The sequence below is a fragment of the Pteronotus mesoamericanus genome, unplaced genomic scaffold (genome assembly GCF_021234165.1).
Source record: "Pteronotus mesoamericanus isolate MK-2021 breed Mesoamerican mustached bat unplaced genomic scaffold, CSHL_Meso_final contig_100, whole genome shotgun sequence".
NCBI lineage: Eukaryota > Metazoa > Chordata > Mammalia > Chiroptera > Mormoopidae > Pteronotus > Pteronotus mesoamericanus.
The window spans coordinates 8,555,604-8,699,782 of record NW_026554999.1 but is presented as its reverse complement, the minus strand read 5'-3'; positions in this window follow the sequence as shown (position 1 = coordinate 8,699,782).

Here is a 144,179-nt window from a genome sequence, read left to right as displayed (position 1 = left end):
TCTATGTACACTATCATGTCATCTGCAAACAATGATAGTTTTAGTTCCTCCTTTCCTATTTGGATGCCTTTTATCTCTTTCTCTTGTCTGACCGCTGTGGCTAGGACTTCCAATACGATGTTGAAAAGAAGCGGTGAGAGCGGACATCCTTGTCGTGTTCCCGATCTTAGTGGGAAAGCTTTCAATTTTTGCCCGTTGAGTATGATATTGGCTGTAGGTTTTTCATATATGGCCTTTATTACGTTGAGGAATGCCCCATTTATTCCCATTTTGCTGAGTGTTTTGATCATAAATGGGTGCTGTACCTTGTCAAATGCTTTTTCTGCATCTATCGAGATGATCATGTGGTTTTTGTCTTTTCTTTGATTTATGTGATGTATCACGTTTACTGATTTGCGTATATTGAACCATCCCTGCATCCCTGGGATGAATCCCACTTGATCGTGATGGATAATCTTTTGAATGTATTGCTGGATGCGGTTTGCCAATATTTTGTTGAGGATTTTAGCGTCTATGTTCATCAGCGAAATTGGCCTGTAGTTTTCTTTCTTTGTAGGGTCTTTATCTGGTTTTGGGATCAGGGTGATGCTGGCCTCATAGAAGGAGGCTGGGAGTCTTCCCTCCTCTTGGATTTTTTGGAATAGTCTGAGAAGGACAGGGGTTAGCTCTTCCTTAAATGTTTTGTAAAATTCTCCTGGGAAACCGTCTGGCCCTGGGCTTTTGTGTGCTGGGAGTTTCTTGATGACTGCTTCAATTTCCCCAACTGTTATCGGTCTGTTCAAGCTTTCTGTTTCTTCCTCCTTCAGTGTTGGAAGATTATACTTTTCTAAAAATTTGTCCATTTCATCCAGATTTTCAAATTTTTTGGCATATAATTGTTCATAATAGTTTCTGATGATCATTTGTATTTCTGTGGTATCAGTTGTTATTTCTCCTTTTTCATTTCTGATATTATTAATTTGGGTCCTCTCCCTTTTTTTCTTGATGAGTCTGCTTAAAGGTTTGTCAACTTTATGAATCTTTTCAAAGAACCAGCTTCTGGATTGGTTGATCCTCTGAATTGTTCTTTTTGTCTCTATGTCATTCAGTTCTGCTCTAATCTTGACTATTTCCTTCCTTCTCTTGCTCTGGGATTTATTTATTGTTGTTTCTCCAGTTCTTCAAGTTGTAGTGTTAGGTCTTTTATTTGAAATGTTTCTATCTTTTTTAGGTAAGCCTGTATTGCTATGAACATCCCTCTCAGGACCGCCTTTGCTGTGTCCCATAGGTTTTGGACAGTTGTCTGTTCATTTTCATTTGTTTCCAGAAATTTTTTGATTTCTTCTCTTATCTCATTATTGACCCATTCATTGTTTAATAGTGTACTGTTCAGTCTCCATGAGTTTGCAAGTTTTTGAAGTTTCTCTTTGAGGTTGATTTCGAGTTTCAAGGCCTTGTGGTCTGAGAAAAAGTTTGACATTATTTCAATTTTCCTGAATTTACTGAGGCTTGCTTTATGTCCTATCATGTGGTCTCTCTTTGAAAAACTGCCATGAGCATTTGAAAAGAATGTGTATTTTTCTTCTTTGGGATGTAGTTTCTATATATGTCAGTTAAGTCTCTTTGATTCAGTGTGTCATTCCGCGTCACGATATGTTTATTAATGTTTTGTTTGGAAGATCTGTCCATTTTTGACAGTGGGGTGTTGAAATCCCCTACTATCAGTGTGTTGCTATCTATATCTTTTTTGAAGTCATCCAACAATTTCCTTATAAACTTGGGGGCTCCTATATTGGGAGCATATAAGTTTACAATGTTGATGTCTTCTTGATAGATTCTTCCTTTAAGTATGATAAAGTGCCCCTGTGGGTCTCTCTTATGGCCTTTGCTTTGAAATCTACTTTGTCTGATACAAGAATGGCAACGCCAGCCTTTTTCTCATGTCCATTTGCTTGGAATATTATTTTCCATCCCTTTACTTTCAATCTGTGTAGGTCTTTTGCTCTGAGGTGGGTCTCTTGTAGGCAGCATATGTGTGGGTCATGTTTTCTTATCCATTCAGCTACCCTGTGTCTTTTGATTGGGGCATTTAGTCCATTCACATTGAGAGATATTACTGATAGAAACTTACTCATCTTTTCTCTTTGTACCTGTGTTCCTCTCTGTCTCATTCTTTTCCTTCATCTGCTTAAACCAGTCCCCTTAGCATATCTTGGAGTGCTGGTTTTGTAGAGATGTATTCTTTTAGCTTTCTTTTGTCTGGGAAACTCCGTATTTCTCCTTCTATTTTAATGGAGAGCCTAGCTGGGTAGAGCAACATTGGCTGTAGGCCCTTGCTTTTCATGGCTTGGAATATTTGTTGCCATTCCCTTCTGGCTTGTAGTGTTTCTGTTGAGAAGTCAGCTCCTAGGCGTATCGGGGCCCCCTTGTATGTTACTTTCTCCTTCTCCCTTGCTGCCTTCAGGATTCTCTCTTTGTCTTTGACATTTGCCATTTTAATGATGATGTGTCTTGGAGTGGATCTCCTTGGGTCCTTCTTGAGTGGGGTCCCCTGTGCCTCCTGGATCCATGAGAGCCTTTCCTCAAATTAGGGAAATTTTCCATCATTACTTTTTCGAGGAGGTTCTCTATTCCTTGCTCCTCTTCTTCTCCTTCTGGTATCCCTATTATACGGATATTATTGCGTTTCAGGTTGTCCTGCATTTCCCTAAATGCTTCCTCATTCTTTTTGAGCTGTTTTTCCATTTCTTGTTCTTTCTGGGAGCTTTTTTCTACCTTGTCCTCCATCTCACTGATTCGATCCTCAGCTTCATCCAGCCTGCTTTGGATTCCTTCTACTGTGTTCTTCAATTCAGAAATGATATTCTTCATATCCTCTTGTGTCTTCTTGATAGTTTCTATGTCCTTTTCCAGGCTGATATAGTTTGCTGTAAGATCCTGATAGTTTCTCTGCAGTTTCTCATAGTTCTCTTTGAGCTGGCTGAGCTCATTGAGCTTCCTTAGAACCATTGTTTTAAATTCCATATCTGATAGTTCCCTTGCCTCTATTTCATTGAGCTCTCTCTGTGGGGAGTCCCCTTTTCCACTCATTTGGGGGGGAACTTCTTTTTCTTCCCATTTTTGTGAGAGTCTGTTAAGTATTTTTGTCCTTTACTTTTCTTTCTGGGCTTGCCTCTGATGATGTCAGTTGTTGACCCTATAGGGTCTTGGGTTGTTTGTTTGAGCCTTTCAGGAGTCTAATGCCTGTGTCTGACTCCTGCTTGGAGCAGCTCTGTGACCCCTTCGGTCAGGGCTGGGCTATTTTTTGGGATATCTCTGCGCTCTCACGAGAGCTCCTTGAGCGCGTTCCCAGCGCGGCAGGGTCCCCCACCTGCCTGGGCTCGCATGTGTTTGCCCCAGACCAGGGGGCTTATTCGCGACCTCCCGTGCTCATCTGGCCTCCCTGGCACGCGAGCTTCGCGGCACTGGTCAGTTTAGGGTCTTCTATTGTGTGTTTTCCCCGCTTTTGGCTCTTTGGGTGCGTTGCTTGTCCTCGCCAAATGGGGACTACGGAAATGGGAGGAAATCAGCTCTAGGACTCTCCGGTTAATCCTGTTTCTGGTCTCTCCTCCAGGGACTCTGGGCAACTCTACTTATTTTGTGTGCTGCTCCGCAATCGCGGCGGGCAGGTCAATTTATGCCTGCCCTTGCCCTTCTGTGCAATCCCTCGCAGGCCGTATGGGTGCCAGTCTGTGTGAGGCCTTGCCGGCAGGTGCAAGCGTTCGCCAGCCCGCGTGGGTCACACACACGCTCGCCAGCCCTCGCCGGTCACTCGGCGCAAGTGTGCGCGCCTGCTCTGGGTGTTTTGGGGGTGTCTATGTTTGCTTTTCGGCTTTTGGCTCTTTGGGGGTGTGGCCTCTTCCCGCGCAATGGAGACTTCGGCAAGGAGAAGGAGTCGGGACTCCTCGTTCCTCCTCCTGTTCTTTCCCCAACGCCTCCGTCTCCAGTCTCTCCTCAAGGCTCTCCCAGCCAGTCTGCACTCAGCCCCGTAGCTCACAGGCGTACAAGCTGTGTGCGGAGCGCACAAAAGGCAGGTTAATTGATTCCCTTATGCCTGAGCGAGATGGTAGCTGCAGAGTGGGAAGTGCGTTATCACCTGGGCTCCACCTGTCGTGTCAGTTCTGTTCACAAAGTTTTCCTCACTAGTCTTTTCCCAGGCACCATCCCACCCTGCTGCCGCCTGTACCCAGCGATCAAGGAGGGTGGCTGCCGCTGCAACTTTTGCGTTTGCCCTTTAAATGTCTTTTTGCATCCCCAGCCTCCTGTCTCTGGCAGAGAGCGCCCCTAAGCTTTTTGGGGTTGCGTTTTGTCTGTATTTTCTCGGCTTTAGCTGCTGTAGTTTAGGGGTTCCTGTTTATGATTCAGACCCCGTTCTTCTCGGGGGGACGCTAACTGGCCGTTTCCATGTCCCTCTGGTGCCAGTGCCCGTGGGCTCTTGAGCCTCCACCGCAATTCTCACCCGTTGGGATGTGTGAGAGTCAAATCCACTGTCCGCAGCACCAAGGCTCCTCTCCCACTATCACTCCACTGCTTTCCAGGTGATTACTCCATTATTTAGTTGCAATTCCAGTTTGGTTTTGGGAGGAGGTCAGCGTGACTCCCTTTCACTCCTCCGCCATCTTTTTCTCCCCCAGTTCCAGTACTTTTTGAGGACAAGATGGTTAGCATTTCCTTCTATTCTGTTCTCTAATATTCTTTGAATTATTTCTTATTTTGGGGTAAGGCTTAAGAGAAAATCTATTTCTATTATTTAAAAAAAAAATTTCAAAGAAAGTAACAGGCACAGATACGAAGATACCACAAAGCTATGAACAAAATGTCACTGTGAACCTATTTGAAATCCCTGCTAATCATCCTTCCACAGCTAAAGCTATGGAAAGGGGAAGGGAAATCTACACACATGCACACACACACAAAGATTAGATTAGAACTCTTTCTTTCTCTCATAGAAAAATTTGTTTTTGAGTTTTAATTACAGTACAAATATTTATGGAGTTATTTTTCAATGTATATCTCACCACCACATTAAAATCTATGACAACAGTCCAGAATTGTGTTTTATGTCCACTTAATAGTAACTGGAACATGGTAGGCACTCAATAAATATTTTGGAATAAATTAAATATTAGGTATGTCTTATTCTTAAAATCAATAATAGTCATTAGGTATAATTAACAATGAAATTTCCCTCATAATTAATTAAACTAAAAAGTTTAGTGTCTTTTAGAGTTCTTAAAGTATCATTGGTTTTGTCATAGATTGCAATTAATTCTTTCAGAAGTAATTTTAAAAAGTTATTTTTCCTCTAATTTTTTGCTCATTTCACATGTGACTGTAATGATACATGAATAAAGCATATATTTACATATCACCAAGTTGAATGGTCTAGAATTAAATGGAAGCTCCTTTTAGCAATTTAAAAGTAGAAATTAACATTAATTACCACTGACATAAAAGAAGACTATAAACCTTTTGTTTTTTGATGGGAGATCGATCATATTTAAAAAGCTTTATCTATCTTATAACTTATTGTAAAAGAAATTGTCAAAATTATGCTTGCCTTGTCAAAAATATGTCAATAGAGAGTTGAACATAACTATAGGAATCATTTTCATATATAACATGAAATGCTACTAAAAATGCTCAAATACTTGTTTTACACTAACTGAAAAAAATGAAAAGAAAAACAGTCAACAAACTTAATCATCAGAGAACTGCAAATTAAAACCACAATGAGCTATCACCTCATGCCTGTCAGAATGGCTAGCATCAATAAATCAACAAGCAACAAGTAGTGGTAAGGTTGTGGAGAAAGTGGAATCCTTCTGTGCTGTTGGTGGGAATGCAGATTGGCACAACTACTATGGAACGCAATATGGAGTTTCTTCAAAAAATTAAAAATGGAACTGCCTTATGACCCAGTGATTCCCCTTTGAATCTATCTGAAGAAACCTGAACTTTAATTTGAAGCCCCTATGTTTATGGCAACATTGTTTACAATAGCCGAGATTTAAGCAGCCCAAGTATCCATCAATAGATGAGTTGATAAAACAGTTGTAAAAAACCAGAAAATTTTACCCTTATGACAGCATGGATGGACCTGGAGAACATTATGCTAATTGAAATAAGCCAATCAAAGAGAGACAACTAGGTTATAAATATACTCATATGTGGAATCTAATGAACAAACTGAATTAATAAACAAAATAAAGATGGACTTACAGATAGAGAGCAGGCTAACAATCTGGGGGGTAAGAATGGAAGGTGGATGGATGGAGCAAAAAAGAAAAAGAACTCATGGACATGGACAACAGTGCGGTGATTGTGGCAGAGAAAGGGGTGCGTGAGGTAGAAGAGAGTATATGGGGGATAATGTAATGAAAAAATACAATAAAAATAAAGTATTAAAAAGCAGCTCTCTTTTATATTGCTATTTCTACGTACATGTTTATCTAGTGCCCACCTGACACACCACCTCAATGTCTACTAGGAATTCCAAATTTCCATCTCTAAAGAGAGCTCTTGATTTTCCCTGCTTTTCAAAATTGGTTCCTATCTCTTTTTGTCTCATAATTTACTCAGTTTCCAAGACAAAAATCTAGAAGTCAGCCTTGTTACCATCCATTCCTTGATTTTCACATCCGATCCAAAAGCAAGCCTTGGAGGTTTAAGCTTTAAAATGTGTACTTAAGATGAATACTTTTCTCCATCTCTTCTGCCACAACCTAAACCTATGCTGTTATTTTGCTGAGTCACTTCGATAGTCCCTAGGTGTTCTTCCTGCTTGTATTTATTCCCACTTAGAATCCATTTGCCATATAAGAGATAATTTCACCATCAATGGCTTCCCATTGCATTTAGATTAAAATATAAACCAGTTGTCATAATCTTAGTATCATTGTTGGGTCCTTGCAGAGATGGGCTTAGGAATGCTAAAAATTTTGGGGAGAAACAACTTTGAAAGAGAAGGGTACAGAGCAGGATTTGGGAGAGATAGCAATGAAAGGTCAATTTAGATATAAAAATGTCTCCACACCACCACCAACTTGCTATGGAGCCACAGCTGCTCACTAAATGAGTCCTGAATTGGGTGGGCATGGGTACGGCCAGGCCTTTTTAGAACTAGAGCCTTGTTTGGTCACCTGCTGACGTAACCCCAGGGAAAGGATGGATTTGTCTTAAAAGCTGAGGTGGATCTGATGGTGCTGACAGCGTGAAGGTAGCCATATTCCTTGCAGCTGGGCTGTGAATCATCTCTTGCCGGTGGATAGTTAGTTTCTGTGCTTGCCCAGTCTTAAAGCCCTAGGTGCTTTAGGTCTTTAGTCAAACCTTCAGACTCAATTCGTGGCACCCTTCCTTGCAGTCACTGGTCTATAGTTTTCTTGTACACAACAAGTCCTTTCATGGCTTAGAAGCTTTGAATATTTTATTTCCTGTGGAGAATTTCTGACATGTTTTGACTTAATTCTAACAATAAGCCTATCAGGTGAGTATTGTGGTTATTGCCATTTTACAGAGAAGGAAGCTGAGGCACAAAAAGGTTCAGTAACAGCCCCATTTAGTTCCACATCTACTGAATTGAAGAGCTGGGCTTGTAACCAATGATCCTGGCTCCAGAGTCTTATTATTATGATTATATTTTAGTGTATTCATTGACATTCTCATGGCTCAGCTTAATAACTACCTCTTCAAGGAAGCATTCACTGACCAACCTTAACTTCAATAATATCCAAATCCACCCCAGTCATTATTTGTAATTTGTTACTATATTTACATAGGCTTAATCACAATGTAAAATTATCCTTCTGTCGTTGTCTTTGATATTCATATTGTCTTATCATACAAGAATGTAGCTCCTTTAGGTCAGGGACATGTCTGTCTTCAGTCCAGTCTGCTCTCCCTTGCACCCATGACAGAGCTTGACCATCACAGATGCTCTTTAAATGTTTCTTTTTTTTTATAAAAAGAAATTAATCACTAAGCTTTTATTCTCTAGAAAAAAACAATCTTAGGTTGGTATTCATCTTGCAAATAAATTTATTGAATAAGTAGATACTGAAATCTTTTATATTTCCTTTTTCTGTCTTATCTAAAAGAGTTTCAAGTTAATTAATTTCTGTAAATCACTGTGTTAAAAGGGAAACTTAGAAAATATTTGGGATTTTAAAATTAATGTCCATATAGATCTCTCTCTATTTTTTTATCATCTATCAATGACCTATCTCTCTACCTATCTATCACCTACCTATTCATCTATATGTCTATACCTACATACACACAGTCTGCTAAGGGTATGCTTCACTAAATAGGTTGGGAAAATCTAGGTCTGGTGCATCCTAACATAGCCTGAGTTGCTTTAGAGGGAATTCACAGCTTCTTATCCATTTATCACCAAGCCAGTTTGCATTGCAGGAGCCTCTGATCGAAGAGTGGTGTCAGGGTCATGACACAGAATTTGTAACGTGACCCAGAGGTATACATGCCATTGATATCCTGCTGAGCCTATTCCAAAAGGGCTGTGGCTATTAACCATGTTGGGAGAAGAGAAGCACTAAACCTTTAAGGGGTTATTAGATTATGAACCTAAACCAATACTAATCCTTATTGACAAGAAATTCTGTATGGAATTCACCAGTCAGAAAGTAGACACATAAGTCAGTGGATAAGTGAAGCCATAGACCAAATCCATCCCACATTGGATTTAATGCTACCACTGAACCATCCTCAGGAGGTAGAATAAGAATTGATAAACTAAGTGATTGGAAGAACTCTAAATTTAGTTTCGTGATCCATGGAGTCAAGGCCATTATGTTTGGAAATGTCAAATAAGCCTTGGGAACTGCCTTCTACTATTGCTCCCATCCTCCAAACCTCAAGTTAGTAAATCAGTACTGCATTCCTGTGGGAATTAAGATGTTGGATGAACCAAAAAGACCTGAACAATGCAGGAGGTTTAACTCTCCTGTTGGTGCAAAACTAGGAGGTCTTGAAGAATGGCTGAGGATTAGTACAGTCAAAGATACCAATCACAGATTTGGTAGTCCTTTCTTGTAAAAATAAAAACATTCCCTGCACCTAATATGCAGCTACTGCATATTCTTATTCTTTAAACTTATCAGTAAAGATAGTCAGAAGCAATTTGCTTTCTCATGGCAGAGACGTGAGCAAGGCTAGAACGTCTTTATTGATTTTCCCTAAAGCTATGCTAATTCTCTTGCTATATTTTTCCTTTAAATTTTCTAGAGTATTCATACTCATGTTAATATTGTAAATAAAATGTTTGCTCTTTCTTTATTGTAGTTTCTTCAGTAAAATCATTGCTATTCATATAAGAATCTTTAAATACCATATCTTATAAAGTGTTATACTTCACCAGTGAAATAAATAACTATATCTGAAGTGTTATTAGTTCAAATATTAATTATAATTTTAAAACATACTATGAATTATTAGACATTTTTGCAATTTTTAATAAGAGTACCATTTATTAAAGGGTTAAAAAATTATAGAAGATTACTGTTGCAAATTATAATTATAATATTCTTGCCTTTCTCTCTGTGCAGTTCATGACTTAAACCCTGGGATAATAGTCCCAGATCCAGTGTGGTCCTTTCTCCTCACAAGTTAACGGGTGGCTTTAATCAGTAAGAGAGAACAACTGCTAGCCTGGATGCAAACTCTTGTCTGTGGGATGTAATTCACCGATTCTGGTGCCTCCATCTTCTTATAGATATTGTGGTACACTTTAATGTTTTGCTAAATAGGAGTCTGCACATTGGGGGTTACAAATAGGAATGTGTTCTATATTTGTGTACCTAATATTAAAACAAATATCATGTTAAGGAGAATTTGGGGGAAAGTGAAGTAGTAGTTGTTGCAGCATATATTTCAGATCTTCTCAACTCAAAAACCTGTGGGTGGTGATTTAAACCATACACCCTATATGCTCAAATCCCCAAATCCAGGTAAGCTGGGATCTCAGTACCAAGACATACCAGACATGCCTGTTAATCAGAAAAAGGAGAGGGAACCACCATTTGCGGGAAGGGAGGTGTTTTGTTTTGTTTGTCTTCTTTATGTGTGCGCACATGTATGCTTCTTATTTCTTAGGCTGCGTTTTTATGTACAATTAGGGAGCAAGTTACTGAAGGCAGTGCAACATATGCTTGGCTGGTGGCACTGTTTCAAGCCCAATAGTGGCTGAGGCCTACACTTTGTGTCGAGGTGGGTAGAACGGGGGTACCAACGCTAAATTAAATCAGGAGATTTTACTGCCTGCAACGTAAGCCTTGTGGGTTCAAGGGTCTCCATCCAGGCAGTGGGAAGCAGAGGTGAGATGATCTGGTCTAAGGCTGGCTGCCCCGAGCATTCCTTGGCAGTAGGAAATGATTCCAGGGAACCTGGGACCCTCGCTTAGAGCAGGGAAACTCCAACACAGTCAACCTGAATGGGGAGTGGATGTAACCCTCTGTGTAAGGGTTTATCACCAGATCTGAAGGGTGTGAAGCAGTATAGTCCCTGGGAAATTTTGAAACTAATATCCAGGACTGTCTTTCTGGATAAGATTCCACCTAAGGGGAAAATCCTGACAGTGGAATGCAAATTGACAGGGACAGAAAAAAACAAAACAAAACAGGCAAGGACAAAAACAGTGTGGGGATTGAATTGTATGCAGGGATGGGTGGAGGAAGGCAAAGGGAGAAAAACTGGGGCAACTGTAGTAGACTAACAGTAAAAATGCTTTAATTAATAAACTTCAAGAACTGAAATAATTTTAGACATTAGGGAGAGAAACGGAGTCAGAGAATCTCAGAAAATAGGGTGTCATATTTTTTATACTATTCTAAAGACAAGAGAGGGCTTTGTAGTGTTAGAAAAGATATCTGAATGAACTCTCCTAAAGGTGTAGCAAAATAAAATCCATGCAAAAATGATGTACAGAAAATTATAAACTTCAGATAAAGTTACTATGGGAGAAATGAATATAAGGAGAAAATTGTCATATAGGGGTTAAATTCAGTCAAAAAGAGATGCTCAAAAACAGATCAAAACTGCAACATATTATTTAAAAATGAAACAAATGACATTAAAAAAACAAATAAAAATAGTAAATGACAACATAAACCATGATTGGAACCTATAAATGTTATCTTATAAGGAAACAAAGTCTTTGCAAATGTGATTTAAGTTAAGGGTTATCACATGGGAGACTATCCACTATTATCATGGTAGGTCCTAAACTCAATCACATGTGTCCTTTTAAGAGGGAGACTGGGAGATTTGCAAATAAATATAATAAAAGGTGAAGATGAAGATACATATTGGAGTGATATGGACATAAGCCAAGGAATGCCAGCCACTGGAAGCTGGAAGAAGCAAGAAAAGGATTCTGCCCTAGAACCTAGAGGGACAGTAGGTAGCCCTGCTGACACCTGGATTTTGCCCCAGTGATACACATTTTGGACATTTGGTCTTCAAAATTGTGAGAGAATAAATTTCTGCTGTCTTAAGGTAATAATTTTGTGGTAATTTGTTACAGCAGCCATATAAAACTAATAGAAAGGACAACATATGGAAAATAGGAATCCTTAAAGAAGAAAATCAAATACTAAGAACTTTAATTCAAGAAAACATTACTGGATTTTTTTTAAAAGTACTTATTTGAAAAGTACATCATGTGCCTGAGAGTGTTGATCTACTATGACTAACATGAAACCAAATTCTAGTACATATATTGGACTTACAAGAAGAGAAATAGAAAACATTTGGGCATCTAGCCAGTAAAGTACATGTGACTTAGAAGGAAAATAAAATTGAATCATCATGTCATTCTGACAGCAATTTTTTATGCCAAAGAAAAATATAGTAACATATTTAAAATATGTAGGGGAAGGATATGTAAACCAAGGATTTATACCTAGAAACACTGGCTTTCCAATAAACACACACACACACACACACACACACTTACCAGTATTCAGGAAATCATCAAGGACTATCCCCAAAGTAATTTATAAAGACTTTACAAAATTAATTCCAGAGGATCAAAATTAATTGAGGCATTGGTTTATAAGGCTGCAGGTGACTATAACATTTATAGCTCTTCGCAGAACTAAGATTAAATGAGAATGTAAAGAGGACATTATAATATGTAATATGTAGCTGTGGGGGCACAAAAAACAAACTTTCCTCCCACCTTTTAAGTTCTTCCAGCTAGGCAAACAATCTAATTTAATTGAGACAGATGAACAGGATAAAATATGCAGTTTATTATGGGTGTACATGAATGGGTGTCATAGATAATGAGACCTGAAGAAGACACAGTGGGTATTGAGGTTTATATGCCATTTTGTACAAAGGAGAAGGAAGGCAGGGGTCTGAGATTTCAAAGGGCAAGTAAGTAATTCACAGGCAGACGGCATGTGGTGAAAAAAATTCTTAGCAGACAACCTAGAAACCGAGGGACACAAAAGAAAGTTCAACAAAAATGGCTTTGCTAGATTTATTCTTCTTTCGCCACATTTAGGTCATATGTACTACAGATTCCTTCCTATAGCAGATTTTTCTATTTGAATTTCTTTAGGCAGGGAGGTGGAAGGTAAAAAGTTCATTCTCAGTGTTTTGTTTCTTAATAATGAAATTAAAATTGATGCCCCCAAAAACATATTTTGAGATGGCGAAAGTTTGGTTCTTCTTATCATAGATATATGATTTGACAATATAAAAATGGAAAAATTGTCACTGCTTTAATGATTTCTACTAGTGTTGGTAGGCCTAAAATGATTACTTTGGAAACATTTGTATCTTTAATAGGGAATGAAATAAAAAGTATTAAATATACTTTTTGATACTTATGAGATATCTTAATTCCATCACCTGTGTTATTCAGAATCATGATCTTCAGGACGGAAGAAAGGAGATACAGAGTGATGTAGATAAATTTAAGCAAGAACCCAGTTGCCCTGCATTTGAATTATTATTAACTCATTAGGTATTTGATCTATCAATATCTATCTATCTTTATTTATCTATATCCCAATCTTTCTACTGAAGAGGAAACAATGACTAAAGCAGTGGAAGTGAGCTTGCCTTGTATAGTTCATAAACTGCCAAACTGAAATATCACTTCTCATTACAAGTGGTCAGGTTTTTTGTATAGATGCCTGATTTTAAGGTAAGAAATGTAACATGAACCTGGAACATCTTGACATATTATGCCAAAAATACTATGGTGTTATAAATAAGACTTGGCAGGTAACTTAAAAAGTCTATTTGCTGAAGATTGAGTAACTTCAGGTTAGGAAAGATAAGACTCAGATTGGATTGAAAGTCATAAACTCTTTTCATCCCTGAGTTTATAATGATATTAAAAAAATCACAATTTTTCACACTTTGAAAACAAAGGGAATAAATTTATTATTTTGAAACGGTTTAAATAAAAGAAAAAACTGAGCATTTATCTTTCTTTTTCTATAAGAAGAATTCTATTATGTAACCAAATAGAATAAAAGTGTCTTATTAACACATTATTATAGCTAATACATAAAAATTATATAATTAAAATATCACCTTTTTATAACCCCACTGAATTGATTCATTAATTTATTGAATTAACAATCCAGGCCTAAGTATAAACTTCTGCTAGCATCAAAAAAGGAAGCAACCAGATAATTTCAAGTACTCTCTGATATCAGAATCCAGCAGAAACTCTTTTTTTCTTGTCAAAGGAACTGAATTTTAATTTGATCAATTGTCTTGATGCAGATGCCAATTTGCAGGGAATTCAGAGAACACATTGAACTGCACCACGGATATACAATTGGCAAAATACAGGCTAGAAAAAAGCACACGTTAAAAGACCTAGGTTCTTCATCATAAAAACTGCAAATAAATAAAAAATAAATAAATAAATAGTATCTGTACATATAAATGGCATATATTCATATAAATGGCATGTAATAAATAACTGTTGCCTTGGGTTTTCCTTTCATAACATCATCCTATTTCTTTACTATTATATTTGATTAAAAACTTGACTGAACAAAGAATACTAAGATGGCAATACTTTTTTCCAGTATTCTGAAGGCATAGTTCTGTCGCCCTTTACCTTTTCATGTAATTATTAGAAAGTCAGAAGCCATTCCTATCCCTGTTTGTTTGATTCTGAGCCTTTTTATCCTCCTCTCTCATAGATTTGTGGGTATTTACTTTGTCCTCAATGTTCTTAAATGCTGCAATGGTGAATATTTTATCTCTATTTCTTATTCCTTGAGTTGGGAGTTTGTGGAATTTTAAATTTGAAAAATATGATCCTTCAGTTCTGGAGATATTTTAAACATATTATTTTATGTTTTCTTCTGAGAAAATTTAATTACTTTAATGTGGAAGTTCCTGGGTCAAATAAGGTATTAGCAGGTTAAGTCCAATAATGTATTAAGTCAATATATCATGACCAAATGTGGTTTATTCTAGAAAGGCAGGTTGTTGTATATTTAGATATCCATTCATTTGCCACATTATCAATGAAAGAGGAAATGAAAGGATTTCCTCATATATATATATATATATATATATATATATATATATACACAAAGCATTTGATAACTTCAATGTACATGCATAATAAAAAAAGAAATCTCTCAACAAGCTAGTGAAACAAGGGAGATTCCACAAACTTACATATCCAAAAACTTACAACTAACTTCATAATTAATAAAAAGACATTGAATTCTTTACTTTTGACTTTAGGAAAGGAAAGTTATATCCACCAGCCTCACTCCCAATTTTTGGTCCTTTCTGATATTCTACACTCAGATTAGTTTTCTTCTTTTGAATTTCTTCAGTTCACATGATTAAGTAAGTGCTAGGCAGCCAAGTCAGTTAGCACTATTCCACACAGGTTCAAGCTTCCAAAAGTTTGTGTTTCTTGTGAATTATTTTCTTCTTTCCTACTTTAGTTTTATTTGTCTTTGTAGTTTTCCCTCTCTGCACTGAAAAATCCCTGTTCTGTGATTTTAATCAGGTTTCAGGTGATGCTCCAATATGCCATGATTGGTGGAAAGTCCATTCAGAAGTACTTTAACTTTGTTTACAGTGTTTTTATTTTTTTGTAGTAGATAAGTTTAAAATTTTTGAGGTTTAAAATCTGTCAGTCTTTTTATACAGGTCATCTATATTTTTGTTTGTTTTAAAAGTCCACTTCCACCCCATAATTACAACATTTGGCTTCTAATACTTTAACAATAACCTTAATGTTTAGCCCTTTAATCAACGTGATGTGCATGTGTGCACACACAAGTGTGTGTAGGGATGTAGAGTGAGACAGGGATCTGACATGATTTTCAAATTGACAGTAGATTGTTCAGCATAATTTATTAAATGATCTACACTCTCCCTACTGGAGTCAATCCCAATTTTATTTAGACTAAAGTTCTATATATGTGTTTGTGATTTTTAAATGAAATTTATACTCTGCTCCTTTCACATCTTTGTCAATTGCCATGTCAATTCATTCGATTTCATTTACTATATTTACATATTTTAGCTTAATTGCTGATGAGGCAATATTTTTAATGTATTTGCTAATGTTTTTCATATGAGTTGTACATTACATTTTCATGTTCCATAAAAATTCTGTTTATATTTTATTTGCAAATACTTTGAATTTCTATGTGTATTGTGAGATGGTTAATTTTCATTCTCAGTCAGGTCAAGTTAAGGTATCAACTTTCTGAGGGTCATGATTCTGCCTGTTTGGTTGAAGATTTTATCCCCATTGTCTAACCTTGAGTAGACATGCAATAAAATATTTATATGTGAATAAATATGTATGTAATCTTTCTTTATTTGCTGCAATAAATGTATTAGTTAGCATCAGGCCCACTGAGGCAAAAAATACCTTCCTTCATTAAAACATGATATCCTTAAATTCAGAAAAATCTCAGTTAAGCAGAAAAATATAAATTGCTTTAAGTGTGTGTATGAACATATATTTATGGTAAATTGTGCACAACTAATGAAAAACATGTTTCATCTTATTTAAACATTTACTGTTAATGACATGATTTGAACTAATACCTGTAATAGCAATAAATTTATTAAAAATGTTAACTGTATGCTGCCTTGGGACTTTAACATTTAATAATTAAGTTTAAAAAATTCTTATATTTCATATTAATATTTAGATAGATTTGTGTTTCTATTCTTTAAAAAATTAGCCTTGGCTCTTCAAATGGAATATTTCCTTATTTGTTAAAACACTGGAAGAAACTTTTCTTTCTCTTCTTTCCATTTGTGAACAGATTACCGCATGCCCACCAGTCTTACTGCAGGTTATTCAGTATTCTAGTCTACACTTTTTTCTAAGTGTTGGGAACAGGGAACTAACTACCTGGCCCTTGGCATTATGCTGGATGTTGGCTGTAGGAACAAAAATACCTCATTTGTTACTTTTGATAGGTCCTGATTTAACAAACATAGGATTCTAAGTTTGCAATTCATTCAGACTCTCATTATCTTAGACATAGACCCTGAAGCTGCAAAGATAATAAAATAAATAAAATAAATTAGAAACCTTTAGGGATAGATGAATTGCCTCCCTCCTATTATCTGAATTGCTGTCTGTTAATCTTTGGAAGACATTTGAAAGAGAGATGTAGGTGCAGTTCTCTTTTCTAATCTAGATATTGCACATGGAATAAACACTTTGATAAAAAGCCATAAAGGAGAATATGATTTATTACAGTGTCAATTCTCTGATGTAAATATTCTTTGAATATATTGATATGTTAAGCTCATAATTCTTGGTTTTATATCAGACCAATGCAGGGAAGTCTGAGAGACTTAGCTATGTAATTTTTTTCCATTGTACTGTTTGACAGCATGCCAACTTAAATCTTTTCCATTCTTCATTTCAAATGTTACAAATTGTTTTGTTCCTGTATTTTAGGCAGAAAAAAATCACTGAGATAGTACTTTGCTATTTAGCAGCTATTGGCACACACATTAAGGAAAACAGGAGATAAAAGTAAGCAAAGTCCTTTCCAACTGATTAAAACGCTGTTTCAAATATGAATTATGTTAGGTTTTAAAAATATTATTAACTGCTTTATACTAATTTGATATTATTCTTTTTATGTTTTGTAAACTGTTTTTTACTCATCATAATAATTAACATTACTAGATCATTAAATCTTAGAGACTGTTTTTGTTTACAGCTGCATAATGATTTATTTTGTCATTCTCTTGTGTTATAGACTGAATTGTGGCTCCCTTCAAATTCACATATTGAAGCTTTAATCCCAATGTAACTGTATTTTGAGATAAAGCCTTTAGGGAGGTAATTAAGGTTCAATGGGGTCATAAGGGTGGGGGTCTTGATGGACAAGACTGGTGTTCTTATAAACAGGGAAGAGGCAACCGAAATCATTCTCCACCACAGAAAAAAAAGCCATGTGAGGGCACAGGGAGAAGGCACTATGCCAGCTAAGGAGAGACGTCTCAACAGAAACCAAACCTGGTAGCACCTTAATCTTGGACTTCCAGGATTTGGAGCTCTGAGAAACAAATTTCCCTGTTTTAAGTGACCCAGTTGTTATTATTTTATTATGGCAGCCCAAGGGGATTAATACATCCAGTTAATAAACATTTAGTTTGTTTCCTATGTTTTACTACTATTATTTTATTATGTATTTCCAGTTATATAATATTAATTATATATAAATTAATATATAATTAAATAGTAAATATTTTACTATTTAGTATTTTGTTTTTCTAAATGTTTTACTATTATATTTCTGTAATAAAAATTTTACCTATATGTCTTCATGTACATTTCCATATTTTCCAAGTAAAATTCAGGATGTGGAAATACTGAGTCAAATGTTACACATTTTGGGGTCAAAGCGTAGGTGAAATTTTTTTCTAGAATTGTGTTCAAAATTGTTTTATATAAGTTAATCCTGCCATCAGTCGTATATGAGAACCCCTTTTACCACAGGCTTCCCAAAATTAAATTTTAACAAAAACAATGTTTTTTGAAAAAAAAGGTACTTTATTTCTTATTTGAATTTATGTTTCTTTAATTATTTAAAAATTTGATAATCGTTTCATAATTAAAGGTCATTTATAAAAAAAATTTTTCTGGTTGTGCTTACTTTGAATACTAATGATAAAATCCACAAAAGTATGTAAAAAAAATACTTTCCTTTTTACTTTTTAACATATAATTGATTTAGGCCTTAAGAAAAAAAGTAGCTGTACCGGAGCTACATCTCCATTAGACATTCAAAATATTCATTTATTCTCCTATCATTTGATGAATAGTTATTAAATGCCTTCTATGTGCTTGGCAATACCATAGGTCCTAGGATTAGAACACTGAATAAAATACTGTCTTTCTCTTCTATAATTTCCATTCTTATGAAGAAACAACAGGAAGCAAGCAATGTGTCAGATGGTGTTAAGAGCATACCACAGAGTTAAGGGAATAGGAAGGACCAGTTGTGGGTGAGGCAGTTGCTATGTTACACAAGTGTGTTACAGAAGTTCCCTGAAAAAGTAACTTTTCAGATTTGAGGGAAGTGCAAGACTGGGCCAGGCAATTGTCCGGAGGAAAAATTTCCCAAGAAGTGCAAAATGCAAGTGCAAAAGTCTGAAAGCCATTGTATCTTTGTATGATATCAGATTTTAAAAATTGTATCATGTTTCTAATATTGAATTTTCAAGAGCCTACATGTTCCACAAGTTTAGTATTAAATAGATGACTCCTTGTTTTAAACACTAAAATGATTAAATTTACTAGGCTGTATTCTTTTGGTTAATTGTTCAACAAATAATTTTGAATTAGACAATTTCTTAAACATCTTGGGCACTTTAGTAAACAATTTTCAACATTTTAATTAAGATTGTATGTGACTTCAATGTTTAGGATTTTTACGGCAGCATTTCCAAGCATGGTTTCCATGGAATAGTATTTGAGAAATTTTATTCTGGTCCTGAGCCCATTTTTAAATTGGATTGTTTGTTTATTTGGTGTTGAGTTTTATAGGGTTTTTTAAAATAAATTTTGTGTATTAACACCTTATCAGATGTAGCAGCAAATATGTTCTCCCCTTTTGTGGGTTGTCTTTTTATTTTGTTGATGGCTTTCTTTGAGGTGCAAAAACCTTTAGTTTGATGTAGTTTTGTTAGGTAGGATAGACACTAAACTAAGTCAGGGACTGGGAGGGAGGCTGTCTCACCCACGGACTCAGCAGTCCTCAACCTGGTCCAATAAGATTGCCAGGTGTTTTGAGAATTCCAGCAGAACCCTGATAGCACAGGACATGGGGAGCCTTTGAAGTTCTCTGTGTATTGTTTCCTTGGGAAAAGAAGCCTTTGTAATGATTTCTTAGCTGGGAGAGGAAGGCTATGTACCAATTTCTCTAGCTTAGAAAGAAAGGCTTTATAACAATATTAATCCCAAGGTCTGGAAGGGGGAGAAAGAATAAGGAGGAACCTAGAAGCTGGTTAAAGTATAAAACCCCTGAACCTCAATAGTCAAGGCACTCAGATTAGCTGGGTGCCCACTAGCAGCTTTTCTGCTCAAGCATATCGACAAACTTGCAGCTTCATTTTCCAATATGTGTGAGGCTCTCAAATTAGCTGAGTGCCCATTGTAGTGTCAGCTGAAATGTATAGAACATACTTATTACCTTATTTCCTTTTTATTTCTTTTTTCTTCAAGATAGTGATTTCATTTCTTTGATTTTTTAAATTTATTTTATTTTTTCAAAATACATTTGTCTCTGCCTTCCCCCCACCACCTTCCCCTGCGCCCTCGCTCCTCCCTCCCTCAATCCTTCCCCTTGGTTTTGTCCATGAGATCTTGCTACATGTTCCCTGACCCTCTCATGCCTTTCCTTTTCCCCCGTCCCCCATCCCTCCATCCCTCTTGTCTCTGTTGATTTCTTTTCCTTTCAGTGTTGTTGGTCTTGTTTACCTTGCATCTTTGTATTGTTGGTTAGGTTCTGCTTATAGGTGAGATGATATGGTATTTGTCTTTCGCCCCCTGACTTATTTCGCTTAGCATAATGTTCTCTAGTTCCATCCATGCTGTCGCGAAGTTTAGTAGTTCTTTATTTCTTTCTGCTGCGTAGTATTCCATTGTGTATATGTACCATAATTTTTTGATCCAATCATCTACTGATGAGCATTTAGGTTGCTTCCAACACTTGGCTATTGTAAATTGTGCTGCTATGAACATTGGGGTGCATAAGTTCTTTTGAATTGGCATTTTGGGATTCTTAGGGTATAGTCCCAGCAGAGGAATCACTGGATCAAAAGGCAGTTCTATTTTCAGCTTTTTGAGGAAATTCCACAATGCTTTCCACAGTGGCTGCACCAGTCTGCACCAACAGTGTACTAGTGTTCCCTTTTCTCCACAGCCTTGCCAGCACCTGTTGTTTGTTGATCTGTTTATGATGGCCATTCTGACCGGTGTGAGGTGGTACCTCAGGGTGGTTTGGATCTGCATTTCTCTGATGGCTAGTGATGCTGAGCATCCTTTCAAATGTCTCTGGGCTCTCTGTATCTCTTCCTTGGAAAAGTGTCTGCCCAGGTCCCTTGCCCATTTTTTGATTGGATCACTTGTCTTCTTGGAGTGGAGTGGAGTGAGTTCTTTATATATTTTGGAGATCAAACCTCTATCTGATGTGTCATTAGCAAATATATTTTCTCATATGGTTGACTCCCTTTTCATTTTGCTGATGTTTTCTTTAGCTGTGCAGAAGCTTCTTCTTTTGATGAGGTCCCACTTGCTTATTCTTTCCTTTATGTCCCTTGCTTTAGGAGACATATCAGTGAAATACTTGCTGCGTGGGATATCTGAGAGTTTCCTGCCAATGTTCTCCTCTAGGACTTTTATGGTGTTGCGACTTATATTTAAGTCTTTTATTCATCTTGAGTTTATTTTTGTGTATGGTGTCAGCTGATGATCCAGTTTCAATTTTTTGCATGTAGCCGTCCAGCTCTCCCAACACCATTTGCTGAAGAGGCTATTATTGCTCCATTTTATGCTTCTGTCCCCTTTGTCAAATATTAGTTGTCCATATAGACCTGGGCTTATTTCTGGGCTTCCTATTCTGTTCCACTGGTCTATGGGTCTGTTCTTGTGCCAGTACCAGATTGTTTTGAGTATAGTGGCTTTGTAGTAGAGTTTGATGTCAGGTATTGTGATCCCTCCTACTTTGTGTTTCTCAAAATTGCTGAGGATATTCGGGGTCGTTTATGGTTCCATATAAATTTTTGAAATGTCTGTTCTATTTCTGTGAAGTATGTCATTGGTATCTTAATAAGGATTGCGTTGAATCTATAAATTGCTTTGGGTAGTATGGACATTTTGATGATATTAATTCTTCCAATCCATGAGCACGGTATATGCTTCCATTTATTTGTGTCTTCCTTAGTTTCTTTCTTCAATGTTGTATAGTTTTCTGTGTACAGGTCTTTTACCTCTTTGGTTAAATTTATTCCTAGGTACTTTATTTTTCTTCTTGCTATATTGAATGGTATTTTTTTTTCTGATTTTTTCTTCTTCTATTGCATTGCTGGTGTACAAGAATGCCTTTGATTTCTGAATATTGACTTTGTATCCTGCTGTTTTGCCAAATTCACTTATTAGGTTGAGGAGTTTTTTGGTAGAGTCTACAGGGTTCTCTATGTACACTATCATGTCACCTGCAAACAATGATAGCTTTACTTCCTCCTTTCCTATTTGGATGCCTTTTATATCTTTTCCTTGTCTGAACACGGTGGCTAGGACTTCCAATACAATGTTGAAAAGAAACGGTGAAAGCGGACATCCTTGTCGTGTTCCCCATCTTAGTGGGAAAGCTTTCAGTTTTTGCCCGTTGAGTATGATGTTGGCTGTAGGTTTTTCATATATGGCCTTTATTACATTGATGAATGCCCCATTTATTCCCATTTTGCTGAGTGTTTTGATCATAAATGGGTGCTGTACCTTATCAAATGCTTTCTCTGCATCTATTGAGATGATCATGTGGCTTTTGTCTTTTATTTATGTGATGTATTACAGTTATTGACTTGCGTATATTAAACCATCCCTGCATGCCTGGGATGAATCCCACTTGATCGTGGTGGATAATCTTTTGAATGTATTGCTGGATGCGGTTTGCCAATATTTTGTTGAGGATTTTAGCATCTATGTTCATCAGTGAAATTGGCCTGTAGTTTTCTCTCTTTGTGGGGTCTTTATCTGGTTTTGGGATTAGAATGATGCTGGCCTCATAGAAAAAGTCTGGGAGTCTTCCCTCCTCTTGGATTTTTTGGAATAGTCTGAGAAGGACAGGGGTTAGCTCTTCCTTAAATGTTTTGTAAAATTCTCCTGTGAAACCGACCGGTCCTTGGCTTTTGTGTTCCGGGCGTTTCTTGATGACTGCTTCAATTTCCCCACCTGTTATCGGTCTGTTCAAGCTTTCTGTTTCTTCCTCCTTCAGTGTTGGAAGATTATACTTTTCTAAAAATTTGTCCATTTCATCCAGGTTTTCAAATTTTTTGGCATATAACTGTTCATAGTAGTTTCTGACAATCCTTTGTATTTCTGTGGTATCAGTTGTTATTTCTCCCCTTTCATTTCTGATATTATTAATTTGGGTCCTCTCCCTTTTTTTCTTGATGAGTCTGCTTAAAGGCTTGTCGATTTTATTTATCTTTTCAGGGAACCAGCTGCTGGCTTGGTTGATCCTTTGAATTGTTCTTTTCGTCTCTATGTCATGCAGTTCTGCTCTAATCTTAACTATTTTCTTCCTTCTACTTGCTCTGGGATTTATTTGTTGTTGTTTCTCCAGTTCTTGAAGTTGTAGTGTTAGGTCTTTTATTTGAAATGTTTCTATCTTTTCTAGGGAAGCCTGTATTGCTATGAACTTCCCTCTCAGGACCGCCTTTGCTGTGTCCCATAGGTTTTGGACTGTTGTCTGTTCATTTTCATTTGTTTCCAGAAATTTTTTGATTTCTTCTCTTATCTCATTATTGACCCATTCATTGTTTAATAGTGTACTGTTCAGTCTCCTTGAGTTTGCAAGTTTTTGAAGTTTCTCTTTGAGGTTGATTTCGAGTTTCAAGGCCTTGTGGTCCTAGAAAAAGTTTGGTATTATTTCAATTTTCCTGAAATTGCTGAGGTTTGCTTTGTGTCCTATCATGTGGTCTATCTTTGAAAAACTGTCATGAGCATTTGAAAAGCATGTGTATTTTTCTTCTTTGGGATGTAAGGTTCTATATATGTCAGTTAAGTCTAATTGATTCAGTGTATCATTCAGCTCCACAATATCCTTACTGATGTTTTGTTTGGAAGATCTGTCCATTTTTGACAGTGGGGTGTTGATATCCCCTACTATCAGTGTGTTGCTGTCTATATCTTTTTTGAAGTCATCCAAGATTTCCCTTATAAACTTGGGAGCCCCTCTGTTGGGTACATATAAGTTTATAATGTTTATGTCTTCTTGATAGATTCTTCCTTTAAGTATTATAAAGTGCCCCTCTGGGTCTCTTTAATGGCCTTTGTTTTGAAATCTATTTTGTCTGAAATAACTATTGCAACCCCTGCTTTCTTCTCTTGCCCATTTGCTTGGAATATTTTTTTCCGTGCCTTTACTTTCAATCTGTGTATGTCTTTTGCCATGTGTCAGACTGTTTTGATTACTATGGCTATAAAATATAGTTTGATATTAGGCAGTGTGATTCCTCCAACTTTATTCTTTCTCAGGATCACTGTTGATATGCGAGGTCTTTTGTTTTTCCATATAAATTTTTGAAATATATGTTCTGGTTCTGTGAAATATGTCAGTGTAATCTTGGTAGAAATTTCTTGAATCTATAGATTGCTTTGGGTAGCACAAACATTTTAATGATGTTAATTCTTCCTATACATGAACACTGCATGTGTTTCCACTTATTGGTATCTTCTTCTTTTATTTCTTCAGTGCCTTATAATTTTCTGAGTACAGATCTTTTACTTCCTTGGTTAGATTTATTCCAAAGAGGACATAGAATTGGCCAATAGACGTGTGAAAAGATGCTCAACATTACTAATTATCAGACAAGTGCAAATTAAAACCACAATGAGATATCACCTCACATCTGTCGAAATGGCTATCATCAATAAATCAACAAACAGCAAGTGCTGGTGAGGATGTGGAAAAAGAACATTTTTGCACTGTTGGTGGGAATGCAGATTGGTACAGCCATTGTGGAAAGTAGTATGGAGAGACCTCAAAAAATTAAAAATTGATCTGCCTTTTGACCCATCGATCCCACCTCTGGGAATATATCTGAAGAAACTCAAAACACTAATTTGAAAAAACATAAGCACCCCTATGTTTATTGCAGCATTATTAAAAATTGCCAGAATTGGAAGCAGCCCAAGTTTCCATCAGTAGATGAGTGGATAAAACAACTTTGGTATATATACACAATGGAATACTACTTGGCCATAAAAAAAGAAGAAAATTTTTCCCTGGATGGACCTGTAGAACATTATACTAAGTGAACTAAACCAGTCAGAGAAAGACAAATACCATATGATTTTATTCATACATAGAATGAATAAGGAACAAACTGATTTAACAATGAAACAGAGATGGACTCATAGGTAGAGAGCCGGATGACAGCTATGTGGGCATCAGTGTGCCGAGGGTTCAAGCAAAAAGGAAAAGAGACTCATGGACACAGACAACTGTATGCTGATTGCGCGAACTAAAGGGATATAAGGGGGATAAATGGTAATGGAAAAAATACAATTAAAGGAAAAAAAGATTTTAAAATATCTTTCCAAGAAAATGTTTTCTTTGTCAAAGAGATTTTGGATATGCTACACATCTTTCCCTTCTACAAAATCTTTCCAGTAAGAAATTACAAATGTAAAGGTGTTGAAGATAGTGTGTGCTCATGTTAGCATATTGATAGCTGTGTATAATCATAAAACATATTTATTTCATTTATCTAGTAAATATTTATTGACATGCTATGAGAAAACATCTTTGGAAGATTGGATTTGGTTATTAGATAAGTATATTGGACTTATTTTTTCCTCCTGGATACCAGGTATTATATTATGAGATAAAATGCTTTACCACATTATAGTTTAGTATTGCAAAATTATCTTTTTACAATCCTTCTGATTTAAGCCTAGTTATAATAAGTTTGGATTAATATAATATTAAGACTGTGTATTTGAATCTATACTTTATTAGATTGTTTTTCCTTATCATAAATCTCTTATTTCCTTTTGAAAAACGTAGCACCAAGGGAAAACTCTTCCTTTGTGTGGGTAGATAAACCTTTACATGTGGCTTCACTTCTTGCTGAATATTTTTCCTTCCAGTTCCTTGTGAAACTTTTCAGTTTATAGTAAAACAAGGAATTACAAATTGGATTGGCTAAAAAGTTCATTTGTTTTTTTTTTTCAAGAAGATTCTAGTAACATTTGGTTGTCTTTAACATCCTTTGAAACAATTTTGTTAGATTGTATTGTGACAGCTGTCATATCAGTGTGCATGAAAAAAAAACTCATCAAGATTGGTGAATTTTTGTACAGCCAGTTTAATAATGAAAACTGAATAAAATATGCAACATTTTGGCATATTATACTTTATTATTTCAAGAAAGGTAAAAATGTGACTGAAACACACACACACACAAATTTTCTGCAGTGCATGGAGAAGGTGTTGTGACTGATTGAACATGTCAAAAGTGATGCAAAGTTTTGTGCTAAAGATTACTCACTGGACGATGCTCCACGGTTGGGTAGACCAGTTGAGGTTGACAGGGATCAAATCGAGATATTAAATGAGAACGATCATTGTAATACCTCTTAGGAAATAGCTAGCACACTCAAAAATATCCAAATCAATAAAGTTATTGGTGAAAATGAAAAAAAGGTCTTATATTTTATGGAAGAAACATGAACTTTTTGGCCAGCCCAATATTAGACCTTCCATTGAGCTAATCGATAGATGTACTTTACATTGAATTTTCATTTAGTTGGGTACTGAAACTGGAGATAATTTTAGTTTCAGAATTCTAAGAATTCCACCTCCATGTGAATTGGCTTCCTCACCTTTGCAGCCCTAAACCACTACACTTTTATCCTCAGCTCAAGATGGCACATAAGCCCTGTTAACTGATGGTCGATGGTCAGTGGCATCATATTTAACACCAATAGGAAGCCCCAGTTTGTGGTGTTGGTGACTAAGGAAACTTTATGCAGAATGGCTCAATTGTGATGCAGCTCAGCTGTGAAGCAGCCCTAGGGCCAGGCAGCTCTGGGCCAGGCACCTTTCTGGGTATTCAGCTTTTCTCTGCTCCTCACTGGTCTGCTCCCATGCCCCTCTGCTTTACTTCACTCTTCTCTGGCCTGTTCTGTGCCCTTCTGCTCTGCTCTGCTCCAGCAAGACATCTTTTGTATTTTAGTTCAGTTGGGGAAAGGCAGTCTGTAGTTTTGTCTTTGGTGGAACAGGAAAGTACTCTTCCAAAGCCAGATGGGAGCTGGCTGTGTTGCAGCCTCTCTAGGCTGGGCAGGTCCACTTGGGGTTAAAGTAGATGGAAGAAGATGCGTGGATCCCTGGGGATGCTTGTCATGCCTTTATTCAGGAGAGTCACACAGGCCACAAGCCCGTGTTCAGGGAAATCACATAGGCCACAAGCCCGTGTCTAAGTTGGCACCCTGACTCCCTGCCTTGTCCAAAGCTCCAACCCCTTAAGTACTTGCCCCAAACAAAGTAGGCTACAGACCAGAAAGTGAAGTAACCTAGCATGAGCTGCCCATGAGATCCTACTCAAGGCTATGGGGCAGTTTATCACACCTGGGCTCAAGGCCGTGAGACCCAGACTTGAGGCTGTGGGAACACTGCTTTATCAGACTCTTTTAAGGTTGTGAGGAGCTGCTCCCTCCAGTCACCCACATCTGGGTGAGGGAGCCAGACCGCCTCCCTTTACCCTTCACTGGCTTATATAGATATATGCTTTCTCCCTTGGTCCCTCCTCATGGAAACACGTTCTCTCAATCCTCACAGTTTGATTGGTTTGAAAGGCACTTTCCTGATTGGTTAGAATAGAGTTGCTCTGATTAGTTCGTAAAGAAGCAGATGGGGAGTATAGCTGTGCACCTTCAATTGGATGGGGGCAATTTCAGTCCTATTGTTTGAAATAGGATTCCAGGAACTCCTTTCTAAGGGCTGGCTCAGATGGCAGGAATGGTGCAGGCAGGCAGTTCAGGGCAGGCTCCTCCCTGAAGTGCAGTTTGCATGAGAGGCCCCTGTGTAGAAATGGCTGCTAGGCTAGTGCTCTCCCTCTCTCTCATTCTCTCTAGTTCTCTTTTTGTCTTTTAAAATTTGAGCCCAGTTAACCACCAGAAGCCCCTTTTAGTAGGTATCTTTTTTCTCAGGGTCTACAGCCTCAAATGCTAAACTTGTCCTTGGGCTCCCACATACTTATAGAACCCCTCTATGTACAAAATTAAATTTGATTTTCTCCTGTTATTCTGTCTCACATCAATTTAATTCTTAGACCAGCTAGAACAACTTAAAAGAGTACAGGAAAATTTCTTCACTTCCCCTGCCTCCCATCTCTCTTATTAGAGAATGTAATACCTAGGAACTAAAGCATTCTAATGCACTCTCTCTTTGCTACCTACTGTCTTGTGTATATGATTGCTTGTTTCACTAGGTAACTAGTGGTAATCTCATTTTAAAAAGGTAGTTGTAAATAATAAAGGTTTTATCACTCAATATTATTTATTTTATCATATATTATTCCTACTTACAAATTATTTAGATTTTTTTTCGTTTAGTTGGATACATCTTTGAATATTTTTTTCAGAAAATATATTTTAAGAGTATATTTCCTATAATTCCATGAGTACTTGCATACATGAGAATTTTATTCATTTACTTTCAAAATAGAATAATAGTTTAGATGGGTTGATTTTTGAATTAAAAAGTTTCCCCTTTGAAACTCAAATTCAGTATTTGTGTATACTTTTGAAATTAAGCAAGAAAAAGAAAGAATGTATTTAGTGTGTTCCTTTTTTTTTAAATTATGCTTGGTACTAACTAGGCAATGCCTTTCATCTGAAAAACTTAAAACTTCAGCTAATCAGAATCTTATTGTATCATTCATTTATTTATTGCATTGTCTTCACCTCATTTTAAAATATCTTTTTAGTATTGCTATAAACTCTATCTTTTGGATATTGTTTCCTGTATCAGTTATATATTGAAGTATAACAAACCACCTCAAAACTTATTCTTGTCAATTTAATTTTATTGAGATATCATAAAAAGATTTTAGTTTTGTTAGTATACATGTTCAATCTAGCTAAATACAGCTGGATTGATTATTAAAAAGACATAAAGTGACTTATTTTGGCATCTGATGAACCATTATAAATACTGCTTTGCTATGCCATACAGTTTAATTTTCTGTCCTTTGCATCTATCTTCATTATCAGCCCTAACATGGCCAGCATTTTCTTCACTTTGTTATACATAAGCTAAGTTAGCTCTCAGGAACCACCCTGGACTTGTCATTAAAATCCTATGGCGACCTCCTGATTCTTACTGCATCGCTGAGCAGTCGCATGGACCCTGGCATTGCATTGCCATGGGCTTGTGCTTATCAATGCTATGAGGACAACCTTTGTGCTGCTCCCGATGAAACTATCTTCAGATGAGAACAAAGTGTAATAGGAAAAAAGCTTATTTATATAGTGAGCCTGAATGAGAACAGTTGCTTCTGTTGCCGAGTTGCTTAAATAAAATTACTATGATACTTTGTACAACGTATGGGAGGTGTGCAATAGATACTTCCTTCCCTCTCTTCCTCCCTGTGTTTATCCTGATCCACCTTTTTTGCTAGGTTATGAAGATCATGTCATATTGGGGGAGGGTGTGTCCACTAAGTGAGGGAGAAAATGGTCTTCATATTATAAAAAAGAGAAAGGAGTGTCTTCTCCATAAGTAGGTAGGAGAGTTGAAGGTCCAGACTGAATGCCTAAAGCCATTTCCTATAAATATATATCTTTATTGTGCATGAATATTTATATAGCTTGTATACTATCATGCATGCATAGTTTGTACAACAGGGCTGATAATACAAATGGCTGAACAGCTGATTACTACCCAGTGTGATTTGGGAGCAGTGACTTCTTTCAAGTGTCTCCCTTACTAGCTTGCCAGCCATCTTCAATTTCAATTATTATAACTTTGAACTATTGTTTTCCATGCTGGAGCTGGTAGACTCTTAGGAGTTTACTTTGGGTATTTTCAAGCTTTTCCCCAAGTGATTTTATTTTGTACTTTAATTTTGATGATAATCTTAAAAACTATATAAACGTATTCTGGATTACGTGATTGAAACAGAAAAGGTTATTAGAACAAATATGTGACAAGGTTGTGCATCATTCTATTCTGAAGAATAAGCTTTTCATACAGAATGCTGTATCAGTGGGGAGAAATTCTGACTTAAATCAGACATTATAATATACAATCATTTTGTTAGGTAGGATAAATAGTAACCGAAGGCAGGGAGGAGAAGTGAGATGTGTCTTGCCGATTGACTCAGTAGTCTTGAGCTTGATATGCTAAGACTGACAGGTGTTCCAAAGCAGGGATAATGCAGAAGGAGGGGAGTCCTTGAGACTCTGCTGGGAAAGGGGGCCTCTGTAGCAACTTCACTAAGACAAAGAGTCTTTACTAACTGAGAAAGAAAGCTTTTGTAGGTGTACATTATTCCTGATGTTTAGAAGGGGAGAAAGAGGGGGAACCTAGAAGCTGTCTAAGGTATATAACCCTGAACCACAATAGTTGGCCCTCAGATTAGCTGAGTTCCCTCTTCTAGCCTTGGATCAAGTACATAGAACAAATTTACAAACAACCATATTTCCTCCACGCGTGGAGTATTTAGACTAGTTGGTGTCTGCTTGTGGTTATGTGTCATATGTGTTCCATAAACATACTTGCTGTCTCATTTCTATTAAAAGTTTTTATCTCTCGCTTGAATTTGTCCCTTGCAAGCAAGGCAAGAACTGAGGAACGGGCTTGGGAGAGGGAGGGCTCCCTGACTCAGGTCTCTCCCCAGTAATAATTTACTTACTCTTTCATTCAATGCTCTTGAGTGCTCTTGAGTAACAAAGGCAAACGTTTCTCTTACTGTCTAGTAGGCAGATATTAAATAAATGACTTCTACATATTTAATTATATATGTTCTAGCATATTTACAGAAATTCAAATTTATTAAAATTTACTAACATTAATATTTAAGGATACAAATTACATGAAAACTGTTCACTATAAAATTTTAAATAGGGCCTGGATGAATACATTTATCAGAATTTCCTTCTGGGGTATTAATACTCTGTCTTAAAATGATGAAACAACTTATATACTTATTTTTGTTTAGTTGAGTATAAGCTTCACTTATATTCAGTTGCAACTGTACTAAAGTTTTGAAGCTATTATCTTCTTGAGGAGTGTGTGTGCTACTTCACAACTGTGTATAGTAATAAATAATGTAGTGCACAACTTCAGATGAAGTGATGATAGTACTGTTTTATTTCTCTAAACAATTGTGAGCACTAAGGAAAGTAATCAATTTGGAAGATGATATTTTTGTTGGAAAATTGATGACTACATGGTAATGAATAAATTATTAAAAAGAGATATGAATAATTAATCTTGTCATAATGGAAGCTTAGATAGAAAATATTCATTTTTTTATGACAAAAATTGTTTTGCACCATAAAATTTTTTAACTCTCCATGGGAAATGAGCCATTAAAATAAAAGACTGAAAATTTTTAAGTAGATAATTATGTTTTTCAATTGTAAAATGTATGTAAATAGGTAAAATGGGTTGCTTCATTAAAGAAAAAAATTTATATCACTTACCACCATTCTTTGGCTAAGTTTATGTGACTCCACAAAATTACAATAAAATCTAGTATGCTTTTTTGCCTGAATGATGTCAAATTATGTGCTTGACATTTTTTAAAAATTGTATTTATTTTTTATGGTTTTATATTCTTTTTAAAAATTATATTTATTGAGATGACACTGATTAACAAAATTGTACAAGTTTCAGGTGCACAATTCCACAACACATCATCTGTTCACTGTTATGTGTTCACCATCACAAGTCAAAAGTCCTTCCACTATCATTTATCCTCCCACACGATCTTCCACATACCTCCCACCTCAATCCCCCCCAGCAATCACCACACTGCTGTCTGGGAACACAAGTTTTTTTTTTCCTCTTTTTTACTCAATCCTCCTCCAGCACCTCCCACCCAGTTCCGCAACCCCATCCCCACAGCTGTTAGTCTGCTCTCTGAGTCTTTCTTTAGTTTACTTGTTAGTTCGTTTTGTTCATTATATCCCACATGTGAGAAAAAGCATGTGGTACTTGTCTTTCTCTGAATACACACTTTTCTAAAGAATATTATAATGCTCTCCAGGTCCATCCATGCTATCACAAAAGGTAAGATTTCCTTCCTTTCAATGGCTGAATAGTATTCCATTCTTTAAATGTACCACAACTTCTTTATCCACTCATTTACTAATAGGCACTTGGGCTGCTTCCAAATCTTGGCTATTGAATATAACACTGCAATGAACAATTAGTGTTTTGGGTTTCTTTGGGTAAATTCTCACAAGTGAAATTGTTGGGTCATAATGCAGTTCCATTTTTAATTTTTTGAGGTAACTCTGTATTGCTTTCCACAGTGAATGCACCAGTCTGCATTTCCACCAACATGAAGGTTCCATTTTCTCTGCATCTCCAGCAATACTTGTTGTTTGTTGATATATTAATGACAGACATTCTGACAGGTATGAGGTGTTTTCTTGTTGTGATTTTAATTTGCATTTCTCAGATGATTAATGTCATTGAGTATCTTCTTATATGTGTATTTGCCACCTTACATCCTCTTTAAAGAAGTGCCTATTTAGGTCCTTGACCTGTTTATTGGATTTTGTTTTTGAGTTTTATAAGTTCTTTGTAAATTTTTGATATTAAACTCTTATCACATATGTTGGTGAATATGTTCCCTCATTCAGTGGGTTGCCTTTTAACGTTGTTGATAATTTCCTTTGCTGTGTAAAAACTTTTTAGTTTGGTTTAGTCTTTTTTTGTTTTTCTTTTTCCTTGCCCAGGAAGGTATGTCAGAAAAAAATATTGCTATGAGAAATGTTTGAGATTTTACTGCTTATATTTTCTTCTAGGATTTTTACAGTATAGAGCATAATATTTGAAGTCTTTAATCCATTTGAGTTTATTCTTATGTATGGTATAATGTGATGGTCTAGTTTTTTGCTTTTATCTGTCCAATTTTCCCAACACCATTTATTGAATAGACTATATTTACCCCACTGTATGTCTTTGCCACCTTTGCCAAATATTAACTGATGATGAAGACATGGGTTTATTTCTGGGCATCCTATTCTCTACCTCTTATATATATGTCTTTTTTTCCCCCTTAAATTAATGCAAATTCATTATTTTACAGTTTAGCAGGTTAGAGATCCAACAAAGTTCTCAATGGGTTAAAATCAAGATGTCAGCAGGGTTGTTGTACTCTTCTGAAGGGTCTAGAATAAAGTCCATTTTCTTGCTTTTTTCAGATCCTAAATGCCACCCACTCACCTTCCTTGGCTGGTGGCCCCTTCTTCTGCACTCAAAGTCAGTCACATCATTTTTCAAGTTGCATTACTCTGGTTTGCTTCTGTCCTCATATCTATTTCTCTCTTTCTTTGCTTTCTCTTCCACTTAAAAAATTTTTTTTTATGTTCAAATACATTTGTCTCCATTTTCCTGCCACCACTTTCCCCTGCCCTGCTGTTTTGATTATTATGGCCTTGTTGTATAACTTTGATATCAGATAGCATGATCCCTCCAGCTTTGTTCTTTCTCAAGATTGTTCTTGCTATTTGGGGTCTTTCGTGGTTCCATATAAATTTTTGGAATTTTTTTTCTAGTTCTATAAAAAAAGACATTGGTATCTTGGTAGGAATTGTAGGAATTGGTATCTATAGATTGCTTTGTGTAGTGTGGACATTTTAATGATATTAATTCTTCCTCCCTATGAACACAGTATATGCTTCCACTTATTTGCATTTTCTTAAATTTTTCTTCAGTGTCATAATTTTTCAAGTACAGGTGTTTTACATCGTTGGTTATATTTATTCCTAGGTATTTTATTCTTTTTGAAGCAATTGCATCAGCTTTATATTTTAAATAACTCAATCAGTAGGGTTTTTTAATGGATCTAATCAAATGCTCTTACGGATTCAGGTATAAACAAACAAGGTTTAAGATTTTATCTCCAGGGTTTAGTGAATGTCTCTTTTAGGGTAAAAGCTGGCAGCTTTAAAGTAAAAAATATACCAAGGAATTAGTCTCATTCTATCTCTTGTATGTGACTGGAGGTTAGCAATACCTCCTTCAGGGACTGCAGGAAAACTTCTTTTCTTCTGAAATGATTCTTTCACATATGTTCAAATAGAACTCAAGAATATCTTTAACATTAGTGGAGGTCAATTATGTAATCATTAGTAAGGCAGTTTCATAATATCAAGAAAGGTGTAAGAAGGCACAGTTTAAAGAACTGTGTGTGTACATGTGTGCACACAGGAGAGAGAGAAGAGAGAAAGAGAGAGAGTCGGGGGGAGAGAGAGAGAAAGAGAGAGATTCTGCTTGCTGCTGGCTGGCATGATGCTGTTCACCTTTGGTAATAATGAGTAAGAAATCTCATTGTTGACCTGCTTTCCATGTGATATCTGCCTTTGGTGCTCCCACCCCGACTCTTTGCTGTGACCCTTCTACAACTTTCTATAATTATTGTTGAGGAAATAGAACTTCTTATCATTCCAAAATATGGACTGAGGCATAGAAATTCTATCTAAAAGTTCACTTTTTCTCTCATTGCTGAAGCAGTCTTCAAAGCACAAGATAAATTTTTGTAGAGTTTATGTTAAAACAAAAGGAAATATAATTTGGCAATGTTGTGTTTGTAATGAATTATTATTTCTTAAGGGGGAAAGGTTGCCAAAATGAATTTTATATTCTTAAGAGGAAATTATGTTTTTTCCTCTAGTGTATTTATTAGATAAATGAATAAATCCCAGGAGCTTCATTTTTATTGTTGTTCTATTAATGATGCAGCTACTGTTGTAAAGGTTTTCAGCATGTTTCATAAATACAATTTGGAAAATTTGGTTATTTATAAATGGCTTAACATATCATGTTTTTCTAAAAGATAGTATATGTAACTTGCCAAATGTACATTTTCACAAATTACTAATTTGGTTTGGCTTAAGTGGAAGTAATACATTTTGTGTAGAATATCTGTTACATAAATCCTAGAACTGGGGACAAGTTCAATTGTTATGTATGTCTCTCCTTCATTTCACAGCATAAGCGTTCCATGGTGCATTATTTTCTATATAAATCTATCAGAATAATTATTTCCCTTTCCCCTTATGCCATGATGTTTTAACTTGGCAATACATTTTAAACTAATTTTCATTTTTTTGCTGTAAGATATTTATTACATAACAAAGTAATAATATTTGCTACAACAAATAATAAAGTGATTACTATTTTAAACCATACAGATTATGTAATCAAACATCAACAATATTAATGCTACTCCCATCATCCTATGATCTCATTCCTACCCTCCTTCCCAAGGTAAATTTCTCTTTCTTGAGACACTCGATCACTTGGCTTCAGGGGCTCCATTTTTGCTGATTTTTTCTTCCCTTAGTGCTCTTCTAAATCTCTGCAGGCTTCTTCTCTTTCAGACACTAAGCACCAAAATGCTCCAGGTTTCAGTCCCCAGTCCTCCTCCCTCCCCTATCTACAGCCACTTTGCAGGTGATTTAATTCAGGCTCAGCTTTTTAAAAATCACAATCACCTTGAAGATTTCCCTGTTTTAATTGCCAGCCAACAAACACCTTTTGAACCTGAAACTTCTATATCTAATTCCCTACTAACTTCTCCATTTAGATGATTAATGGCTATCCCAGATTTAATGTATCCAAAACCCAAACTTATTTTCTAGCCACCACTGCCCAGCTTCCACCTCTCACATTTCCCCCAACTCTTCCAGGTGCTTTATCCAAACATCTTGGAGTTTCTTTAGTTCTTTTTCTCATAGCCCACATTTAGTGAATCAGGACACTGATTTTTGCCTCAAAATTAAATCCAGAATCAATCCTCACTACCTCAGAGGTTCCATTCTCGTTCCTAGGTGCAGCCATTTTCTCTTGCTTGGGTTACTGAGTTGTTTTCTAATTAATTTTCCATCTTTCCCTTTTTCCTCTTACAATCTCTTCTCCATATTGCATCCAGAGCGGTCCTTGTAAAATAACTGATCATATAATTTCTTAGCTTAAAATTATCCAGAAGCTTTTCATCTAACTGAGGATAAAAAACAAAGTTGTGATCATGGCTTATCAGCCCTACTGGTCTCCAGCTTCTCTGACCTCATTTTTGTCACTCTCTTTACCCCACTGGCAACCCACTCTGCCCCAGCCACATAGATGTTCTTGCTCCCCTTGGAATGATTCAAGTACATCCCTCTTTCATGACATTTGCCTCTGTTGTCTGTTTTGTTAATAGTGCCATTCCCCGGGGAGTTATTGCATCCTTCCTTTCCACTAGATTTCTACTCAAATTGTACCTAATCAGAGGTATCTTCTGAAATAGCTAGCCCATGTTCTTCAAGCCCACAAAATCTGCCTTATCTGCTTTGTTTCTGTTTTTCCATAGATAATTCACCACCACTTGGCAGTGATTTGTTTGTTTCCTCTCCCAATTAAAAAGAATGGTGCTGAGAACAGCATTTGAGAACTGTTTTGTTGACAGCTTCCTCTTCACCTACTTATCTATGTCAGGTATAAGAATAAATAAATCCTGAATTTTGTTTTAATCACTTGTTTTTATAAATTGCCACTATTGATTTATATGAGGTTGAACCATATGAAATTTCCAATATTCACGTACAAAAATAGCAATTTCAAATGACTAAATATTATATCTCCCTTAACTTTATATGATGTTTAAGTTTGCATGTTTTATTTTTTTGTAAATTATATATTATAGTGCGTATTTTACTGAGTTGCTTTTTCATCAACATTATGTTCTTGACATGGTCACCTCCCATATACACCCTGACTGGCAATTGAACTGCAATCCAGGTATGCGCCCTGACCAGGGATCAATCCCACAGCCTTTCGGTGCATGGGACAGGACAATGCTCCCACCAACTGAGCCACTGGGCCAGGACTGCAGTTGCTCCTTCTTTAAAGCTACATAATGATCTTTTGCATAAATATGCCATGACTTACTTATTTAGTCTCAAGGCCACAGACATTGAGTTGCTTTCAGTTTTTTGCTCTTTCAAACAATTTTGAAGTGAAATTCTTATACATGACTTTCAGGTCCATGTGCACAAGATTTTATTCTTTATTAGGGTAGAATTGGTGGGTCATGGGGGACACGTATTTAACTTTAACAAGGTAAGTGCAATTTTTTAATGAGATTAGGGTTTGTATTGTCTTCCAGTTTAACCGACAGTTTCTACTCTAAACTTTGTTACTTTACATTATTTTTGATGCTTAGTATTGGCATCTGTAATTTTTGCTATTCTAAGAATGTAAAATGCTATTTGTGATTTTAATGTTGATTTTCCTAATTGTTAATAAAATTGAGCATCTTTTCAAGTGTCTTATTGGTCCTTCATGTATCTTAATCTGTGAAATGCTTGTTCATGCTTTTTGACTGTTTTTGGGGGGCGGTTGGATAATTTACATTGTTTTATTTTTCTTATTTATTTGAAATAATTTTTTATGTTCTAGAAGAAATATGCTTATATATTTTCTTGTGTGACTTCATTTTCTATTTTTTAGTGATATAATTTTAGGAGAGATTTTACATTTTAATAATGTCTGATGTATATGTATTTATTTATGATTTATGCTTTTGTATATTACTTGAGGCATCTTTCCACATCCAAAGTCACCTGGGGCTGTATTATGAGAACAAATGCTATAGCTTATGACAGATATAATCAGGTAGTTTTCCTAATTATAGCTACATTTCCAGCTGTTGTATCTTTACTGGCACAAATAAGCACAGCCACTAATAACTTATATAAAGCTATTTCCCTAGCAAATATTTTTTATCCATCTATGTAATTAAAGAAAATCAGAATCACTTTATCCTCCATAGAGTGACAAAGTATATATTTATTTCTTGCCTCAGGGCCTCATCAACTCTTCTGCTTTATAACATTATAGAATCTGGGGATAACTTGGTAGGGATAATGTTATGCTGATTAGAACTTTTTCTGGTTATCTCTCACTGCATAATGAATTACCCGTAACTTAGTAGCTAAAAACAATCATTTTCATTTTGTTCACAGTTTTGAAAATTAGGATTTTGGGAAGTGATTGAATGCATGATTCTGACTTGAGCCTTTTCAGGTGGTTGCATACATATTTTGTTGGAGATTTAGTTGCTTGAAAGCCTGCTTAGGCTGGGTATCTAAGATGGTTCATTTACATGACAGACAGTTGATTTTGTCCTGCTGTAAGAAGGCCAAGTCAAAATTTTATCAAAATTTTATCAAAATTGTGTATTTGAGAGGGAGTATCCCAAGATGAGGTGACAAGGAATGAACTTCCCAAGGGTCCAAGGCAGAAGTTCTAAATCTCATTTAGCCTTGAGGGTCAGAGCATCACTTCTGTTACAAGTCACTTATTAAGGCAACCGGATTCAAGAGGAAGGGAATTAGATTTCATATCTTAAAGGGAAGAGTGTGAAAACGTTTGTTTGTCTTTATCTTACAGACCTGGCCACAGACCTGGCGAGCATAAAGAACAAAGAACCCTATTTGCCTTAATAAGAAACGTGAATTCAAATCTCATGGGTCTGTCGCATGGGTAAAATTTCTAGTGCTTATTGATTTGGTACATGTTGAGATATCTCTTCTAAAGTGAGAAAAAAATTATTTCACTTTACACTGCCTACTGTAAAATTAGAGACACGATTATTTGGTAAGCCTCATAAAATTGGGGAGGCAACATACAGTGACAAACTTTGGTGACCAATTTCTAGATTAACCATGCCGTTCCTACCCTGGGGAGTGGGGGGCACTGGACCAAGACCACCTGCAGTGGTCTTTCCCATGCCACTTGGGCCAAGCTATTCTCTATGAGCCACGGGAAAAAACTTAACAGCTGAGCATGGCACTCCAAGCCTGGAGTCCCTGAACTAGTTATTATGTGGTTTAATAAAATATATAATCAGAGATGCAAAATAGTATTGCATTGTGAAGTGAAAACTATGTGTACAAGACTAGGCCCCAATAGGTATTAAGGAATACAAGACATTTGTAAACAATATAAGTTGTTGGCTCAAAATTCAATCATACCTTCTACCACCTTTTCTTCAGTCCACATCTAAAGACTGATGAGGATTACTCTAACTAGTTTATAGAATGTAAAATGTATTAGTTTAGTACATTGATAGATCTACATGGTAATATGGTACGAATTAGAAGCATATGACTGCTGCAATTTGCTTCTCTCATGACTTAGAGTGAAGGAAAATCCTCCAAATTATATTTGGTTGGCCAATTCATGTGGAAGAAGAAATAGTCTGAGTATGAATCTATAACAGTTTATTGGCACTGGGAAACAGGTTGGCTGGCTAGTCAGAAAATTGGAAGGAACATGATCAGAATATCTTTTATTAATAATTATCTTTTTATTTATTTATATCCTTTATTAATATATTTTATTAAAGAAGTACAATCTTATTAATTTCCCTAAAACTGTATACTTTAAAACTAGTAGTACTTTTATTAAATATTCCTCAGTGTGACATCTAGGACCTCAGGGGATATATATATGCTTTTATCTGCTACTGGGCACCTTGTTCTGTTTTACTGCTTTATCTGGTTTACTCTTATTTCAATACCACATCATAGTAATATAAAGATGTCTCAATATCTGGTAAAATATGATTTTCAACTTTCCCCTGGCTGTAAAATCCTCCTCTCCATGAGTCTCATGACCTTTCTTTATCTTTCATTCTTTCACATGTACTTTAGAGTGAGCTTACGTCCTTGCACCAAAGGAAGGAAGGAAGGGAAGGAGGAAGGAAGGGAAAAAATGCTAAAGCAAGAAATCTTTGTTGGATTAAAAAAATTTTCTTTCAGGCCTCAGATAAATTGATACCAATAATATGCCTGTCTTGTATATCCCTCCATTTATTTAGATCTTAATGTGTATCAGTAAAAAGGCTTATTTTTTCACATATGTTTTTAAAATCTTCTTTGGTGCTTCATATTTTGCAGCTGTGATGACAAATGGCAACTGTTTGAAATCGCTTACTTTTCTACCTTATTGTTGTTACTATATAAAATACAAAAAATTATAATTTTAATTTATATCAAAATAATTTATTTTAAATAACAAAATAAATCTTATTAATTTTATTAATCTAATTATTTCTATAAATATTTATATAGATTATATGCATAATAATAACAGTTTATTAAAGTACTTTCAAAACCATATAATTTGTTTCCATTACTTTCTTATTGTACTAAATAATATGCCAGTTAGATTTAACCAAAGTGGTATTAGTAGATATCTAATATGATCTATTTTTTTCAGATATCAGTATAGCTGTCCAAGTTTTAGTTTTTTCCTTTTGTTTCTAATTTGAACTTCATGTCTTTAAAAATATTTTTTATACTCCAATCTTTGGGTGCAAATTTCTTTGTATATTCTCTGAGTCAAACTTATTAATGATAATGAGTAAGTAATCTATATATTAACTTATTTTTAATCTGCTTGATAAAACTAATAAAATATATATTTGAGAATCATAAACTTTTACATTATAAAATTTCTATGTACATTTCCTGTTTAATCTAATTTTTTTGAAGATGAACAGGACCAGTGAATATGATGGGCTAATACTTCTATGATTAGTTTATTAACCAATTAATTAAGAGAGGTTGTTCATGTGTGCCTGATCTAATCAGGTGAGCCCTTTAAAAGAAGGTGAAATATCAGAGAGATGCTCTTCTTAAAGGAGCAGTTCATGACTTCTGTAACTGTAAGGAAATTAAGTCTACCAATAATCATGTTAGGTTGGAAGAGGACCCTGAGCTTCAGAAGAGAACCTAGACCCAGCTGTCAATTGGATTTCAGTTTTGTGAGATCTGGAGCAGAGAATCCAGTTGAGCCCTGTCTGGGCTTCTCACAGGAACTATGAGGTAATGAATTTTCATAGTTTTAAACAGCTAAATTTGTGGTAATTTATGCAGCAATAGAAAAGTAAAACAGTCTTTTTAAACATATTTATAAAGTGTCACATCTCCATTTCCTGTCATAATGTCTTCCCCCCTACCATCCTGAAAGGTAATCATTCTAATATATCTATTTTGTATCCTTTCTCTCATGTCTGTGTATTCTTGGAAAATATGTGTTATTTTATTTTACAAGCTGCTGTGTTATAGCTCTCATTTTAATCTTATAATTTTTTTTTACAAAGAAATGTTTCTACGAATCATTTAAGTTACATTTATATCTAGCCCATTGCTTTTCACAGCCTTCTAGTATTCCACGGTTTGCATCTACCATGGTTTTCTTTTTATTTTAATTAAAACAATTTAAAATATGCTTATTGATTTTTAGAGCGAGAAAAAGGGAGACAGAGAGACATAGACACACACAGAGAAACTTCGATGTGAGAGATAAACCTTAATTGGTTGTCTCCTCTTCATGTACATGCCCTGACAGGGGATTGAACCTGCAACCTAAGTATGTGCCCTAACTGGGATTCAAATCCCTAACCTTTTGGTTTAGGGAACGATGCTCCAACAAATGAACTACACTTGCCAGGGCTGCATCCTTTATGTTTTTATGCCTCTTCCACAGGAATGGCCCTTCAAATTGCCCCTAGTTTTCTCTGCCATGACAAACCATACTGCAATGATCATCCCTTTTGGACCTGTGAGCAATTTCTCTAGGATATATGCTCAGGATTGCTGGTTCTCAGAGTATTTGTAACCTTGATTTGACTGAGTAGTGTCACATTGTTCTCCAGAATAGCTGCACATTCTACATTACCACCTGTATTGCTTGAAATGCTTTCATTTTCCTGTGCTGTCTCCAATAATTTATGCTATCTAGCATTTTAATTTTTGCTAATATGGTGGGTATAAAATATACCACATTGTTTTAATTTGGATTTATATTTTTAAAATGTGTTTAAGTATTTCTTGATGTCTTTTTTAGTCATTCACATTATTTCTTCTGTAATGACTTTTGCAATTTATCGATATATTTTTCCTTTGTAATAGAAGAGTTATTTATCATGAAGTCACATCATTTTGATATTCATCCTTGTCTTTAGGACTGGGATGTTATGGAATGCCTTTACCTTTTCTGTTTTTTTCCCCATTATTTTGTTAATTATGTCTACTAGAATTAAAGTGGTTGACATTTTCAGAAAAAGCATACAACATCTTTGCATTTTCTTTTCAGTACTGTGCTTAAATATTGTAGACTCATAGAATCTCCCATTTCCACAACGCTTTTTGCTCACTCTGGAACCCAAGCTTTCTTTCTTTTGTTATCTTTTACCTTAAATTTACTTAAATGGTTAGTGCAATGAATTAATGGTCTTAAGAAATACTGGTAAGAATACTCCTTTGTCAGGACAGAGTTTACCAAACATAGCTGTTTTTGTAGAAATACAGGATTTCACATAAAGAGACACCAAAAAAAATATAATAGTCTGAAAATATCACTGATTCCTGTAGGTCATTGATGTTGGGTAATATTAATGAAAAAATGTTAAATTTTCTCACAAATATATAAATTTCACTTGCTTTCTCTACATTAGAAATACACTGTTCTTCACCCAGTGCCAATTTAATGAACAGGCAAAAGAATTAATTAATAGCTACCATTATAGCTATTTGATTTTATTTTTAGAATTTGTCCTTTTACTTAATTCAGCATTTTACTTGCAGTAGCTCATATAATCCTCAGAAAACTCCTGTGAGATTTATAGTCTTATCACCATTGTTTTACAAATGAGATTCTAGAGGTTTATTGTAACTGAGGGTCAAAAGCTTAAGTGTTTTACAGTGTCAGTTCTGTTATGCTCTGTTGCCTCAATCTAAATTAATGTTCTTGTCATAATGCAGAATGTGAAGGAGTAGTTTCAGTATGGCCTATTAGAGAATATATGTGTGAGTGATGCTGATATCTTAGCATTGTTGCTGACACTAGTTCTTTGCTAAGCATGCTCAGAGGTGGAGTAGCACTGCATGTTGAATTGAGCAATATCCATTTAAAATACATTTTTAAAATTTAGTGGCTCTGTCTTTTCAGTGTTAGCGATTCTTATTTCCTTCTAACCCCTATCCTCTAGTTCTTATATTTTGGACAGAGGTACACTTAATATTGGAGGAAAATAGCACTGAAAACACAAGTGAGCTGCACTGTTTTTAGAAGGAGAATGCTGACATGGTAAAAAGAAAATCTGGCTAAATAGATACCACTGCAAGGACACACTGTTGCTGCTATAACAAGGTTTGAAGATTTCTAGGTGAAATTGACCATTAAGGCATTGCTTAGAAATTTCCCTTTATGTGACATAAAACATTTGCATTTTAAGTAATGTGTGTTTCTGAGCACTGGAAAGCATAGGACTATTGATGTGGCAGATATATATTGAAGTATTATTTATAATTATTTAAACTTGGGATCTTGCTGTCAAGTCTTATTTTGAATATGATTTTCTCTCCTGGTATGCGTGTAGGGGGAAGCTAAGGCGTATTATGTTGTAGGATCAGATGGTTAATATGATAGGCAAAGAATCTGGCCCAATAATGCCAAATCCTTATTTTCTGACCGAGTTTTGAGAGCATAAACAAATGAAAAATATGTCCTCAGTCTGGAAAGGGGGAGCAGGGGGAAGCTGGTTAAGCACATGGAGAGGGACTGAGAGGAGCACTACAAAAGTCCCAAGTCCATGCCACACACTAGTTTTGCTAGAGAGGCAATTAAATCCATGTTGCAGTGGGACTTTTCTGATATCCAAACACTCTTCTTTTGTTTTAAGTGAGATAGCAAAACAGGGACACATGAAGCTGCAGTATGTCCAGAGGACCCTTGGAAAACATGTAAGTGCATTGCTTCTGAATGGGAGACCTGTGGTCTTCTTCCACTCAGGGGCCAGACATGAGACATTGGCCCCTTTTATTTCATCCATATGCTCTCTGAATAAGCTTATTTTCCTTTTTCAAGTGCTTGCTTCTAAGAAGTACTGATTTAGTTTGAACTTTGTGGGAGGGCTAGGAAAAAAGTGGACAAACTAAAAGAAAATTATTAGTTAACTCAAAAAACCGTTCTGAAACAGTTGGAAAAATTTTTAGTTGCTTGCCATATGATATATTCCTTTTTATTTTTAATCCAGCTGTTTTAGACACTTGTTGACCTGGAATGCACTTATAAACATTCTGTTTTTAACACAGAGGGCCCCTTATCACAAATCATTATGTACACTTAGTATTTGAAATTAGCCTTTGGCAGTTTTGTCACGAGGTAGCAGCAGTCATTTACTTTCTGTCACAAATTTATACACAGTCGGCCTTCCCTATCAGACTGCCAACTTTCTGTGCTTAGGTAATAGTTCAAATAAATGGCCACTGAGAACAAAATATGTATGCCTTATAGATGAGTGCTAAAATGATCACTGGGGTAAGACGTGTTTTTTTTGTTTAGGAAAGCACTTTGATGGATCCTTCTCCACCTCAACTACAGCTGCTAGTCTGGATGAAAAATGCTAAATCAAAAATTGACCACAATGTTTTGCATAAATTAAGTAAGAAGAATTTGAGTTTCTCCTGCAGAGATAGGGTGATGATGAGAAACATAGGAATGGAGAAAGGAGGGAGGTAATATTAAGCTGGTAGGACATAGTAGGTGATAACTTTGATATCAGTGAAAGTCTGTTATGGGAAACATTCTTTAATTATTAAGATTTTGTGGAAACAAATGATAATGTTTATTGTGTGATGAAGAGTTATAGAAAAAGGATGGTGCCAAAGAAGACGAGACCAACAATATAGAGCCAGAGGAAAACAAATAAGCAGCAGGTGTGCTAATCTAAATCAAGGTGTTTGAGAGTTGAAGAGGGCTCTAAAATTCTGAAACCTACCTGCCGGCCTCTCTGCCTGTCCATCCATCCATCCACTCATCCATCCATCCATCCACCCATCAATCCATGTATCTATTTATGTACATACCTGTCTATCTAGCAATCATCTATATCTATCATTTTTTAGTGAACGTGACTATAGGCATCAGGAGAACTTCTAAGCCTTCAGACTGATGACATCTTGAAACCACTAGATAAGAGCTTAATACACTTATTTTTATAGAGGAAATCATTTTATGGACCAGGAAAACTTCTAAGTCAGTCCTTGCTTTTTCTACTTATTACTACTTTAATATGAGAGATGAGGAACCACCCTAATAAATTCAAAAAATAAATAAAATAAATTAGAACAAAATAGATTGAAAGATGAGGGAAAAATGAGAAATATGGACTCTATTTCCCAGTAGTTTTAATAAAAGAACTAATGAGCTAATGGTAGACAAGATTATAGCTTAGAGCTAAAGTGAGTTCTTTAGTTGAATTATTTTTAGTAATATATCTTGAACCCCAATTAATGAAAAACAAGCTTTAGATATCCCAAGATATTTTCTTGATTTTGAAATATGGATTCCATTTATTTTTATCTTTATGTATCTTAAAACCCACAGTAATAGAAAAGAGTCATACAGAGACCTCCAAAATTAAAGATGAGTATTAGGACTGAGTTTAAATAGATTTCTGTGGTTTCTTAGATCTTTTTTATGCCTATCTCCCTTGCTCTCTAAAGAGAGCTTCACTGTAGACTGAGCACTTTTAAGCTGAAATTGGGAAACATTCTGTGCATGGAGGTGGAAAACACATTACCTTATAAGAATGGAAGATGATAGAAGGTTATCTTTGAACCTCAAACTTTTTCTCCCTGGCAAATGAGCTATAAAATGGATTTCTCAATATGAGCCCAATTTAGCACAGTCCTAAGTTTCAATGAGTTCTTCTGGATTTTTGAGGTCAAAAAGAAAGGAAAAGTGGGCTCCCTGTGATTATCTCCTACAAAAATTCCATGCCTGTGATCAAAACAGAGTTCAAGGACGCCAGCAGGTTTTCTTTTAATCTTGGCAATGTGTCAAGAAAAATATGAGTGATAAAATCAATTACAGCAAGCATACTAACTTGCTTTTTTATTTTGTTTCTGGTCTGTTATTCACTTTTTCATCAAAGTTAAAATTGAACCAGGCTAGTATATTTCTCATCAGGAAAAGTTATACTGTGTTTGGGAGAAGTGGAAATCAATAGTAATAGACAGTCCTTAAAAAGAACACTCCAGTTGGTTTGGAGTCCTTTTTTAGTAGGTTTTAAAAATTGACATGAGCCTAGTTGACTTTACACACGAGCTGAGGAAGGAGCTGTCAGGAGTGACACGGAGGGGGAGCTTCTGAATGGATATCCTACTCTACATAAAAGCTGGAAGTATCAGGAAGAACTAATTTCTTTAAATTAAGCTATTTTGCTTATTGAAATGTCCTATAGCCACAACGTCTTATAACCCACTTTTATTCACTTATTTCAAATATCTTATTCGTTGGACTCATAGGGAATGCCTATTACTTTCTATATTTTCTTTTTCTTTATATTTTTCTATATCACACCTATCTCTTCAGTTTTAAGTGCCATTTTCATCACTTTAATATTTCTCTCACCTATATCCTCTGAGATTTTGTATCATTGTAATTCCATTGCACTATTCTGGTAAAATACCATCCTAGATGAGTCTTGGGGTGAATTGTGTTTTCTGGGTAGTTCCTAGAGAACTAAACATTTCTCAAAAGTGTGGCAGATTTTTACCTCTATAAGTCAATTCCTCTAAATTCATTTGTTTCTTCAGTGTGTCCATATTTCTTAGTGTGCGTTCTCTCTCTCTCCCCCCACCCCACACACACACTTTTCCACTTTTCTCAAGCTAGGGACTTCTCACCTTGGTTTCTCACAGCCTCGGCTGTCCCCACCTCTTCACTGAAAAAAAATCCCTCAACTTCTTGTTTTCCTCTTGTGGAAACTATGTGCACATGCACACACACACAGAAATCTGCTCCCAGTTTCTGGCATAGGGCTCCTAAAATTTTTGTAATTTCCTAAATGATAAGAGTAGTCAAAGTATCTTTTCTTCTATATTTGGTCTTTGATCCTGGTTCCTGATGCAGAACTCCTAAATCCCTTGGAATTTCTTGTGTTATAGGAATGTCTTCTGTTCTAATGAGTCCATTCTTGGTAAGCTCCTGGATAACTTCAGGAAGAGGGTTGATCACCAAAAAGAACGATCTATGATTAGAAGCTTGAGACTTTCAGCCCCCAATTTCTGGGAAGGGCTAGAGACTGTGTTAATGATTGATTGTGCTGTATAATGGAGGCTCCATAAAAATTCCAAAAGTGTGGTGTTCAGAGACCTTCCAGGCTGGTGAGCACGCCTATGTGCTGGAAGGGTAGCACACCTCAGCTCCACAGAAAAAGGCACTCCTGTGCTTAGGACCCTTCCAGACGTTGCCCTGCATATTTCTTCATTTGGCTGGGGTTTTTTGTTTTTGCATACTTTATCATAAACTTTATTATATAATCAACTGACAAACGAAAACAAGTATTTTCCTGAGTTTTTTGTGGTGTTCTAGCAAATGATTGAATCCAAGGAGTGGGTCTAAACCTGTGATTTATAGCCTAATTAGACAAAATTTTGAGGAACCTAGGGACTTAATATTTATGATTGATATCTGAGATGGAGGACAGCCTTACAGGACTGAGCCCTTAACCTATGGGGTCTTCACTAACTCTAGGCAGTTAGTATCAGAATTGCTTGGTGTGAAAAGCTTATATACATTTGTTGTCACAATTGTTGTGAGTGTGGTAGTAGGGTGAGTGTGTAGGAAAACTGTTTTCTTTTTCACTCTCTAACTTATCTGCATTTATGTTTAATATTTCTTATTGACCATGAGTTAAAGAGGAAAACATGATCCTTTCCACTGAAAAGGAACCCTTCTGTCTGCTGTGAAATTTATCTCATCTCACTTTCTCAGGGCCCTTACTCTCTGGACTATTTTTATTCCTGTATGTTCAATATCCTCTGCTTAACAGCACTTTACATCAGATCAGTATTTTAACATGCTTAGTTCTCTAATCAAAAATAATTTTTTTGGTCTCAAATCTCCTTAGACTGAACACTTTCTTCTCATGTTGAAGGTTCTTTAAAGAGTTTTTTTTGTTTGTTTGTTTTTTTGTTTTTGTTTTTTGTTTTTTTTTACATACAGTGTCTTTATTCCACTTTCTATCATTCCATCTTTGCCTTCATTTCTTTCTAACTATATTGGTCAGCTTTGCTGTAGTGACAAATAACCCCTAAATCTCAGTAGATTGTAACAACAAATACTAATTCCTTGTTCATGTTACATGTCAGCCCTCGGTGGTTTGCTCATTTGGCTCTTCTTCCTGCATCTTAATATTCTGGGACCCTTTCTAAAAGAACAGCCCTTTTGGAAAATGCTGTTTTCATGGCAGAATGGAAAAACTGAGAACTGATATAAATACTTCATGCTTTTCAAGCTTTTATTTGGAGCTGGTTATGCTCTAATCCACAATTTTTTGTGATATTCAGACACAATCACCTTTTGTACAATTGGTGTAACCAAGTGATATAGAAGGTCACTTTTGCCTGGAATATAAGCCAAATAAGTAATGAGAACAAAAATTTAGGGCTATAGGTTGTGCAGTCAGTGCTGGGGGCCCAGTCCCAAGGAACAGGGATGTCCATGTATCCATATCCATATGATTCATCCACACAGAACTTAATGCAACATAAGAGATAAATACACATTTATTAAGTAAATAGTTGGTCAAACACAGTTTTCCTAGTCATAAAGACATGGCTTTTGTTACTTTGAAGTTTTTCTAAAGTAGTCAGTCATGGTCAAAAATAAGAAATGTTGTTTTACATTTTGTGCACCTTCCCTTCCAAAATAATTTGTTTCAAGTGGAAAAACAATATACAGACATATATACATATGTACATGCACATTTACATATTTACATACATACAGGTTTGGCAAAAGTAAGATTATAGTTGTGAATATGCAAAATGCAGAATTTATTTTTTTCTCAGAAAAAGACATGTTTTCATTGTTTTTTTTAGAGAGATAAAAAGCAAAAAGAAGGGAGAGAGAGAAAAACATTTATGCGAGAAAGAAACATTGACTGGTTGCCTTCAGTCTGCCCCTGGATTGGTGATCAAACCTGCGATCTAAGCATGTGCCCTGACTGAGAATCAAACCAGCAAACTTTCATTCACAGGACAACACTCCAAACAAGTGAACCACACTGGCCAAGACACAGAGTTTATTCTTGCATTATTTTTCAAAGAGCTGTAAAGCCACTTTTGTCCACATATATACATATTTAAGTTTATATCACATTTGCCTGAAATTTTCAGATTCTTCTCCAACTATTTAAAGTTATCAGAGATACATTCTTGAGCTATGCCTAACTCTGCCATTCATTCCCATGTGAATTACCTGAAGTGCTGAACAGTTTTTGGAGAATTGATGAGTCTTAGCAAAGAATTTATATGCTGCTTTAATTCATTTATATTACTTTGGGTTACCAATAAGTTTTATCTGAAACGTTGCATTTGTCTCTTCATTTGTTTTCTTACCTCCAGTTTCCCCTCTTTCCCAAATCCATTCTTCAGAATGACATTTTAAAAAATACAAATCTGGTTATTTCACTCTTTAGTTTAAAATTATCAATAGCTTTATATTTTCTATATTCTTAATAAACACCTCCCTATCTTTCATTCTTTACCTTATTCAATAATCAAGTTTTATAGATTAAACTTCCATATCATCTGTCATATCTAGTCTTTCATTTCTATCCCTAGAGCTACTGATAATTAAAGCATCTATCATACTGTGCCTGAATTACTACAGTAGTATCAGAATTAATCTCCCTTCTGTAAGGTTTGTCTTTCTCTAATGCATTCTCAACTCTGATGCCAGATTGATTATTCAAAAATTAAGATCAGCCCTGGCTGGTGTGGCTCAGCGGGTTGAGCACTGACCTGTGAACCAAGAGGTCACTGGTTCAATTCCCAGTCAGGGTACTTGCCTGGTTTATGGACCAGGTCCCCTGTTCGGGGGCATGTGAGAGTCAACCAGTCAATGTTTCTCTCTTGCACATTGATGTTTCTCTCCCACACATCAATGTTTCTCTCCCTCTCTCCCTTCTGCTCTCTCAAAAAAATAAACAAAATCATAAATTAACATCAGATCATAGTAGACACAGGCTAAACTCCAAAATATTAGCACACAAAAGTTTTACCTTTATCTTTTGACTTTTCTTTCTTTGTGCTAATAATGCTGGTCCTTCAATCTGGGAAACACTTTAGCACCATACTTCTGTAAAACACTTTCAACACTGAGTTTGATCAACCTTGTCTGTGAAGCTTTTTCTGCACTTTTCACTACCTCCTTAGCAGAGAACTCACCATTGCATTCCATCCTTGGTGTCCCTTTTTAATTTTGTTAATATTTCTCTAATGGACATTGTAAAATTCAATTTCTTTAGTTTACATGACTATTTTAAGTATTTTTATGAAGTTTAAATTTAATCTTTAGTACCTCTCAGAATGTAGGCATATTCTCTATTTATAAGTGTATTTATTAATTCTTTTTACACATATTTATTAACCATGTATTATGCATCAGGTATTTTTGCAATGCATTAGAGCTTATACAGTGTGTAAGAAAGCCATAGTTCTATAATAGAACTTTAGAAAATCAAGATTCAAAACAGGTAAGTAACTGAACCTAATCATACACAGTTGCAAACACCAGTGCATTCAGATCTAGGTTTTAGAGGGCATAAAAAATTTTTTATTTGTGATTTTGTCACTAGTACTTCCTATAATATTTAACTTATTGCAGGTTGAACAAATAATATAGTGAACATTTCTTATCTTTTAAATATAATTCTCTCATTTAAGCTCAGTACATCCACTCTTAAAAATCCATGTCATATATACTCCATCATGAAAATATTAATACTCTGGAAAATACACTGGATTATAGAATTTACAATTACTACTACTACTATGACAGTGGATATTTATTTAACTCTATTTGCTTTGCAGTTCTGTATATCCTAATGACACATGAAATATGAATGGGAACATGAAGTTTGTCTGAAGTACTATATTTATCAACATTTATTGAGAACTTCCTATTAGATTTTATGATATAGCTATAACCAGGGAAGAGGTGGAATGTATTATCCTTAAAATTTCAATGTAATAAGAAGATCCAGGTAAGTAAACAAACAATAATAATATAGTGGTATAGGTGGCACCATAAGGGATGCACATTGGACTATAAGTGGTGAAGTTTCTACCATAAATCTAGTTTGTCAGGAAAGGTTTCTGAGAAGAAGTAACATTCAAACTAAGACTCAGTGTATGTGTACGAGTTGGCCTGATGAATGGTGATGTATAAAGACTTTAAAATAGAGGAAACATAAAGAAGAAAGCATTTTGAAAAGAGAGAATGAGATTTTTGAATCTGATTTTGATATGATATAAAGCATTGTATTTATCGTATGTGACAGGGTGAGATGAAGCCAATAGTTAAGTTAGGGCCAGTTCATGAATAATGCTGCAAGCTAGGGGTAGCACATTTAATTTTTATTATGAAGGCTGTGAGAAATGTTAGAGATTTTCAAGCCTAGTAGAAATAACATTAATAACATATGTCATGTTGCCTCATGGTAACTATACGGAAAAACCTATAGTAGATACACAAAAGACTATGATAGACAAGTCAAAGCATATTGCTAGAAAAAGTCATCAAATTAGAAAGGAAGATGGCAAGAGAGGAAGCAAAGAACCAAGGATCTACAAAACAGAAAACAAAAAAAAAATGGCAAGAGTCAGTTCTAAACATAAATGGGTTACAGTATAGTATATATCTCACCAAAAGACATGGAACACCAATGAACTAAAAAAAAAAAAGATCCGATGTTACCTGTAAAATATTCACTTAACTTAAGGACACACATACACAGAGAGTGAAAAGATGGAAAAAGATACTCAAATCAAATAGCAGTAAAAGGCTAAAAATGGTGATAAAGAAGCTCATTATATAATGACAAAGGGGTCAATATATAAAGATGATAAAACAAGTATAAATATTTATGCATGCAATATTGGAGTACCTACATGTATAAATCAAATAAGATCTAAAGGAATAAACAATTAGCAATACAATAATAGTTGTGGACTTTAATACTGTACTGTGAATAATGGATAGATCAGCCAGACAGAGAATCAACAAAGAAACAATGCATTTGAACAACACTACAGACTGAATGGACCTAACAACATATAGAGGCTTATATCATGTAATAGCAGCAGGATACATATTCTCCTCAAATGCACATGGAATGTTTTCTAGAATAGATAATATGTTAGGCCAAAAAGTAAGTCTCAACAAATTGAAGAAGGTAGAACTCATATCAAGTAACTTTTCTAACCACAGTGCTGTGAAGCTAGCAATCAACAAAAGGAAGAAAGCTGGAAAATTCACTAGCGTGTGGAAATTAAACCCCACACTCATGAACAACCAATGGATCAAAGAAGAAATCAAAAGGGAAATCAAAATATATCTTAAAACAAAGGATGATAGAAACACCCATACACAAACTTATGGGATTCAGCAAACGCATTTCTAGGAACATTTATAGCTATAGATCTATACATTGAGAAAAAAAGAAAGAGCGACTTCCAGTCAAGGTGGCAGCATAGGTAAATGCATTACCTAAACATATCAAAATTACAACTAAATTAACAATCATCATTCAGAACCACCTGAAATCGAGCTGAATGGAAATATACACCTCGGGATTTAAAGGAAAAGACACATTGAGACCAGTATACGTGATACAGTATACAAGGAAGAGAACAGGATAGTTCTACACATACATGTGGAGGATAAAAATTGCGAGGGATATCTGGATTATACAGGCCCCTCTGAAGAGTGAGAGATCCCAGCCCCAGAGCAGGCCCCCCATCCCAGGGTTCCATTGCCAAGAAAAGAAGTCCCCATAACTTCTGACTAAAACAACCAGCAGGGATTTATCAGAAAAAAATATTGCTATAAAAAATGTCTCAGATTTTGCTGTCTATGCTTCTAGGATTTTCATGGTTTCAGGTATTACATTTAAGTTTTTAGTCCATTTTGAATTTATTCTTGTGTATGGTGTAAAAAGGTGGTCTTCTTTCACTTTTCTGCATGTATCTGTCTAGTTTTCTCAACACCATTTACACAATGGAATATTACTTGGCCATAAAGAAAAAAGGAAATACTGCCCACACAGTGGGATATACATGGAGTGCCCAGCTTGGGTAATTGGGAAGGATGTGCTGCTGGACCCTGCAAAACAAATATTACATTAAGCCACTCTACCAATCCCAGATGTATCAGCTCTACTTAATATATAGAAACAAATACAGGGAGACTGCCAAATGAGAAGACAAAGAAACGTGTTCCAAATAAAACAAAACAAAACAAAACAAAACAAAACAAAAAACCAGAACAAAACTCCAGAAAAAGAACTAAACAAAATGAAGATCAACATCTACTCAGGCAGAGCTCAGAATAATGGTTGTAAGGATGCTGAATGAACTTAGGGGAAAAATAGATGAACAGAGAAAACTTCAATAGCATGAAAAAGGACATGGAAACTATAAAAAATAACTAGTCAGAAATAAAGGATACACTAAGTGAAATGAGGAATAATTTACAGGGAATTAACAGTGGAGTAGAAGAAGTTAAGAATCAAAACAGAAATTTGGAATATAAGGAAGCAAAAACCACTGAATCATAACAGCAAAAAGAAAAAATAATCCAAAAAAATGAAGATAGCGTAACAAGCCACTGAGATAACTTTAAACATACCAACTTGCACATCATGGGGGTGCTGGAAGGAGAAGAGAGAGAGCAAAAAATAGAAAACCTATTTGAAAAATAATGATGGAAACCTTCTCTAATTTGGTAAAGGCAATAGACATATAAGCCCAGCAAGTACAACAAATCCCAGATAAGATGAACCTGAAAATACCACATCAAGGCATATAATTAAAATGCAAAAGGTTAAAGACAAAGAGAGGCTCTCAAAAGCACAAGAGAAAAGCAGTTATTATCTGCAAAGGAACTCTCATAAGACTGTTAGCTGATTTCTAAACATAAACTTTTCAGGCTAGAAAGGATTATCACAAAATATTCAAAGTGATGAAAAGCAAAGCCCTACGTCCAAGGTTACTCTACCCAGCAAAGTTATCACTTAGAATTGAAGAACAAATTAAAGAGCTTCCTAGACAAGAAAAAGCTAAAAGAGTTCAATACCACCAAACCAGTGTTACATGAAATGTTTAAGCGTCTTATCTAAGAAGAAAAATATCAAAAATATGAATAATAAAGTGGCAATAAATACATATCTATAAACAATGGAATCTAAAAAACAAAATAAGCAAACAAGCAGATCAGAAAGAGAGTCATAAATACAGAGAACATTTTGATGGTTGCCAGATGAGAGAGGGTTTAGGGAGATTGGTGAGGGAATTAAGAAGTACAAGTTGGTTGTTACAGAATAGTCATGGGGATGTAAAGTACAGCATAGGGAATATAGTCAATAATATTCACGTAACCATGTATGGTTTCAGATGGGGATGAGATTTATTGGGGTGATCAGTTAGTAAGTTATATAATGTCTAATCACTGGAGTGTACACTTGAAATTAATAAAATATTGTGGTTGAACTGTAATTGAAAAATAAAAACCTATTAAACAAAAAATAAGGACTTTAAACAATCTAACTGTCCCTCCAGAAACTAAAAAACACCTTTTGAGACAACATTGATGGAACTGGAGAATATTATGCTAAGTGAAATAAGCCAGTCGGTGAAAGACAAATACCATATGATCTCACCTATAAGTGGAATCTATTCAACAAAATAAACTAACGAACAAAATAAACCACAGGCATGGAAACATGGAGCAGACTGAAAGTGACCAGAGCGGATGGGAAAGGAGGACAATTGTGGAAAGAAGAGGAAGAGTCTAGACAAAGAACATGTATGAATGACCCATGGGCATGGACAACAGAGTGGGAATTGACTGTGGGTGTGGGGGGCGAGGGTGGGATGGGTGGAAGGGGGTGAAGGGAGAAAAATGGAGACAACTGTAATAGAATAAACATGATTTTAAAAAGCAAATAAAAAAGAAAATAAATAAATGAAGCTCAAAGTTATCAGGTAGCATAATAAAGATTATAGTAGAAATAAATGAAATTTAGAATGGAAGAAAGATGGAAAAAACTAATAAAACTAAACAAAATAAACAGTCCTTTATCTAGACTAACCAAGAATCAAAAGGGAGTACAAATAAATAAAATTATAAGTGGAAGAGGAGACATCTCATATTACAGAAATACAGTGGATCATAGGAGAATGATTATGAACCATTATATACCAACAAAGCAGTGATAGTGTTCAGAAATTTCAAAATGATAGTAAGATTTTAAGTGATAGTAGAGTTAAGCCAATAGTGGAGTTAACATAAAAGACAACAAATTTTATCTAAAAAATATATGAAGAATTTCTAATCAAGGTGGCAGAGTAGGTAAATGTTGCCTTTTTTGTTTTGAAAGAAAAACATGTTTCGTTTTTGCCTTTTCCCATGACTAACTATATCAAAATTACAAATAGAGCCGTGTGGAGACTAGCTGAATAGAACTCCTGTAACAAAGGGTATAAAGAAGAAGCCACGTTGTCAAGGGTGGAGATGCAAAGCAAGCTGGTCTGACACCCACATGGGTTCATTGAGAATAAGGAAGATTATTTCAGCTGTGGAGGTCACCCCTGAGGAGTGAGGGTCCCAGTCCCACACCAGGCTCTTCAGCATGGAGCACCAGAGCCAGGAAGAATAGTCCCAACAATATCTGTCTGAGAAAACCAGCAGGAACCCCATCCAAATGAGACCCAGGACTGCTGGAAACCCAGAAATCCTCTTAAAGCTCCCAAACACAGACTCACTGGCTCACATTTACCCTAAACTCCAGTGAAGGGACAGTAGCTTTGAAGGTGCCAGCAACGTATAAGGAGAAACTGAATTGTTTGGCTTCAGGGCAAGGACTAGAAGGGCAACTGCCATTGGCCTGTGTTGGGCTTTTCTTTCACATAGCCTTCAGATGCAGGCAGACACCAAATCTGAATCTGCATTACCCTGGTGAACATTGCTTGCCCCACTCATTCCAACTCAGACACCGAATGAGTCTCTTTTAGTGGCTTTTGCTCATGGAAAGCTGGCCTTGGCACACACTGCAGATTTTCCTGAAAACTCTCAAAGGTCAGTAGGCCCCAGGTAGGTGGTTGTTGGCCTCAGTGTGCCCTGTGTCTCTTGCTCGGGGACCCAGGCCTGGAACTTGTGGCATTCATTCTGGGTTAACAGCTTAACTTCTTTCTCATACCTCTGGGCCCATCACAGGTAGCTACTAACCATCCACCACTTTATAGGTTCTACCAGGTGACCCCAGGATGGGCACAGGCATTTGCTGAGCTTGGTCTGCACTGGAGCCCCTCCAAGAGATCCCAGGACCAATACACCCAGTGGTTGGCTTCAGACCGCACGAGATCACCAACTGATTAGTTCCACAAATAGCATATCCAAAGGGTGGTCTCAACAGGCACCAGGGCCTCACTGGGCCATATCCAGTTCTATGAGGTCAATCCTCACAGCAACAAATCTACCGTAATTGTAGCCAGTCCTCACAACTAGTCAGCCTAAAAGTCAACCCTATTCCTTATGTGCCAACAGCAATTAAGGCTCAACTACAACTGGAAGGCACTCAGAACCCACCCAAGGTATTCTCCTGGAGCACCTGGCTCAGGTGGCCAGGTAGCCTGTACCACTGGGCCCTGCAAAATATCTATTACGTAAGGCCACATGCCAAGACTGGGAAGTGTGGCATATCTACCAATATGTAGAAACAAACACAGAAGGACAGCCAAAATGGGGAGACAGAAACATGTTCCAACTGAAAGAAGAGGAGAAATCCCCAGAAAAAGAAATAAATAAAATGAAGGCAAGCAATCTACCACCTGCAAGTTAATAACAATGGTTATAAGGATGTTCAATAAACTTAGGAGAATAAACTCAGTGAGAACTTCAACAGAGATAGAAAACATAAAAAAGGACATGGGAAACATAAAAAAGAGCCAGTAAGAAATGAAGAATACAGTAAATGAACTGACAAATACACTAGAAGGAATCAATAGCAGATTAGTTGAAACAGGATCAAATCAGCAATTTTGGAAGGCAAGGTGGAGGAAAACAGCCAATCAGAACTGTTTAAAGCAAAAAGAAATTAGTTTAGATTCTACATATAAGTGAAATCATACAAGCAAACAAAATAGAAACAGACTGATGGTTGAAAGAGAGAAGGGGGCAGGGGAGCAGGGTGAAAGAGTGGAAGGGATTAAGAAGTACAAATTGATACTCACAAAACAGTGTGGGGATGTAAAATACATCATAGAGAATATAGTCAATTATATTGTAACAACTATTATAGTGTCAGGTGGGTACTAAACTATCATGGAGATCACTTCATAAATTATATACATGTCTAACCACCAAGCTGTGTACCTGAAAGTAATATAGTATTGAATAGCACCTGCAATTGAAAAAATAAAAAAAATTAAAAAAATAAAAAACACATGAAAAGATATAAGAAAGTACAAAAAACTGGTTAAAAAATAGAAAAAATGTAGTATGATTGGATATTTAAACCCAAGTATATCAGTTATCATCAATAATTACTTTAAATATAAATTATCTAAACACCAATTAAGACAGACATTGTCAAACTGGATTAAAAACTAAAGAACACCTCCCCCCCAAAAGCCAAAATCAAGACTTTATGGTATCTAGAGGAAGTTTAATTGAGAAAGAAGATACATTCAGCAAATAAGAAATATAAGAAAGCTACAATAACTATATTATATCAATATAGATTTCAGAATAACAAATACTACCAGGGATATGGAAGAAAACTTCATAATGATAAAGAAATAAATTTATAATTTCTGCATGATTATACACACAATAACAAAGTTTCAAAATAAATACATTAAGGAAAAAGTGACAGAAATAGCAGGAGAAACATTTGAATCTACATTTATATCTGGCAATTTCAACCCTCTGTCTCATAAATTGATAGAATAAATAGGCATAAAATCAATAAGGACAGGAGACTAAATAAAATTATTAGTTCACTTGAAATAATTGACATTTTAGAACACACTACCCAACGCATTCTTTTTAGGTTTGCAGGGTTAAATTATCAAAATAAACCGTATACTTGGCCATAAAATGTCAGTCAATTTAAAAATATGGAAACCATGTAATGTATGATCTCTGATCAAAACAAAATTAACTTACATATTAATTACATATATGAACCTGAAAAAATGTCAAGTATTTATTAATTAAACAATACACTTTTGATAGCATATAGGACAAAGAAAAAACTCACAAAAAATGGAAATATTTTGGACTATGAAACTGAGAATACAAGATATCAAATTTTTGGATACAACTCAAGAAGTGATTAGAAAGATGTTCTTATTTTTAAATGCTTATGTTTTAAAAGAATTGTAGAAAACTGATGCATATTACTCAACATAAATAGCTTAAAAAGTAAAGAAAGTTTATTATAAAGTAAGTAGCATGATAGAAACACTCAAAAGAGAAATTAATAAATTAGAAAATGAAGTGACAACTACGAAAATCAATTAAATCAAAAGTGGCTTTCTTTAGAAAAAAATCAATACAATTGATAAACCTCTAGTTAGACTGACTCATAAAGATAAAAAGAGAAAAGAAGCAAATTGCCATATACAAAAATTCAATCAACATTATGACCATACATTTATCAATTTAGATAAAATAGACAAATACACTGGAAACATTATTAAAAATGACTCAAAACAAACAGAAGATCTAATAATTATATAAAAATGAGAAAAATTAAATTCATAGTTAAAGTTTTTTCCACCAAAAGAAAAACCAAAAACTCTGGCCCTTGATAGTTTCACTGGTGATTGTAGAAAACTTACAAGAAAGAATTAATATCAATGCTTTGAAAATTCTTCATAAAAGAGGAGATGAGAATTTTTCCAGTTTATTTTATGACACCCTCATAACTGTCACATTAAAACCAGGCAAAAGTTTTACAAGAAACTACAAAGCAAAATATCTCATTATACAGAGGGATAGCTTCTTGAATTATTAGCAGATATAGTCCAACAACATACATGATGACCATTGGAGTTTATCCAAGGGACAAAAGGTTGGTTTAAGATTTGAAAATCAATCAACATTACTCACTCACTACATTAATAGATTAAAGAGAAAACTTAAGTGAATATCTCAATGCATGTAGTAAAAGCATTTGATAAAATGCAACACTTATTCACCATAAAAAATTATTAGCAAACTAGAAATAGTAGGAAACTTATCTAACTTGATGAAATGCATTTGTGAAAAACCTACAGGTAATGTCATACTTAACAGTAAAAAAAAAAAAGAACACTTTCACCAAAAGATGAGGAAAAAGGCAAGAATGCCCACTCGCATGAGCTCTACTTGGCATTATCCTAGAGCTAGAGCAATCAGGCAAAATTAATTTTCCAGCTCAACCCCTCTGTGTCTACATAGTTTGGGAATCATCCAAAAATGAAAGAAAATTTTAGAGTAGATTTTGAGGCATACCTCTCTGTGTTTCCCTCTTACAGAACTCTATCCAGATTTCCACCTATTCTATCATCACCAGGCTCTATCCTCAAGCCAGAATGGCTTCAGAATTTCTGCATGTGAAGTGTGCACAGTCTGAGTAATATACCCAATTAAAGAAATGAACATCCTCACAAATTTCAGTCTTAATTTTAGCTCTGTCTTTCAAGGGTATTTGCTACCCTCTTTCTTGATTGCCTTAATTTCCATCTAATCTTATCTACCTACCTACATCTCTGTCTATCTGGCATCTATTAATCATCTATCATTTATCTTTTATTTTTTATTAATTTTTTATTTTTATTTTTGCTGGAATTTTTGGAGCCTCCCTTGCGCATACATAGTTGACAGGTTAACCAAGAGCTTGTGCAGAGTTTCACTTTGAGGTTCTCTTACTTCCTGGTTATCCAGTTGAATTTTTGGCTGATTTTTAGCCCTAATCTCTATTCTTTGTCCTCAAACCATGCTGATAACGCTTTTTTCAATCTCTGTAGTTATAGGACTTGGAGACTTTCTTGGCGAAGAACATAATTGCAATTCTTGCTTCTTCCTTTTCCAGTTTTCAAGAAGCAACTCTTCTACTTCCATCTTCTTTGGGATACTTGTTGCAACTTCAAGTGTAGTATGATAACATTTTCTTCTGATTACATGTGTTTTCTTGTGGAAGGGTTTGTATTGAACATTCTACCACCATTATCAGAAATTCTTCTGTCTCTTTACATTAACATACTCATATTTTTAGAAGGTTTTATTATTTGGGTAATTGTTTTATAGAGGTGAATTTTTGTAGAAAAAATAAAACAAAAATTTTCAGCCAGTTGTGAACTTATTTTTACCTAGATGAAAAAATACTTATTTTAAAACATAGAATTGGTAGAAATAATTTGAGAAACAATTCTGTTTCTTCCCAGTCTTTCAAAACCTGCTTTATTTTTAAGTTCAGTTTACAGGTCATTGATTTATATGATGGAATAGTGCTTTTTGAAAATGGCACATTTAACAGTGTCTACAGTAATCAATTTTAGGAAGATTTTTCAGTGAATGCAAAGTTACTCTCTAAAATCAGTTAAGATTTGCCAGTCTATTTAGTATGTTTGCCTAGGTACCATACTTACACAGCCATAAGGAGCCAATTTGGGGCATTTCAATGTAAAGAGTTAAATCCATCAGCTGGCCCCTCAAAAAAAAAATTCTTGGCTTAGAGACAATTGCCTGTATTCAATTCAGAATTCTTATATAAATAAAAATCTAAACTGTGAATGTTCATTTACATTCTATATCAAAACTGTTGTGATCACTTGAAGAATAAAAACAAATTTAAAACATTCTAGAAGTACGTATTTAAAGAGGGGTATTACAGTCCTGAAGAGTTTGCTAAAAACTCTTGCCAGAGTTGGCAGAGAAAGCCCCCATGGAGAATTTTTTTCAACAGAGCTCTCTCGTGTGAAGACATTTTTGATTATTGATTCAAAATTTAATAATTTTAGGACTATTCAGTTTTATATCAACTTTTGAGTCAGTTTTGGTAATGTATACTTGTTAAAGAATATATTCATTTCATCTAAATTTTCGAACCTATTGATTTAAACATGTCTGTTACACTTCCCTGTTTATAATTTATTCCTAATTCATTTTATTTATGCCTTCTCTCCTTTCTCTGATTAATATTTTTAGAAGTTTATTTCACTGGTCTTTTCTAACAACCAGCTGTGCTTTGTTGTCTTTTTTGCCAGTTACTCTAGAAAATGTAACGAGACTATATTTTTCACCGTCTTTAATATGTGGAATTATGATTTGGGATTTAGCTAATAAGAATTTTAATTGTGCTGAAATGATATTGAACATTCCTAGACCTAGCATGAAAAAAAATGACTTCCTTTGTAATTCTCCATACTCTCTTGCTCTCATCAATTTTTTGATGACTGGCTACAAATAACTCAGTAGTGGACTGAGAGGTCTGGGAGAATGTCAATGATACTACAAAGATAGAATAGAAATGACAGCAATAATTACAGCTTGCTGCCTTCTTTATCCCCTAACTCCCTGCCCCCATTGGACATGAACAACACACATACTTTTATTGTGTTTATTCATTGAGGTGATGAGGTTGTGTGTTTTAGCATTTATGTATTTCAACTCTTTTTTGATCATCTGTATTGTAAACTTATTTTCTATTGCATTAACTTATTCCCTTTTCAAATTTCCTTTCTTGTACTCTCATTTCATTTTATGAATATATGGAACCCCCAAAATGGAATTTATTTATAAAAAATTGTGTATTTATTCTTACATGTTTAAGCTTCAGTCACCTCCAAAGTACTTTCCATTTGATGCAATACATCTATCAAGACATTTTTTCCACTGCTCAAAACAGTTTTTCAATTCATCGATTTTTATGCCATTTAGTGCTTCTGCCTCTTTTGGTTCTACCTCTTCCACATTGGCAAAATATTTCTCTTTGAGGACTTTTTTCATCTGGAGAAACAAACAAAAAAAGGTTACTCGCATGAAGTTGGGTAAATAAGGAAGATGGGGCCAGGGGGGTCAAGCTGGTTTTGGTCAAAAACTGCTAAACACTCCGTGTGGTGTGGGCAATGAATTTGTAAATCATCTATAGTGAAATGGGCAAACACAAGTCTTCAAAAAAATTCACTGAATCAGAATGCAGCCTCTTACAACAATGCCAGCTGGCGCACTGATACACATGTGTGCCTAGAACACTCACCTAACACGGGAAGCCTGTTCTGCAAGGGGCCTTGCCCTCCAGAAGATAATTCCTTTTGGTGGGCATCCCTTCTCAAATATTCTTAAGTGGATGCTTATATCATATCATTTAAAATCATTCATTTTCAATGTTCTTTCTTTTGATATAAGCATGTAAAGCCATAAATTTCTAATTAAATATTTTTAGATGTAGCCCTTGAATTTTTAGGTAATTTTAATTTTAATTCTGCTCTAAATATTTTCTAATTTGCCTTGTTTCTTTTTTTTAAATATTTTATTTATTTTTTTAAATTTTATTTTAATTTATTTTTTTAAATACATTTGTCTCTGCCTACCCCCACTTTCTCTTGCCCCATCCCTCCTTCCCTCCCTCGGCTCTTCCCCTTTGGTTTTGTCCATGAGTCCTTGCTATGTGTTCCTTGACTTTCCCCTTCCCTTCCTTTTCCCCACCCGCCCTCCCTCCTTCCCTCTTGCCTCTGTTGATTTCTTTTCCTTTCAGTGTTGCTGGTCTTATTTTCCTTGCATCTTTGTATTGTTGGTTAGGTTCCACTTATAGGTGAGATCAAATGGTATTTGTCTTTCGCCCCCTGGCTTATTTCACTTAGCATAATGCTCTCCAGTTCCATCCATGCTGTCGCGAAGTTTAGTAGTTCTTTATTTCTTTCTGCTGCGTAGTATTCCATTGTGTAAATGTATCAAAGTTTTTTGACCCAATCATCTGCTGATGGGCATTTAGGTTGCTTCCAACACTTGGCTATTGTAAATTGTGCTGCTATGAACATTGGGGTGCATAGATTCTTTTGTATTGGCGTTTTGGGATTCTTAGGGTATAGTCCCAGCAGGGGAATAACTGGATCGAAAGGCAGTTCTATTCTCAGTTTTTTGAGGAAATTCCACACTGCTTTCCATAGTGGCTGCACCAGTCTGCATTCCCACCAACAGTGTACTAGGGTTCCCTTTTCTACACAGCCTCGCCAGCACCTGTTGTTTGTGGATCTGTTTATGATGGTCATTCTGACCGGTGGGAGGTGGTACCTCATAGTGGTTTTGATCTGCACTTCTCTGATGGCTAGTGATGCTGAACATCCTTTCAAATGTCTCTGGGCCCTCTGTATCTCCTCCATGGAAAAGCGTCTGCCCAGGTCCTTTGCCCATTTTTTGATTGGATCGTTTGTCTTCTTGGAGTGGAGTCGAGTGAGTTCTTTATATATCTTGGAGATCAAACCTCTATCTGATGTATCATTAGCAAATATATTTTCCCATAGGGTTGGCTCCCTTTTCATTTTGCTGATGTTTTCTTTAGCCGTGCAGAAGCTTCTTATTTTGATGAGGTCCCACTTGCTTATTCTTTCCTTTATGTCCCTTGCTTTAGGAGACATATCAGTGAAAAATGGCTGCGTGGGATATCTGAGAGTTTCCTGCCAATGTTCTCCTCTAGGACTTTGATGGTGTTGCGACTTCTATTTAAGTCTTTGATCCATCTTGAGTTTATTTTTGTGTATGGTGTCAGCTGATGATCCAGTTTCAATTTTTTACATGTAGCTGTCCAGCTCTCCCAACACCATTTGCTGAAGAGGCTCTAATTGCTCCATTTTATGCTTCTGCCCCCTTTGTCAAATATTAGTTGCCCATAGAGACCTGGGTTTATTTCTGGGCTTCCTATTCTGTTCCACTGGTCTATGGGTCTGTTCTTGTGCCAGCACCAGATTCTTTTGAGTATAGTGGCTTTGTAGTAGAGTTTGATGTCCGGTATTGTGATCCCTCCTATTTTGTGTTTCTTTCTCAAAATTGCTGAGGCTATTTGGGGTCATTAATGGTTTCATATAAATTTTTGAAATGTCTGTTCTATTCCTGTGAAATATGTCATTGGTATCTTAATAGGGATTGCTTTGAATCTATAAATTGCTTTGGGTAGTGTGGACATTTTGATGATATTAATTCTTCCAATCCATGTGCACGGTATATGCTTCCATTTATTTGTGTCTTCCTTAGTTTCTTTCTTCATGTTGTATAGTTTTCTGTGTACAGGTCTTTTACGTCTTTGTTAAATTTATGCCTAGGTACTTTATTTTTCTTCTTGCTATATTGAATGGTATTTTTTTTCTGATTTCTTCTTCTTCTATTTCATTGCTGGTGTACAAAAATGCCTTTGATTTCTGATTGTTGACTTTGTATCCTGCTGTCTTGTCAAATTCACTTATTAGGTTGAGGAGTTCTTTGGTAGATTCTGCAGGGTTCTCTATGTACACTATCATGTCCTCTGCAAACAATGATAGTTTTACTTCCTCGATCCTATTTGGATGCTTTTTATCTCTTTCTCTTGTCTGACCGCTGTGGCTAGGACTTCCAATACGATGTTGAAGTGAAGTGGTGAGAGCGGACAACCTCGTCGTGTTCCCGATCTCAGTGGGAAAGCTTTCAGTTTTTGCCCGTTGAGTATGATATTGGCTGTAGGTTTTTCATATATGGCCTTTATTACGTTGAGGAATGCCCCATTGATTCCCATTTTGCTGAGAGTTTTGATCGTAAATGGGTGCTGTACCTTATCGAATGCTTTTTCTGCATCTATCAAGATTATCATGTTGTTTTTGGCCTTTATTTATGTGGTGTATCACGTTTACTGACTTCCGTATATTGAACCATCCCTGCATCCCTGGGATGAATCCCACTTGATTGTGGTGGATAATCTTTTGAATGTATTGCTGAATGCGGTTTGCCAATATTTTGTTGAGGATTTTAGGATCTATGTTCATTAGCGAAATGGGCCTGTAGTTTTCTTTCTTTGTAGGGTCTTTATCTGGTTTTGGGATCAGGGTGATGCTGGCCTCATAGAAAGAGTCTGGGAGTCTTCCCTCCTCTTGGATTTTTTGGAATAGTCTGAGGACAGGGGTTAGCTCTTCACTAAATGTTTTATAAAATTCTCCTGTGTAACCGTCCAGCCCTGGGCTTTTGTGTTCCGGGCATTTCTTGATTACTGCTTCAATTTCCCCACCTGTTATTGGTCTCTTCAAGCTTTCTGTTTCTTCCTCCTTCAGTGTTGGAAGATTATACTTCTCTAAAAATTTGTCCATTTCATCAAGATTTTCAAATTTCTTGGCATATAATTGTTCACAGTTTCTGACGATCCTTTGTATTTCTGTGGTATCAGTAGTTATTTCTCCTCTTTCATTTCTGATATTATTAATTTGGGTCCTCTCCCTTTTTTTCTTGATGAGTCTGCTTAAAGGCTTGTCAATTTTATTTATCTTTTCAAAGAACCAGCTTCTGGATTGGTTGATCCTCTGAATTGTTCTTTTCGTCTCTATGTCATTCAGGTCTGCTCTAATTTTGACTATTTCCTTCCTTCTACTCGTTCTGGGATTTATTTGTTGTTGTTTCTCCAGTTCTTGAAGTTGTAGTGTTATGTCTTTTATTTGAAATGTTTCTATCCTTTTTAGGGAACCTGTATTGCTATGAACTTCCCTCTCAGGACTGCCTTTGCTGTGTCCCGTAAGTTTTGGACTGTTTTCTGTTCATTTTTGTTTGTTTCCAGAAATTTTTTATTTTTCCTCTTATCTCATTATTGACCCATTCATTGTTTAATAGTCTACTGTTCAGTCTCCATGAGTTTGCAAGTTTTTGAAGTTTCTCTTTGCGGTTGATTTCCAGTTTCAATCCCTTGTGGTTCGAGGAAAAATTTGGTATTATTTCAATTTTCCTGAATTTTTTGAGGTTTGCTTTGTGTCCTATCATATGGTCTATCCTTGAAAAACTGCCATGAGCATTTGAAAAGAATGTGTATTTATCCTTGAAAAACTGCCATGAGCATTTGAAAAGAATGTGTATTTTTCTTCTTTGGGATGTAAGGTTCTATATATGTCAGTTAAGTCTCTTTGATTCAGTGTGTCATTCAGCGCCACGATATGTTTATTAATGTTTTGTTTGGAAGATCTGTCCATTTTTGACAGTGGGGTGTTGAAATCCCCTACTATCAATGTGTTGCTGTCTATATCTTTTTTGAAGTCGTCCAACAATTTCCCTATAAAGTTGGGTGCTCCTATATTGGGAGCATAAAGTTTACAATGTTTATGTCTTCTTGATAGATTCTTCTTTTAAGTATTATACAGTGCCCCTCTGGGTCTCTTTTTATGGCCTTTGTTTTGAAATCTACTTTGTCTGATACAAGTATGGCTACCCCGGCCTTTTTCTCATGCCCATTTGCTTGGAATATTTTTTCCACCCCTTAATTTTCAATCTGTGTAGGTCTCTTGCTCTGACGGGGGTCTCTTGTAGGCAGCATATGTGTGGGTCATGTTTTCTTATCCATTCAGCTACCCTGTGTCTTTTGATTGGGGCATTTAGACCAATCACATTGAGAGATATTACTGATGGAAACTTACTCATCTTTTCTCTTTGTACCTGTGTTCCTCTCTGTCTCATTCTTTTCCTTCATCTGCTTAACCCAGTCCCCTTAGCATATCTTGGAGTGCTGGTTTGGTAGAGATGTATTCTTTTAGCCTTCTCTTGTCTGGGAAACTCTGTATTTCCCCTTCCATTTTAATTGAGAGCCTAGCTTGGTAGAACAGCCTTGGCTGTAGGCCCTTGTTTTTCATGACTTGGAATATTTGTTGACATTCCCTTCTGGCTCGTAGTGTTTCTGTTGAGAAGTCAGCTCCTAGGCGTATCGGGGCCCCCTTGTATGTTACTTTCTCCTTCTCCCTTGCTGCCTTGAGGATTCTCTCTTTGTCTTTGATAGTTGCCATTTTAACAATGATGTGTCTTGGAGTCGACCTCTTTTAGTTCCTCTTGAGTGGGGTCCTCTGTGCCTCCTGGATCCATGAGACCCTTTCTCTCCTCAAATTAAGGAAATTTTCCATCATTACTTTTTCGAGGAAGTTCTCTATCCCTTGCCCCTCTTCTCTTTCTGGTAACCCTATTATACGGATATTATTGCGTTTCAGGTTGTCCTGCATTTCCCTAAATGCCTCTTCATTCTTTTTGAGACTTTTTTCCATTTCTTGTTCTTTCTGGGAACTTTTTTCTACCTTATCCTCCATCTCACTGATTTGATCCTCGGCTTCATCCAGCCTGCTTTGGATTCCTTCTACTGTGTTCTTCAATTCAGAAATGGTATTCTTCATATCCTCTTGTGTCTTCTTGATTGTTTCTATGTCCTTTTCCAGGCTGATATAGTTTGCTGTAAGATCCTATTAGTTTCTCTGCAGTTTCTCATAGTTCTCTTTGAGCTGGCTGAGCTCATTGAGCTTCCTTAGAACCATTGTTTTGAATTCAATATCTGATAGTTCCCTTGCCTCTATTTCATTTAGCTCTCTCTGTGGGGAGTCCCCTTTTCCACTCATTTGGGGGAACTTCTTTTTCTTCCCATTTTTGTGAGCATGTGTTAAGTAATTTACTTATTTTTTTAATTTATTTTTGCTTCTACTTCAATTGGGCTGTCTAGATTTCCTGACTTTGTTGTTTAAGTTCTATAGTTGTAGGTGGGTCTTTTTATTTATTTATTTATTTATTTATTTTTGCCCTTTCCTTTTCTTTCTGGGCCTGCCTCTGATGATGTCAGTTGTTGACCTTATATGACCTTGGGTTGTTTGTTTGAGCCTTCCACGAGTCTACTGTCTGTGTCTGACTCCTGCTTGGGGCAGCTCTGTGACCCCTTCGGTCAGGGCTGGGCTATTTTTTGGGATCGCTCTCCACTCTCACGCCGGCTCCCTGAGCGCTCCCTGGCATTGCAGGATCCCCTGCCTGCCTGGGCTTGCATGTGCTTGCCCCAGACCAGGGGGCTTATTCACGACCTTGCATACTTATCTGGCTCCCCTGGCCGGCGAGCTCCCCGGCACTGGTCAGTTTAGGGTCTTCTATTGTGTGTTTTCCCTGTTTTGGGCTCTTTGGGTGCGTTGCTTGCCCTTGCCAAATGGGGACTACGGAAATGGGAGGAAGTCAGCTCCAGGATTCTGGTTAATCCTGTCTCAGGTCTCTTCTCCAGGGACTCTGGGCAGCTCTGTGACCCCTTCAGCCTGGGATCTACTAATTTTGTGGGCCGCTCCGCATCGTCGGTCAATTTACGCCTGCCCTTGCCGCTCTGCGCACTCCCTCGCAGGCCGTAACGGTGCCAATCTGTGGGAGGCCTTGCCGGCTGGTGCAAGGGTTCGCCAACCCCCGCGGGTCACACACAGGCTCGCCAACCCTAGCCAGTCACTCGACACAAGTGTGAGCGCCTGCACTGGGTGTTTTTGGGGTGTCTATGTGTGCTTTTCGGCTTTTGGCTCTTTGGGGGTGTGGCCTCTTCCTGCGCAATGGAGACTACGGAAAGGAGAAGGAGTCGGGACTCCCCCGTTCCTCGTCCTGTTCTTTCCCCAATGCCTCAGTTTCTGCCTCCCTTTCTGGTCTCTCCTCTGGGGTCTCTGGGCAGTTCTGTGACCCCTTCCGCCAAGGATCCACCACCTGTGCGGCCTGTGTTTCAATCGCAGGCAGTCTGGTTCATGTGCGCCCCGCTTCTGCCTCTTTGGGGTCGCACCTTTCCAGCCCACAATGGAGACTACAGAATGGGGAGAGAGTCGAGACTCCCCGGTTCCTCCGACTGTTCTTTCTGTCTCCAGTCTCTCCTCAAGGCTCTCCCAGCCAGTCTGCACTCAGTCCCCCAGCTCACATGCACAAACTGTGTGCCGAGCACACAAAAGGCAGGTTAATTGATTCCCTTATGCCTGAGCGAGATGGTAGCTGCAGAGTGGGAGGTGCATTATCACCTGGGCTGCACTGGCCGCCGAGTCAGTTCTCTTCACCAAGTTTTCCTCACCAGTCTTTTCCCAGGCACCAGCCCACCCTGCTGCCACCTCTACCCAGAGATCAAGGAGGGTGGCTGCCGCTGCAACTTTTGCATTGGCCCTTTAAATGTCTCTTTGCATCCCCAGCCACCTGTCTCTGGCAGAGAGCGCCCCTAAGCTTTTCAGGGTTGCGTTTTGTCTGTATTTTCTTGGTTTTAGCTGCTGTAGTTTAGGGGTCCCTGTTTATGATTCAGACCCCGTTCTTTTTGGGGGAAGCTAACTGGCCGTTTCAATGTCCCTTTGGTGCTAGTGCCCGTGGGCACCCAGCCCACCCTCTCGAGCCACCACCGCACTTCTCACCTGTTGGGATGTGTGAGACTCAAATCCACTGTCCCCGGCTCCAAGGCTCCTCTCCCACTATCGTTCCATTGTTTTCCAGGTGATTACTCCACTATTTAGTTGCAATTCCAGTTTGGTCTTGAGAGGAGGTCAGCATGACTCCCATTCACTCCTCTGCCATCTTCTTTCTCTTGCCTTGTTTGTTAATTGAATACCAGTTACATAAAAGTATATTTCTTTTTAACTTATTTATTTATTTTTAATTTAAAATTTTTTCAATTACAGTTTACATTCTATGTTACTTTGCATTAATTTCAGACATACAGCATAGTGGTTAGTGTAAAAATCATATATTTTACAAAGTCTTCTCCTTGATATTTCCATTATCTAACTGGCACCATACATAGTTATTGCAATACTATTGACTATATTAAAAATACATTTTTTGGTTTTAAAATATATGCAAATACTCTGATTATAATTGGTTTTTTTTATTTTCAATCATTTGGTCTGAGAATTGTATGTAGATATTAAACTGATGAAAATTATTAAGGTATGCTTTATTACCCAGTGTGCTATCAGTTTTATCAAACTTTCTGTGTGTTTTGGAAAATAATGTGGTAATGAGTTGTTTACCTAATATGTTGATATGAAAGAACTATATGAAATAGTCCACAATACTTATGGATTTACCTATTTCTCTTTATACATTTATTAATTTTAACTTTATTTTGAGGCTTTGTGGCTATTAAGGTGAATAAAAATGTAGAATTTTGTAGTTTAGCATTATGTATTGAAATATCAATAAAGTACTGATATTTTATCAATATGTATTGATCGAGTGTTTTAAGGTCAACCACATATTCGGACTCACAAAATCAGAATAGGACACACACAGCACTGATTTACTCAAAGAGGCAGGGTCAGGAAACATAGCTTACCAGCAGTGCAGCATCCACTTCAAGATAAGTGGTTTTTGCTTCAGTTTACACACAGCCATAATCGAGCTATTCCCTTTGGCCACCAGGTGATAATTGAAGTGAAAGGAGACCATGTCACATCACTGGGTGTAGGGTCCTTGTTGGCTTAGAGCTTTATGACTGTAAAGGCAATTATCTCTTCTTACATGTCTAGGTATATATTCCAAGGTTTCCATAGGAGATACAGTCTATAAAGAGATCACTATTGTCAAAGATGTCTAAAGCTATGATTTTGTTAAGTATGTCGAGTCCATCCATACTTCTGGGTCAAATACAATGTACTAATCAATGATAATTTTAACCACAACAATCTTTGACTGGGAATACAGCTGATATTCAACTTTTGTCAGGTTTCTAGGGAAACAGAAAATTGATTCAAGGTCAATGTGTTTTGGGAGAAGGAGACAAGGTCTTGTCCTTTACTCGCAAGTGATGTTATTTTCTTTAGTAATTCCTTTTGCCTTAAAGTATATAGTGTCTGATATTACTGCAGTTATACCAGATTTCTTTGGGTTGAAAATTTCCTGTTGTATCATTCTCTAACTTTTTACTTTCAAACTTACTGTATCCTAATGATATTTTATATGTCTCTTGTTCAGGGCATACAGGTAGATTTCATTTTTAGGGTAGCATGACATTATTTTTTATTTAACTGGAGCTTTTTTTGTTTTGCATTAGTGGTTATTTATTATAGTTCCATTTTTTAAAACAAGTCTCCTTGCTTCTAGTGCTGCTAATCAGTTCTCCCTTTAAAGTTTATATATTTTTTTCTGTAGCTTTGTTAAAGATTTTCGAAGTGTTTCATTCTGTAGTATCACTATGAGTATACACCAATGGGTATGGATTTATTTTTGTGTTCCCGAGAGTTAGTTAGGATTTCTAAATTTGCAGATTGGTCTTCCAGCTCTTTTGAAAGATATTCATTTTTATAAAAAAATTTATTTATTTATTGTTCAAATACAGTTGTGTCCATTTTTCATCACCACTTTCCCCTCCCCCACCCACCTCCACCTCCTACCTTTAATCTTTCTTCTCTTTGACTTTGTCCATGGGTCCTTTATACATGTTCCTTGATTTGACTCTTCCCATTCTTTTCCCTGTTACTTCAGTGTGTTTTCTCTTTCAATGTACCTCATTATATTTTTCTTCCTTCTTTTGTGAGATCATGTGGTATTTGTGTTTCACCTCCTGGCTTATTTTACTTAGCATAATGCCCCTCAGTTCCATCCATGCTGTCACAAAGGGTAGTAGCTCTTTCTTTCGTTCTGCTGCACAGTATTCCATTGTGTAAATGTACACAGTTTCTTGATCCACTCATTTATTGATGGGCACTTAGGTTGCTTCCAGCACTTGGCTGTTATAAATTGTGCTGCTATGATCACTGGGATGCAAAAGTTCTTTTGAATCGGTGTCTTGGGATTCTTAGGGTATAATCCCAGCAGTGTAATCACTGGGTCAAAAGGCAGTTCCAGTTTTACTTTTTTGATGAAATTCCAAACTGTTTTCCACAGTGGCTGCACCAGTCTGTATTCCCACCAACTAGGGTTCCCTTTTTTCCACAGCCTTGCCAGCACTTGTTTGTTGATTTGTTTATGATGGCCATTCTGACCGGTGTGAAGTGGTATCTCATTGTGGTTTTAATTTGCATGTCTCTGATGGCTAGTGATGCTAAGCATCCTTCCACATGTCTCTGGTTCCGCTGTATGTCCTCCTTGGAGAAATGTCTGTTCAGGTCCTTTGCCCATTTTTTAGTGGGATTGTTTGTCTTCCACAAGTGGAGTCATGTGAGTTCTTTATCTATTTTGGAGATCAAACCCTTGTCCGAGGTATCATTGGCAAATATATTTTCCCATATGGTTGGTTCCCTTTTCATTTTGCTGATGTTTTCTTCAGCCATGCAGAAACTTCTTATTTTGATAAAGTCCTATTTGTTTATTCTTTCCTTTATGTCCCTTGCTCTAGGGGACATATTGGTGAAAATATTGCTGCATGGAATATCTGAGGGTTTCCTGCCTATAGTCTCCTCTAGGACTTTTATGGTGTTGCAACTTACATTTAAGTCTTTTCTCCATCTCGAGTTTATTTTTGTGTATGGTGTAAGTTGGTGGTCGAGTTTCATTTTTTCGCATGTACCTGTCCAGGTCTCCCAACACCATGTGATGAAGAGGCTATTTTTACTCCATTTTATGCCTCTGCCCCTTTGTCAAATATTAATTGACCATACAGGCATGGGTTTATTTCTGAGCTCTCTATTCTGTTCCATTGATCTATGTGTCTGTTCTTATGCCAGCACCAGATTGTTTTGATTACAGTGCCCTTGTAATACAGTTTCATGTCAGGTATTGTGATCCTTCCTACTTTGTTCTTCTTCCTCAAAATTGCTGCAGCTATTTGGGGTCATGTATGGTTCCATATAAATTTTTTAAATGTTTGTCCTATATCTGTGAAATATGTCATTGGTATTTTAACAGGGATTGTGTTACATCTATAAATTGCTTTGGGTAGTGTGGGTATTTTGATGATATTAATTCTTCCCATCCATGAACACAGTATATGCTTCCATTTATTTGTGTCTTCCTTAATTTCTTCTTCAGTGTTGCGTAGTTTTCTGAATACAGGTCTTTTACCTCCTCAGTTACGTTTTTTCCTAGGTACTTTATTTTTATTGTTGCTATAGCATATGGGACTTTTTTCCTGATTTCTGATTCTGATATTTGTTTGTTGGTGTACAAAAATGCCTTTGACTTCTGAATATTGACTTTGTATCCTGCTGTTTTGCTGAATTCACTTATTAGATCGAGTAGTTTTTTGGTTGAGCCTATGATATTTTCTATGTACACTATCATGTCATCCGCAAACAATGACAGTTTTACTTCCTCCTTTCCAATTTGGATGGCTTTTATTTCTTTTTCTTGTTTGAGCACTGTGGCTAGGACTTCTAATACTATCTTGAATAGAAGTGTTGAAAGCGGACATCCTTGTCTTATTCCCGATCTTAGTGGGAAAGATTTATTTTTTGCCCGTTGAGTATGATGTTGGCTGTAGGTTTTTCACATATGGCCTTTATTATGTTGAGGTATGCTCCCTTTACTCCCACTTTGCTGAGTGTTTTTTATCATAAATGGTTGCTGTACCTTATCAAATGCTTTTTCTTCATGTATTGAGATGATCATGTGATTTTTTCTTTCCTTTTTTTTATATGATGTATTATGTTAATTGATTTGTGAATATTGTCACATCCTTGCATCCCTGGGATGAATCCCACTTGATTGTGGTGAATGATATTTTTAATGTATTGCTAGATGTGGTTTGCCAGTATATTGTTGAGGATTTTAGCATCTATGTTTATCAGTGATTTTGGCCTGCAGTTTTCTTTCTTTGTTCTGCCTGTATCTGTTTTTGGAATTAGGATTATGCTGGTCTTATAAAAAGACTCTAGGAGTCTTCTTTCTTCTTTGATATTTTGGAATATTCTGAGAAGAATAGGGATTAGCTCTTCCTTAAATATTTTGTAAAATTCTCCTGTGAAACCATCCTGTTCAGGGCTTTTGTATGCCAGGAGTTTTTTGATTACTCCTTCAATTTCACCAGCTGTTATCAGTCTATTCAGGCTTTCTGCTTCTTCTTCTTTCAGTTTTGGAAGGTTATATTACTATAGAAATTTGTCCATTTCATCCAGGTTTTCAAATTTCTTGGCATATAATTGTTCATAGTAATTTCTTACAATCCTTTGTCTTTCTGCGGAATCAGTTGTTATCTCTCCTCTTTCATTTCTGATATTATTTATTTCAGTCTTCTCATTTTTTCTTGATGAGTCTGCTTAAAGCCTTGTCAATTTTGTTTATCTTTTCAGAGAACAAGCTCCTGGATTTATTGATCCTTTGAATTTTTCTTTTAGACTCTATGCCATTCAATTCTTCTCTGATCTTGATTATTTCCTTCTTTCTACTTGCTCTGGGCTTTTTTTATTGTTGCTTTTACAGTTCTTGAAGATATAGGGTTAGTTTGTTTATTTGAAATGTTTCTTTCTTGTTTAGGTAGGCCTGTGTTGCTATGAACCTCCCTCTCAGGGCAGCCTTCGCTGTGTCCCATAGGTTTTGGGCTGTTGTATGTTCATTTTTGTTTGTTTCCAGAAACTTTTTGATTTCTTATTTGATGTTGTTATTGACCCATTCATTGTTTAATAGCATGCTATTCAGTCTCCATGGCTTTGAATGTTTTTGTGTTTTCCTTGAGGTTATATATATATATAGTCTTCAGTCTGAGCCTATCTTTCCCAGGACCAGTCACATTTCCAGACTAACTCTTTTTACCATCCTTATAAAGAAATTCCCCATTTATTTGATAATCCCCATTTTACTTCTGAGCAAACCACTCAACGGTTTCGAGTTTCCATTTCTTTATCCAGTAAATGAAAAGTGTACTAAATGGGAGTAACTCTTATTTTTTCCTATATTTTACTTCCCTAAAAAATAGGGTATAAACTTGAGATGGCCAGAATTCCCTTTACCTAGATTCCCAATAAGTCCTTCAATGCCTTTGATTTATAATTGTGTATTCTATTTCTGGAAGAAATCTCCGAACATTTGTGATATAGGGTAAGAACATTCCCTTGGTTCAGCTTTGGGCTTCCATGTTTCTTTTCCACCTATTCATTTTCCTCTCTGTTCACTTAGTGTTAATTTCAAGGAGGAACTTGGAAACATGCATTTAGAGTCCTATCTTCCCAGAATTCTGTCAACATACTTTAAAAACATCATTAGTTGTTTAAGCAACTAAACATTATTTATAAATATTTAAAATTTAAAAACTTGTTTTACTAAATACTAAATTACAGGAATGAGGAAAACCTTGAGGCAATTTATAAATTTACCCTATTTTTATCCTTTATTTCTAAAATTACTAACTATACTCCCCTTTATACACTGCATATGTTGACAGAAATTGGTTCTTTGATGTGAGATTCAGTATAATTCTATTGACAGTTCATGCTAAGTACAGAAGGTAACTTAGTCATTTCCAGTTGTCAGTGCATATTTCGGATTTTCCTATGGCAAACACCATTCTTTTCCAAGGCACCCTTTTCCTCACCTTTGGAAAAGGTCCAATACAACTCTGATTTCTACTTTCCAAATTTCTCTGTATACTTACTTTTTCAGCATCTTCAGTCAGAGTAAAAATCAAAGTCCGTATCTCAGATGTCCTTTTATTCAGCAGTTGTCAGTCTCTAAAAGTCAGGTATGTACTTAGAGAACAACCTATAACTCCCTCAAGCCATCTGGGATCCATTTAAAACATGTTATAGAAGAAAAGAACACATAAATATCACTATTGTTCAGTAGTATCAACTTTGGATTTGTAAATATAAGAGAAAATTCAGATCTGTGTGAGGATATTTATTATACTGTGGATCCTTGTGTAAAGAAAGGATAACTCCTTTTATTTACTTGCATAATAAAACTTAGGGAGTATAAGAATTATATTTTGATATCTCCAACATGATTCAATTTTATATGACCCTTCATCTCATTATGATGAAACTGTAAACTCAATGTATGTGTTTCTAGTATCCACAAGATAGTTTTATACATTTGTTTTATGTCTTTAAAATTATTCAGTTGAACTGCAAATAGTGTACAGTATTTTCTGAAATAACCATTGTGGGTGTCTTGTACTTAAGTCTTGGCTATGTGGTAATAAACTAAATTTTAAAACCACATTTCATGTGTAATTTTTTTTTATCATAGAAGATGTAAAAATTTTAGTTAGCTAAAAAAAAGAAAGAAATCCAGTCATTCAGAGGTTTAATGTTTTTACTTTCATATACTTTTGCATTTTTACATTTAAGTTGGATTATGATTTGCAATATTCTTTTTAGTCTATTCATTTAACTTAATATTATGAACATTCTTAATATGAATCATATCTATATCTGTATACTTTATATGAATCATATCTATATCTGTATATCTGTATACTTTAATTGCTACATCAAGTTTAATTAAATGATTATAAGATTACTTAATAATCTGCCATTGTTAAACTAAATTTTCCTTTTTTAACATAATCTATACAGTGGTAAATACAGCAATTAAGTTATTTTATAGATCTGTTGAGTGCCTGCTACTACTAGGGCTTTAGGTGAAGTACTGCAGATAATGATGAGACAAATAGATATTATTCTGGCCCTCAAATAATTTATAATTTGGTGGAGAAGCAGACATTAATTAAATGATCATAGAAACATGTGGTAAATAGTGAATGAAGTGTTTACAAAAGAAAAATATCCTAACATTGGGATTTCGTAATTCGGGCATTTAGCTACCTAGAGAGCTTAAGGAAAATTGCCAAAGATGTGATTCTTGAACCACAATATTGAGGAGTTAATTAGGAACACTAAATGCCCAGGCTTTCTGGCAAGTGAGTGTATGAAAAGTATGAGGACCTGAAGAAACCTATGTGGAAGTAGTAACGTGAACAGAGAGGGGTTTTATGAGAGATTAGGTTGGAAAGAAAAGGCAAGGACAGTAACTGTACAGTCTTGTTCATTGTTTTTATTTTCCTTAACGCTAACGGGATAGAGGGGCATGAAGTTGCCAGATTTGACACCCCTTCACCATAGATGCTTGTTTCACCAGTTGAGTGTTTAATGCTGGGGTACAAGAGAATACCAAAGTAGAAAGGATTAATACGTTAGTGTTAGAAATGGGATAAATTGAGGGATTTAAAATATAAATGGGACAAAATCTTTAAGATTTAGACAGCGGAACATCAAGGATTGTTTTAAGCACAGAATATCTATGCTTAAACAACTGGATGAGTGGTGGCACCCCAGCATGAGTAAATGCAAAAAACATGGGGGAGGGACAAGGACAAACATCATGTTGGTTGCTGGGCACCATTCATTCAAAGGAATATAGTGTTGACAGAAATTATCAATAGGTCTCTCACATTTCTTCACGTTTGAAAGTGGGCCACTGACTGCCCTTTGTTTCAGGCTGTCTTTTCAAGGGTATTTGCACAGCAAGTAGTCTTGGAAGATACAGATAGTGCTTGCCTATGGAGCAAAGTGAAAGTTTTTTTACAACTTTGGAAAATAGAGATGGTGTCTCGCTCCAGAGGAAGCACAAGCATACCTACCGACCATTAAAAAATGTTTGAGCTCCTGAAGCTTACGGATCCTCTCCTGTAATGCAACCTACTGTGTGTGTGCAGGTGTGCCACTTGGCCTTCTTTACATCACATGGTGGGACTTGGGCTCAGGAGAGCAGCACAGAATCGTTGATATTTTCGCTACTATAATGACAGTGATAATAAGCCATTCTTTATTTCTCATTGCAGCATTTTCCCCAATATTAGTAAAGCTGTGGCAGGCACGCTTAAAATGGCAAGATCTCAGACCTTTCACAGTCCTTGACATTAAGTTCCATTTAACATAAGAAAATGAAAGAGCTGCTTATATATTAACTTTGACTATGGTACCATTGTTTACCATGTTTCTAATGAATTCTCTTTTTTTTAGAATTGAGAATTTTAAACTATACATTTTGGTTCTTTTATTCAAGTGCTGATATGCATATTAACATAAATGTTTTTCAAATCTGCCTTCACACCATCTTATTCTAGGTTGTTTATAACAAAAAATATTTTAATATTTATAATCTTAACACTTGTATTTATTTATTAATTTATAAATCATTTTTATTCTATTACAATTATCTCCATTTGTCCCCCTTTACCCCCCTCCACCCATCCCACCCCCACGCCCCACTCCCACAGTCAACTCCCACTCTGTTGTCCATGCCCAAGGGTCATTCATACATGTTCTTTGTTTAGTTCCTTCCCCTTCTTTCCACCATTGTCCTCTTTCCCCCTCCCCTCTGGTCACTTTCAGTCTGCTCCATGTTTCTGTGCCTGTGGTTTGTTTTGTTCATGAGCTTATTTTGTTGAATAGAGTCCACTTATAGGTGAGATCATATGGTATTTGTCTTTCATCAACTGGCTTACTTTATTTAGCTTAATATTCTCTAGTTCCATCCATGCTGTCACAAAAGGTAGCAGTTCCATCTCTCTCTCTTTCTTTCTTTCTTAAATGCAGATTGATTTTATTTATATTTTTAAACGTCAAAGTTAATTATAGTAAAAAAATTTAAAACCCTTATAAAGTCTCAGCAATTAAACCAACATGACACCAGCACAGAAATAATCAGGTAGATCAATGAAATATAATGAACATTGTAGAGACAAACATACATATGTCTAACAATATGTGATTAAGTTGATATTTCATATCAATGGGTAAAATAAGGCTTATTCAACAAATAAGGTACATGGACCACTATTACTTGAAATAAAACAAATATAGAGCTCTATTTCACACATTATATAAGAAATATTCAGGTGAGTTAAAAATCAACATGTAGAATCTAAGGAGTTTTAGAAGAAAATAGAACTAATATTTTTCATGACCTAAAGTAAAATATTCAAACCCAAAAGATATAAAGTAAATCTTGACACTATGACTGTATTAAACATTTAAATATATAGTAATATACATATAAAAAAGTTGAAGGACCAGGAATAGAATAGAAAAGTATTTGCAACACATCTAAAGCATGGTTAATAAGTTGTTTTGTTTTTTTTTGAAAAAAGTTCTACAAACCTTTAATCAAATTTATTTAATAAATAAATTTTATCCATTTATTTAATCAATAAATGGATAAAGAATACCAAAGTCATTTAAAGCTTTAAAAAAAATAGAAATAGGCAAGAAATATATTAAAACAGGTTTATTTCAACAAATAGTAAAGGAACAATGAAAATAACATCGTTGTCACAATCAGATTAATGCGTATTAAAAATATTGGTAATATCAAGTATTGGCAACTGTGACAGGAACTGGGCATTCCTAGAAAATTTTCTTCATCTTAAAGCAGTCCCTTTAGCAGATTTTGCAGTGCTGGTTTGGTGGAGGTGTAGTCTTTTAGCCTTCTTTTGTCTGGGAAACTCCTTTCGCCTTCCATTTTGAGAGCCTTGCTGGATAGAGGAGTCTTGGCTGCTGGCCTTTGCTTTTCATTACTTGGAATATTTTTTGCCATTCCCTTCTGGCTTGCAATGTTTCTGTTGAGAGGTCAGATACTAGCCATATTGGGGCTCCCTTGTATGTTACTACCTCTCTCTCCCTTGCTTCCTTTAGGATTCTCTGTTTGTCTTTGATATTTGCCATTTTAATGATGATGTGTCTTGCAGTGGGCCTTGTTGTGTTCCTCTTGAATGGGACCCTCTGTGCTTCCTGGACTTGTGTGACTTTTTCCCTCCTCCAATTAGGGAAATTTTCCATCATTTCTTTTTCCAACAGGTCCTCTATCTCTTCCTCACCCTCTTCACCTTCTGGTATCCCTATTATACAGATATTATTATGTTTCAGGTTGTCCTGCATTTCCCTAAATGCTTCTTCATTCTTTTTGAGTCTTTTTTCATTTTCTTGCTCTTTCTGGGAGTTTTTTTCTACCTTATCCTCCAGCTCGTTGATTTGGTCCTCACCTTCATTGAGCCTGCTTTTGATTCCTTCTACTGTGTTCTTCAATTCCGAAATTGTATTCTTCTTTTCCTCTTGTCTCTTATTGATAGTTTCTATGTCCTTTTTTATGCTCATATAGTTCGCAGTAAGTTCCTTGTAGTTTCCTTGTAGTTTTTGGTAATTCTCTCTGAGCTCACTGAGCTCATCGAGCTTCCTTCGAACCATTGTTTGGAACTCAGTATCTGATAGTTGACTTGCCTCTATTTCATTTAGTTCTCTTTGTGGGTGTTGCTCCTTTCCCTTCAAGTGGGGCGTATTTCTTTGTCTTCCCATTATTTGTGAGACTCTTCTCTTTAGCTTCTGCTTCTTGAGTTGATCTGTCTTGATTTCGTGGTGTGACCTTCTATGGTTGGAGACCACTGTTTTTACTTTCTGGATCTGCTTCTGATGATGTCAGATGTTGACCCTGTCTGACCTAAGGTAGTCTGTTCGAGACTTCCAGTAATCTACTGTTTGTGGCTGTCTCCTTCTGCTGTAAATCTATTCACTCTGCACTCAGCAGGTCGCCTTAGATAGCTCAGAGTGGGGCAGAGTACCTCCTGGGGGAGGGGATATTGGGTTCTTTCACATTGCTGCTGTATGGGGGAGGAGTGTGCACTGGGATCCTGCTGGCTACTCTCTGTTCTTTCCCCAAAGCCTCCATCCCCAGTCTCTCCTCAAGTGTCGCCAGACCTCTCTGCACACCCTTTAACCAGGGATTTATAGTTTGTGGCTGCCACTCTGCATTCAGCAGGCAGCTTAGACAGCACAGGCCTGGGTGGAATCCCACCTGGGGCGGGGCTATTGGGTCCTTTGATGCTGGTGCCGCTCAGTGGGAGTGGCCTCTATCTGAGCAAGATGGCTACTGCTGCATGGGGGTTGAGTCAGCGCCGCAATTCCGCCGGCTACTCTCTCAGTTCTCTCCCCAAAGCCTCCTTCTCCTGTCTCTTCTCAGGCGTCTCTAGTCCACTCTGCCTCCGCCTTTGCTGGAGACCAGGGTAAGTGGCTGCAAATAAAAATTTTGCATTGGCCCTTTAAACAGGTTAAAAGGGCTCTGTCTCCAGCTGCCTGTCTCTGGCAGAGAGCAACCCTGCCACATTTCGCAGCTGGCTGTTTTCTGTGTACTTTTTGGGGTCTGGTGCTGGGGGTTAGAGATCCCCACTTTTGGTTTAGACCTTGCTCTTCTCAAGGGGATCCAACTGGCTGTTTCAATATCCTTCTTGTGCTGCTGCCCATGGGTGCCTCGCCTGTCTTCTTAGGTCTATACCGCACTCCTTATCAGTTAGATTGCGCTAAAGGCGATTCTTCTGTCTCTGATGTTACAAGCCTACTCTCTTGCTATTGTTCAGTTGTTTGTTCCAGGTGATTTCTCCACAATTTAGTTGTAATTCCAGGTTGGTCCTGGGAGGAGGTCGGTGTGACTTCCACTCACTCCTCCGCCATCTTGATTCTTCTCATCTTCACACTTTTGATAAATTATACACAAATATATATGTATACACACACATATTTATATATATGACTACCATTATTTTAAACATCTCCCCTTGATTTTTTTGGAGGGAAATATAAATAATAAACTTTATATTTTCCCTTGTTGTTCATTGTTATGGCATCATAACATTTCAATCCACATGCTAAATATTTTGGAGGCACCTATATTAGAATATTAAGCCAAAACTGTCTTCCTTGTTTTTTTTGTAAGCCTCAACCAATGAGAACACCCACCAAGTAATCACATTTAGAACATAAATGTTTCCTAATTCTTATTCTAATCTAACTGAAGATCAATAAAATATGGTATGGTATCGTTTTTAAAACTACTAGATTTTAAAACTACAAAATTCAGTATTCTGAACTTTAGCCTTTCTTTCATCTAGGCCAGGCTTTTAAAATATTGTATGCTATTTTATACAATTTAGAAATATCATTTTTGAACTTGCTTCCTGGTTGATCTATGCCAGATGTATGTTAATAGCATTTTCAATTTTACTGCTTTAAAATTCTAGTCTTAAAATTGGCAAATACATCCTTTTTCTATAATAACACAAATTATATCTTATATAATTACATAATATAATTATATAAGAATTTCTTTATAATTATAAATTCTTATATAATTATATTTATATCTTATATAAATTACATCTTATTTTACCTACTATGAAGTTATCTAGTTCATATTATTTGGAAGAATTATCAGTACTCATTTTAATTCACTCTTTTGAATTCTTTTTCTTAAAATATATTTTACTAATTATGCTATTACAGTTGTCCAAATTTTTCCCCTTTGCTCTCTTCCACGCAGTACCCACCTTCCCTCCAACAACCCGCCCCCTTAGTTCATGTCCATGGTGGTGTTCTTTAGCTTCTGCATTTCCTACAGTATTCTTAACATCCTACTCTCTTTTATACCTACCAACTATGCTTCTTAATAGCTGCACCTTTCCCCCCATTCTCTTCCTTCCTCCTCCTAGCTAATAACCCTCCAAATGATTTCCATATCTATGATTCTGTTCCTGTTCTGGTTGTTTGCTTAGTTTATTTTTATAGATTCAGTTGATAGTTGTGAATTTGTTGCCATTTTAATGTTTATAGTTTTGATCTTCTTATTTTTCTTAAATAAGTTCCTTTAACATTTCACGTAATCATGGCTTTAGCTTTACCTTATCTAGGAAACACTTTATTTGCTCTCCTATATTACAGCTTTGCTGGATAGAGTGATCTTGGTTGTAGGTCCTTGCTTTTCATCATTTTGAATACTTCTTGTCAGTCCCTTCTTGCCTGTAAAGTTTCTTTTGAGAAATCAGCTGACAGTCTTATAGGTACTCATTTGTAGGTAACTCTCTGCTTTTCTCTTACTGCTTTTAAGAATATCTCTTTATGTTTAACGTTTGCCATTTTAATTATGATGTATCTTGGTGTGGTCCTCTCTGGGTCCGACTTGTTTGGGACTCTTTGTGCCTCCTGGACTTGTATGTCTATTTCCTTTGCCAAATTAGGGAAGTGTTCTTTCATTATTTTTTTCAAATAAATTTTTAATTTCTTGCTCCTACTCTTCTCCTTCTGGCATCCCTATGATTAGGATGTTGGTATGTTTGGAGATGTCCCAGAGGTCCTTTTACTATTTTCATTTTTTTCTAATTCTTTTTTCTCCTTGTTGTTCTGATTGAATGCTTATTTCTTCCTTATTTTCCAGTTGTTGATTTGGATACCAGCTTCCTCCCCTCCACTGATGGTTCCCTGTAGATATTTCTTTATTTTGCTTAGTGTAACTTTCATTTCTTCCATTATGTTGTTGCCATGCTCAATGAGAAACTTCTGGCCAAGATGGAGGTGTAGGTAGACATGCTTCACCTCCTTATGTAATCACAGAAAGAATTACAACTAGGTCTCAAAACAAATAACACCCAGAAACATCAGAAAATCTAACTGTATGGCAGTCTGACAACCAAGGATTTAAAGAAGCCACATTCATCCACATGGGTAGGAGGGGAGGGGTTGTAGAAAGGCTTGCAGATGTGGTATGGCTCAGAGAGGCAGCAGTGTCTGTGGAATGGGCAGTCCCACATTCATGTATGCTAGATAAAAATCAGGAAGAATACTTCGGGGGTGAGTAATCCTATCCCCAAGCCAGACCACATAGCCTAAGATTCCAGCATCGAGAAGATAAATTCCCCATAACATCTGGCTGTAAAAAACTGTGGGTTGAGTTGGCAGAAGAAAGTGATTGTCTGGAGACTCCATATAAAGGGCCTGCACAGACTTAGGACATCCAAACCCATCCAGTCAGGAATTTAGCATCAGGGAAACAGCTGGAAGGGCACCAGGATACAGGAAGTGGACAAAGTGACCAGAAACAGGGTGAGGTTTGGTCAAACCTCCAGAAGCCAGGTAGTGGCATTGTGCCCTCTCCGAGCCTTCTGGTCCACACAGAGCCACAAAGTGATAAAGTGGGTTGCCACACCCTGGCGATTACTTAAGGCTGTGCCCCACACAATTTACAGGTGCTTTTTCTAACAGGCCATGCTACTAAGACAGGGAGTCAAAGCAGCTCTACCTAATACACAGAAACAAACACAGGGAGGCTGCCAAATTGAGGAGATAAAAAAATATGGCCCAAATGAAAGAACAGAACAAAACCCCAGAAAAAGAACTAAATGAAATGAAGATAACAAACCTATCAGATGCAGAGTCCAAACATTGGTGGATTATTTTTTAATGAGAAAGTTATTTCCATCTTATATCTAACTTGCATATGCAATATTCCTATCCAATGAATCATATATGCAATTTTATTAATGGTATTTTGAATAATGTTTAATATATTGAAAAATATGTAGGATCCATGGATACAAAGAGTTTTCTAATCATTTATTAATGCTACAGAAGTTTAAAATCAAAATGGATGTTTTCACTCTAATTTGTAGGGAGATTTATTTTATTTACCTGACTTTCAGGTATTTTGAACACTGAATAGAGAAACAGTAGAGTTTTTTAAAATGAAAATGGAATTTGATCCTGATTCTCCCTTATTTTTGTGAAAGGAAAGAATGACATTTAATCTTTCCATTTTTATTTTTTTTGGTTGTTTTTGAAGTGTTTCTCTTTTAATGAATGACTAGACCTGTCATGAGTTTGCAGGATCAATTAGAAAAAAGATTTACATATTAATTTTATACCAATGCATTTTTTTGCATGAAAAAGTGATGTGAGTATACTGAGTGACATAACTGTAACTCAAAATTTATTCTCTCCAAGTGTACAAGAGATATTTGGGAATGCAATTCATGATGAATAAATAAATGTATTACTTCTGTTCTAGAAAGAAGCATGTGTGGATCAACACCAGTTTAAAACCTGCAAGCTTACTTTTAAGCATTAATTTATATAGTAGGAGATTGGCTGATTCCATTAAAAAATAATAAAATATTCAGGCTGTGTCTACGCTCATGAATTTCTTCAGACATTTCTAACTATCTATCCTATTTGTTGGCACAATATAAAATTACTTTTTGTTTCCTCTATTCATTTGTATAAATATTTTTAAAAGGAAAAGATGTAGATATTTTTTTAGATGAACAAAGACACCGAGGAGGAAAATGGAATGCAAATATGAACTTGGGCCAGGACAAAATGATAAATAATATGCTATTTCAGCCTCCTGATGAGTTCAAAAGTTCTCTGATTTTCAAATATTTTCAAATATTTCAATGTGGAAGACAGATGGAAACATTTTGGTAGTGTTTTAAGCATGGTTGAAAGAGATAGCTCCTTGACCTCAGCGTTTATCTTTTGTAAGAGAAAATTGTGAACTGTGAACAATGAGAAGAAAGTATTTTCCAGCTTTTTTCCCCCTCCTGTTAGGTATCTTCATATCCCTGACCTCTCATGTACATACAAGTCTGTAAGTGGTAGGTGGGACTTCAGGACAGTCTCCTAAATGAAAGGGCACCTTTTTAATTTTTATTTTTTGGCCTCCCAATTTCTCCTGTTGCTTGCCTACACTAAGGGTGTAATTGCTGGAGCTTTAGTAGTTATCTTTTATAATGAGGTGGCTTTGAGAACTTGGAGGCTTGGCTCTTAAGGATAAAACTGAAGAAATAGGGGCCTGAGTCCGTGTTGACCCTGTAAAGCTGCATATAAACCCTAAACTGCTTTTTATGTGAAAGAGAATTACCTTTTATCTTGTTTAAGCCACTGGCATTTAAACTTGGCTGCAAATTGGAAATATCTGGAGAGTTTTAAATACTTGAGATGCCTGGGTTTTATCCCAAGAGCTACTGATTTAGTTTATATAGGATGCTGCCTGGACATTGGAAATTTTCAAAGCTCCTCAAATGATTTTAACATGAAGCAAAGTTTGATAACCACTAGTTTAAATTCTTTTTTTTTGTTCTGTACAGGTGTTCTGTAATAGCTGAAGACAGTTATTAACTGATACATCTGTTATACACATTTGGATTTAGGTATTATTCTTTTGATTTATCACAGTCTATTTGGTAAGTTCAAATGAATCCACAGGGTACAAAATACACTATGTCAAATTTGTTCATGTAAGCTCATCTGTCTACTACCACAGTTAGAAATTTTTTGCATAACTTGACATTTATTACCTATAAATACAAAACAAGTATACATTTATTTAAAGATCTATAAATACTTTAGTACTATATCTGGCAAAACATTCCTATGGGAAAAATAAAGAGCAAATAATTGGAATTATTTGTATTGGAATTATTTATGTATTTCATGTTATAAAAAGTTGGTAATAATTTGGTTTAAAATTAATAATTTGATTATTTTAATTGAATTTAATAACACAAAATTTAAATAAAATTTAAATATTTTGAAAATATCAGCATTTTGAAAAGTCATCAGGACAAAAACTAGTTACCATAATAAAATTAAGTATTTATATTTTGTTGATAATGGGGATACTACTTCATCAATTTTAGTCTTCTATAAAAAATTTTTTTCTTTGTGAAATTCTTAAGAATATGAGAGACTGGACAAGGCTCTCTGGATGATATAGAGTCAAGCTTAAGGTAACTTTTCTTTTTTTTTTAAATTTATTTATTTATTTTTCAAATACATTTGTCTCTGCCTTCCCCCCACCACTTTCCCTTGACCCTTCCCTCCCTCCCTCAACTCTTCCCCTTTGGTTTTTGTCCATGAGTCCTTGCTATATGTTCCTTGACTTTCCCCTTCCCTTCCTTTTCCCTGCCCCACCTCCCTCCTTCCCTCTTGTCTCTGTTGATTTCTTTTCCTTTCAGTGTTGCTGGGTAACTTTTCAAAAAAGCTTAGTATGGCCAGTGGGTCATTTTAGCATCCTGGGAACTCCAGACACAGTGAAATCTGAATCTATTCACTTACTGCTTTTTTTCCACAGACCTCTTCCAGGTATTCAGCAAAGACTGTGGATGAGGCAGGAGACATAGAAAGGTCTTTCTCTGTGGCACAAGTAGGCAAGACCTGCAAATGTTCAAGGTTTGAGCAGGAGTTCTTAGAGAAACCAGAATCTGTATCATGAATCAATGTTATTTTCTGGATTACTCTTGTAAATTGAGGTGTATGTTTTATGTCTTTCTTAAAGTCTCCACTCATCCTTTTGGTTTTCAGCTTCCAAGATTATTGTACCTCATCTCCTTTTTCCTTGTTGGTGGTAGCTTGTTATCCTTTGCTCTCATTTCAGTGGGGTTTTATGAGGGAGTCCATTTTAAATCCAATATGTTTAATCAAAATGTTTCTAGACTCATTTTTCATTTTATACACTTTTGGGGGGCTATTTTATTCTAATGTTTATCCAAGTACAGTAGTTCCGTCTTATCCTTAGTAAATATGTTCCAAGGCTCCCACTGGATCTCTAAAACCACCTCAGTACCTAACCCCATATAGAGTACTATGTTTTTTTCCTATACATGCATACCTCTAATAAAATTTAATTTTTATATTAAGCACAGTAAGAGATTAACAACTCTTACTAACAGAACATTATAATATATTGTAATAAAAATTATGCAAATTGGTCTCTCTTTCTCTCTGATAACTGAGATGACTACTAAGGAACTAGCAGATGGGCAGTGTATTCATTGTGGGTAAGCTGGACAAAAGGATGATGTATGTCCTTGGCTGACCTGAGCAAGACGGTGTGAGATTTCGTTATGCTACTCAGCATGCAAATTAAAACTTACAAACTATTTATTTCTGAAATTTTCCATTTAATATTTCTGAATCATTATTGAAACGGTGGAAAGTAAAACCACAGATAAAGGGGGAATAATGGACCTTTGTGAATAGGTGTATGTCAAAAAGGGCAGTCTCCTAAATCTTAAAGAATCTGCCTTAAGATAGGTTTAACTCATTCTCAATTTTTGATGAATATTATGCTATTGTATTTATTTCTGCAATATTATCATTCTCACTTTATCATTTTTCTTTTTACTTTGTTAGTTTTCATTTCTACTATTGAACTATTTGAGATATTTAATTTCTTTCCCTCTCGTTGAAAGCAGGTTGCATGTTCTATTAGTGTGTATTTATGTTATACTTAAATTTTTAAAAGATTCATTTTAACTTCATACTTCAATGGTTGTTTAGATTTATTTCATACTTATGTCCTCCTTTAAATAATACAAAAATGTTCACGCATCCCTATTGCTCCACTTAAAATCATCATCTCTGATTATTCTTCCAGAGTTTTGTATACTTTTTTCCTTATTTTTATTTTTGACACTATTACTGATATCTTCATTTACCCCATCTCCTCCTGCCTCCAGCCAGCCCCTGCCTTCCCTCATTACCTCAGGCGGCCCTTACAATGTTGTCCTCGTCCATGGGTCTTGCTCTATGTCCTTCGGCTAATCCCTTCACCTTCTTTCATTGAGTCCTCTCCCCCACACCCATGGCTGTCAGTCTGGTCCATGTATTCCATGCCTCTGTTTCTAGTTTATCAGTTTATTTTGTTCATCAGATTCCACAAATTCCACAAATAAGTGAGATCATATGGTATTTCTCTTTCTCTGACTAGCATATTTCACTTACTATAACGCTCTTCAGATCCATCCATGCTATTGCAAAGGGTAAGGAGGCCATTCCTTCTTATGGCTGAGTAGTATACCATTGTGTAAATATACTACAGCTTTTTTTATCCATTCACCTTCTTATAGGCACTTAGGCTGTTTCCAGATCTTAGCTATAGTAAATAATGCTGCTCTGAAAAGAGAGGTGCACATATTCTTTTGAATTTATGTTTCAGGAATTTTTTTATATCATTGATCAAGGATTATGTTGAATCAAAGCTAACTTCAATTGTTATATTTATTAATGTTCTTTCTTTTAGTCTATATTTTTATTTCTTTGATTGTCCTATTATTTACTTATTTTATATTTTTTGACTATCCTATCCTGAAGGCAGTATGATGTCTGAGGATATAATTCTCTAAATTTTTTATTTTTTTCTTATCTTTAAATACTAATGGATGTGGAAGCTGTAATTAAATAACTATACTAGCTTGTTCACCAGTCCAAGGTCCCATCCTATATATTTTCCTTTTCAGATATTTCAGGAAAATTCAGCTTTTAGCTTGTCAGCAAGTTATGAATCTGACTTCAGCATCTCCTGGTTCTGTCTTTCTTTCTCCTTTTTCTTTTTCCCCTACCCTTTTCCTTCCCTTTTTCCTCCTTTCCTCTCTATTATTTTCCCTAGACCAGTTTCTGGAGAAACAGTTTACTGTAGGCATTAATCTGATTTTTTCTCTAGCCCCAAACTGAACCTTAGAATGTTTTCCAGAAAAGCCCTTCAATTCTTTGGAACATTATTTCTCAACCATCAGATCATAATAATTATATGAAGCAATAATTAAAATCCATATATTAGAGAAAATAAACTCCAGAAGGGGGTTAAAATGTGTAATTTTAACATACACTTGGAAATTCTTGTGTATTAAAAAAGTGTTCAGATTTTAGTGTGAGCTTAAGTGAACCAGTTATTCTTGACAAATGTAATTACTTTTACACTGAAATATACTGCAGGAGCCCTCAGGTGGCTGTTGATTACCAGTTTGGAGTGTGTCTGGAACTTCGAAAGGAAGAACTGCTTCTGGTTTTGGAGAAAGACTGTTTTTTCCTCTGCTTTGGATGCTTCAACTGAGGCCAGTGCAACATTTTATGGAAAGAGTGTTGAATGAGAAACAAAACCAGTGGTGTTGATGGCAGAGCTAAAAGCAGCAGGGAGTACAATTGGAAAGTGAAGCTGCCGAGTGGGATAGCTTAGGGATGCTCCAGTGGTTTATTGTCTCATAGCAGAGAGAAAGAAAGTTTGTTCTAGAAAAGACCGGAGGCTGATCTTTGGGTTACTGGTGCAAAATTTGTTATCACTTTATTTCTTAAATGATTCAATACCATATTAGAAAATTTAATCTAGGAATAAAGAAAAAATAACAAGGAGCAATTTTGTATGACAAAACCATCATGCTTCCTCAATTGTCCAAGATTGATTAGCAAAGATGGGTTTTATTGCCACTGAGAGAAGAGCAGTAGTATTTTCATTATCTCTGAATAGAGAAATAGCTAAAACTGATAACATTGTAAAATTATCTTTAAATATCACTCTTTTAATTTCATTCCCTGAATCAAGATTGAATGCTGGGTATTTCTTTAGAATACATGTTTGCACTTTTAGTATTTGTTAAGAAGTAAAATGATGTGATTTTACTATATATCAGGTAGGCTATATTTCTTTAATGAAATATAGGATAAATTAGGACCTAGTTTTTTTTAATCAAAATAAGATCATTAAAACAGTATCACTGTTAGTTGACTTATGTAGAGTCTATAAATAATGAGTAGCTATTGTAAATAATTTTGAAGTCATTGTTTTAAACACCATTGGTTAGTATATTTTAACTTTACTTATCTCTCAGTACAGGTAGTTGAGTAGTTTTAATGCGAAATTTGTTTTAAAACTCAGATTGTAACTTGTAGGGAACAGTCTAGTTCTAGCTGTAGGCCTGAGCATAGTTAGTCCTGCACATGGCTGGGAGCTGACATTGCATGGTTTTATTTTGTGCTAGCTTTTAGTTGATTAGAAACATCTGTGTGCCTAAAGTAGCTGAGCCTTCACCAAAGGTTCTTTGTGTGGTATCTCTACTCTGTATCAGAGGTTGATACAGATAAATATCAGATTGTAAGTGAACTCATGTTTTCAAGCCTTTTCTCTTTCTCTATTGTCACTCTCTAGACCTTTCAGACCTTTCAGGTTCTCTTGCTCAATTCAAGATTCTAACTTCTGTCCTAAGCATATAAAAAATCATTCTTTTCACTTGGGGACACCATTCTTGATGGCTGAACATAATGGTATATTTCTGATTCTGTGTTCATATTTCTTCTTAATAAGAGAGACCTGGCACATAAGTGCTGCTAATGGAAGGAAGCCTTCCTCTCTTTATGCATGACTATCAACTAGCTTGCTCTAGTAAGTTATCCTTATATAATAAGGAAAAGCTATTCTTGCTACCAAATGACCTACTTTAGGGAGAATGATTTTCACTTGAACAACTAAAATGGACACAGACTGAGAGTGGCCAAAAGGGATGGTGGAGGAGGATAATGATGCAAAGAAGGGAAAGGGTCTAGTCAAAGAACATGTATGGATGACTCACAGACAGGTGCGTGGTTTGGGGATTGACTGTGGGAGCAGGGGATGGGCTGGGCAGCGAGGACAAAGAGGGGGGATTGGGGCAACTGTAATGGAATAACAATAAAAAAATAAAAGAATAACATATTATAATTTTAACAAACATCCTAAAAATTACTGAACATATAGACCTATGGTTCTCTGCAGACATATGCTTCTCTCACAGTGCAATAATATATCAACCGTTGAAATTTCTTTATGATTCAAACAAAAGATACTGTAGTTATTAAGAATAATTTTAATACTTAATAGTCTTAATGACTCTATCAAGTCCTTTTAGTTTAGAATATAGCCATGGAAGGAAAGATCCTCAAATTAAACAAATTGATTACTAAATATAAATATCAGATTGTAAGGCCCAGGTTAGAGTCTTTGTGGGTAAAATGGTTGGAAAACAGGATATTTAGCCACTAGAGCAATTATAATTAAAATGAATACAAATACAACTTTATAACACTGAAATTATCTGGTATATAACATGTGAGTTTTCAAATTGTAAATGCAGATGAAAAACAAATAAACACTGAAAATTCTAATTAGTTATCAGACGGGAACATAAGGTGAAATAGTGTAAAACAAAGAATTTTAAATATCAGCAAATTTAATTATCTTCTTATTTTGACCCTGTACTGGAGATTACCCTGTTGACATTGTATGTCTTCTCTCCCTTAGTATATTTCAATTACTCAATGTGCAAGTCTAGCCACTTTCATGAGCCTATGCTTATTTCATAAAAAACTTACAATATATCTTAAAAAAATTCTAGAATGCTCATATACGCTTAGTGAATATCCCAGTTTTTTAAAAACCTAAGCACTGGAACTTATTTTAGTTTATAGTTATGTGAGGATGGTACAACTAAATGCAAAGATAAAAAGTTATTGTGCACATACTGTTTTATACTGATAGTGTCTGCCATAGACATATGGCATGTGTGCGCTACATTAATTATAGAAGAGTCTTCTAGAACTCATCTACCTATTGTCCTCCTCTCCTTTTGGGAACATAGGAGGGTTTTGCTTCTTTGTACTTTTACAGTTAGTTGGTACCACCATCTGTGATTGGATGTGATAGACATTTAATTTCTAGTGTCAGAACCTGTGGCTACGTTGAAAATGGTTACAAATGCCAGATGGTGCAACTACAGATGCTTGTGTCATGTAGGCACTGTGTGACTGTAGGTTAGTCCCCCACCCCTACTCACCAATCACGGGTTTCACCATGCAAGGGAAACTAGGTTTGTGCTATCTTAAGCTGATAAGATTTGAAAGTTGTTTGTTACCAGAACATTACTTAGTTTATTCTAATCGACAGATCTTATTTTTCATTGCTTTAATTAAAACACAAATCTGTGAGATATTATTCTTGTTTTGCATATGAAGATACAAACTCCAAAAGTTCTTTTAAAAGGACCAATTGCTCAAGGACTTTGAGCCAAAAGGGCTAATAAGGTAGAGCTAATCCCAAATCTGGTACTCTTCTTGCTATTCCACCTGCATTGTAAAGACAACTGTAAAATACAGCGGCATTGTGTTTTATGTGAGAACTGCACTGGTTTGCTGGATGACACAGGATTACACAAAGAGCAATTCAGGAAAGGCAGGAGGTAGAGCTGCAGTGATTTTTAGTATTCAGTGTCAGTCTATCCAAAGAGAAAACATCTGCCACCTTCATTTCTGTGGTCGCTGTTGGAGGTGCTCTCCATAGGTTGATGCTTAGCCTGAGGGGAGAAAACCAGGTGAATGTACTTAGAAAGATTAGTTTTCTGTTAGGTTTAGAAGGTTACACTGGGTATACACTCCTTTGTATAGGTGCAGATGGAAAGGTGAATGACTTTAATATTGCTTGTTCATCATGTTACTCAGATCAGGAAAGAGCATCATTTTTAAGATTCCTTTTTTTTTTAAATCAAAAAATATGTGGCCAGAACATGTTCTGATATTTAGTCTAGAAAGAGGATCACTGTAAATATAATTTAAATAATATATTAATTTTACATAGTAAACACTGATTATTGGCAGAGGCTGAGTGAGAGAGAAAGTGTTAAAGCTGAAAGTTTATCCTGAGTAGTTGGAAATAATGGTTGGCCATATGGGATCAGAGCACTTACTATCCAGGCAACCTTGGAAAAGTTGTATAACTTCTAATCAGATGTCTTTTCTGTTAAATGGGGAAACAATAGAATTTGGTGAGTTTTAATTAGATAATGCATATGAAACACTTTGAGTCTTGGGGACAAAGAAAGCAATAGAATAATGTTGGTATCAGAAGATTTTCCAATTTTTCAACAACAGAGATATAGACTTATGTTAGACTGGAATTAAATTGATTACCTCCTTTAATACTGCTATTTGAATTGGAGAAATCAACTTAGATAATGGGCCAACAGATGCATTCTTATTTAATTGAACCAGTTCATTGTGTTAGTTAGGTTTTGTTAGGTGATGTTGTGATAACAAATTATCCTAAATATCTGTGACTTACAAAAACAAATATTTATTTCCCACTTCCATTACATATTGTGTCTAGACCAAGGCCATCTTAGGTTCTGCTCTATATCTTCTTTGTTGTAGGATCAACAATGAAGGTACAGACACCATTCAGAACATTATTAGGCTGATAACATTGAGAAATAAAGAAGTGGCTGAGTCATGCAAGACCACTGCATAGAGGTAGTGCATGTCTACCACAGATATTTCACTGGCCAAAACAAGTCATGTGACAAGCCTGATATCAATGTGGCAGAGGTGTTTAATCTATCTCTTCAGAAGAAGCCATCAAAATTTTTACAGGAATGCAATCTCAAAGAGTACATACTTTGGGCATAAATATTTGTTACCTTTCCCTCCACAAGCAAAGTACATGTATCCTCTCTCCAAGTGTAATATCAGTCTTGGAATGAGGTTCAAGAGTGATTATCTTTGCATCAGCTTTGGATGTAGCTTTGTTTATCTGTGAACTATACCTGTGAACTATAAAGGGAATTTATCTGCCTCCCCTACTATCTATTTATATAGTGGAAAGAGACAGGGTAACACCCCTAAAATGCTACAATTTAGAAAATGGAAGAGTTTGAAGTGTTCAATAATCACCATTTCACAGCAATTTTAAAGTCCTTTTGTGTAGATGTCATAAGGATCCCTTCTACCCAGGACACGTGGAATACACTTGATTAGGCCCCTGCTCTCTAGAAGGCTTTCTTTTACAACCTGACTCTTGGCTCTTTTGAAAGTGCAATGCTCTATACCTTTAACACTTTCATAATCAGCTTCTTATCTATTTGATACCATTTAGACCTTGCCCAGAGCTGTACACATAGCTCTTTATAAGAAATGCCTTTTTCCTTAGATTTAATTAAGGGCAACTTGTATTTATTGGGCTTCCTACAGGAGAGCCAAACCTTTAGTCTCTTTCTTCCAAGCCATTTGTCCAACTAAAGTAATTTAATGATGCTATATTAACCAATTTAAAGGCTTTAAAATGCATTTTATAGCTTCTCTCTGATTTGGTCTTGCCATTAAGATGAGGTTTTGTAGACCTGTATATAATTCACTTTTTTCCTTTCTAAGGTTAGAAGTGAGAACCAGTTGCATTTTCCAACTTTGAAGGTCAAAGAATTTCTAAGTTCCCTTTTAATCTGTTTGCAAGCCAGCCTATTCTTTTCTGAGCTTATATATTTCTTATAGATTTTAAAAATATAAAATTCACTCATGAAAAGTAAATCACACCACCAACTTGGGTTTTTCCAATTTATGTAAAGTTACAAACTCATTAGGTACAGTTATTAATAGGAAATGTTTGCCACCGCAGAGAATGTGCCTCCATTTTTCTTGGCTCTAATAATAAGTGTGTGAATCTATTACTGAAATTCTATCTTTATATAAATTGGAAGTAATCTCCTATTCAAAGGGTACTTATGATTCTACAATGGTAATATATCATATTTTGGGGAAAAAACCAATATAGTCTTATGACCTCTTAGAGTGTGGTGTTTGAATTCTTGTATTCCTGTCAAATTTTGAAATTTGCTGCAGTGACAACTGCAATGTCAGGATTTACTTTAGACTTCTAGTATACCCTTAAGTTTGATCCCTCATACTTAATATCTTTCTTCATTTTCATTTCTCCTTTGAACCTTGGATTCCTGACACCCAAACTGAGGATGGACCTCCTTTTCCTTTTGTGAAAAAAATGTCCATATTTATAAGAACCCACTAAACTTATGAATTTGGGTTTGTAGCCTTGCATTCCTCTTTGTCCCAATCTCTTGAGCTCCAACAATGGATACTTGGCAGGCTCTCTGACTTCCTCTTTCCTGGAGACAACGATGCTGCACCCAAAAGGCTTCCTTTGCCTATGAGTTTCTAACTTTACAAATATCCAAGCTCCATTCTGTCCCCATATTATGCATGAAATGGTTAATATTTTTTCTTAAAAAATGCAGGAAAAGAGACAATATACCTGATATTTTATGGGCCATTTAGACATAAAAATCTAAGGACCATCAGAGCAGTATATTTTGCCAGAGTTTAAGTCAGGTAATATCGTCCATCTAGAAGTGGAAGAGTTTGAAAGTTTTTGATATCAACAGGATTACTAGAATGACAAATTTACTGGAGATCTGGCCCAGGACTATTGTTTAACATTTTTCTAAGTCATCTTCAGTTGTTTGCAACATTTGTGCCTTTGTATCAGGTCTAGAAATCTTTGAACTATTAACTTCACTTCCTGGGGGCAATCTGTCCTTTTGTTCATTTTTTATCTCAGTTGGAAACTATGTCAATATCAGGTCTCGCAGAAGTAACGCCTGCCTAAGTGTGGTTTGTATGTAATAATATGGGTGTAATAATTTATAGTTTTAATTTGAACATTTCACCTAAAATGTCATATGGTGTGCTTGAGTATAATATTATTATGTTACAGAATCACATGCTTATAATTTTGTAATAAGAGATTTTGTAATAAAAAAGGGCATTATTTGTGCTAGACCCCATATTTTTTATGAGGCAATATCTTCAGGATCTCAGTGAGTAGAAACATTTATTTTAATATATATTTATTAATATCTTTTTTTCTTCATATTTTTGGATTTCCAAGTAATGTGTATGTAACTGATGTTACTTCACATAGTGGTTGAATCACTTCTACTCATCACTTCTATGTAGCAGAGGAACATGCTCCTTGTATGTTTTATTTATTTTGGACCCTCTTAATCATTTACAGAAGGGCGATTTGGGTTTTAAAGTCTTTTTTAGATTGTTCATTATTTTCTTTATCACCTGCAAGGCTAGGTTATAATATCTGCTTTCTCTTTTTTTTGCCCCTTTGCTGTTGGACCCAAACATTTGCTTTCTGATTATATTTATCTAGATTCTCCCTTGAAGTATGTTCCATGGTGAGATATGAAGACACTGTGACACAAATCTCATTAACCCTGTGACTATAATATTGAATAATTCTACACAGAATGTAAACTGGACCAGGATTTTATCAAGTTTTTTTCTGTAATCGGTCTTTTTAGGATGACTTATCTCCATTGTGTCTTTTTTAAAGATCTAACTTCATAAATTTTCTCACCATATTCCACCAAGAAATATATAGATATGCTTTCTCACATAAAAGCAAAGGCGAAACAAAACTATCCCACAATGAAAACGGTTACTTTGAAATAATCAAATATCACTTGAAGTATTTTAACTGATATTCTTAGTTCTTTCTCCCCTCTGAAATCTTTCTGAACATCCTTCAACTACCAGTCTCTTTTCAAGCTGAAGTTTCCCAGTTGTACTTATTGTAGACTCTATATCTGCAGCTTTGAATGGTTCTCAATAGTTTTTTGAATATGGATTGTCCACATGGGCAGAATTTTATTTTATTTTATTTCTGTTATTTTGTGTCCTTTTGTCCTTTAAATCTCTTTGGAGGCATTTACCCTTCATTATCTTTTAATAAAGTAATATATGCAAATATGACTTTATTTCCTTTTATTTGATTTCACTATCACATTGTTCTTGTCCTGAAAGCAAGATTCAACTTGCTTTTAAAATTAACATGGTTTCTCATTGATATTCTGAGCAAACCTGAATATTATTGTTGGAGAATTAAAATTTATAATCATTAATGATGTTATTTTTCTCTCTATCTCAACCTAAGAATTATATCTCAATCAAAAATGAGTCTCTGTTTTCAGCTGGCTGACAAAAACAATCATTCCACTATGATGGCTACAATGCCCAGGTCTCTAAAATCAAAAGCCTTTATAAGGGTTTAATTAATTAACCATGATCAACCAACTTGAGATTATTGTCTACAAGTCAGTAGAAAACCACATGAATCTTAGGAGTTATAATCTTTAGTTTCCTCTTTGTTCTAGGTGAAATTAATTCATCTACAAAGAAACAATTGAGGCAATGTTTCGGTACATTAAAGTTTAAAAGTAGTGATAGATTGAAAAATGGCCAAAATTCTTCACCTCTCACTCTATTCACATACCTTATTTGATTTTGCAGTTCCTCTCACTGGAGTGGTAGATTTTTTTTGCACTCTCTTTGAACTTGGGCTTGCTATATGACTTATTTTGGCTAATATAATGTTAGGGAATTAATTGTAGTAGTTCTGAGTGTCGGCCTCAAGACAGCAACTTCTTGCTCACTTGGACCTACCTCTACCATGAAATCAATCCCACCTACTTGAATGCTGAAAGAGGCACATCTAAGAGAGAGGAGTCCACCATGACCAGCCAACAGTCAGCCTATCCCCAAACATGTGAAAAAACCCAGTTGAAATCAATAGAGAACTGTCTGATCCATACCTGATAGAGGCATATAATTGAGAACAGGGTGACCTCCCAGCTGACCTCCCAAAATCCTACAGATTCATATTAAATCTGAATAGTTAAGCCGTTGACATTTGGATAATTTGTTATACCGAAATATGCTGAGAGTTGATAACTATTGTACTAGGGCTCTGTGGTCTGTGAGGAATTTATCCAATATATGCCCATTGCTATTTAAGCTTTGGGACTATAACCTTAGTTGAAAAAAAGAACATAGTAATTTCATTCAGTGATATCTTCAGAACTTGTGTACAGAAGCTCTGCCAGTTTTGATGTGGGCCCCAAGTGAAATTAAATGACTGACTGTCTCAGCCTCATCTTTAATGTGAGAAAAGGTCAGGATGTGTCAGGAATGTAGTCAGATCCATGTTTGATTTTCCACCAACTAATAGTTCCTGTTTCTAAAGCACATATATAATGAAAACAGATTCAGGGCTATACAAACCTACTGTTATATCACAAAGGTGTTTTGTTCTTCCTATATGTTATTTGGTCCCTTAATATCATGACTTATCCTTATTTGTAAGGATTTTTTTGCCATATTTTGGTCATTCTGAGTCAGGCTAAATAATCATACCTTCATTCTCTGAGTACTGAGTCAGTAGAAAATAAGAACAGGAGACAGGTAGGAATTAAGCTATGTCTAGATTGGAAAATGAAAGTAGCAGGAAATAGAGGCCAAAATTTAGCTTTGCCTGTTTTTTGGCATAAATTGAAGTTCTATACCTATTCTGTCACTGGCAGAAGAGCTCGCTTCCTTTACAGTTTGAGAAGTTAATACAAAGGAAGAAAATATATAGGAAGTGGCAGAGGAAACATATACTACTAGAAAGTAAGCACTTCAGAGAGAGAGAGAATAAAAAGCTTAGTAGTAGAACAATTACCCTCAACACATCAACCTAGTTAAATTAAACAATTGATCCAGGTTCTTGTATGTTTGAGCCACATTTCCTTCTGTGAATAGGAACAAGTGAGCAGATAAAAACTGAAAAGTTTCCTTTGGGTTTGCAGTGCAAATCCATGAAATGTATGTGGTAGGAGAAAAAGCTTTTTCACTCACAAAATTAATAATGATTCTTAATATTCTTGTTTTAAAGCTCTATATCTTAATTTGTTCAAAACATAAATTACCAAGCCTACCATTATATTTTCATTAAGTTACACAAAATATGGTAGTAATAGTGGGCATAAAATAAGATTTCTTCCTAGAACTTAACAAGCTAGTCAGGACATGCAAAAGCTATTATGTAGAAATCATTAATGTAATTTTTGGGCATGGATTGCATCTTCTTTTTTTATTATTTTATTGTTGATCAGTTACAGTTTTCCCAATTTTTCCCCCATTGCTCTCCCGTGCCCTCCCACCCCTACTCCCTCAGCCAGTCCCCACCCTGTTGTCCATTGCCACGGGTCCTTTATACATGTTCCTTGACCAGACCCTTTCCCTTCTTGCCCTCGTTTTCCCTCTCCTCCCTCCCCTCTGGTCAGTGTCAGTTTGTTCATTATTTCCACATCTCTGGTTCTATTTTGCTCATTTGTTTTGTTCATTAGGTTCCACTTATAGATAAGAACATATGGTATTTGTCTTTCACAGTCTGGCTTATTTCAACGATTGCACCTTCTTTAAGGTAGGCATTATTATATGACTGGCTTTGACAATGAAATGTAAGAGGAGTGTTACTTCAGCTGGGTTACTTCCCAGCTGAAGTCTTTTAGAGCAATGTGTGATTCACAGGACCCTTTGCCAATCTTTGAGTACTTGAAGGATGCAAGAATATGGAATTCCCATCAGCTTAGTAAGATCCCTGATGGAGTAAGTCCTGCTAAAGAACCACATTAAATATGTAACCTGAATCAGAAATAAACCTTTGTTTAAACTATGAATATGTGAGGATTGCTTCTTACTGTAACATAACCTTCATTGTCCTGTTTTTCATTTTTAATTTGATAAAACTACTTAAAGTTACTATAAATGACTGGCACCATAGGTTTCCATAGGTTACCATTAGTTTGCCCTTGTAGTGGCTTTAAACTTTTGTTGCTGAGGCTGAATAAATGGAATTTTATAATTTTCAGTGGTGAAAGTGGTTGGAAAACTGCACCCTTCTAGTAACTTGGAAGGCAGGCAATGTACTTAATGCACATTTAACTCTAAGACAATAAATTGAAAAATAACATAATAGTAGTATGTTAGCACATAGCTGTTGACTGCATTTAATGAGTAATTACAAAGAAGAAATGAGCCCAGAATTTTCTGCCATTGTCTCCATGGTTGTTATGAAGAGAAACAGAGAAATATTAGAAATTTGGAGACGTGTAGTGGTGAAAAAGAGAAAATGAAGTGCTTTGACCAATAAAGACAGATTAAATCTCAGCTACAGGCAATACTTAAATCAAGAGAATGGCTGATACATCCATTTTGTTAAAACCTCTAAGTCAGCTTAGATGCCCCAGTGTAAAGGTCCAACTCAGTGTAAAGGTAGTGTCAATAAATCTTTTTAATTAGAAAAAAATAGGAGAAAAGACTAAATATGTGGCTCTTCCACAAAAAGCAGATAAGTTGCAGAGAACTGCAATGAATTTGAAAAATAAAAAGTCAAATGTATGAGAAAGCAAAGAGATACTTTAAAAATCTGAAACATCTAACAAAGATTGTGTGGGCAGTAACTGGTACATGAAATAGCCTGGATTCAATTAAATAAGCAGCCTATGAAGTTTTTGATAGAATTATACTGCCAAAGAAACTATAAAATAGTTTAAAGAATTCTAAAACTGTCTCTTCAAGACTTAAAATGACTATTGGATCCCCAGCATTCTCCAGGTACTTAATAGGATGACATATGTTTTTCTTTTTCTAATGCCCAATGTATGTCTAAGTAGCATAATGGGAATGAAATAATCACCCAGAGGGCATAATCAAAGATCAAATAGAACAATAGGTAGAAAGTGCCTTCCAAGTAGCAGAATTGTGAACTAATTAAGAAATGTTTTCCATCCTACAGTAGGGAGTCCTTGAATACATGCCCAGAGGGATTCAGAATGTTATAACAAGTCACTGTTGGGTATATTTTCCATTCTTCCATTCTCCAAGTTGAAGTCTTCACTGTCATTATACAGTCTCTGTTCCTCCATTGTACACTGCATGTACACTCATGTACATGCATGAGAGCAGTTATTTGTTCTTAGGTTTCCATATCAAGGGACATGAATGTTTGATCCCTTTCTCACACCATACATGACAGTAACTTCTGTGTGGAGTAAAAATCAAATTTTCAAACAATCTATTTATATCGAGATCATCTTTTTTTTTTTTTGGTCCAAGAATCTCAAATTAGTAAGAACTTGACTCTAGATATTTTAAATGGAACATTTTGAAGGTTGGCTCAAAAGGATGCATAATAGACTATTAAGATTAACAATGCTTACTCACACAGTGGCATGAATGACGTGGTACTGGAAAACAATTAGTGCCTGGAGTTAATCCTAACTTTTTTAGGTGCCTAAATTCATTAATCATTGTTTAAATTTACCAACTAATTTCCAGTTGGGTCAAAAAAGAAGTGGCCCTAGATATTGTATCATTCACTACATGTGGAATATAGTAGAAGGGGATGTGATATATTTTGAAGCACTTAACATTAAACACCAAGAAGATCTGAAAGTTAGATGATTAAATTCATGCTTCATATATTCCCCTATCAGAGGATGAATTAACATAGAAGAATGTTAAAAAATAAAATATAAACCATGATATCGTTTTACAAAAGCCATGTTAAAAAAAAAAGAATCAAACTTGCAAACACCATGATGATGACTCACACACAAATGGAGCTTTAGACTTCAAACAGCTGCTTTTGGAAAAATCAGCCTCAAAGAGGAATAAACTTTGATTGCCTGAAGCTAAATTGTGTGGTTGCAAAGCTCAGGAAAAAAAATAAAGTAACATTTTGTAGGTATCAGCATAACTTCTGGCACGTTAATCTGGCTATGAGGCTTGAACAAATGTCATTCATTTCTCTGTTGGTGTTTATGAGAGTCTTTAACAGAAACATGTTTAGATTACACAAGTCAGAGGACAAGAGCATATAGTACACTGAAAAAGAGTCTGCTTATGCTGAAACTATTTCCATAAAAGGAATGAAAGTTAGATATGTTGAGAGCTTAAACTATTCTTTTATAAGCTCCCTATCTTGTTATTTTTATAGAAGTCAGAGGAGTTTAAGTTTTTTAAAGAATAAAAGAATAGCCAATATTTAGATTATAGTCACATTCATATGACAGCTCATGCTCTGCTCTTCCATTTCCATTTTTCTGTACTATTGTTATCTTTCTTCTCCATCATCAGTGATTCGCTTTTTACTGGAAAATCCCCATTGCTGTGTAAGTGTGCTATAAGAGCTCTTAGCATACATTTATCATACCCCTTCACCAACCTCCCCATTTCTTTTACTTACAAGACTTTATTTTCAGAGGGAGGAGAAGGGAGGGAGAAAGAGGTCGGAAGACAAACACCAGTGCCAGAAACACCAATCTGTTGCCTTTCACATGCCCCCTCACTGGGACTGAACCCACAGCCAACGCGTGTGCCCTGATGGGAATTGGTGACATTTCACTTTGCAGGGTGATGCCCGAACAACTGAGCCACACTGGTCAGGGCCTCCCCATTTCTTTGTTCACTCTTATTCCCCAATTCCTTTAAATGTGTCTATTCACTATTACCACTTTCCTTAATTTACGTAAGTTTACATGTCTATCCACGCATAAAAACTACTGGTTTCAAGAGTGTCAGTAGTTTCCATTTTGTTAAATCTAATGATAAAATTCTTAAACTTCATATAACTGGATGTGTCAGTAGCATATGGCACAACCCATTATTATAACTCCTCCTTGGAACACTTTCTTCACCGACCACCAGAAAAATCTCTTGTTTCTTTTCTGTGTTGCTGAGTGGTCTCTTAAAAGAGATATTGAAGTATCCTTTCCGGTTTGCTATTCATTGACCTGACATTCTCATTTATGCTAAACACCCATGTGCTACAAGGCTTAATCCTTGAACATCTTTCTTTTGTAAACGGAAATTTTCTAATTTATCTCATTTAATGATGTGCATTTACATACCATCGGTGTGCTGATGACTCCCAGATTTATATCCTCGTACTAACTCTTCTTGGAACTTCAAACACATACATTCAACTTGCAGTCTTCTGGCATATCAAACTTAACATATCTAAAACAATGTTTGATTTTCACTATAAAACCCTCAGTCATCTTCAGTCTAAAAATAGCAGCTCTATTCTTCCAACTGCTCAAGCCAAAACCCTAAAGCAAGCAGTAACTACTCTTTTTCTCTCATGTGCCAGCATAAACTGTTGATTTTATCCTTAAAATATATCCAAACTCTAATCATGTTATCCCAGCTCCAGTCCTTGCTCTCTTGCCTGGGCCACCATTCTCTCTCATCTGAATCACTGCAGTACTCTTTCTACACATTTCCAGTTTCCACTTCTCTTGACCTACATTTTGGTTCCTTATGCTTGTGATGTTCTCCATCTTTTCTTTCTCTGAAAAAAAGGAAAAAGAAATCTGGGTGGCTCAGCTCCTGACTTCCTTCAGATATGGCTCAAACGTTTCATTATCAGAAAGACCTCTCCTTACTCCTTTATGTAAAACACCTTATTTACTATCACTCTTAGTTTCTTACTCTGCTGAAGTCTCATTGGTAGCACTTTTTACTTTCTGATATACTACTCATGAATTCATTTATTCACTTGATTTTTGTCTGTCACACCTCCACAAGAAAGTGAGTTTGTCAGTTTTGTTTACTGTTGTCCCTGGAACACTGACTGGCACATACTAGGCGTTCAATGCATAGCTAATGAACATACCTCAAACTTACCTTGATTTCCAGTTGTATCTAGTCACACAAAATAATGGCTAACATTATACTTAAAACTTTTTTTTTTAAACCCTGAATATTCTTTAAAATCCAACTGCTACAACCTATACTTCTCTTTAGAGTGCATGTAATCTTATACTCTGCTGAAATGGAAATGGAGGGAATGAGATAACCCTGTATAACCAGTCAGATAAACCAACCCAAACTGAATGACCATAGGGTGGTATGTGGCAGCCAGATCGTACTCAAAACCACAATAAGATGTCTGGGACAATAAAGAAGTACATATAGTAAGCCTTTTTTTCTGCTTCTTGTTGGGTGAAAAAAATAATATTATACAAAAGAGAGAAATCATTTAAAGAGGACTCACAGCCTCTGATAAGTTGGCATTTATGTATCATCTTGGAGAGAACTGTAATATTTGTGTCTTAATGTAAATATATCTCCTATAGATTTTAAGCTAAATATATAATTAATACAAATCAATGACCTACTTTTGTTTGCAATGTTACTTTTCAAAAGTCTACAGAGGAGATATTAAACACTACTTTTCTTTTTAACTCATGGAAATGAATATATATTTTTTATTGGCTTCCTGAATAAAATACTGCCTCTTAATTTTTGTTTTTATCTTGGTGACTACTATTAGTATCTTTCTTTTTCCCCACTGTATCTCTTTCTCCTTATCTATGCTTCCATTTTCTGCTTTCATGCCTTTTTGGTAACAGCTTAATTAAGTTATAATTTACATACCATATAATTCACCCATCAAAAGTGTGCAAGTCCCAGTTACACAACACTCATCATAATCAGTTTTAGAACTTTTGAATCACACCAAAAAGAAACCCTATAATCATTAGCTTCAGCTCCTCCCATTCCTTTCTCATACTAATCTACTTTCTGACTTTATAGATTTGCCTATTATGAAGATTTCATATATTGAATCATAAAATATGTGATCATATGTGAATAACTTATTATATTTAGCATGATGTCTTCATGATTAATTCATGTTGCAGCATGTGTCAGTACTTCATTCCTTCATATTGCTGACTAGTAGTCCATTTTATGGGTGTACTACATTATATTTATCCATTTATTAGTTAGCAGACATTTGAGTAGTTTCCACTTTTTAGTGATTGCAAATAATGCTGCTGAAAATATTCATGTACAAGTTTTGTGTGGATACATTTTTTTATTTCTTTTGGGTATATTCCTAGAAATGGAATACTGGATTATATGGTAATTCTATATTCAGTCTTTTGAGGAACTGCCAGACTCTTTGGAAGTGGCTGCACTGTTTTAAATTTCTGTCAACAATGTACAGATCATAAATCACTGAAGAGAAAACCTGAATGGCTCATATTATGTATACTGTGAAAGGACAGCTAACTTCACTATTAATCACTTAAGCCCTGACCATTGTGGCTCAGGTGGCTGAGTGTCTTCCTGAGAAGCAAAAAGTCCTGGGTTTGATTCCTGGTCACGGCACATGCCCTGGGTTAGGGGTCTGTCCCCCCGGTGGGGTGCTTGTGAGAGGCAAGTGGTTGATGTTTCTCTCACACATCGATGTTTCTCCCTCACTTTCTCCCTCCCTCCCCCTCTCTCTGAAAATAAATAAATAAAAATTTAAAAAAATAAAATAACAATAAAATACATTTTATACCTATTAAATTGGCAATCTTTTAAATTTGATAAAACTAAGTGTTGCTAACTTGTGGGGAATAGGACACTCTTACAGAGCTAGCTGGTAGGAGTTTAAATTAGAATAACTATTTTGGAGGGAAATTCAGCAATAACTAGATTTGTAAAAATCTACATCCTGTGATTTCACTTCAGGAATCTTTCTCTTCACTTATAGCGCTCTTTCTGCCTCCCTGTGCCTCTGTCTCTTTCTCTCTGTCTCTCCCCCAGCTCTACTCACACATGCACATATGAATTGTGGTTCACATTCACAAAAGACTTAAGGAAAATATTTACTGCAGCACGTTTATCATAGTAAAAAATTACAAAGAGCATATAGGTAATAGATCAATGGAGAAATAAGCTGTGGTTTAGTCATATAATTGAATACTATAAAGAAGTTAAAATAAATAAAGTAGATGTACAAAGAAATCTTTAAATATTGGATTGGCCAAAAACTCTGCCTGGTTTTTCCATAAAGTAGAAGACACATTTTTCATGTTCACCAATGACTTTATTGATTCGGATATTTTAACTATGTTGTCTATCTCCCATGAAATATAACATTGATTGTTCTCAATTAATGTCTTGATTTGATTTCTATCAACTTCAGCTGGTCTACCTGACTGTGGCACATTGTCCAGCGAGAAATCTCCATCAAGAAGCTTTGCAAACCCCTTTTGACACTTTTGATCAGTCTCAGCACCTTCTCCATACACTGCAGAAATCTTTTTTTGTTGTGTTTTTACCTTTTTTGAAATGATAAAGCATAATATGCTGAAATTTTGAGTATTTTCTTCCATTTTCAATATTAAAATGGCTACACAAAAATTCACCAATTTTGATGCGTTTTTTAAAAAGTGTACACTGATATGACAGCTGTCACAATAAAATCTATCAAAAGTGTTTTGAATGAAGTTAAAGACAACTAAGCACACTATTAGAGCCTTCTTATGGAAAAAACCGAATGAACTTTTGGGTCAACCCAATAATAATGCTTAATGGAAAAGCAAGTTACTGAATGATATGCCTTGTATATTATAATAGGGTTACAATTTAAATATACTATATATTGTTTATGGACACATACATGTCTATATTGATCTAAATGAAAGATAATAATTTCAGTCAGAGTTTGCCTCTTGTTAAATGGCAGTGGAAATGTGATCGGTGGTGGGTTTTATATATATGTTTCAAATTGTACTCTTAAAAAACATGGAAACCTGGAGAAAACATGGCAAGATGTTAACATTTGTTAAATCTGGTTAATAGATATAAGAAGGTTTGTTACATTTTATTTTTTGTCTTTTTCTCTGATATATTTTGCAGTTGAAATGAAAAATCTCTAATGAAAATAGAGTTATGTCGATCTGCTTATAAACCTCTACTTTCTTGCTGTCTTACGGATATCATCGCAGCACGTGTCTGATCAATTTTTCTGAAACCTAGGGCACTTTAACTGTGGTTAGAGATCTCCAGTTTATACTCTCTGCTGGTTTTTCTTGTCTTAGATGACGATTTGTAAGAAGTCAGCAAATTGTATGTATTCTCCAAATTAATTCTAACACTTGTGCATTGAGTGAACAGCGTTTGCCAAGCGTTTAGTTAGCCTGGCCATTTCCTAGGCAGGGCCAGGGCTACAGTGTTTGTATTTCATATTGCATTTTTTCCTTACATAATCAAGGCAGAAGAATCTTGATCTTAAAAAATCAGGGATGTCAAAGTTTATATGAGTTAATGACCTTGATAATAACCAGGGACTTTTAGGGTTTGGATCTAAGTGCTTCCTTAAGAAACAGATACGATCATTTTTAAAATTTAAAATAAAAAATATCTGCCACTCCTGTCATAAAATGACACAGTGGCATGTTTCTTTGCATGTTTCAAAATAATGCTTTAGTACTAATTTTTTGCAGTCATAATATCCCAATTATTCTTGATTCATTTATTCTTCAAGTTTGATTAAAATGAAGTTTGCATTAGGATTTAAAACTTTCATACTTTTCAATCTTAGAATTTTTAATAGCTTGAATATCATGTAATCACACACACATACATACTCTGCTTATATTAATTCATTGTTGTGTACTTGTAAAAAATATATACTTTTTCAAGTTATTCCTAACAAAATGTCAAAGCAATAACACCCTTTTGAGATTATCAAATGTGAGAGGAAGCAAAAAAAAATTCTAACTACTTATAAAGTTCTTTTTCTACCTAAAATATTTATATGCAATGCAGCAACTTATTCCCCTGAGATAAGCACCTCAGTAAATAATTTATAGATTTAAGGATTTATCTTTCTTATATTGTATAAATATGATAGATATTAGTAGGTATTAAATATGCCATTTCAGTTTAGTTTACTGGCTTATAGTAGAGTTTCAGCCTTCCCCCTGCCAACAAATATTTATACCTTCCCAGTGACAGCAATCCTAAAATGTTCTACCTTGTAGAAAGTACTTTGAAAATATATCTATTACATGGTCAATTACATAATCTACCTTTCAGTACTTAGGGTATTAAAGTGTATTTTATCCACTTCTTTCATATTTTAGTTTGAAAAATATCCATGTTCCTTTTGTTTTTATTCCTCATACTTAGGATAATGATATGATATTGACCATGAAATTTTACCAATAGTAAAGCTGAATTTCTAAAGTGAATATTTGAAGACTTCAGACACTGAGTTATTACAACATATCTTTGCCCCATTCCTAATTTGTGGTGGTGATAGATTAAGTTCAATGTAATTTATAGATCTGGCAGGGAGATAGCATGGAGACTTATGTCATAATTTTACTTACTCCCGTGGAGATAACAAATAGCTCCTTAAAGACAGCATATTTAATTATGGAATTAAAAGAGTGGAAAACATTTTTGAGGTCTTGTAGTTTAACCTTTCTTCTAATGCAGGAACTTTGGTCAACATGCCATATGGATGGTTATTTAGCACCTGTTTAAACATGTGCAGTTTTGATGATTCCACAGCTTTTAATGGAGTAGGCGAAAGATTAGAGAAGCCTTGCTCATACAGATCTGATAGATGATTCTTTTAAATTCATTCTCATGGCCCCTGTTGTATCTACTAGTTTCCTGTTGTATCATAGAATCTATTACTTTCTTTTACTTGACAATCTTTCAGATACTTTAGTTTGCTATTATTGTTCCCTAAAGTATGTATTCTCCAAATTAATTCCTAAAAAATCAGCTGGTGAAAATAATGTATTTGGTTACATAATGATGAAAAACAAATAAAAAGAGAAAATTATAGCCAGGAAAAATAAATGATTATAAAATCAATACAACAATGAGAAGGACATAAATATTTTAAAAAATCGATGCGCCTTGGTCATTTCTATGGCTGATCTTCAATTTGTGTTCTGTTTCCCCTGGTATGCAAAGTGAAAGGTGATGATATAGTTAATTACATATAGTCTCTCAATGTAATCAAAGCTTTTCCTTTGACATAAGTTCTGAAATTATTTATTACATGGTAATTCATATCTATCACTGAGCTTTAATGATCAATGTCCTCAATAACATTCCTTTTGCAAACATACTATCAATCTTCCTATAGCATTTGTGTATAGGACTTTCACAACCTCTGATATATTCAGGGAAAAAATTGGAATGTGTCATGTATTTCCACGTGAATTAGAAAAAATGGAGAGTGGGGAATTCATTTAAAAAACATCAGCAAGTTGCCTGTTATGTCACAATGTTGGTGACAAGGATACTACAATTCCTCAAGGTAATCCATGTGAAGAAATAGTCTTGGCCATCTTTGAAAAACACAATAGGTAGTTATCAGTTGCTAAGATGTCTTTCCATCTCAAAGGAGTAGCGATGGGAGGATTCCTGCTGCTTGTCACAGTTTATCTGTCTTTGTTAATGTAGTGCTGAGTGCAGCTCGCACTTCAGAACCCTCAATGCTTTTATAGGAATGGAAGTGCTAATTCCAAAAGTTCATTCCAGTGCTATCAAATTAAAAGTTATTTTTTGTTATTTTATTTCTATCCTTACCGTGGGGTCAAAAAAATTAAACTGAAAATTGAATGACTCTTTCTTTTTGATAGCTCAAAAGTGACAAAAATAATTTTTACAGTATTTGCTAAGGCAAAACTCATCTTTTCTGCATCAGTCTGTTTATTAAAGTGTGCTTGTATATAACATGGCTGATTTTGAATGATAGGTAATGCAATCATTTAACAATACCTTGACTGGATGTCACTGGTAATTGTTGCAAATAGGTGTTTCTGAAGGTAAATTATAATCTTTATAGCAATAGTTAGTTATTATAGGAACCTATTTATTTTACATTCTCTCTGATGTACTCTTATCTTGGGAAAAACAAAATGAAAATTATTTAATAGAAGATTCTGCTTGATCTAGAGAGTGTTAGAAATTTCAAAATAGCTTTACATAAAATAGAACAGAAAAGACAAGAAACCACAGCCAAACATAATTATTTTAAAGAATATTAAATAATGAATTGCTTCACTACCTTTATTGTTGAAGAAAATGTAAATAATTAATTAGAAAAAAGCCTGTTAATTAGAAATTCAGTTTAGTTGTGGTTTACAAGAGAACATTGGCATTCTCTTATCTGTGCTTGTAGAGATGTGAAAACTACATGTTTAATGCCTAACCAGAGACAAATTAGAACATTTAGCTCCAAAGGAAACTAGTTTAAACTCTCTGGTTTGTCTCTTATTTTTAGCTGTCTCTTTTCATCTGGTCTTTTCACATGTCTTTTTTTTCAGGCTAAGGGTAATGAGTCCTGAATGTGATTTTAAGCATCTCTGCATAAATAAAGAAACAAGTACCTAGAGATACTATCTCATGTTCGTAGTGTTTATTATTATGTGTCTGATACTTATTTTTACCAAAGGAAGTATATTCAAGTCAGTACTATTATAAAATTTTGCTAGTCAAACAGTTGTAAAGCACTAAGTTGCCTAACATGAATTATTCATGCTAATGTGAAGTAATAACAGGGTGGGTTCTGCAGCCATTTTCTATCACAAGAGGTTTTGCTTATGCTATTTAGGATGAAACCTAGAAATTAGAGGCTGGAGGGGAGGGTCAAACAATGGCAGTATTTTTGTCTGTTCAGTCCCTAGTAAAGAGTTGGGGGCACAGGTGGACTATGAGCAGAATTCTAAATTTTTTAAACTGGCTTCTTCCTTTCTGAGATTCCCGCTGCAAAGGGAGCATGTGCCCTCAGGAACCAACTTGAAGTCCCTTAGGTACTTAATGGCTTGGAAGCTCAGAGATGAGGTTCCTGAGCATCCTGATTCTATGTATACTGACAGACCACTAGAAGATGAAATATAGTTGGAAGTGTGCAGTTAGTGTATCTAGAAAAAGGGGGTGTGAAAATCAAGTCTCTAGACCAGTACGTAGTTCTGGGTTTTTGATAAATAAAAAGGGAAAATGGAATGAATTCACTCCTCAGTGTGTCTTTTTAAAGTTTTATTTATTTTTCCTAGTGTCTTTTGCTTCAAGTAACAAATGCTGTGAAAAGGAACTGAATTAGACGCTTTTGTTTTTCTGTGCCTTTAAGTTTATTTATTTTTTGCTTGATCCCTTTGCCATTTTCACCCAGACTCCAACCCCCAGCTCTCTGACAGCTGTCAATCTGTTCTCTATATCTATTCCTCTGCTTCTATTTTGTTTGTATGTTTATTTTGTTCATTAGGTTCCATATATAGTGAAATCATATGGTACTTGTCTTTCTCTGACTGGCTTATTTCACTTAGCATCATGTTCTCCAGGTCTATCACCAAAGGTGATGCTGTCACCAAAAGTAAGATTTCCTTTTTTTTTCACAGCCAAGTAGTATTCCATTGGGTAAACAGCTTTTTTATCCACTTAGCAACTGATAGACAGTTGGGCTGCTTCCAAATCTTGACTATTGTAAATAATGCTGCAGTGAACATAGGGGTGCATATGTTCTTTCAAATTAGTGTTTTGGGTCTCCTTGGTTATATCCCCAGAAGTGGAATCACTCAGTCATAAACCAGTTCCATTTTTAATTTTTTGAGGTATCTCCATACTGCTTTCCACAGTGGCTGCACGAGTCTGCATTCCCACCAACAGTGCATAAGTTCTCTTTTCTTCACATCCCTGACAGCTCTTGTTATTTGTTAATTTATTAATGCTAGCCATTCTGACAGGTATGAAGTGATATCTCATTGTGGTTTTAATTTATCTTTCTGATCACTAGTGATGTTGGGTATTTTTTTTTTATATGTCTATTGGCCACCTGTATGCCCTCTTTGGAAGGCTGTCTATACAGATCCTCATTTTTAAATTGGATTGCTTCTTTTTGGGGAGGGTAAGTCTCATAAGCTCTTTATAAATTTTGAACATTAACTTTTATCAGATGTATCATTGGTGCATATGTTCTCCCATTCAGTGGGTTGTCTTTGCATTTGCTTTTAAGCAGAAACAGGGTGTAAAAGCACAGTCAGAGCTGTGATAAATAAGTTCAGATCTATCTAGTGTTTCTGGTTTATTGGTCCCTCTGGGGATGCCTGGAAAGTACCACAGGAAAGATATTTTTAGCTTATAGGAAGTTGAAGTGCTGTAGTGAGATTACTTTGCTTTTATCTATTGTAAAATTTTCTTTATTGTTATTCAGTTACAGTTGTCCTCATTTTTCCTATATTACACTCCCTTGCTCTACCCACCCCCCACCTTCCTCACTCATTCTCCCCCTTGCCTGTTATCTTTGCCCATGGGTCCTTTATACATGTTCCTTGACTTGATCCTCCCCCTTCTTTCCCCTGTTAACCCCTTCCCCTTCCCCTCTGGTCATTGTCACTTTGTTCTTTATTTCATTGTCTCTGGTTGTATTTTTCTTGCTTGTTTGCTTTATTGATTAGGTTCTACTTTTATGTATGTGTATAAGGTATTTGTCTTTCACTACCTGGCTTACTTCATTTAGCATTAAGCTCTCCACTTCCATCCATGCTCTCATAAAGGATAAGAGTTCCTTCTTTTTTTCTGCTGCATAGTATTCCGTTGTGTAAACTTACCACAGTTTTTTGATCCATTCATTTATTGATGGGCACTTAGGCTATTTTCAGCACTTGGCTATTGTAAATAATGCTTCTATGAACATTGGGGGGCATAGGTTCTTTCGAATTCATGTTTCAGGATTCTTACAATGTAATCCAAGCAGTGGAATTTCATGGTAAAAAGGCAATTCCATTTTCAGCTTCTTGAGAAAATTCCAAACTGTTTTCCACAGTGGCTGCATCAGTCTCCATTCCTACCAACACTGTACTAGGGTTCCCTTTTCTCCACAACCTTGTTAGCACTTGGTGTTTATTGATTTGTTTGAGGGCCATTCTGACTGGTGTGAAGTGGTATCTCATTGTGGTTTTAATTTGCATCTCTCTGATGGCTAGTGATGCTGAACATCCTTTTTTTATGTCTCTGGGCCTTCTGTATGTCGTCCTTGAAGAAGTATCTGGCTAGGATCTTTGCCCATTTTTTAATTGGACCATTTGTCTTCTTAAAGTGGAGTCGCATGAGTTCTTTATACATTTTGGAGATCAAACCCCTGCCTGAGGTATCATTGGCAAATATATTTTCCCATACGGTTGGTTCTTTTTCATTTTGCTGATATTTTCTATAGTCATGCAGAAGCTTCTTATTATGATGACATATATAGAACCTTTCACCCCAAAGAAGCAAAATACATATTCTTTTCAAATGCACCTGGAACATTTTCAAAGATAGACCACATGATAGGACACAAAATAAGCCTCAACAAGTTCAGGAAAATTGAAATAATAACAAGCATTTTCTCAGAACACAAGGGCTCGAAACTGGAAACCAACCACAAGGAAAAACCTCAAAAATATTCAAACTCATGGAGACTGAATAGCACACTATTAAACAATTAATGGATCAATAATGAGATAAGTGAAGAAATCAAAAAGTTTCTGGAAACAAATGAAAATGAATATATTACAGTCCAAAACCTATGGGACACAGAGAAGGCAGTCCTGAAAGGGAAGTTCATAGCAATGCAGGCTTACCTAAAAAAGATAGAAACATTTCAAATAAATGACCTAACACTACAACTTCAAGAACTGGAGAAACAACAACAAACAAATCCCAGAGCAAGTAGAAGGAAGGAAATAATCAAGATCAGAGCAGACTTGAATGATGTAGAGACTAAAAGAACAATTCAAAGGATCAACGATTCCAGGAGCTGGTTCTTTGAAAAGATAAACAAAATCAACAAGCCTTTAAGAGACTTATCAAGAAAAAAAGGAAGAGGACCCAAATAAATAATAGCAGAAATGAAAGAAGAGAGATAATAACTGATACAACAGAAATACAAAGGATTGCAAGAAATTACTATGAGCAATTATATGCCAAGAAATTTGAAAACCTGGATGAAATGGATAAATTTCTATAGTAGTATAACCTTCCAACACTGAAGGAAGAATCAGAATGCCTGAACAGACTGATAGCAAGTGGTGAAATTGAAGCAGTAATCAAAAAAACTCCTGGCACACAAAAGCCCTGTTCTGGATGGTTTCACAGATTTTTACAAAACATTTAAGGAAGAACTGACCCCTGTCCTCAGACTATTCCAAAAAATCCAAGAAGAGGGAAAACTCCCAAACTCTGTTTATGAGGCCAGCATCATCCTAATCCCAAAAGCAGGTAAAGACACAACCAAGAAAGAAAACTCCAGGAGAATAACACTTATGAACATAGACACTAAAATCCTCAACAAAATATTGGCAAACCACATCCAGCAATACATTGAAAGGATCAGCCCCCATGATCAAGTGGAATTCATCCCAGGGATGCAGGGATGGTTCAATATATGCAAGTCAATAAACGTACTACATCACATAAATGAAAGGAAAGACAAAAACCATATGATCACCTCAGTAGATGCAGGAAAAGCATCCAATAAGGTACAACAGCCATTTATGATCAAAACACTCAGCAAAATGGGAATAAAGGGGGCATACCTCAACATAATAAAGGCCATATATGAAAAACCTACAGCAAACATCATACTCAACAGGCAAAAACTAAAAGCTTTCCCGCTAAGATTGGGAAAAAGACAAGGATGTTCATTTTCACCACTTCTATTGAGCATCATATCGGAAGTCCTAGCCACAGCGGTCAGACAAGAAAAAAAAAAAATAAAAGGCCTCCAAATTGGAAAGGAGGAAGTGAAACTATCATTGTTTGCAGATGACATGACAGTGTACATAGAAAAACCTATAGACTCCTCCAAAAAACTCCTCTACCTAATAAGTGAATTTGGCAAAACAGCAGGATACAAAGTCAATATTCAGAAATCAAAGGCATTTTTGTATACCAATAACAAAATATCAGAAACAGTAATGAGGAATATAATCCCATTTGCTATAGCAACAAAAAAAATAAAGACCTAGGAATAAACCTCACCAAGGAGGTAAAAGACCTGTACTTAGAAATCTACACAACACTGAAGAAAGAAATTAAGGAAGACACAAATAAATGGAAGCTTATACCATGTTCGTGGATTGGAAGAATTAACATCTTCAAAATGTCCATACTACCCAAAGTAATTTATAGATTCAATGCAATCCCTATTAAAATACCAGTGACATATTTCACAGACATAGAACAGACATTTCAAAAATGTATATGAAACCATAAATGACCCCAAATAGCTGCAGCAATCTTGAGAAAGAAAAGCAAAGCAGGAGGGATCACAATACCAGACATCAAACTATATTACAAGGCCACTGTAATCAAAACAGTCTGGTACTGGCACAAGAACAGACACATAGATCAGTGGAACAGAGTAGAAAGTCCAGAAAAAAACCCCATGTTTCTATGGTCAATTAATATTCAACAAAGGGGGCAGATACATGAATTGGAGTAAAAATAGCCTTTTCAACAAATGATGTTGGGAGAGCCGGACAGCTACATGGAAAAAATTGAAATTTGATCATCAGCTGACACCATACACAAAAATAAACTCAAGATGGATAAAAGACTTACACATAAGTTGCGACACCATCAAAGTCCTAGAGGAGAACATTGGCAGGAAACTCTCAGATATCCCACGCAGCAATTTTTTCACTGATATGTCTCCTAAAGCAAAGGACATAATGGGACAAATAAACAAGTGGGACCTCATCAAATAAGAGGCTTCTGCATGACTAAAGAGATCACTTATTAATCTTTGAACTGTATGCTATTGTGTGTGTGTATTTTAGAGTCAAATTTATCTACTTTCCATGGCTAACACAAGATTTAATGTCATGTTCATTAATATAATCAAACAGGACCATAATAAAAGGTTAAAAGAAAGGTCACTAGAAATACTAAATCTTTGGCCAATTGCATAATTATAAATTAAACTTAAGTTTACTATTAAGTTAATAATCTCTGCGTGTGTGCTTATACTAGCCTGTATTGGAAATATTACACGGATAGCAGGCCCATGCATGATTAGAAAACAGTATACAAAAAAGTTATTAGTCTGACTACTAACAAGAGCAAATTTTCTTTGGCTTAATTCTTTCTGGTTCATAAAAATGCCATCATGGAGAAAGTGTTGGTTTCTAGTGGAACTTGAATATCTGTGTTATTATACTGTATTATCTAGATGTTTTCACTTATTATACAGGAGAAAACCTGCTGGAATTTAAAATTAGATGCATAGGGTATTTGAGAAAGTACTCTGGGTGCACACAGAGAATGTGTGTGTGTGTTTGTGTGTACTTTCGTGAGTAATTTTGTATCTAGTGTGAGGAAACATCATGGAATGATTTTCTAATTTCCTTTTATATGTTTTTTGTTGTGAGTGATGTAGGGGAACTTCTAGAGAGCAGACTGAGATGCAGACTTTCAGCTTTACAAGAGATGCCTAGCAGTTGCTTCTGTAGAAGGAAAGTGAAGAACTCTCTGAAGGGGTCTACAAATAAAATGTTACTAAACATATGTAATGAGATTAACAGAGATATTAAGGAATTTCCTACAAATTAAGTATGTACTTCTTTTATTTGCATTCATTTGCATTAGTTTATTTAGCTGTTTGGAGTTAATTTTAGCAACATATACATATATAATGTGATAGGGTATGAGATGCAAAGTGCAAGGAATCTAAGTGTATACAGATTATTTAGTACCACCATTCAGATTTGTAGATTGTCATCAACCATATCTATAGAAAAAGAGTGTTCAAATATTTAACTGTAACAAAAGAGCAAGCAATTTAAAGAAGTAGAAGCATTTATACCCAAACCACTCATATTATACTTCAGGAAATCACATGAAATGAAGTAAAGGTTACCAATATATAATGTTACTTTGTTTCAGTTTCTTGGGAAATTAGTACATTTCACTATAGCCTTTAAGTGAAAACACAACCTGGGTTGATAAAATGTATTGTTAACTATTTTCCAGCATGAAAAAGAGGGACATATGCATGTATTTCTTTCCTTTATGTTTGAAAGTGCCACACAATTCAGACTTCATTATCCTAAATATATTTGAAGAGAAAAGTAGAAATTTGGTGGTCATATGGTAAACTACAGTTACCCATTTCATGCTACTGTGGAGCGTATTCTTTTCATATCTAATATAGAACAACAGTGTCAGCCATTTGGTCACCAAATCACTGCCTCTAGGTAACGGGAACTGCAGGCGGCATTGCCAGCAGCAGAGACCCGAGGAAAGACAAGGACGGAAATGCGCCCTTTATATTGAATTTGTCAGCTCGTAAGGGTTTGGGTTGCTCTCTGCATCTGATTTGCAGACCTAAATATTTGACCGTCCACAGAAATTAACACAGTTCATAAGGATAATGATATATAAATGACTGTTGCAGTTAATAATGCATTTGCTGTCTCCATTAGTGCAAGTTTGTGTGGTGGATCTGGTTTTATATTTAATCTTTTAAAAATGGATGGAGTTCAGCTTAAGGGTGCAACACACCATTTTAAAACGATTGTCTGCTTAGTTATCTCCTAAATTTTGACAGTCTGTCTATCACTTATAAACCATTCTAAGTCTCATATCCTTGACAAATGAAAGAATGTGATAACTTGTATCACATGATAAATTGCACACAGCATTTCTGCTACAGGGTATTTGAAAGATAGGTATACTTATACATTATAAATAAGCTATATATTTTTTTGTAGATTTCTTATATGTTGAACTGGTAAACTTTGCACATGTTGAGCATATACTGTTTATTTCACAGCTAAGTTTTGTAGCAAAAAGTCCATTTTTAGATGTTTAGAGATGTGTTGCCATATGTTGCTTTCTGCAGTGTAACAATATGATGCACCTTCAAGATGAAATCTGGACTTCTTCCAAAGAAGGAAAGTGATATAATCTTTCTGGTGAACTGTGAAATTTTCTACTTGCGCAGTGTCTTAACTTACCCAGCAGAAAATGAGCATCTTCGTGGACAGTTTCTTTTAGATGTCTAAAGCAAAGAGATTTATTCGGAGGATTCAATTCAATGTAAACTTTAATGGCTGGTTAATTACTAGGTTGAAAATATTTCTGCACTTTTTTGGGGGGGGTGATAAACTTTCTAGCCACCCACCCCAAAGCAATTTTTATGTTATATGCTGTTTTCAGTGTTGATATGCTTTTCTTAGTTTCTATAAACAATCCTGGGAGAGTTAGTGCTATTGTTTGGCAGCATCTTTTTAGTTATACAGAAATCAAGGCAGGTGACATTGGTTGTGGTTACCATGGTTTTCATCATTCAGGTTTGCATTGATGGAAAACCCCATGATTATAAGAAATATTCGCTCGTTTGAAAAAAGACATATGAAAAAAGACATATTAACATGGGTATGGCTGTGTTATACAGGATAGTAATTTACAGAAATTTTTTTGTAAAAATTTTAGAGTGCGGTGAGAATTACAATATACTGCTTATCAATATGTGGCATGTGTTGTAGAAAGAATAGGACACTGAAATCTGATTTAAATAAACCAAACACTAATAATGTACAACAAAAAGGAGGCACACATCTCTCACAGCACAGGAGGCCGAACGTCTGTTGCATCACAGTAGCCCATGGAAACACAGTGCTGTAGAGAATTCTAACCAGTTCCCTGAACACTGTTTTCAGAAAAAAATGATAGGAATTCTCCGTGGATATGTTTTCTTTGAAACTCCTATCTCAAAGTAGAGCAATAGTGAAGAAATGCTGAGGGGTCTGTGGGTGGCCGAGAGCTTTCCAAAGCTTCTCCAAGTTCCCTGGGAGGACTGCTGGCCATGGTGATGGGAGGTTCCCAACCCCTCTGTGCATGTTCCATAGACTTTTAAAAAAAATCTCACTTCAATTTTTGGGTGAAACCCATGTTTGCAAACTGTCTTTTATTTCATTCAGATGGTTTTAGGTAGACAAGATTCAATTTGAAAGAGAGGTTTTTGTTCCCTTCCTTATTACCCATTCACTCTTTACATACAATTTCTTTGCTCATTCCTGTATCGACATTGATGTTTCCTGGGATTATTATTTCCTGGGAATGTTTGTGCACTCCAGTGGTGGTTAGAACTGGTTTTGAATCTCAACTGTGATACTTAATTGTGGGTAATACTTGATGTTGGGCTACTTATTTAAATTCTCGGTGCCTCAGTGTTTTCATCTTTTAAATGGGAATGTTAATGATATTACAGAATTGTTACAAAGATTAAATGCAGTAATTTTGTAGCAATAAAATGCTTGACACTGAGTAACCATTTCCAAAACAGTTATTTTTATTATTGCTCTTTAACAACAACATCTGGTGGACTTTTTCAACTGATACTGATAACTTCTATGAATCTTTCCCTTGTCTTTTCTGATGTCACACAGACTTTTCAAACTATATGTTGCTCCAGATGCTGCATGCTCCCTCTCTTTCTCTTGTCTCAGTTCATATGACTCTCTCCTTCTGTATGGATTCCCCCACCCCAAAGTGTCCTCCCCATTGGCCTACTGGGTAAATAGCACAGTTCTAAACCTTTATTGCTTGTATTCTCTGAAGCCTTTCTAAGATATTTTTGGAAGAATAGGTACTGGTTTTTCATTATACCACCTCTAACATGGTCCATAAATCAGAAATGGGTCATCGTTCACATGTCTGCCTCCTCTACTTGACAGTGAACTCTTTGTTTATGTCACTGAGATATAGTGTGCAATGGGTATAGAGAGATTGTGCTTGCATGCCCATATTAGTTCAACAGATGTATGAAGGGACTACTGAACTTTAGCAACCCTTCCATCTCTCTGAGAACATCTCCGGATCCTCCTCATAATTCCATTCTCAAATATAGAAAATCTGTCCAATTTTGGCTTTTAGTATTTTACTCTTTCTATGTACTCCATCCTTGGTCACACCTATCCATTTCCAAAGCTTCAAATGACACAATGATGAATGATTCTGTAATTATCCTGATCTCTTTCTGCCCCAGAATCTTTTTATATCTGTCTGCTAAATATTTCAATGGTATTAAAACACCACCATCTCAAGTTCTGTTTTCCCAATCCAATTTTTCTCCTTCTTTTGCTACTGTCATTCAATACAAACACTTCTCTTGTAGCAACATTTCTTTTCCTGTCACCCATTCTTGGAGATTACGAATCAAAATAATCACAACATCATGCTGTCCTTTTGTAGAACTCCTTTCTTATAAAGCTCTTTAACAAATGTTATTTCATTGTACAGTTTAAAAACCCTTAGGTAACATTATTCCAGATTTAATAAAGAAACATTTTACAGTTTTATAAAATTTTCCTAAATTTACATAATTTGTAATAATACCAAAGGCTTCCATTTATTTCTTGTCCACTTTTACTTTCCACATATTATTTCATCCTTATAACAATGCTATAGGCTGTTATTTTTCACAGAAGGGATATCTGAATTTCAGAGGTTAAAGAATGTGACACAGCCTCTTAACTGAACTTTCTCTCACTAACACTTCCTTCCTGTAGTCTTGTTTTGTAAACAGTTGCCTGAATCATTCTCTATGAAGAGAGAATGATTCTGCTACTAGAATAGCATCACTTGTCTCATAATATACTTTTGGTAAATATTCACTGCTGATGCTGCCTTAAAACAATGGGTATTTCCCACCTTGGCATTTCAGGTTCAAGATAAAGTTGTCCTAAATTATCTTTCAAAGATTATGTCAGATTTTCCAATATTGTCATGTATTATAGCTTAACTTAACTCTTCACCATAACATCCCCAAACTTTCCAACATGACTTTTTACTTATGCAAGTAACTGCCTAAAAATAAAATCTTTCCTATATCCTTCACCAAGGAATTTTTACCCCATTAAGCAGATGTGATCATTTCTTCCCATGATATTTGTACCTTCTCAAGGTGTTTTGCAGATTCCACCTCATCTTTTAGTTTTTTCTTTTTGCTTACCTCATCCCCAAGCTATTCTCTGAATGCTTCATTTGTTAAACAGTATTTTATATATTGCATATTGGTGGCTAAATTAAATTACATTATATAAGGTTCTGTTATAGAAATGACCTAAGTCCAGTAAAAATAACTTTTAAAATATATTCAGTTTTTAAAAAATAAAATCCAGGTCTGTCCAGAAAAATGTTCAGCCATTGTGAATATAACAAAAATGGTTTGTGCAACATGATGTAACCTGGTAGCCAAGGAGAGTGGACTGGAATTTGCACTCATGAACAATGATAACTTCACTGTACTAGTCAGTGGGGGCAGTAGGTGCCATTGAGTAGCATGTGTACTGTGTGGCCATTGCATTCAAAATGACTGAGCAAGTAGAGCAACAAATCTGCACCAAATTTTGCATTAAACTTGAATACTCCCCCATGGAAACTACTCAGATAATTCAAAAGGCCACAGCTATGGGCAACTGGTGACTGGCAGCTTCATCATGATGATGTACCTGCTCACACATCACGTCTCGTGCAGAGTTTTTTGGCTAAACATCAAATCACCAAGGTAACTGAGTCCCCCTGCAGCCCAGATTTGGCACCCTGTGGCTTTTCCCAAAACTAAAATCACCTTTGAAAGGGAAGAGATTTCAGACCATAGCTGAGATTCAGGAATATATGTCAGGGCTGCTGATGGCAAATGGGAGAACTGTGTGAAGTCCCAAGGTTGCCTACTTTGAAGGGGACTGAGGTGTCTTGAGGTTCTATGTACAATGTGTCTTGTATCTTGTGTCTTCTTCAATAAATGTCCCAATTTTTCATATTATATTGCTGGATACCTTCTGGATAAACCTCCTGTTACCAAAGGTAATATCAGTCATGAGTATTGAAGAGAGAGGAATGAAAATAATGGAATCAAGTTCCCATTGGAGTTTACCCAAAAGCTTTAATATCTTGTTAGAAAACATAGACACTTACTTTCTAATGTTAATATTAAGGTAGTATTTAGCACATAAATCTACAAACATACTCACATGAAGTATAAAAACCATATGAGCAATTGAAAAATTTACATTTATTTTTATTATAGTCAGAGAAAATTCTTTCTATATACATATACATATGTGTGTGTGTGCAAAACAGTAACATTAATTTAACAGATCATTTTCCTTTAGAGAAAGACAACAAAAAATACAAATAGAATAAAATTGAAGTGGTATTGTTACTTTGCACTTTGTTTAAAAATAAGTGATATCCTTTCATGTTTACCTTACATCAGTTCTGTTTTTGATTTTTCCAGCTCGAACCCATCCTTATGAGATCCGAACACAGTGATTTTTACAAAACAACAAAATCACTTAGGGAAGAAAATATAGTGGAAAATAGTTTTGTTTGCTACTCCTATTCCCAAAATTGAAACTGTTCCAAATTTACATAGTTTGTTTAGTGAGCTGGTTCCTGATTCATACATCCTATATGAATGGAAATTCTTGCAGCCTGAAGGGTAAGTTTTTACAGAGTTTAGAGTTCAGTTCATTTTACTTCATGGATAACACTGGGAAGCAGTAAACTCATGCATATAATATCCGAAGACATATAGGTTTATTTCTCTGCAGATCCAAGGCAAAATCCTTTCCCAGACTAACAACATCTTGCTATTCTGAATGTGATTCCACCTGTGAGTCTTGAAATTATAAAGGAAGTACAAAAATGAGAACAGTTGGACATTTGTATTATATGCTAGGTCCCAAAACATTGGTTCTTGAGCTCTGTGCATGTCTGATAACATCTTCAGCTAATTATAAGCTCTGTGTGAGATATGCATGTGTGGAACACACAGCAGTGTGGAACAATATACATCTCACAGAGCACCTGAAAATGTTACCTGTTTAGGTAGGATACCTGTCTTCAGTATAACTCTCTAACATTGGAAAAGTTTTGAAATTTTCTGTCCTTCCATTTTCTCAATTATAAGATACATGATTGGACTAGAATTATGATCTCAACAGTGCTAATAGCGTTTGGTTCTATAATTGAAAAATGAATTCAAGTTTGATAGATCAATCTTCTGTTAGCAAAAATAATTAGAAAAACCATAAAATTTCTGTCTAATTGGCCAATACTTGACTAGTAGGTATGTTGATTGTATACATAATTTAAATCAGCAGCAGGAAAGTATAAATTTTCTCATCTAGGATTCCTCAGACTAGATAAAGAAGCATTTTCAATTCACAAATGTCAGCATCCAAAGAATGGAAAGAAATAGAGATATCTTTCAAGCTGGCACATGTTGTGTGTGTGCTTATGGAGGTAGGGATTTTCCTATAGTCTTCATACACAATAAAGCAAGTACTATGGTTAGTGCATCCTTGACAATATTCCTATAATAAATACAACACAGACTTATTTAAAAAAAAACCTAAAAGTTTATTCATAGGAGCCTGGTTAAGCTTATGCAAGTAATATAATACTATACAATCTATAGACATGACTAATTAGACATATCTTTATTAACTTAAAAGGAACAAGTTTGTAGAACATTCAATAATTCAACAAATATTCACTGGGTACCCACTTTAGCCAATGACCATACCCTGACAAGGCCCTTGCCCATAAAAAGCAAAATGTAAGTTTCATGTAAAACTTTACATACATTTATATGAGCACAAACACATATATACATTCACCTATACACATGCCTGATGGAATCATGTAAAAAATATTGAGAGGTAAGTTCAAAACAAAACCACTTGTTTTTTTCTTGGTGGTGGGACAGGAGCTGACTTTTATACTGCAGTTTCTCATCATTTTCCAAAATGATGGATTATGCCAAGAGCAATTTTCAGCAAATTATTTTTTTAAGAGACAGAATACAGTAAGTTTCTAAAAAAAAAATAGTTTTCATTTTATCCAAAAGTAAACTTCAGAACAGTAAGGGAATTTGAACAGCAATACATAGTTTATATTTTCATGGTGGACTTTTGATAAAGGTTATTTAAAATAAAGGCTATTTCATCTGTTATGCACTTTATTATTCCAATATTATTCTAAAATTCCAATATTATTTGTTGTGGATTAAATTAGTCACATATGCTTTGACAATAATCTTGACAGAGATTATAGTTAGATAGTTTAGGAAGTTTATGAAACTTCATCAGGATGTGTATCTGAAGAGAAAACTTTAGAAATGCACTTACTCAAGTTACTTTGGGCCTACTGCAACATGTGGAAAAATAGGCAATTCTATGATAGAATTCTTTGCCAATGGTCATGGATATAACTCATTTTCCTGGAAATGACTTTATCTACATATACTCTATTAATTGTTGTAGACAGAACTGTTTCAAATGCTATTTGGTTGTGTAATTTAATAAATATAGAAAGAACATTACAAAATGTGTATCAAGATTAACGAATATTTTCTTTTTACTGGCAGAGAGTCATTAAATCAGAGAAAGCCAATTGGGTATTAGGAAAAAATATATAAATATAAATAATAATTGGATTTTAGAATATTTGACCTTAAGGCAGGTTTAGTTGTCCAGGTCGTTCCTAGTGCCCTAAATCATATAACACAGAGATTTAAGGACATTTATGCTTCTACTCTCAATAACTGAGGTATAAATAGATACACGCACAAACACATACATAAATACAATCTATAGTTTCAAACTATTCAGGTACAAATTAAAATGCATGGGGAACAAAATCCATCCCTGTTTCATATTGTACTCTAAATGAAGGTTTCTCTCGAGAGTATTTCTGCTGACCCTAACCTTGATGAGGTATTACTATGCAGATTCTGCCTGAGCACCAGTAATTGGGGATAAAGATTAAGTTTGATTCAGAAGGGTGTCACCCAGGAGAGCCAAGGGTGATGGAATATCAATAAAAGGTAAAAATGAGTATTTTACTTTATGCCTAACAGGTTTTTTGACAACTTGACTAAGCAGGGACAGGACAAGGGTAAGGAAAGCCAGGTGCATATGGTATGATATTTAAGGAGGCACCGATTCTTAGTTGCAGATGATTGGAGACAAAGGAGGATGATATGCAGAAGTAGAGACACAGGGCTTTTTGCCTCAGATATAGTCAATCAGATCTTCCATTAGTGAGCTTAAGGTGCTCAGCATAGGTGGTGGAGGTGGCTGAAACAAGCACCCAGCAATATGTAGGAAAGTTTCTCTTTGTAGCAAAAGTTGAGGATTTCTTTCGTTGGTGATTTGACATTCTTCAAAGCTGTCTGTACAAAGATAAACATTCTCCTGGTATATATATAAACAGATATCTCAAAAATGTAGCTAATTATACAAAAAAGAAACTTAGATGTTTTATTTTTTAATTTTTTTTGCTTTTTTATCTTTTTAAATTTTTTCTGTTTTAGATGTTTTAATCTTACATGTTTTAAACAAACTGAGATGAAAATCTTATTTTGTCCTTTCAAAAAGGACAAAAAGAAAGGAGCCAAGAACCGAAGCCAAAAGTTTCCTCCATATTCCACCATTAAGTGCCATTTTTTTACACAAATGTACGCTCCTTGCTCTTTCCACTTTAGATTCTGTACTTTGTGAGCTCCTGCTCATGTGATTATTCACGCTTTCTCCAAGTTACCACTTAATAATTCAGGTTATCGAGAGCACAATCAACCATAACCCTTTATTCATTAGCTTCTAGATTAATACTAGCTTCTAGATTAATTTTTTTAGGTAAAATACCGTATGGAAGACACATGATAAATCTGGTTTGGAAGATAACATTATAGCCCAAAGTTAAAAGGAGCCTTCCTAATGCTGGTCTCACCCCAACTCTAGGGAGCTGGATTTGTGAAGAGGACACTTAGCCAGAGAGCCAATGGGAAGGACCACACCCTGCCTCCTGTAAAAGACTGGGTGAGGAAGGGCCTGGACTTACCTGGAGCAGAAATGGGAAAGAAAATCTGTTTTATTGCCGGCCATCAACTGAAAGCAAGAGAGCCTGGGAAAGAAGGAGAGAGTGAGAAATCTGGGCCATGGAGCATCAATGGTCTTTATTATTTCAAGGATACCAGCTCTAATCTCACAGAAAGGAGTAATTGAGGAGAGTGGGGAACTGAGTAAAAGCCTTTCTCCCAAACCTTCTCTGAAAGGGCAAAAATAGCACTAAATGAAATAGCACTACAGAAGAATTTCACTTATGCTGTGTACTACATCCTAGGAAAGCATTTTATGTGTATTATCTCTTTTTATCCCTATAAGGAACCTCTGATAGAGGAAATTGATATGGCCATTTTACAAATTCAGAAATTGAGGCTTAGAGAAGTTGGGGAATTTAGCACGTGTCACAAGGTGTGTGTAAAGTGAAGCTGGGACTCAAATTTGTCCCCTGAAATACCATGTGGCATGTTATTGTTAGTGAAGGTAGCTAGATACTGGTGGAAGACGGGGAAACAAAGGGAATGGGACATTGTTGAGCCTGATGGATGGGGAGCTAAATGGCATGGTGGGCCTGTTCCTCTTGGAAGTTGCAGCTTTCACAAGCACCACAGGGGACCGCCCATTTCTCTGCTGAAGGGATTAACACTCCTCCTTCCCCCTACAGGAAAAAAGGACCAGCTTTTCAATCTCCCCGGGGTACAAAGGGTCCATGCGTTGTCCATTCCTCCAGACTATGGGGGTGGGGAGGAATAGAACAATAAAGAGGAGTTAAGCATTTGTGCACCAAAAGCTAAGACAGCAGCCACAGAGGACCGTCTGTCTAGTCTGGGAAAAGGAGAGGACTGGATAAGGGACACAACCCTGGAAGAGCTAGGAAATGGTTTGGGGGTGGGGCCAACACTAGCCTGCAAAGGATTGGGAAGTGGAATGGTTAGTTTGAAAAAGCACCTAGTCTTTCCCAAGCCCAAGATAATATAATCGGCCTATCAAAGACAAGCTCTCACTCTCTCTGGCCCAGCAAGAGTACTTGCCTGTGGGCCCTCTGTTAGCAGTCTGCACAGACCTAGCAGCCCTGGGGCCTGTAGCAGACCACGCTGTGAGCATGGGCTGGAGTGCCGCCAGGAACACGGACTAAGCGAGCCAGATGGGGGCAGGGACTGAACTGGACTGAATCAATAGCACAGAATTTATGGACACTGGCTTTTACCCTGAGCTTTATGAAGACCAGGCTGGACTTCTTTCACAGCGGGATGAATGGAGACGAGATACCAGGAACCTAGGAGCAGTGTTTTCACTCAATAAATCTTTTATTTTCACCCTTTAATTTTCACCCAATAAATCTTACCACTAGACTTCATCCTTCTATATGGGTCCCAGCAAATGAGTCACTGCAAGGACCCCATTTTCCCTGGCAACGTTATTGTGTATCTTTCTATGGCCCAGCGAGATAAGATGCTTAGTCTATCTGTGTGTATCTAGCTGATCTAAAATTTTTGATCATTTATTTGAGTGCAAATATTATCTCCTTTACTTGACTTTAAGTTGGTGGTGGGGGAGGGCTTCACATCTAAGTTATGTTGTTGTGTCACATTGGACCTCACCAATTTTTATACAGTTACTCAAATTTTACTTTTGAAAATTATATAATTTCTTTAATCCTGATATTTTTAAAAAATAGTGAGAATTTGTCATTGCAGAGAAAATTTCTGTTTCCTTTAAGATAAAATTGATACTTAGACATATGGGACATTATGTTCAGTTGTACACCAGATTAATCTCTCCATATCAAGATCTTCAATTTAAATTATTTTCCATAGGAAAAGGTCATTTAGCAAGAAATGTTCTTTTGAACCCCCATAGCTCTTGTGTTGTTGCTGTCACGTTAAAATCCCTAGAGCTGTTTTGTACCATTTGAATTGGTATGTAAAAAGAAACCTATTATTAACCGGAAACTCTTTTTCTCAACTAGAATTCTGCCTGAGGTCTGACAGGCTTTATTTTAAATCCTACTTCTTAAGCGAGGAGTTTACACACAAGTCCTATGATTTTGAAAGCTAACCATCATAGTGTGTGCATAAAATTTTGAGTCTTTTCTACATCTGTTATCTGTTTGAAAATTCTGACCTGAAGGCACAAAGCATTTGAATTGCAGACCATATGGAACATCTGGAAATTTCTCATTTCCATTTGGTGGGCCATAACTAAACCCCATCTCTTTCCTAGTTAATTACTTCACTCACTAATAATTAGTGTCACATCAGGTCTGTTTCAATTCCCCTCCCTGGCTCAATAGTTCTCTGTGCCTTTTATTTCCTGCTGTCTTGATCTCTGCTTTACTTGCTCCCCTCCACCTCATTTACTATAATGATAAGCCATCCTCCACAAATTATTTTGGTTCAATTAAATATCCTGGAAAGCTAGACACCAAAAACACTTTATCCCTCAAGTTTAATGTCCACTTATTGTGAGCCCACTTATTCCCACAAGAGTACTTATGATATTTTTCAGTCATGTCCCTCATACTTATGTAAGGGCTATAAAAGTTTTTGTCTAGGATATACATGAGGTCTGTCCAGAAGGTATCCAGCCTTGTAATATGAAAAATAGAGACATTTATTGAAGAAGATACAAGACACAAGAAACATTGTACATAGGACAATGACTCTTTAGTTCCCTTCACAGTAGGCACCTTGGGACCTCACACAGTTCTCCCAATCGCCATCAGCTGCCCTATCATATTTTCCTGAATCTCATCGAGAATCTTACATCTCTTCTCTTTCAGAGGTGATTTCAGTTACAGGAAAGTCAGAAGTCGCAGGGCGCCAAATCTGAGCTGTAAAGGGACTGAGTCACCTGGATGATTTGATGTTTCACCAAAAAACGCTGCAGGAGATGTGATGTGTGAGCAGGCGCATTATCATGATGAAGCTGCCAGTCACCAGTTGCCCATAACTGTGACCATCTGAATCATCCAAATAATTTCCATGGTGGAATGTTCAAGCTTAAAACAAAATCTGATGCAGATTCATTGCTCTACTAGCTCATTTTTTAATGTGATGGCCACACAGTATACATGGTCACTCAACATAGTCTACCACCCCCACTGACTGGTACAGTGAAGTTATCATTGTTCACACATGTGCATTCGAGTCTGCTCTCCTTGGCTGCCAGGTTACACTGATGTCATGCAAACAAACCATCCTTGTTATATTAACAATGGTTGGACTTTTTCTGGACAGACCTCATATATCTTACCAGTTGATACAGATTTAACTGTTTTACTCTTTATTACTATGATTTTTTTTATCTTCACCTGAGGACATTTTTTCATTGCTTTCAGAGAGAGAGGAAGTAAAAGAGAGAAAAATCCGTGTGAGAGAGAAGCCTGAATCAGTTGTCTCCTGTATGCATCAGGACCAGGAATCGAGCCTGTAACCTAGGTATGTGCCCTGACCAGGAATGGAACTTGCAACTTTTTAGTTATGGGATGATGCTCCAACCAACTAAGTCACACCAGCCAAGGCTAAGTATTTTACTCTTTACATTGTTTTCCTCTCAATAGTCATATATAACAATAAGGATGTTACCTTTATAGCATCTTTATATTGCTCATTAGTTTTAGGAAAAAGTTCAGAGAATGAGGAGTGATTGCATATGCAGCAAGCAGCTTCTTTAGGGTCTTCTCCTTTATATTATATTATTTATTTATTATTGTGTTTTCTCTACAACATTCTCCTCAGCAAAGCTTGATCACTTCCAGCCAAGCTTGCATCAATTCCACTTGCTCTTCTTTTAAATTAAATATTTGATGAATTTTTAGAAAGCATGCCCTGTTCGGTAGGAAAACACCAGCCAACAGATGGCAGCCTTTCTCCATCTCAGCAGCTTGGAAAAACTGCCTGCTCCCTCTGGCGAGAGTCATGGAAGAAAAGGAAAGAACTCCCAATATTTTTTAGAGGGTTAATGGCTCTAAAATATAATTTGGTAAGAAAATAGGGGAGGAAGTACATGGTTCTCCTTACTAATGACGTCTCTATTAAGAAAGACTGACAGTGACCAGACGGGAGGGAAGTGGGATATTATAGTAGAAAAAAGTGGAAGGGACTAGTTAAAAAATATGTATGAATGACCCATGGACACGAACAACAATGTGGGAATTGACTGTGGGAGTGGGGGATGGGCTGGGCAGAGGAGGGCGAAAGGGGAAAATTGGGATGACTGTAATAGAAAAGCAATTAAAAAATCTTAAAAAAAAAGAAGAAATCAATAGTGCTTTCATTTTTAGTTTTGTATACAAGCTAAATTTTAGGCTTGAACTGCCATTTTTTTCACCTAGATGCTTTTATATTTTTAGGTGGTATGAATTTACAATTGTTACAAATAACCATGCATTTTAAAGTAATATTAATCAGGAGAGAGTTTTTAACCTAAAAATAGTCATCAGTCTTGGGGCCAGAGCAGTAAAACAAGAGGAGAAAGTGAGAAGTCTTGGGACAGAGGCATGAATGGAAAAGATGAAAAAATAGGAGGAGAGAGAGAGAGAGAGAGAGAGAGAGAGAGATGAGTACTCTGAGAAAAGAGCAGAGACAAAGAAAGATGGAATTCAGTATCTTATTTTTTTAATCTACTTCATTTTTAGAGCAGTTTAAGTTCACAGCACAACTGAGTAGAAGGTACAGAGAATTTCCATATATCCCCTGCCTTTACATACGCAGAGCCTCCCCCACGATCAACATCCCATACCAGAATGTTATAATAGATAAATCTACATCATTATCATGCAGAGTCTATAGTTTACAGTAGGGTTCAATATTGGTACTATACATTCTATGTATTTGGACAAATGTATGATGTCTTGTATCCACCATTATGGCATACAAAATAATTTGAATGCCCTAAAAATCCTCAGGGCTTCAACTGATTCATCTCTCTCTTTTGCTCCCTATCCCTAGCAACCATCGATCCTTTAAATATCTCCATAACTTTTCTTTTTCCAGAGTGTAATGTAACTGGAATCATATAGCTTTTTCAGATTGGTTTCTTTCACTTATTAATATGCATTTAAGATTTCTACATGTCTTTTCATGGCTTGATTATTGTCTTTGTACACCGAATAATATTCCATTGTCTGGATAAACCACAGATAACTTATCCATTCATTTACTGCAGGACATATTGGTTGTTTCTGGATTCTAGCAATTTTGTATAAAGCTGAAATAAAGATCTCTGTGCAGGCCTTTGGGTGGACATAAGTTTTCAACTTTTTTGAATAAATATCAAAGAATATGATTGTTGGATTTTGTGGTAACAGTATATTTAGCTTTGTAAGAAAGCTTTGAACTGTCTTCACCATTTTGCATTCTCACGAGCAATGAATGAGAGTTTCTGTTGCAGAAACTCTCTGTTCTGTTCTGTTGTATTACTAGTGAAGTGTCTATTCAGGTCTTTGACCCATTTTTAATCAGATTTTTTAAATTGAATTGTTAGAGTATTTTTGTATATAATGAATAACAGTCCTTTATCAGATATGTGTTTCACAAATATTTACTCCCAGGCTGTATCTTGCCTTCTCTTTCTCTTGACAGTGTGTTTTTCAGAGTAGAAGTTTTTAATTTTAATGAAGTCCAGTTTATCAATTATTCCTTTCATAGATTATGCTTTGGTGTTATATCTAAAATGTAACCACCATACCACGGTCATCTAGATTATCTCTTTGTTATTTTATAGTTTTGCCTTTTATATTTAGGCTGATCATCCATTTTAAATTACTTATTGTGACTATTAAAAGGTTTGTGTCTAGATTTTTTTTTTTTTGCATGCGAATGTCCAGTTGTTCCAGCACCATTTGTTTAAGAGACTATCTTTGCTCTATTGTATTACTTTAGTTCTTTTGTCAAAAATCAATTGGCTGTGTATGCAGAGATCTGTTTCTGAGCTCTTTATTCTGCTTCAGGGTTCTATTTGTTTATTCTTTCACCAATACTCCACTGCCTTGATTATTACACCTTTATAGAAAATTTTGAAGTTGGGTAGTGTCATTCTTCCAACTTTGTTATTTTCCTTCAATATTGCTTTGGCAACCCTGGATCTTATGCTTCTACACATCATGTTTAGAATTAGTTTGTCAACATCCATAAAATACCTTCTTGTTACTTTGATTGAAATTACAATGAATCTATAGATCAAACTGGAAAAAACTGAGACCTTGATAATTTTGCATTTTCCTACCCCTGAATGTGAATATCTCTCTATCTAGTCCTTTGATTTCTTTTAATCAGAGTTTTATAGTTTTCCTTAGATCTTGTACATGTTTTGTTAGATTTATATCTAAATATTTAATTATTTTGAAAGCTAATAGAAATGGCATTATGTTTTTAATTTTAAATTCTACTTGTTCATTACTGGTATATAGGAAAGCAATTGGGTTTATATACTAACTATGAATCTTATAACCTTAACGTAATTACTTAGTATTGTTTTGTCCTAAGGATTCTATAACTTTTATAATAACTTATTTTGTCAAGGAAAATTTTTTTACCTCATCAGAATTTCAATAGGCCATTGGAATATGAGAAAGAAATAGAAACAGTGTAGATAAGAAAATATAGGTAAATAAGAGGCTTCACATGACCAATGGAAAGCTATATTTCAACATCTATATATCAAACTATCATCTATCTATTTATCTACTTACCAACTCTCAACCTATCTATCTGTCATCTATCTACTATCTACTTATACTCTATCAATTTATCTCTCTTTCAGACAGGTACCAAAGAATGTGGAATTTAAGATACTGTTATAACAAGCAGGTTCTGCATAGGTCTCTCTACTACTGAACAAGGGCTCAAAGAAACATTTCTACTAAAAAAGTAGTAAAATATTACCATGATTTTCTGGAGGTTCAGCATTAATATGAGAATATCTGAAATTACCATGCATTTCCAGCTACTTCTACTCAAGTGGAAGGCATGGTTCCCTTGAAAAGTCCACATTGACTTGGAGTTCTGGCTCCAACTGTAATGTAATTTTATAATACGTAGCACTGTAAAAACTGTTTACTTCTCTGTGACATTATTGATTCAAATTTAAAAGCTGAAGATTAGTATACAGTTTCGAGGATTTCTTTACACTCTTGAATGCTATGACTCTAGCTGGAGAGAATACACTTCTATATATACTCTAGGTAACCCAAATTTTGGAGATATTTTTTGTTTTTAACTATATAAGATCAACTTATTATTTACCTATTTAGTGAACACCAGCTGCTGGCTTTTATTCTGGAGTTACACTAAGAAAGACAAATTAATAGTTTATGTCATCTAAATATAAAGAATTTTTCTAAGATTGTTGAAAAGGCCAGAATTAAAATGTGTGTGGAATGATGTCAGAGGAATGGCAGTGTGAGAGGTCCCCTTGATCTCTCCCCTTGAAATTTCAACAATGTTAATAGCTATAATTCAACAAAGAATTCCCTATTCAATGCACAAACACACCTGAGGGATCTGTGCATTGAAACACCTAAAGTTGGGCAAGTCAGAGAAAACTGGGGAGTGGGGGTGAGAAGGGAGAAAAGCTAAAAGAAGCCAGAGCCATAGCCTTGTAGCTCAGAGTTCACAGCAGATCTCATCCTGGAGAGGGGAGGAATCAGGTTGTGGCTGGCATTCCCTTCAGCCAGCAGGAGCATAGAGATTTAGTGAACATTCCTGTATGAATGAGGAGTATAAGCTGTGTCTGAACCTGGGCAAGGATGAAGCACGGAGGTGTGGCCACGTTTTTCTGACAATCAGCATTCCAGACAGAGAAACAAAGTCATGGAGCCTGGCTACCTTCCCCTTAACCTTCCAGAGCTTGCTCCCCTCAAACTTTGTGTGGGGTTGCAGAGCACATTATCTGAAAACTCAAGAACTGATATTATAGCCCAACCCCACACATTGAGGCTGCCCTGCCAACGGCATCTCGCTATGGAAGACAGCAGTGGGATTTCATAGATTTGGAGTCCCATTGCTCACTGAGTTTTACTCTAAGGTTGGTCCCTTGGGACCAGGGTGACTGAATCACAGAGGAGGCACCCACCTTCCGAGGAAATACAGGTCATTTTCCACCACCTTACAAAGACCGGAAAAGCCAGAGAAGTGCAAGAAAGCTAAAAAATAGTTGTTATTCAGGGCCATCTACTAGAAAACAATAGAAAGACTTCTTATCAATCTACTAGAGAAGTGCCATGCATACATAGTTGCCTAGACAGAGAAGGAATCCATCAAATACCATGAATAACCAAAGTAACAAGGCAGCTCAGAAAGAAAATTAAAAAATCCTCAGAAAGTAAAAAAGAGATGGAAACATCATTTAAATGACAGAGAATTTAAGTTTGCAGTTCTGAAAAAAAAAAAATGAGATTCAAGAAAGCACAGATAAGCAGTTTAATGAACTCAGAAACCAAATCAATGAAAAAACAAGTACTTTACCAAAGAGACTGAAGTTTTAAAAAAGAACCAAGTAGAAATTCTGAAGCTAAAGAACACAGTAAAAGAGATCAAGAATTAACTAGCAAGTGTAAGAAATAGAGCTGATTAGAGTCAAGGAAAGAATTAGTGATACTGAAGATAGAAATCTAGAAATGATGCAGAGGGAAGAAGGGAGAGACTTGAACATTAAAAATTGAAAGAACTCTATGAGAACCGTTTGACTCCATCAGAACAAGCAATACAAGAATAATAGGCATACCAAAAGAACAAGAGAAGAAGAGAGGAACAGAGAGTCTATTTAGACAAATAGCTAATGAGAACTTCCCAAAATTATGCAAAGATCTAGATCCTCAAATCCGAGGAGCGAACAGAAAACCTTATGAACTCTACCCAAAAAGGCCTTCTCCAAGGCATATTGTATTAAAACTATTAAAAATTAATTAAAAAGAAAAGAATTTTCAAGGCAGCAGGGAGAAAGAAAAACAAAGTAACTTATAAAAGACAGTCAAGTAGATAATCATCAGACTTCTCAGTAGAAACCCTATAAGATAGAAGAGCATGGAATCCAATAGTCAAACTACCGTAAAAGAAAAATTACCAGCCAGGAATAATATATCCAGTGAAGTTATTCTTTAGATATGAAAATGAAATTAAGATTTTTGAAACATACAGAAGCTGAGGGAATTTATTACCAGAAGACCTCCATTGTGGAAAATACTCAAGAGGCTTTTTCTACCTGAAACAAAGAACAAAAATTTCCAAAACTGCAAGTAAGTTCATCAACAGTCTTACAGCATGAATAAGGATAATTTGTGACACCAAAAACATAAAAGGATAAATGGTAATGGTCTGAATTTGCCTTCCTACACTAAATCATAAAGAAATGGAAAATCTAAATAGACTAATAAACAGTGAAACAATTATGAAAACCTCCAGGAAAAAAGCCCAGGACTAAATGTCTTTACTAGTGAATTCTACCAATCATTCAAAAAAGGTTTGAGTATAAAGATTAGATGCATTCAAAAGAAAAAGAACTACTGCATACACAAATATTTCTTTGTTATAAACCTACTGGAAGCCATACACAAAAAAATACCACACTGAGATACATAAATTAAAAAAGAGGAAACAAAGAAAAATGGTATGGAATACCACCAAACAAAAACAAAAACAAATTTCCCTGGCTGGTGTGGCTTAGTGGATTGAGTGCCGGCCTGCAAACCAAAGGGTTGCCAGTTCAATTCCCAGTAAGGGCACAACTGGGTTGTGGGCTGTGTCCCCAGTTGGGGACGTGTGAGAGGCAACCACCCACTGATGTTTCTCTTTTTCTCTTTCTCCCCACTTTCCCCACTCTCTAAACAAATGAACAAACAAAAAGCAAAACAGAACAAAAAAAACAACAGACAGAAATAGAAAGGAAAAGAATCAAAGGAGTCACAGTGCTACCTGAAACAAAAGATAAAATGGCCATTGGAAATCTTCACACATCCATAATTACTCTAAATATAAATGGATTGAACTCACTAATAAAAAGGAGCAGAGTAGCAGACTGGGTAAAAAAACCCCCACACAACAACAATTATAAACTACCTCTAAGAGACATAGCTAGGCTGCAAAGACAAAGACAGACTCAAAGTGAAAAATGTGAAAAATGATTCTTTAAGAAAATAATATCCATAGAAAAGCAGGTGTAGCCATACTTAATATCTGTCAAAATAGATTTCAAGATATCAAAGTTAATGAGATAAAAATGGACATTTTATTTTATTTTTTTAAGGTTTTATTATTTAAAAAAATTTAAATTATGTTTATTCTATTACAGTTGTCTCAATTTTTCCCCTTTTGCCCGCCTCCACCCATCCTACCCCAATCCCCTGCTTCCACAGTCATTTCCCACTCTTTTATCCATGTCTATGGGTCATTCATACATGTTCTTTGTCTAGTCCTTCCCCCTTCTTTCCACCATTGTCCTCTTTCCTCATTCCCACTGGACACTTTCAGTCTGCTTATTGTTTCCATGCCTGTGGTTTATTTTGTTCATTAGTTAATTTTGTTGAATAGATTCCATTTATAGGTGAGATCATATGGTATTTGTCTTTCACCAACTGTCTTATTTCACTTAGCATAATATTCTCCAGTTCCATCCATGTTGTCACAAAGGGGAGGAGTTCCATCTTTCTTTCTTTTTTCTTCCTTCCTTCCTTCCTTCCTTCCTCCCTTCCTTCCTTCCTTCCTGCAGATTGATTTTATTTATTTTTTTAAATGTCAAAGTCAATTATAAAATATTAAAAACATTTAAAACCAATATAAGGTCTAAGCAAATAAAACAACATGACACTAGCACAGAAATAACCAAGTAGATCAATGAAATATAATGAGCATTCTAAAAACAAATGTATATATCTTTCTAACAATGTAATATATGAATAAATTGATATTACAAATCAAGGGATAAAATAAGGCTTATTCAACAAATAAGGTGCATGGACTACTATTACTCGAAATAAAACAAATAAAAGGCCCTATTTCACACATTATAAAACAAATATTCAGGTGAATTAAAAACAAATATGTAGAATCTAAGGAGTTTTAGGAGAAAATACAAACTAATATTTTTCTTACCCTGAAGTAAAATATTCAAAACCAGAATCTATATAGTAAAATATTGACAATGTGACTATATTAAACATTTAAGACTATATAGTATTTTACATATAAAAAAAATTAAAGGACAATAGCATAGGAAAGAAAGTATTTGCCACACATCTAAAAAAGGGTTAATAGTTTTTTGGTTTTGTTTTTTTTTAGGGAAAAATATTCTACAAACCTTTAATCAATAAATAGATAAAGAATATCAAAAAGTCATTTAATGCTTTTTAAAAATAATGGGAATAGGCAAGAAATATACAAAAATGGTTTAGTTTCAACAAATAATAAAGGAACAATTAAAATAACATCATTGTCACAATCAGATTAATATGTATTAAAAAATTAGTAATATCAAGTATTGGCAACTTTGAAAGGAACTGGGTATTCATAGACTCTTTTTCTTCATCTTAAAGCAGACCCTTTAGCATACTTTGCAATGATGGCGTGGTGGAGGTGTATTCTTTTAGCATTCTTTTGTTTGGGAAACTCCTTATTTCACCTTCCATTAGAACTGAGAGCCTTGCTGGATAGAGCAGTCTTGGTTGCAGGCCTTTACTTTTCATTACTTGGAATATTTCTTGCTATTCCCTCTGGCTTGTAGTGTTTCTGTTGAGAAGTCAGTTGCTAGTTGTATCGGGGCTCCCTTATATATTACCACCTGTTTCTCCCTTGCTGCCTTTAGGATTCTCTGTTTGTCTTTGATAACTGCTATCTTAATGATTATGTGTCTTGGAATGGGCCTCTTTGGGTTCCTCTTGAATGGGACCCTCTGTGTTTCCTGGACTTGTCTGACTTCTTCTCTCTTCAAATTAGGGAAGTTTTCCATCATTACTTTTTCAAACAGGTTCTCTCTCTCTTGCTCCTTTTCTTCTCCTTCTGGTATCCCTACTATACGGATATTATTGAGTTTCAGGTTGTCCTGCATTTCCCTAAATGCCTCTTCATTCTTTTGGAGTCTTTTTTCATTTTCTTTCTCTTTCTGGGAGCTTTTTTCTACCTTGTCCTCCAGCTCACTGATTCAATCCTTGGATTCCTTCTACTGTGTTCTTCAATTCAGAAATTGTATTCTTCATTTCCTCTTGTCTCTTGTTGATAGTTTCTATGTCCTTTATAGTTTTCACTAATTCTCTCTGAGCTCACTGAGCTCATTGAGCTTCCTTATAACTGTTGTTTTCAACTCAATATCTGATAGTTTACTTGCCTCTATTTCATTTAATTCTCTTTCTGGGGAGTCCTCCTTTCCATTCGACTGAGGGATATTTCTTTGTCTTCCTATTATTTGTGAGAATCTTTTTGTTTTTTTGCTTCTGCTTCTTAAATTGATCTTTCTTGATTTCCTGATTTTTGTGGTGTGAACTTCCATGGTAGGAGACCACTGATTTCACTTTCTGGATCTGCTTCTGATGATGTCAGATGTTGTTTCTGTCTGATCTTAGGCAGTCTATTCAAGATTTCCAGGAATTTACTGTCTGTGGCTGTCTCCTTCAGCTGTTAACTTTTTCATTCTGCACTCAGCAGGCTGGCTTAGATAGCTTAGGGTGGGGCAGAGTCCCTCCTGGAGGCAGGGTTATTTGGTCCTCTCATGCTGCTGCTGCTTGGGAGAGTGGTCTCTGCCCGAGCAATATGGCTGCTGTTGTATGGGGGATGAGTCAGCACTGGGATCCTGTCAGGTACTCCTACCATTCTCTCCCCAAAGCCTCCATACCCCATCTTTCCTGAAGTGTCTCCAGACCACCCTGCACCCCCTTTAGCCAGGGATCTACTGTCTGTGGCTGCCATTCTGCACTCAGCAGGTACCTTAGACAGCTCAGGGTAGGGCGGAGTCCCTCCTGGAGGCAGGGTTATTGGGTTTTCTCACACTGCTGTTGCTCAGGGCAGTGAGCAAGATGACTGCTACCACATGGGGGAGGAGTTAGCACTGATATCCTGCCGGCTATTCTCTTAGTTCTCTCCCCAAATGCTCTTTCCCCAGTCTCTCCTCCCCACTCTTTTCCTTCCTTTGCCAGAGACCAGGGTAAGTGGCTGCAAGTAAAAATTTATGTTTTGGCCCTTTCAGCGGTTCTTTGCGTCTCCAGCCGGCTGTCTCTGGCAGACAGCAAGCCTGCCGCTTTTCGCAGCTGGCTGTTTTCTGTGTACTTTTTGGGCTCTGGTGCTGTGGGCTAGAGATCCCTGCTTTTGGTTTAGACCCCGCTCTTCTCAGGGGGATCCCACTGGCCATTTCAATATCCTTCTTGTGCTGCTACCCATGTGCACCCCACCTGCCTTCTTGAGTCTCTACCACACTCCTTACCAGTTAGGTTGTTTGTTTCTTCTGTATTGATTCTTCTGTATGTCTGAGGTTATAATGCTCCTCTTTTGCTATTATTCAGTTGTTTGTTCCAGGTGATTTCTCTACAATTTAGTTATAATTCCAGATTGGCCCTGGGAGGAGGTCAGTGTGACTTCCACTCACTCCTCCACCATCTTGATTCTCTAAGATTGACATTTTATAATGATAAAGGGGACACTATGTTACGAAACATACACATAAATATATCTGCACACACACAATCAGGAAGCACCAAAATAAATAAAGCAACTACTAACAGAACCAAAGGGAAAAATTGGCAAAAACACAGTCATAGTAAAGGACCTAATACTTGATTTACAGCATTAATCAATCATCTAAACCAAAATCAACAAAGAACTATCAGGATTAAATGACACATTGGGCCAAATAAACATAATTGACATTTAGAGAACTTTTCGTTTCAGGACATCAGATTATACATTCTTTTCCTGTGCATATGAAACATTCTCAAGTATAGACCATATATTGGAACCCCAAACTAGCTTCAACAAATTTAAGGAGATTGGAATCTTACCAAGTATATTCTCTGACCTCAAAAATTTGAGATTAAACATCAGCTGTAAAAGGGAAGCAAGAAATCTTACATATATGTGTAGATTAAACAACATACTACTAAAAAATGGGTCAAAGGGAAAATAAAAGGTAAGGTTAAAAGATATATAAAAAACAAATACGATTGACAATACAACATACAAAACTTCTGGGGTGTATTGAAAGTAGTAATAAGAGAGAAGTTTATATTATTACAGGCCTACCTTAAGAGATGAGAAAAACTTCAAGTGAACAACCTAATATTACATCTTAAAGAAACAGAAAAACAAAAGCATCCCAAAGCCAGCAAAGAAACAAATTAAGAGTAGAATTGAATGAAACAGAGAACCAAAAAGACTATAAAACTGGTTCTTTGAAAAATTTAATAAAACTGAGGAGTTTCAGCCAAGATGGAAGTGTAGGTAGAAATGTTTCACTTCTTCACAACAAAAAGAAGAGTACCAGCCAATTTAAAAATAAGAAACAACCAGAACTGCCATAAAATGAAACTTCATTCAACTCTTAACAACCAAGGAGTTAAAGAAACATTTGTCCAGACCAGTAGGAGGGGCATCCAGGTGGAGAGGACCAATGCCAAGGTGGCAGATCACAGGTTAGGCGTTGGTTGGCTGGTCAGGAAACTAAAGATTCAAAAACTTCTGGCTGTAAAAGCCTAGGAGGGTTGCAAAGGAAGGAGAAACTCCCAGTCTCACAGGAGAGTTTGTTGGAGAGGCCCATGGGGTCTTAGGACAAGCCCACCCACCTGGAAACTGGCACCTGAAAGGGCACAATTCCCTTGTGGGAGGTGAGGGAAATGAAGGAAAGGGGGCTAGAGCAGAAACAAAGAGAGCCATTGTTTCTTGGACCCATCCCCAATACACAGAGCCACAAAGCAGCCAAGAGGATTGCCCTGCCCTAGTGAATACCTAAGGCTCTACCACTTCCAACAAAACAGGTGTGCCAAAACAAAGAAATATGGCCCGAGTGAAAGAAGAGATAAAAACTCCTGAAAAAGAACTAAGTAACAAGGAGAGAGACAACTGCAGAGTTCAAAACACTGGTAACCACAATGCTCACAGAAATGATTGACTTTAGTCTCAAAATGAAGGAAGAAATGAAGGCTATTCAAAGTAAAAAAAAAAAAAAAAAGGAAAATATACAGGGAACCAACAGTGAAGAAAAGGAAACTGGGACTCAGATAAATGATCTGGAACAAAAGGAAGAAATAAATATCCAACTGGAACAGAATGAAGAAATAAGAATTCAAAAAAATGAGGAGAGGCTAAGGAACCTCTGGGACAACTTTAAAGGTTCCAACATCCAAATCGTAGGGGAGCCTGAAGAAGAAGAGGAAGAGCAAGAAATTGAAAATTTATTTGGACAAATAATGAAGGAGGACTTCCCCAATCTGGTGAAGGGAATAGACTTCCAGGAAGTCCAGAGAGTCCCAAAGAAATTGGACTCAGAGAGAAACACACCAAGGCACATCATAATTAAGTTACCCAAGATTAAAGATGAGGAAAGAATCTTAAAAGTACAAGAAGAAAGGAGAGAGTTACCTACAAAGGACTGACCATAAGACTATCAGCTGATTTCTGAAAAGAAACCTTAGTGACCAGACAAGTCTGAAAAAAAGTATTCAAAGTCATAAAAGGCAAGGACCTACATCTATGAGTACCCTATCCAGCAAAACTATCATTTAAAATGGGAGGGCAGATAAAGTGCTTCCCAGCTAAGATCAAATTAAAGGAGCACATCATTACCAAGCCCTTATTATATGAAATGTTAAAGGGACTTATCTAAGAAATAGAAGATCAAAAACTAAGAAGAGTAAAATCACAACTCACAACTCAACAACTATCAATAACTGAACCTAAAAAAACAAAAACAAACCAAACGAACAACTAGAACAGGAACAGAATCACAGAAATGGATATCACATGGAGGGTTATTAGTGGGGAGGGGGAGGGAGAAAATGGGGGGAAAAGGTATAGGGAATAATAAGCATAGATGGTAGGCATAAAATAGACAAGGGGAGGTTAAGAATAGTTAAGAAATAGAGAAGCCAAAGAACTTATACGTACACCCCATGGACATGGACTAAGGGGAGGAGGGATGCTGGAGAGTGTGTGTGGGGTGGCGCAGGGTGGAGGAGGGATATAGGGGAGAAAAAATTGGGACAACTGTAATAGCATAATCAATAAAATATACTTTAAAAAATAATGAAACTGACAAACCTCTGGATAGGCTCACTAAGAAGAGAAAAGACTCATATAAACATCAGAAATGAAAGAGAAGTCACCACAGACATCACATATATACAAAGGGTCGTGCTACAATACCACAAAAGACTCTGTGCCACCAAATTCAATAACCTAAAAGAAATGGATAAGTTTCTAGAAATATATAACCTTCTTAGACTAAATCATAAAGAAATGGAAAATCTAAATAGACCAATAAACAGTGAGGAAATTGATACAGCCATGAAAAGCCTCCTAAAAATTAAACATCTAAGGCTAGATGTCTTCACTAGTGAATTCTACCAAACATTCAAATAAGATTTGATACCTATGCTTCTCAAGTTGTTCCAAAAAATTGGAGAAGAGACTATACTGCCTAACACATTTTATGAGGTCAACATAGCCTTGATATCAAAACCTGGCAAGGATAAAAACAAAAAAACTACTGATCAATATCTCTGATAAATAGAGATGCAAAAATTCTAAACAAAATACTAGTAAATCAAATACAATAAATATAATAATACATTAAAAATAATATATCACAATCAAGTGAGGTTTATTCCAGGAGCACAAGAAAAGTTCAACCTATGCAAATGCACCACAGTAACAAAACTATAAAATCCTATCATCTTATCAATAGATGCAGAAAAAGCATTTGATAAGATATAACATCTATTTATAATTAAACCATTCGATAAATGTGTATAGAAGTAAAGTATCTCAGGCTGCTCTCTCTTCGGGTTTGCCTGCCTCCTTCCCCGCCCTTTCCCCCAGACATGCTTTCTGTGCCTTTTCTTCCAAGTTCCAAAAGCCTTTTTTTTTTTTTTGCCATTGTAACTTATTTTCTGAGTGCATTTCTTCTATGACTTACTTCTTCTGCCTCTGTGGCTTTCCAACTAAACTTTTTCTTATTAAAAAACTAGTACTTCAACCTAATAAAGTTCATATGTGGCAAACCCTTATATAATATCATAGTTAATGGTGAGAAATTGAAAACTTTTCCTCTAAGATCAGGGACAAGAGAAGGATGTCCACTTTCACTCTTATTCAACATATTACTGAAGTCTTAGCCAGAACAATCAAGCAAGAGAAAGAAATAAAAGGCATTCAAATTGGGAAGGGAGATGTAAAAATGTCACTTTTTGTAGATGACATGATTCTTTATATAGGAAACCCTAAAGACTCCACCAAAAAACTATTAGAATCAATAAACAAATGCAGTTGAATTGCAGGATACAAAATCAATGTACAAAAATTCACTATATTCTTATATACTAACAATGAAATTTCAGAAAAAAGAATTATAAAAAACAATTTATATTGCAATTACAACCAAAAGAATATAATATCACCCTGGCTGGGGTGGCTCAGTTGGTTGGGCATTGTCTCGCAAACAAAAGGGCTGCAGGTTCGATTCCCAGTCAGGGCATGTGCCTGGGTTTTGTGTTTGGTCCTTAGTCTGGGCATGTGCAGGAGGCAATCAATGTTTCTCTCTTGAACTGATGTTTATCTCTTCTTTCCCATTCCCTTCCCTTCTGCCTAGAATCAATACAAGAAAAAAATTTAAAAAAGAATAAAATACCTAGGAATAAACTTAACAAATGATGTGAAGGATCTGTATACAGAAAACTACAAAGCATCATTAAAAGAAATTGTAAAAGACACAATAAAATGAAAAGATATTTTGTTTTAATGGATTGGAAGAATCAACATAATTAAAATGCCCACATTACCCAAAGAAATATATAAATTTAATGCAATCCACATCAAAATACCAATGACATTTAAAAAAAATAGAACAAAAATACAAAAATACCATCAGATTTTTATGGAACCACAAAAGGCCACAAGTAGTCAAAGCAATCCTGAGAAAAAAGAATAAGGACAGAGGTATTGTACTACTTGACTTATAGTACAGAGCAATGAAAATCAAAATAGCATGGTTTTAGGAGAAAAACAGACACACAGACAATGGAAAAGAATAGAGAGCCCAGAAATAAAACCATATGAGTATGGGAAATAATTTTTTACAAAGGAGCCCAAAATATACAATAGGGAAAAAGAGGCTCTTCAATAAGTGGTGCTGGGAAAATTGGAAAGCCACATGCAAAAGAATGAATCTAGATTACATTTTTTCCCTAATATACAAAAATTAAATCAAACTGGATCAAAGACCTAAATATAACATCTGAACCAATACATTATATACAAGAAAACATAGGTACTAAATTTGTGAACCTTGGTCTTAGAGAAGATATAATGAATTTGACTCCAAAGGCAAGGGAGGTAAAGGCAAAAAAAAAAAAGAAAAAAAAAAAAAAGAATGAGACTATATTAAACAAAAAAGCTTCTGCTCAGTGAAACAAACTGACAACAAAATAAAAAGGCAACCAATTGAATGGGAGAAGATATTTGCAAAAAACAGTTTTGAAAAGAGGTTAATATCCAAAATATATAAAGAACTCATACAACTCAACAGCAAAAAAACAAACAATC